Source organism: Cyrtonyx montezumae, unplaced genomic scaffold (genome assembly GCF_038088225.1).
Source record: "Cyrtonyx montezumae isolate F1298 unplaced genomic scaffold, pur_monq_1.0 scaffold_54, whole genome shotgun sequence".
Classification (NCBI taxonomy): domain Eukaryota; kingdom Metazoa; phylum Chordata; class Aves; order Galliformes; family Odontophoridae; genus Cyrtonyx; species Cyrtonyx montezumae.
This window is the reverse complement of record NW_027072061.1, coordinates 1,105,412-1,249,590: the sequence shown is the minus strand read 5'-3', so window position 1 is coordinate 1,249,590 and position 144,179 is coordinate 1,105,412.

The following is a 144,179-nucleotide window of genomic DNA, read 5'->3' as shown; positions in this document are numbered from 1 at the left end:
GCTCTTTCACTGGGGTCTTCTCCTCTGTATATTTTAAACATTTGTCACTTCAAAGTCTTGATCTTCTAATAAAGTCCTTGATGGAAAATTTTTAAAATTATTCACAAAATTAATAATAGTTGCATATTCATTGCAGTGAGAAGGAAACCTTATCATTGCAATTTTTCAATTAAGATTTTGACTATCTTGAAGTTGCCTGTGTGTGTGTGTCTCTCAGTAAAACTTGCTTGGGGTTTTGATGGAAGTAATTTTGGTCTTGACTAAAACTCATGGAAAATTTTCAGGCTCATTTTTGCTCGCAATTCCAGAGAATTGACTCCTAATCTTTGAAATTAACAAACTCTCCAGGATCAGGAAATCCTGAAAAGATTCTCTAGAACTCCCATAGATCTTGAAGATTTACACTCTCATTTCTTTATGTCTTTTCCTCCTGGGCATCCTCTCAGATGTTGATCATTCTGCAATCAAAGTAAAAAAAAAATCCTCTGTACTTGAAAACTGTCCCCACTCTGACACAGCTTACATAGATTAACTGTCATCATCTGTGGAAATATGTCCAGGTAAGATCTAAAGGCTGCAGCATTTGACCACAGCCATGTAGTTAGACAAGTTGCATTTATTCTATATAACTTCCTTGCTTATCCCCATTCTCATTCCCATCATCTGTTCTAGACCTTCTGCTGGGGAGATATCAAAGGAGCAGAAGGGGAAGCAAGAAATGGGATGTTTTCAAGGGCCTTATTCCATGGATGTCCAACCTCCTGGCTTGTCTGTCCACACTGAATGACGAGTAATTGTCTAGAGCTACACTCATGAACGTTGCTCTGAATGTGAAACTTCCTATTTATTTCCATGAGAAACTTGACCAATACAGAGTGCACAGTAACACAATTCAGTAGAATGAATTCAGTGTGAATTCATAGCTAAAAAACATTATTTTTCAATGGTCACCATCATTAGCTATACATTTTCACCAGCCATGAACAAGAGCCTAAATGCTGCACTTGTAAATATCTGCACCAGCAGAAGCGACTGTCAATGTGTATGGGAACTGCTGAATCACGACCTGAACCACTGATTGGTCACCTGAGGTGAGCACCAAGTCAGCCATGGGGCCACAGGTGAAGGTGATATACCTGTGTGATTGGAAGGGGTGGAGCCTGGCTTCACCTCTCCCAAACCCCATTTAAGGGCTGACCACCACCAGGGAAGGATCTCTTCTTGGAGATCCCTTCCATGTGGAGTCCCCTGCGAGCCTTGACATCCTGAAGGTGACCTATCTTCTCTTTTATATTATTTGTATCTTATCTATATAGAACTACTCAAAATATACCATCATCTATATCTATTTCATTGTGAAGTACCATCCTTGGGAGTTATTTACCCTACACTTGACGAGTCAGGCAGCTCTAGTGATAATAATCCATACTTACCCAACATGTCCTTTATTTGGAATATGCTTAAATGGGCTAGGGGGGAGAACGTTACCCCCCTAGACCAGACAATCCCTGGTCTAATTCCAGGGTTCATGGGGTCACCCTACTATGGGTTGGCATCCATTATTGAGAAATGGGGACCCATGTGGGTTCCAGGGACTGCCTATCCCCCCCCATCTTATTTGACTGACTATTCTCTAGGATTAGGTAAGGACATACTCATTACCAAGGAGCAGCAGCTAGCCGCCTCTGCAGTAGCCTGGCCTTTAGTAATGGCCATACTTAAATTAGATGCTGCAAACGTTAACATGGAAACTGAAAACCAATTATTAAGAGAGCATATTGAGAAACTTGAGCAACAGTTGGGTACATTAACAACCTGGCCTAAATTTCCCCACAAGACAAATACGGAGTATATCGGTAGAGGACATCCAAAAATCAGAGGAGGCAGACGTAGATATGGCAGGAAAAAAGATCTCTAAGGCAGATCTTGAAACCCCATCTATGATGGACCCATTTGAGATTTGGCCTATTATAACTCAAAAAACAAAAAAGGTACAAGATAGACCAGCAGGGGTGCCTCCTGACCAATGCACCCCTGCTGAAACCTACCTCCATGTGACAGTTCATCCGTATACAGCTAATGAGTTGATGGACCTAGTACAGTGGTTCCATCAAAAACCAAGGGAAAGCATACCATCATGGCTCCTAAGCTTATGGGATGCAGGAGCTGAAAGTGTTTTAGTGAATGGGACAGAGAAATGTCAAAATTAGCATCCATAACAATAAACCCGGCCTTGAGGCAAAGGTTATATGCAGCCGTCCACTACAATGATGAAAACCATTCTATTATAGATTGGTTGATGGCAGCATGCCACCTAACATGGCCTAACAACTGATATTCCCCTCAACACTGGTTTGTGGTCCTCTATGGAGGACCTCCAGACATACATCTGAGAATTAGGTATGAGGGAGGCTATGTATGCAGACACTTTTGAAAGCCCCAATACAGAGAAATTTACAGCAGGCATGAGAGATCTAATACTGCAGCAGGCCCCCTCCCACCTATATGGGATGCTAGTTTCTGTACTAAATCCGTTGGTGGCATCAGAGGCCATCATACAGCAGGCAGCCCAGTTAGTGGCAGACTTAGGGGAGACTGAGCGCGTAAGAACCAGGCGTAATGTTCATGTAGTGGAAGACGCTGAGGCCTTCCCTATTAAAACTAAAAAGCCTGCTCCACGGATACCCCGATCAGGCCCTGTACGGATATCCCAGAAGACTATGTTTAACAACCTCATACAGGCTGGGGTTGCGTTTACCAAAATTGATGGGCAACCCAACCACGTTTTGTTACAGCTGTGGAAACAGCTTAAAAATTATAAAAAACTTCAGAGTGCTCCCAGAAAATTGAGAGTACGAATTATACAAGAAACCCGACAACAACCTGGAATCTGGCTGACTTCATAATACCAAACAGAAGGAAGAAATCATCTGCAGGTGTCGCGGGTTATAGTGCCTGAGCCACCTGTGGCAAAAGATTTGGATCTGGCAAAGTTCATGGATTAACGAAAAATACTGGTCCCCATAGGGCCTCCATATTCCAGTTCCAGAATATATCCTGTGCATAGACATTCTATGGGGTCTGGCTCTCCAGACGATTGTGGGAGAGTTCAGACTACGGCAGAGGTACATTAGTATCTGGGCAATACAGACAATATTGAGGGGCCATGCGAAACATGAGCCCATTTGTTTGCTGAAACCATGCTGGATTACTAATGTAAGACAGTATAGACTCCTGGGGGGGGGGGGGGGGGGGGGGGGGGGAAGAAGAAATATCAAAGATGGTGCAGGAATTAGAGAAAGTAGGTATTATAAGACCTGCACACAGCCCATATAATTCCTCCATATGGCCAGTACGGAAGTCAGACGGAACATGGAGAATGATGGTGGATTATAGGGAACTAAATAAGGTCATGCCGCCCATCCATGCGGCCGTACCCAATATTGCTTCCTTAATGGACACTCTTAGACTCTTAGTAGGGAAATTAAAACCTACCATTGTGTCCTGGATTTAGCAAATGTGTTTTTTAGCATACCTATTGCTAGAGAATCACAAGATCAATTTGCGTTTACGTGGGGAGGCAGGCAGTGGACCTTTCAGGTCTTGCCACAGGGGTACGTGCACTCACCAACATACTGTCATAATTTGGTGGCACATGACCTGGCTGATTGGAGAAAACTGAACAATGTGAACCTATACCACTATATTGATGACCTCCTGTTAACATCCGACTCACTGGAAGCAGTAGGGGAGGCAGCAGATTCATTAACTGCCTACCTAAGTGAAAGAGGATGGGCTATCAACCCTCAAAAAGTGCAAGGTCCAGGACTGTCCGTAAAATTTCTAGGGGTAGTCTGGTCAGGAAAGACCAAAGTGTTACCTAATGCCATCGTCGATAAGGTTCAGGCATTTCCAGTCCCTACAACACCAAAGCAGCTGCAGGAATTCCTAGGTATATTGGGATATTGGCATTCCTTTATACCTCATTATACCTCATTTGGCGCAGCTGCTGAGACCTTTATATAGACTTACCAAAAAGGGCAAAGTATGGGATTGGGGGAGAACAGAACAGGATGCTTTTCAACAGGCAGAGCAGGCAGTTAAACAAGCCCAGGCACTGGGTATATTTGATCCTACCCTTCCAGCTGAGCTAGATGTTCACGTAACTCAAGATGGCTTTGGCTGGGGTCTGTGGCAACATCAGAGTTTTGTTCGGAACCCCATTGGATTTTGGTCTCAGGTGTGGCATGGAGCAGAGGAAAGATATAATATGATTGAAAAACAGTTATTGGCTGCCTATTCTGCATTACAAGCAGTAGAGCCAATAACCCAAACGGCTGAAGTTATAGTCAAGATTACATTGCCAATTCAGGGGTGGGTAAGAGATTGGACCCACCTTCCTAAGACAGGGGTGGCCCAGGCACAGATGGTGGCACGATGGGTCGCCTATCTCAGTCAGAGGAGTAGTCTGTCTTCCTCACCGTTGAAAGAAGAGCTCCAGAAGATTCTTGGTCCAGTAACGTATCATAGTGATGCACCGAAACAAACTTTGGTTACTCCACCACGGAAGAGTCCCATCCAGGAAGGAAAATATCCTATTCCTGAAGATGCCTGGTACACGGATGGGTCCAGCAAGAGCAACCCAAGTAAGTGGAGAGCAGTAGCGTACCATCCTGCCACAGACAAAATATGGTTCGAAGAGGGGGATGGTCAAAGCAGCCAGTGGGCAGAGCTGCAGGCGGTGTGGATGGTTATAACCAAAGAACCTGGTGATGGTATCCTGAATATTTGCACAGATAGTTGGGCTGTGTATCGGGGGCTCACTCTTTGGATTGCACAGTGGGCCACCCAGGATTGGACTATCTACTCCCAACCAATCTGGGGCAAAGATATGTGGTTAGACATATGGAATGCAGTTACACAGAACTGTACATGTCTACCATGTTTCTGGTCATCAACCCCTACAGCCACCAGGAAATGATGAAGCCGACACACTGGCCCGAGTTAGATGGGTTGAGAACTCGCCATCTGAGAATATCGCTTACTGGCTACATCAGAAGCTGCGGCATGCTGGGCAGAAGACCATGTGGGCAGCTGCTAAAGCATGGGGACTGCCCGTACAACTATCGGACATTGCTCAAGCATGCCGAGACTGTGACGCCTGCTCTAAGATAAGACCGAAGTCATTGCCTGAAACTACAGCCCATCTTGCTAGAGGACACAATCCTCTACAGAGGTGGCAGGTTGATTATATTGGGCCCCTCCCTCAGTCTGAGGGGGCGAGATATGCCCTAACCTGTGTTGGCACTGCGAGTAGGCTAATGCAGGCGTATCCAGTACCAAAAGCCAACCAGGCATACACTATAAAGGCACTCACAAGGCTGATGGCTGCCTATGGGACACCGCAAGTCATCGAGTGCAACCAAGGGAGTCATTTCATGGGTGCAGTGATACAACGCTGGGCAGAAGAAAATAATAGAGTGGTGATTCCACCTGCCATATAATCCAATGGGGGCAGGCCTTATTGAACGTTACAATGGTATTCTCAAGGCTGCCCTGAAGACAGACTCTCAGTCCCTGCAGGGGTGGACAAAGAGACTCCACGAGACCCTGCAGGACCTGAATGAAAGACCTAGAGACAGCAGACCCAGTGCCTTGAAAATGTTACAGACAACATGGGCCTCCCCACTTAGGATCCAAATTACGGTCACCGATAATGAGGTGAGACCTCAGACTGGCCATGAGAACAATATTCTGCTCCCTGCCCCTGAGGACCTAAAGCCAGGTACTACTAAAATAAAATGGCCCTGGAAGGTGCAGGTAGGACCATGATGGTGCGGCCTACTTGCACCCTGGGGGAGATTATTGGAGGTGGGGGGTTCGGTAGCCCCTCTGGTAATTGGTACATGGCCTACTGAAATAATGGTTAACACTCCAGCCTTTATTTCTAAGGGGACCCCTATCATGTCTCTGTGGCAGATCAGGACACCTCCTTTGGTGCCTGATATAGTCGTACAGCCACAGACATTGGGTCAAAGAGTTTGGTACAGGTGACCAGGGCATGCCCCTGTACAAGCTGAAGTGTTAACCCAAGACAGGAATGCGGCCTGTATCTTACCCTGGAGAGCAGATCTTCCCCTCTTGGTACCTCTAAAACACTTATATTACTCCCCATAAGTCTATGAGTCGCCAGAAGGAGCCAAACAATGCTGCAGTGTTCCAGAGTTGACATAAGACCACGTGCAGCATCTGGTGATGGTCTAACCGGGACTGATGACACATAAGATGGACCTGCACTGTGTGATTGCATGCTTCCAGTAGATACCACCAAGCACTGGCCCAAAGAAGAGTTTGACTGATATGCCAATCATCACTCATCTCAGATTACATCAACATGCGTTGCGACGGGCAATTATGTAAGCGTTGTGATGTATTGGGTCTCTGTATCAAGGGGAGCTCACCTTATGGTTACTTGATCAGTGGTTCACGTTGTGAAGGGGTGGAGTGTATGGGAACTGCTGAATCATGACCTGAACCACTGATTGGTCACCTGAGGTGAGCACCAAGTCAGCCATGGGGCCACAGGTGGAGGTGATATACCTGTGTGATTGGAAGGGGTGGAGCCTGGCTTCACCTCTCCCAAACCCCATTTAAGGGCTGACCACCACCAGGGAAGGATCTCTTCTTGGAGATACTGCTGTAAAGGAGAACAGGAAACCCTTTTACAAATATATTAACAGCAGGAGAAAAACTAAGGAAAATTTCCCTCCTTTACTCAACGAGGCAGGCAATGTAACCACAGATGATAAGGAAAAGGCTGAGATTCTCAATGCCTTCTTCACATCTGTCTTTAATAGACAGAACAGTTGTCCACACAGTACTTGCCCTGACCTGGAAGTCCGGGACGGGGCGCATAATGCACCCCCTGTGATCCAAGCAGAGACGGTCAGAGATCTTCTCCTCCATCTGAACTGCCACAAGTCAATGGGGCCAGATGGGATCCACCCAAGGGTGCTGAGGGAGCTAGCAGAGGTGATTGCTGAGCCACTTTCTGCCATCTATCAGCATTCCTGGTTATCTGGAGAGGTCCCACAAGATTGGAGGCTTGCCGATGTGGCTCCCATCTACAAGAAAGGCCGTAAGGAATACCCGGGGAACTACAGGCCTGTCAGTCTGACCTCGGTATCAGGGAAAGTTATGGAACAGATGATCTTGAGGGAAATCACACGACACATGCATGGCAATAAAGGGATCAGACCCAGCCAGCACGGGTTCACCAGAGGCAGGTCATGCTTGTCCAACCTCATCTCCTTCTATGACTGGGTGACCAGACAGGTAGATGAGGGAAAGGCTGTTGATGTAGTCTACCTGGACTTCAGCAAGGCCTTTGACACGGTCTCCCACAGTATTCTCCTAAGGAAACTGGCAGCCTGTGGTGTGGACAGGTTCACTCTTCTCTGGGTGAAGAACTGGCTGGAGGGCCGTGCCCAGAGGGTAGTAGTTAATGGAGTTAAGTCCAGCTGGCGTCCTGTTACGAGTGGTGTCCCCCAAGGGTCAGTATTGGGGCCCATCTTGTTTAATATCTTTATTGATGACCTAGATGAGGGAATTGAGTGTACCCTCAGTAAGTTTGCAGATGACACCAAGTTGGGAGGATGTGTCAAACTGCCTGAGGGTAGGGAGGCCCTTCAGAGGGATTTGGATAGGCTGAATAGCTGGGCTGAGCTCAATGGGATGAGGTTCAATAAGACCAAGTGCCGGGTCCTGCACTTTGGCCACAATAACCCCATGCAATGCTATAGGCTTGGGCAGAATGGCTTGAAGAATGTAGAGAGGAAAAGGACCTGGGGGTGTTGGTTGATGCTCGGCTCAACATGAGCTGGCAGTGTGCCCAGGTGGCCAAGAAGGCCAACAGCATCCTGGCCTGTATTAGAAATAGTGTAGCCAGCAGGAGCAGGGAGGTGATCATCCCCCTGTACTCAGCTCTGGTACGGCCGCACCTCGAGTACTGTGTTCAGTTTTGGGCCCCTCGAGTACTGTGTTCAGTTTTGGGCCCCCTACAAGAAGGACATTGAGGCCCTGGAGCGTGTTCAGAGAAGGGCAACAAAACTGGTGAGGGGTCTGGAGCACAAGTCTTATGAGGAGCGGCTGAGGGAGCTGGGATTGTTTAGTCTGGAGAAGAGGAGGCTCAGAGGAGACCTTATTGCACTCTACCACTTCCTGAAGGGGGGTTGTGGTGAGGAGGGGGTGGGCCTCTTCTCCCTGATAAATAACGACAGGACGGGAGGGAATGGCCACAAGTTGCGCCAGGGAAGATTTAGATTAGACCTGAGGAAGCATTTCTTTTCTGAAAGAGTGGTCAGGCACTGGAATGTCCTGCCTAGGGAGGTGGTTGAGGCACCATCCCTAGCGCTGTTCAAGAAGCGTTTAGATGAGGTGCTAAGGGATTTGATTTAGTAGTTGGGTAGGGATAGTGATAGGAGGATGGTTGGACTAGATGATCTTATAGGTCCTTTCCAACCTTATGAACTTATGAACTCCCACGTGGAGTCTCCTGTGAGCCTTGACATCTTGAAGGTGAGCCATCTTCTCTTTTGTATTATTTGTATCCTATCTCTATAGAACTACTTAAAATATACCATCATCTATACTATTTCGTTGTGAAGTACCATCCTTGGGAGTTATTTACCCCACACAATGTCAACATGGCTGAAACACACCACCCACCACCTTACTGTGCTCACATCCATAGCTTGTTCTCCATAAATATTCTGCAAGCATCGATAATGTCAGTGAATGCATGGAGAAACTAAAGAACCTTTGCTTCATGTGTACTTCCATGCCTTACATTGTTCTGTCAGGCTGCCTTTCTGCTGCCATCAGTTGTATAGCAACAAAATGTAATGGAATATTCTCAGCAAGTTTCAGCTTCTACTGCCATACCACCAAAATTTACCTCTGCAGTGGGATAACATCAAAACAGAAGGCATTACTTTCAGAGAAGCCTTCATTAAATATATAATGCACTTAATGATTGTAAGTAACAAAAATTAAAAAATATATATTATTTTAAATTTAAAAACATTTAAAACTAAGCAACAAAATCATAAAATTAGCGGGAAGTGTGACCTTATTTTTCTAAAAATCAACTCATCAATCTGATTCGATGACAATGGTTGAAATTCTGGGCTCTCAAGGTGTTCCCCAGATATTTTTAATGAAGTTCGATTCTTCCTATACTTTATCTTTGAAAACAGTTGTTCACAAGACTAGATACTGGCAAAAAATTGATGGTATGAATAAGGAGTGAATGAAGTGAGAGATATTTCTCTCTGTAAGATAAGTCTAATAAAAGCTCAGTAAAGAGACACAACCAAATTTTTGACTGCAACTCTATCCATTCCATTTGAAAATTCTCAAGAAGTGCATATTTAGATCAAAGGAGTTGTGAATAAATAAAAACCTGATGATTTTGTCATAACCTTGAAGCTTACTCTCAAATTCCTTTATGAAAATTGAAAGCATGTACTTTTAAGGGGCTTTGATGTAGTACTCCCACACCACATCATCCTCTACAAATTGGAAGGATATGGACTTGATCAGTGTGCTGTTTGATGGATGAAGAACTGACTGTTCTGGAGGTTCAGGTCCAGAGAGTGGTAGTCAATGGCTCCATGTGTGGTTGGAGATGAGTGATGTCCCCCAAAGGCTCAGTGCTAGGACAAATACTCTTTAATATCTTCATCTATTACATTGTCAGTGGGATTGAGTGGACCCTCAACAGGTTTGCGGATGACACCAAGCTGTGGGATGCAGTAGACATTTCAAAGGGATGGGATGCCATCCAGAGGGACCTAGACAATGGGGTCTAGAGAACCTCATTAGGTTCAACAAAGCTAAGTGAAATGTCTTGCACCTTGGTTGAGGCAACTTCTAATACAAATACAAGTTGAGAGATGAAAGGGTTGAGTACAAACCTACTGGAAAGGATAGTACTTGTGGATGGTAAGCTGGACATGAGACAGCGATGTTCTCTCACAGCTCAGAAAGCCATGGATATCCTGAGCTGCCTGAGAAGAGGCATGGCCAGCAGGCCATGGAGGGTGATCCCATCCCTCTACTCTGTGCTATTGAGACCTCACCTGGAGTACAGAGTCCCCAGTACAGGAGGGACATAGATCTGATTGAAAGCATCCAGAGGAGGGCCACAAATATGATCCAAGAGATGGAACACCTCTCCTATGAGGACAGGCTGAAAGAGCTAGATTTGTTCACTCTGAGGTGTGAACAACTAGACTTGTTGACTCTGAGGAGACCTGAGAGCAGTCTTTCAATATCTGAAATGGAGCTACAGGAAAGGACAGAATATTTAACAGGTCTGTGGAGAAGGAGAAATTGACGGTGATGAGGCACAGGAACAAGTTGTCCAGAGATGTGGTAGATGATCCATTTTGGGAGGCATCCAAGCAATCTGATTTAGCTGTGGATGTCCCTGTTCATTTCAAGGACAAGATGATCTTAAAGGTCCTTGCCAATTCTAAGGATTCTATGATTCTATTTTTTGCTGTTCTCAGAATTGTTTTTAGCAAATGTATCAAAGTGAATAAAATTATTTGCCATTGTAAGAGACTATTATTTTATACCATTGTCTCGAAGTTTGCTGATGAACATGTCCAAGCAAGTCCTGGGCAAGGATTGTGAAATCCTTTGTCTACAGGACAAGCAGATGGGCATGTCCTGGGGCAACGAAAGGGAGATAAGCTGCAGCTCAGTGGCCGCTGAACACTCTTTTGTGTGGTACTCATCTCCGTGGGGAGATAGCCATCTCAGGAGAAGCTTGCTTGGCACGCTAGCATGGGATTTTCCACATAGGCAAGAGAAATGGAGGATAAAAGAGGGATCGACCATCATGAGGTTAGTTGGTGTTCTTCCATCAGAAACCTCATGAGCTGATCCCTGCTGCTGAACTCCCTCCTGGGCCTGCTGCCTGAGACATGCTGCTTTCTCCTGGACCTCGCTGCTCCTTCAAGGTGTTCTACCATCTGAACCCTCACGAGCTCATCACTGTTCACAGCTTCTCCTGTGCTGACGCTGTTCCTGGACTTTCCCTATGCTGCTTCTCCTGTGCTGACCCGGTGCCGCTTCTCCAGGACAACTGATTGCTGCTCAAGGCTGCCTGTCACTGCTGCTGTTCTCCCCACTTCTGCCACCTCTGATTTTCTGCCTCGGACCATCGCAGCCGCTTGCAACCGGACCACCCCTGGGATCCTGGCTGGTGACTTTCCCCCCATTGTACAAACCCTTGCTTCTTTCCTATCTTTCTTATCGCTCGTCTTCCCTTCCCCATCTCCGTTATTGGTAACAGTTTCTGCCTTTCCTCTTCCCCATCTCCCTGGTCAGTATTGGTAATAAACTGGTCGGACCAACATTTGAACCATTGCTTCTTAATCTCACGCTGGGTATACACATAATCTAAGAGCTTCGTCTCCCTCCTTTATACTGGAGCGTGACAGCCATAACTTGCGTTAGCACTGGACAGAACCTGTCCCATGCCCTAGTTTCAGCCTAGATAGGGTTAATAGTGCAGTGATGTTCACTTGATGCTGAGTGACATCATGACATGAGGCAGATGCCAGGCTGCATGTGGCCTGCAAGCTGTAGGTTGGACATGCCTGCCCTATTCATTCCTTTCACAATTTCCTCTTGAGCTTTCACATGAAGTAGTGGAGGTTAAAGTGCTGTTTCCTCTGCAAGTATATGCACGCATACAAGCTGATGCCTGATAACAACATCAGAAAGGTGTGAGAGGTCTGGATCTGCACAGGAAAGAAAGAGAGTGAACGTCTTTGTATTCTCTCAGTTTTGAGTCTACTATTGTGAAAGAACAGAGATGTTACAGTGTTGAATATAATTTCAAAGGCTTTTCATCTTGCGTTGCTTACTTTTGCATGTAAGAACTACACACTAGATCTTTCTTTTATGGTTTCTCACTTTATGAGCACACGTGTGAAGGAGCAGGGGGAGTCCTTTTTAATCAACACTCAGACGAATAACAGATAGCTACCATTCCTCTACCCCATCATCAGACAAATCTTAGAAAGAAATGAATTAGGCTCTTGATGGTATAGAATCTTTTGTCACATATCCACTCCTGCCCCTGCTTTCATTGATAAATCTGTTATTCTAATTTATGGCATTATATGGTGATGATACATAGCATACAGTTGCTTTTTTCCCTTTTCTCAATGCCTTTTCATTTGGAAGCTGATGCTCTGTTTGCTGGCCTGGAAGCACAATGCTTTGTGGCGTTATGTCTCAGTGTGTTGACAGTGCTGTCACTTTGAATTTGCATCTCAGCTCTAAACTAATAAGATGAGAGTAATGATTTTTAGCTGTGAATATACTCAGGCAAATGCCCCAAAGAATTTACTAAAAATTCTCACATACATTTTCATGTAATTTCACATAGACTGCCACTGCTCCTTTCTCAAAAAAGGACTGCCAGTACACTTTAATAGCTTTTATTGTTTTTCATTTGGACACAGACACTTTGCTTTAAACATCCAAGCCTCCTTCCACCTACTCTGATTTGCAGGTGGGACTGTTATATTGCTTCAGTTTAATTGCTAGAAACATCAGCTGTGTCACACTTAAATTTTCTTTCCAACAGTACTTTATTGTTTACAATTAAACTTCACCAAGGTAGAAAAACATTTACCAGTAAATTTCTGAATTTTCTTCCTCTAGACATACTCCTAAAACCTCAGCAGCGTCCTTCCAAGTTTGTTTCTGACACACAGACATGTACCCAGTATCTGCGAAGGGGGCTCAGTTTATTTGGCTTGTCTTAATTTAGGATAAAAGATTTTCAGTTTAAAGTTGGGTTACATACCTTGGGAAAAAAAGAAAAAAAGAAACAACTAAAAAACTGAAAACTTTCTTCCCAGACCCCAAATTTCAAATTTTACATTAGAAAAATGAGAGTTGTATACTACACTGACCTCGAGTAGATAATCAAGGCAGGAAGAAATTTGCATTGTTTCTCATCAGAACTCTTAGATATTTCCACTCTGTAATGAATAACAACTATTCCACTGCTGTCTTCTACCCAATATAATTAACTTCTACAGAAATTAAAAAAGAAAAAAGAAAAAAGGAAAAATTGTGATTCTTACAAAAGAAAATAAATAACAGCTGAAGAGACATTTATCAGTGAGCAGCTTTTAACTGTTAACTCTTAGGGCATGAATTTTCATACACAGGATAACCACAATGCTAAGAAAACAGCAACACAACATTCAAAAATATTCTTAAGATCTAAGGCTTTTTTAAAATACTATGAAAAGAACTTTTGTACGACCTATGATATTTCCATACATAGTACTGCTTAAAAGCACTGTGTGCTGTAATACTTTCTTTTTATCCCACTTGTATATATCAGAACAGATTATTTTCCACTACAGTTCAAAGAAGTACAAAAATTTATAGGTAAAATGAGTTGAATAAATAATAACAATTACAAATAAGCTGATGCAAAGGAACTTTTTACTCCAGGGCAACTTGACTGTGTGTCCTCATCTAGAAAAATGCCTGCTTTTGTAGCTCATGTAAAATTTTTCTGCAAGACATTAGGCCATGTCAGTGTTTCTTCAGTTTCAGTATGTGTAAATACAAAACATATTAATTATGTATAAATTACATATATTCCTATAAGTTCTGTTTTTCAAGTTAAGTTCACTAAGATTTCACATTAGTCAGAATTGGTTTTGCCAAAAATTGCAGAAAAATAATTGCTCTTTAGAAGTGGGAAAGTAAGCTCTAATATTCCTAAGCTCCTTGTTTTTCTGAGGATTCATTTTTCTACAAAAGCAAAATTGAAATCCACACAGAACTGTCAGAGGAGAATTCCACCCTTAAATTCCAAAGCTTTTAATTATTTGTGCTGTTATTTTCATCTGTGGCACTATGTGCTTAGCAAAGTATATTTCTTTGCCATAGCTGGAACTATCAAAATTCTTTTTGATGCATATAATAAAAAAAATGTTCAATTGTAATAATGTCCTCAGGGAAAGTTCATTTAAAAAAAAAGGAAGAAAAATGTGGAGAAATAAATGGTTACTGTGATTTCACTTATTTTGATATAATACGCAAAATTTAATTTGGCTCTGTTGTTAGGGACTCACACACACACACACATTTACAGACACGTGTACTGTAAATGAGAAAATTTGAAGAGATGTTTTATTAGCAACACAATTTCTTATTTTTTATTCTTATTTTATTATACACCTTCATGTTATGACCCTGTTTGATGCATGTGCATTGCTGTTAACATAAAATATATATATCATTATTCATATTATTGTTGGGTATTTGCTGAAGCAGTTTCCTTATGGCTTTTGAACTGGAGAGTGTAGAAATGTAAGAACAGACTGGTGTTGACACAGAAGAGTTTAGCCTGAGTAGACAACACTAGATTAGATAAGTGGGAATGAAATCAATATAATCAAGCTGAAGGTTTGTATAAGAGCAGAGAATCTTCACTAAAATTGTGTCTTAGTCTGCTACCATATCTACAGGGTTGGAAAGCTTTTAGACCCATTACATGTGCTGTGAGATGAGAATAAATAGAAATACCGGTTAAGATTAGAATGTATTTCTTGAAAAGAGTTAAGTAATTTTTCTTGGTTTGACTGATTCTGCAACCATTGCTACCTGATTTATTAGGGAATTAAGAATGAAAGAATAGAAACAAACATCTAAAGTAGAAGTGTTCCTTTTGGGAATATAAATTCAATGACAGCTCTACTTTTGTCATGACTCTGATTAATGAGCATCTTCCTTAGTCTCAGTGTAACTTCTACTTCCAGAGCTTCTTGAAGTCTCTCAGTTCTTGCAATAGCACTGAGTGTAACAAGCAATGTACTCTTTGTGCTCTTCCTGTATCATCCCACATAATTCTTATCTTCAAGGCATGCACTGCTTTTTACTTTCTCAAATGTGACCTGTAATTTCTGTGCCTTCTTTAGTTTGGTTGCTATTTCAAGTTCCTGAGGTGTATTATACTTCCCCCCTCCCCCAGCACCCCCACCCCCAAGAAAGATCTGTGAAGATATTAAAACCAGATACCATTGAAATGGGAAAATCTCATGAACACTATGAGAGAATCAGTCAACATATTTCTATTGTTCACATGATCACACTGTAGAGTGATGTCAGGTGAATACCCAAATGAATAGTACCTAAACAGTAAAACCAAGATAAATAGTATATTGTTAGACAGAATAGTCAGATGGTAAAAAGGCATCTGATAATATAGGAAGTGCTCACATATCACCAAAGGACAAGGCTCACCTGAAATGCTACACAGAAGGGATCTCCAATGAGAGATCCTTCCTCAGTGGTGGTCAGCCCTTAAATGGGGTCTGGGAGAGGTGGAGCCAGACTCCGCCCCTTCTGGTCACACATGTGAATTGCTTTCACCTGTGCTCCTGCAGCTGACTCAGTGCTCACCTTAGGTGATCAATCAGTGGTTCAGGCCATGATTCAACAGTTCCCATACAGACGCTAAACTGGACATTTATTCGCATGCTACCATCTTACTACCAGTGATTATTTAAAATTGAAATCTCTGATTTCACTTTTGAAAGAAAGGGTTTTGATGCCTATAAAAGTGTGTAAGTGCTAAATTCAAGAAAAGGAAGAATAAAACTGAGTATTCCATCTTAAGCATTTCTTCATAGGAAGTTGCAAAGGTGCTGCCTGCTCAACTAATTATCTTTAGTTAGCTCATTGTTCTTTGTTTTTATTGCCATGTTAAAGTAATTACAAGTCTTCTACATAGTGTAGGATTAAAAATAGTCTTTTAAAAGACATTTAGATAATTTTAAGGAGCCTGAGTCATTCAGTGATCTCATTTGTTGGTTTATTTATGTAATGGTGCTCAGGTTAAGAAGTTGCTATTAAATTTGCAGAATCACAGAAGTGTAGGACTCACAAAGGACATCTGAAGATCATCTAGTCAAACCCTCTATTAAAGTAGATCCTCTAGATAAAGTTGCGTAGGAAAGCAGCCTGGCAGATTTTGAATACCTACAAAGAAGAACCCTCCACAACATCTCTGGGCAGCTTGTTCCACTTAAATAACTTAGTACAGAGTGTGAAGTTGAATCTTGTGATCATCTCTGTTTCTTTTTCATTGTGCTGTCACCCTGAAAATCTGAAGTCTAACATGCACTTGTTCCTGTTTCTTAAAAGACAACTGCATAGATTTTTGTTTGCCTTAAAGCTGTGTTGCTTTTAAAAAAATCCATCATTTTTTTTTTTGTCCAAGATGCATGCTAAAATTCTACTGTGCTTTCAGAACACGGATATTTTCATTGCTCGTCCTCACAATGAAGTTACACAACAAAAACTATCAGGACATATCTGATGTTCTCTTTAGCCTTATCTCTTTATTTATCACACCAGGGAAAGTCCTGGGACCCTGTCTTAATTGCATCTGATGATGCATCTCTCCTGACTAAACCTCACAGTCCTAGTGACGTGAAACACAAATAACTGTCCTGTGTTCCCTAAGTTTATCACTTAAAGTGTGAGGGTTGTGAAACCTGTCTGACAAGGCATCTGTCTCAGCAGTGAGCTGAGATCATGATGTCCAGACTTTCAGAGATAAACATGTATAGCAGAATTTTGTATAATGTGAACAGTCAAAATATCAGAGAGATTGAGGTCTCAAATTGCTATAGATATCAGAAAAATTAACAATTTAAATATGATCTGGGGTACCTACCTCTAGAAGAGATCTCTAAGAATTAAGGTCATATTTATTAAGAAAAAGAAGGAATAATACCCAGGCCTTTGCATTTTATTGTTGTTCCATAACTTGTAATATTCAAGACTTTAAGCCTACAGTAAAAGTATTGGCAATCAAATAAAAAATTAATAATAATAAAATAAAAAGTATAATGATAACATTTATTCTAATAAGCACATGGTTTAAGCCAGTAAACATAAAAGGGAATAATAACCATTCCTCAAGCTCATTACAAGAAGGAGAAAGAGAGAAATAAGTGACTGCAAAGAAAAAGAAAAAAAAAAAGCTGACTGCATTACTAGAAAAACATAATGTCAGTGCTTTAGAAAACACATTTTCTAAAGTTTTAGCTGGCTTAGCCATCAATATATTTCAAGAAAAATATTCTCTTTATACATGTATTTTTCTGCAGCTTGTCTGCATTTCTGATACGTTGTTTAAATGGTTTTCGCCTGCCTTAATAAGGCACATCATTTGAACAGAAACCTCACTGTGTGATAACAGGCAACACATAGCGAAAAAATGCCTCAAGGTTTTTTCCTTGCTATATTTGGCTCTCTGGGCTAAGTCGATTTGAGTTGGGCTGATTATAATAAGCCAGAAAGTCACTACGAACTAATTATTTTCTGTTCATTTATGTGATTAATGGTGAAAACTTGGATAACTTTTACATATCTTGAGTCCCATATAATTAATCATCTTGAACTTAAAAAAAAAATAAAAAATAAAACCCTCAAGGTGCCCCTGGATTTTCTTCCAAAGCATTGGAGTTTCACTGGCATTAGCTCATGCAGCTGACAAATTCAGGAGACTCTTTGCAAAGAACTGACATGTTTGTGTAAGTTCTCAGATGGCAATGGTGAATTTCTTCAGCCACCAAAAGCCTAGGAAATTAAAAAACGTGGTAGCAAGTATGTTATTGGGTGTATTTCTGACAGTGCTGGGGGATGAAGAGGGAAAAATAAACACACAGAGGAGCTGTCCTCCAGAGAGACTGTATAGATTGGAGGAACTGGTGTGGGAAAGACAGTTGTTTTGAATCTGTCTTTAGGCAACCAACTTAATCCAGTTCAAATACAGAAGCAAATGCCAGCATCTGAACAAGATAAAGATTCAGCTTCAAAATGTCAGAATAAAAAGCTCTACTTCTGTTCCATTTCATTTTTATTTTAATAGAATCATAAAATCATGGATTGAGTTGGGGTAGAAGAGACTTCAGAGATCTAGTGTCAACCCCTCTACTGTAAGCAGTTACCACCAGCTAAGTCAGATCAGATTTCCTCTAGCTACACTTCCAACCTCACAACATTTTTTGGCATTGTGTATCAGTATCCTCAGGAGGTTCACAAGGAGGTTCACAAGGCCCACTCTCAGGACTGTTCAGATCCCACTGATTGGCATCCCTTCCTTCTCTTATGTCAACTGCACCTCTTAGATTGGTGTTGTCCGCAAACTTACTGAGGGTGCGCTCAATTCCATAACTGATGTAACTGATAAAGGTGTTAAAGTGTGCCAGTCTCAAAACAGATCCCTGGGAAATACCATTCATGTCTGGCTTCCACCTGGACAAAGAGTCATTGACCACAAACCTCTGGCTATGATGTCCCAGCCAATTCCATATCCACTGAACAGATCACCCTTCAAATAGAGATAAAGACGTAGTGTGAGACCATGTCAAAGGTCTTGCATAAGTCTAAGTAGATGATATTAGTTACCTTTCCTTGGTTAACTGATGCCGTCCTATCATAAGAGAAGGCCACCAGTTTGGTCAGGCATGATCTGCTCTTGGTAATGTGTTTCTGGCTGTCTTGGATCACCTACTTGTTCCTCATGTGCCTTGAATGATCCAGGAGGAGCTGCTCCATGATCTTCCCAGGTACAGACATGAAGTTCACCAGTCTGTAGTCCCTCTGCTCTTCCTTTCTCCCTGTCTTAAAAATGGAAATTATCTTTCCTTATTTCTAGTCACTGGGGGTTTCACCTGATAACCATGTTTTTCAGATATGATGAAGAAAAGCTGGAGATCACATCAAACAATTCCTTTAGGAAGCCAGGGTGTATGTCACTGGGCACCATAGACATGTTCACATTCAGACTCATGAGACGTTCTCAGACTTGCTCTTCTCTTACAGTGAGGGGAAGTTTACTCCCTCAATTCCCACCAGGAGTTTCAGGAATGTGAGAAGTATGACAATTGTGGCTGCCAGTGAAGACTTAGGTAAAGAACTCATCAAGTACCTCAGCGTTCTCCATGACTTTTGTAGCCTGTTTTCCCTCTCATTTGCCAGAGGGAGTACACGCTCCTAGCTCTATCTCTTCTTATCAGTGTACCAGTAGAATCCCTTGTTATTTTTCATATCCCTTATCATTTAAAGTTCCATCTGTGCCTTGACTTTCCTGATCCTATCTCTGCATGTCTGGACAGCATCCCTTTTTTCTTTCCAGGCAATATGTCCTTGTTTCCAGTGTCTGTACATATTTTTCTTATCTCTCAGTTTGACCAGAGTGTTCCTGTCCAGTCATGCCAGTTTCCTGTCTCTACTGCCTGTTCGCCTACAGTTGGGGACAGAAAGTTCTCATGCTTTCAGAAAGGCATCCTTAGATATTTGCCATCCCTGCTCTGTTCCTCTGTCTCTAAGGACAGCTTTTCAATAACTCTTTAAATAACCTAAGTTCTGTCTCCTAAATTTCAGTCTTCACTTGGATTTTTGCCAGGGCATAATTACTACACATGTTGTACATGTGGCCTTGAAAACAAAATTTGTTTAAAACTTCAAAATAAATAAAATTTGTTCACTGCATATTTCTTTAGATGACTCACCTTATTTCTCCTATGTAATGAAATGAATACTTGAATGTTGCACTTTAGGAAAGTGCAGGTGCTCTGCAAATAATGCCTCCTTTTTGTTTCCATAGAAAATACAACAGTTACAAAGATCATAATCACACTATTTGATAGAGAAAATTCTCAGCTACAGAATATATAATCACCACCATTAGTCAACTCATGTGGATGAGCTGATCAAGACACTCTTCCTCTCTTGATGTCACAGCAATGTGTGGCTGAGCAGAGCATGGCTTATTTTTCAGGTTACTGCTGACACCACTGACATGCACCATCCATTACATCATTGTGCTTAACATACATTGTTTGGTCTTCATAAATGTTCAGTGTTGGTGTCAATGGATACAATTTTTCTGCATAGTGGAATTCAATTACACATTATTTTTTCATAAATGTCCTTCCATTTCTGAAATCCTGGTAAGCATAGATACGTGTGAGAGGCTGGTTTTATGGCTGGACATGTGGGTCCAAAATGTAAGTTTCTGTTATGTTTCACTGCAACTGAAAATGTACAGAAAAGGTGAGGATAGATTTCCAGTACTACTGGATTTTTATTGTGTATGCACTCTCAAATCAGAAATTAGAAAATAAATTGTATTCAGGATCCCAAATAAGCAAATTTAACATCTTTTGTGTTTGCACTGTAGTCTAAGACATGAAGATTAATGTTTTAATTCAAAGAAATTTTCTTCAGACAACCCTTGTGGTTTTATTGCAAGCATCTGGATAGACCAGATGATTATTTCCTGAATGTAGACTTGTGGTATGCAGTCCTAGATAGTAAAACCTAGTTTGCAGTACTAGGTTGGATCAGATAGTAAAATGATCCCTTTTACTACCTTCACAGTTGGTGTGAGCTGATACCATTTTCCACTGAAGAGTTTTAAATTAATTCCCATGGTCATTATATTGGGAATTCCACTGCACTTAGTCATTGTGGATTTGAATTTTTATTACATAATGTAGGTCCATGCACAAGCTATAGGTAGATGTTCTCCTATCCAGCGTCTGGGGAAACAAAGACAGCCCAGCTGAAGTCTGTATATTGCCTTAAAAGCTCAAGGAAACCTCTCTCTTAACATCTTGTGAGTAAGCAATACTAATCTTTAGGAAGGTATCTCAAAAGTACTCTTTATTTCCTGTATGGTTCCCAAGGAGAAACATCTGTGTTCATTCTCCAAAACTTCTTTGAGGTTTGTTACAACTACAGACTCTGCAATTGCTCATTCAGTCTTTGTTTGTGATTTATTCAAAAGCCATCTGTGATTTCAAAATTTTGAAATGATGATGTCCAGCACTGGCAAGCAGACTTCTGTTGAATGGCATATTTCTATCTGCTACTACTAAAGTCCATTTGACATTGATCATTATATGCTCTATTAATTAAGTCATAAAGGTGGGTATTGATCCAGGACTGACTAATCATTTTTGTAATTTCAGAAAAGGGGCAGAATAGTTTACATACTGACTTCGTGACTAATGGTTCCTTTTGTCAGTCAGATATCTTCACTAAGGAAGGAGCACCCCCCAAAAAACAAACAAACAAACAAACAAACAAAAAAAACCCTGGTGAAAAAGCTAGCAGATAAGCATGAATTGACAGTAATCACTTGAAGAGGACCTAGCATAAATTCTCTGAGATCATATTTCTGCAGGGAATACACCAGAAGATCATCTAATTGCGCTGTAATTACTATATACTTTCCAGATATTCACTTTACCACACAACTGAACTAGCAACTTTTGAATCATAGAATCATTAAAGAATGTCTAGTCCATCTCCATTGCAATGAACAGGAACATCTACAGCTAGATTTGCTTGCTCAGAGTCTGATCCATCCTGACTTTGAATGTTTCCAGGGATGGAACATCCATCATCTCTCTGGGCAACATTTCCCAGTTCTTCACTACCCTTATCGTAAAAAACTTTTTTCATCTATTAGATATAAATCTCCCTTCTTTTCGTTTAAATCAATTTATTTTTGTCCTATCACCACAGACTTTGCTACATAGTAAGTTTTTTCCTTTCTTGTAGCTACCCATTAGATATTGTAAGGCTGCTATCTGGTCTCTTCAGAACCTTCTCCAGGCTTAACAGTCCCAGCTCTTTTGGTCAGTCCTCATGTTCCATCCCTTGGACCATTTCTGTGGCCCTCCTCTGGACATGCTCCAAAAGGTCTATACCTCTGCTGTACTGAGGGCTCCACATCCAAATGCAGTGCTCTTGATAAGGTCTCAATAGCACAGAGTAGAGGGGCACCATCAACTCCCTTGCCCTGCAGGCCTTACTTCTTTAGAGGCATCTCAGGATCTGGCTGTCTTTCTGGGAAGTGAGGAAACACTTCTGGTTCAAATTCAGCTAGCCACCCCCTGGCACTTTTTGGTAGGTCTCTGCTATACACTCTTGTCCCCCAGCTTGTATTGATAGTTGGGATTGACATGTACCAAGTGGAAGACCTTACACTTAGATCTGTTGAACCTTATGAAGTTCATCCAGACCTACTTCTCAAGTCTATCTCAAGTCACTCTGGAGACTTTGTATGTACTAAACTCACCACATAGCTTGATATCATCTGTAAAATTGCAGAGGGTGTATTCAATCAAATAGTAAACTCTGTTGATGAAGATAATAAAGAACATTAGCTCCAGTAATGATCTCTGAGAGCCATTACTTGTCATCAGTCTGCAGACACTGAGTCACTGACTGCAGTGCTCTGGGTGTGATCTTTCAGCCATTCCCTCATCCATCAAGTAGTTGATCTGTCAAATCCATATCTTTCCAATTTAGAGAGAAGTATGTGGTGGGACACCGTGTCAAAGGCCTTGCTTATAAGATACTTCAGATTAATTACATCAGCATCTCTTCCTGTATCCACTGATGCCAACATAGAAAGCCACTATTTTGGTCAGGCAGGACTGGCTCATTACCTGTTGGAGAGGAGCTCTGAGTAGAGGGCCCTGTGTGTCAGTGGTGGATGACAGTGTGCCCAGGTGGCCAAGAAGTTGAATGGTATCCTGGGGTACATTAAAAAGAGCGTGGCCAGCAGGTCAAGGGAGGTGATCCTCTCCCTCTATTCTGCCCTGGTCAGGTCAAATCTGGAGTACTGTGTCCAGTTCTGGACTCCCCAGTAAAAAAAAAAAAACACAACTGGGATCTCCTGGAAAGAGTTCAGTGGAGGGCTACAGGGATGATAAAGGATGTGGAACACCTCACTTATGAGGAAAGGCTGAGAGACCTGAGTCTGTTCAGCCTTGAAAAAAGAAGACTCAGAGGGGATCTAATCCACATCTATAAATATCTGAGAAGCATCACACAAAGGGAAGAGGCTGGACTCAGCAGTGTGTGGCAATAGGACAAGGGGAAATGGTCACAAAATGACACATAGAAAGTTCTGCACAAATGTACATGGGAAATTCTTCCCAGTGAGGGTGACAGAGCACTGCAACAGGCTGCAGAGAGGTTGTGGAGTCTCCTTCTCTTGAGACTTTCAAGACCTGCCTGGACACCTACCTGTGCAACCTGGTCTAGGGAGCCTCTTAGGCAGGGGGTTGGACTTGATGATCTCTAGATGTCCCTTCCAGCTCTTACAGTTCTGTGATTTTTTGATTATGTGATTCTGTAATACTGGTTGTCTCGTATCACTTCCCTGTATTATGTGCTCCTTAGCATATCTTCCAGGATGATTTGTTCCATGATTCTCCCTATCACAGAGGTCAAAATTTCAACCAAAGATATCTTGATGACAGTCCACTGAAATCTAGTTTAGATGCTCAGGCAAACCCCCACCTGGGTCTTTCCTTTCATGTGCTATTTAGAGTGTAAAGTACTATGCATCAGGCCTGGAAGTCTCTACATATTCTGGACATTTCATGACCAGTGCAAAGTGGATATAGTGACTGAAGTTCTTTCTCTGAAACATCTCTGAACTGTTGTTACAAGAGCAGATGAGATTTGTAAACTGTGCCTCCTCAGGTTGATTTTATTCTAGATCATCACACTGAAAACAAAGTTTATTCTTACTTTTTGCCTTCTACAGGAAAGTCTCATATACACTCTTCAGTAAAATTTCAGTAATGTCAGTAGAGTAACAGAAGCATATCTCCCTCAGCAAACAATAACAACACCAAACCTTAGATGACAGAGAATAATCTGATGGCTTTTCTTTCCAATTTTAAGTCAATGTGCAATGGACCCAGTCTCCAGCAAGCAAGCATTATTGGTTATAAATACTTGGATTAGCCAGTAAGATAATACTGATTTACAGTGATTGACAGTCTGGACTGAGGAAAATTATGTAAATTGTATATATCCTGTTTTTGTTATCACCATCACATTTTTCTTATGTAGCACTGATTTTACAATAAGATTGGATTGTACGTCAATGTTTAATTTGCCTTTTATTGTATTTTAACAGCTTTTGTATTGTATGCATATTTATTATTCTGAAGTATCTTGGAATAACTTTGTCAGAAAAGGTGCCATATAAACAAAATCATATGATCTGATAAAATGAGATATTTCCTAATAAACTTGCATATGGCAAGAAGTTGCTAATGTTGTTTTTTAGCCTCACATTTTTACAGGCTTAAAGTTATACAGATGACAAGTAACTGCTCCCTCTTGGATTGTTGATTGACAACTTTACTTCCTTCAGCCCTCTTCAGCAAACTGTCGTAGAAAGGTTTAATTGTGTTTGTAATTAATTTGATTTTAATCAGACTGTATAAAGAATTTGAAGTAGTGTATTTCAATGCTATTGGTTTTTTTTTTTGTTTGTTTGGTTGGTTGTTTTTATCTATTCATTTATTTTTGTTTGTTTATTTTAAGGCATTAAAAAGCCCTCTTTCGCTATACTGCTAGAGATGCAAAAATGTTAATTGCTACAACAATTTTTAGAGTGAATTAAAATTCATTCATAATTCAATAAAAAAATGGTTAGAGGGAGGGAAGGAAGGTGGAGGGAGGGAGAGAAAGAAGGAGGGAGGGAGGGAGGGAGAGAGGGAGGAAGGATTGCATCAAACATGAAGCTTAGTTTATTTTAAACCAAACATCTATCATTTTGAGTGTATCCTTCAAGAATGGAATGTTCTGAGCCTTTTAAATTGCTAGCATTGAAACTTGTAAGCATTCAAATTTTCTATGAGAAAAAAATATTTTCTACTCCTTCTGTGCAACATTGCAGCATCTACTGAAATTATATTTTGCTGTATCAGAAAGACAAATCTTATTAAGAAAGGTAATTAAAGATGTGGAGAAACAAAGTCTTCCATAATGTTATCTTTAAGTACCAACTGGTAATGAATTGAATGAGAAATCTATGTGGGAGTTCAGTGTCTTCAGAATCAGTGAGTTGTCCCTCAGTCCCAGATTCTCTTTTTCCTTGCCTTTTACTTTTCTGCGTCTTTACTATATCTGCATCTGAAGAGTTTTATGCTTGCAAAAATTCTGACCTAAGACTTTAAAACTCCTGGGTAGATTGTCATTTACTACTTAAAGGTATTAAACAGAAGAATTTAGAATAAATAAATAAAAAATAAAATAAAATTTTAAAAAGAAGAAAAGAAAGAAAAAGGAGAAAGAGAAGAGAAGAGAAGAGAAGAGAAGAGAAGAGAAGAGAAGAGAAGAAGAGAAGAGAAGAGAAGAGAAGAGAAGAGAAGAGAAGAGAAGAGAAGAGAAGAGAAGAGAAGAGAAGAGAAGAGAAGAGAAGAGAAGAGAAGAGAAGAGAAGAGAAGAGAAGAGAAGAGAAGAGAAGAGAAGAGAAGAAAGAAAGAAAAGAAAAGAAAAGAAAAGAAAAGAAAAGAAAAGAAAAGAAAAGAAAAGAAAAGAAAAGAAAAGAAAAGAAAAGAAAAGAAAAGAAAAGAAAAGAAAAGAAAAGAAAAGAAAAGAAAAGAAAAGAAAAGAAAAGAAAAGAAAAGAAAAGAAAAGAAAAGAAAAGAAAGAAAAGAAGCATAGCCAAAAGTAAGGAGCCTCTGAAGTGTTTGGCAGAATCACTATAAAAATAAAACTATTGGCTTAGTGCCATCAGATGACACCATCATTTTGACACAACATCCTATTTGTTGAGACTGATTCACCTTCAGTAACAAGATCAGGTAGCAATTCAGTAGGTAAAGATTTGAGCCAAGTGCTCTTATTCAAGAAATCCACAGGCTTGCATTACTTATTCTCTTTTCATGGTTACTCTCCCTAGCATATTTCTACTGATTTAAGTGAACTGACAGTATAGCAATATCCAAATGTGACTAATAGAACTGCTTAAATATAGAAAAAATGACTGGTTTAATCTCCTTTGGGTAGTGAAAGTTGTCTTACAGATTTTCTCTCCTACTACTCTCCTTACTTCTTCTTGGCACCTTAGCAATAGTTTTGTACTCTCTACTTCTTTGTATCCCTCCTTTTATTAAATCAAGATCCTTCTTAAAGTGTAGACAGTAAACAGTGAAGTAAATAATTACTGCCTCATTTTTTCATACTTTCCTGACAGTCAATTAACTCATTTTAGAGAAAAAATTATGGTAATTTAATAATAATAAATATTAAAGAGATCAAATCTATAAACAGTGCTGTAAAACAGTCTGTTTCAGACTTAGGACTCTGCTTTCATGACACAGAAACAAGGCAGAAGGCTCTTAGATACACAATGATAACACTGTTGCAGGAATGAATTTCTTCTGTCTAAATATGTAGTTTTATTTTTCTACTCTTTCCTTTCTTCTCTTTCTTCTTTTTCTTTTTTTTTTTAATTTTTTTTCCAGGATATTTGGCCAAATATGAAAGTCTTTGCTGAAATTTTGTGCAACTGTGTACAAGCTGTTCACTCTGTCACCTTCACTGCAAAGAAAGAATGACTCTTCCATGAAGCATCCCCAGTAGTGTACACTTTAAGGTCACCCAGGAGAGAGTTAGCTGTATATTAAGTTATACCTAGCTGATAATAAGATGGATCTAGAAAGTGATGAGGAATGACAGGGTACACATGTACATTAGAGTAGATGACAGGAAATTGAAAATATTTCTGTAACTTATTAAACATTGATTTTCCAGATATTCCTTGATATTGTTTGATGAAAACAAATGTTTACAGTAACAACAGCAGAAAAAATCAGAAAGGAATGTGATCTCATTTTGGAGCTGAGAATGAGAAACAAGATCAGAGAGAGTAGGAGAGCAACTCATGAGTGCCGCAAATCCAGTCACTTAATACATGACTAAAAAGTATCAAAGTGTTATGTGAGGAAGACTAGTAGTTCACAGAATATCGGATGTTTAGGATATAAACTCCCAATTTTAAATTCCACTCCTTACTTTTGATATTATTTTGAAGAGATTTTAAGTAATTCTGACTGAAAAATAGACATCCTAGAGAGATAGAGTGTTGTTAACACTGATGATGTAAAAAGATGTTATGCCCTTCTCTATTGTCTAAAGTTTGATAATGTTTTCAGAGTTTAACATGATGAAATATGGTACTGCTCAGTCCTGCTCTGAACTTTTTTTTTCAGGTGAGAGGGATGTTCAGAGTTTTATCCAGAACTAAATGTTTATATACATACTCCTTTTGATAAGACCTTCAGAAAGTCTTACAGTTTATTTCAGGTTTCACTTGAACTCAAATTAGTTGAACTGATGCAAAAGACTGCAGAGTCAAATACATTCATTTGAATTAAGTTTTTTCTTGAGATCAGTTAGAGATTGATTTCCTGTGAATTAAATCTGTTAAACGTCACTACAGATGGGTCAGGTGGGGGCTAGGGAATGGCTCTGCACAAGAGGATGATGGAGATGGAACAGGCTGCCCAGAGCAATGGTCATGGCCCCATGCTACTAGAGTTCAAGGAGTGTCTGAACAATTCTCTTAGTTGTAGAGTTTGATTTTTGGATAATATTAGCGTGGAGCCATGAGTTGGGCTTGATGAGCATTGTGGGTCCCTTCTATCTCAGGATATGCTATGATTCTGTGACTATGAGAAGGCTGGTCCTTGTCTCACTCCAGTTATCAGAGATTATATGGCTTGTGATATATGTATACCTGACGTGAATTTAAGACTCATAAAGGAGTCAAATACTCGCCCAACCAGTTTATTATAAAATCTTAAGTTAGCTAGGCCAGGGGATAGGAGGTGGAACAAGGAAGTGGTAGTACAAAGATAGAAAATATAAACAAGCATTTGTTATAGGAATACAGAGCTTCCCTCTTTTTTGTTGAGTTATGGTATATTTATACTGTCCAGTTCTTCTTGGGTTATGTGTAATGACAACATTTCCAGAACAAATACAGCAGTCTCGTGCAGGCTTATCAACATTGGAGAAAGCAAGGCCTCCACACAAGGCTAAGCCACTACACCTTGGGATTAGCATGGAATGTGACAGGTCAAGACATTCCCCTTATCTTCCTGTTTCTCATCACACCTATGTAAGCACAGGTACCTCCAGTTGTCTTTGCATTCCACAGCAATATTTGAGACAAAGGAGTTTTTTCTATATCATCTCACAGGTCTACACTCATAGAACAAATCTGTGAGTTCTTAGAAGTATATAGAAGAGAATATACAGAGGTTTAACTAAAAGGGTGCAAATAGGGGTGTAGGCACGGATTGGGTCCAGGGAGGCTGGCTGGCTTTGCTAAGTGTAAACACAGCGTAGAGAGGTCAGGAGCCAGGGGAGTTCAGGTTGGGTCACACACAGTAACACAGCTGGCTGAGTTCACATTGGTAGCTGTGACAGTACTAAGATCTGGGCATTTTGCTGAAATACAAGTCTGCACAGATTAGAATATTAACCTCCCAATATTTCACCTCCTGAAAGCTGTTGTCACATCCTTGTACAAAGTGACAAAATTCTTGGCCATTTGTATCCTGGTTGAACTTGAATTTAATATCTCTATATCAATTTTTATTTAAAGAGCTTCTGGATGAGGAAGGATTATCTGTTATTGAGTCCTTTCTTTTCAACATTGTTGTTCTTCTGTGCCTTCCCTTTTCCATGCTTCCATGGGTACAATCTGTCCCACCGAACTCTGAACAATTGCCTTAAGTCTGCCCAGGAGTTTACTTAGAGCAAGCCAAACCCTGTCTAGAAGCAGAAAAAATAATTAAATAGTGTAAGTATCCACAGTCCTTAAACGTATGTTTTCATAGAATCATAGAATCATTAAGGTTGGAAAAAATCTCCAAGATCATCTAGTCAAACTGTTTACTTTCTACCAATATTGCCCACTAGACCACGTCCCTTAGTACTTCATCTACACCTCCAGGGGTGATGACACTACCACTTCCCTGGGCAGCCTGTTCCAATACCTAACCACTCTTTCTGAGAATAAATTTTTCCCACTATCCAACCTGAACCTTCTGTGTTGAAACTTTTAGCTATGCCCTCCTATTCTATTGTTAGTTACCAGGGAGAAGAGGCCAACCGCTGTTTTTAACTCTTATTCATTTATAAATGTAGGCACAATCTTTGCAACCTGAATTGCAATTCCTTAAATATGTATTAAATCTGCACACATTTTTTCATTCATTTTATATAAGGTATACAGTAACATTTCCTTCTCCTACACATACCTCTGCATACAGAGTAAAACAAAATATATTTTCAAGAAAAAAATTTGAATGTGCAAAATATATTACTAAAATGTCAGCTCTTGATCTGGTTAGAGCTTTTTCATAAAAACATTAAAAAAAAAAAAACAACTGAGTACTCAAATTCTTTGGAAGAAAATACTTGTCTGCATTTTTTCTAGTGTCAGTGAAATCAAGAAAAACAAAACAAAAGGATATCCCTATGTTAAAAAAGGTCACCATCACACTTCTTAAAAAATCTGATTTTTTTACTCTAATATTCTTTCCTCATCTGTTTTTACTTCTCAGAAAAGAAACAACAGTTGACATAATTACAATTTGGAATTAAACAAATATTTTGAGGATTTCCCACAGTCGTAGTCTTTCCTATGCCAAGGTTGACTTGATCATTTGTTTAGGGTTGATATTTGTGCTGCTCCTGAATGATTCTGTCATCCTAACAGAAAGATTAAAAAAAAAAAGATAAAATACTTTATTCATTTAAGCATTTATTTTTATAACTTCTTCAGAATGATACCTGGCTCTGTGGTGTAGTGGTGCTCTTACTGTTATCACAATGTTCTGAGAATTTTGTCTCCATTGTAAGTGGCAACTTATGACATTTTCCATGCTAAAGGTGCTGAGTTGCTGGCATGTTGTTTCCTAGGAAAAATACACCTGAGAGTGAAATGGCAGAGAGGGAAGTCAAAAAGCAAGTGGATGTTTGCTGGCTTTTGAGGGTGATGCTGAGAGTACTGGTGCTCTGAAGCATTAGGCTTCTGGCACTGAGTTTAATTGCATCACAATTTGGAACATGTTCAGACATTGCTTGTATCATTGCAAGTTTTACACATGCACACATTTCATGAAAGCTTTTCCTGGAGGTATTCAGCATAATGATACTTTGAACTAAAAAGTAAATCCTTTCATCCAGATACAAAAGTGTCATATATTTTTATTCCTCTTTCATCATCTTATTTGTATAAAGAAGTTCCTGAGTAGGATTTTCTTGTCCTTCTTGAAATGGAACATTTAATTATTTTCTTATAGTGTAACATACAGGGATGCAGCCTTACCTAGTTACTTACCAAGGCCTCACACAAACATATTGTTAAAATCTCAAGACTCTGCTCCTGCTTTTCTGGTCAGTTAATATTGCCTCAGCTATTTTGACAGAGCCATCAGGCAAAACAGGCATTTCCTTTTGAGGAAGGACTTTTATAACACTTTTATATACTTTTATAGCTCTATCTTTATGAAAGAATATACTGTCAACTCTGAAGGCCTATGATGGGGTTAGACATTACCTACAGTAGTGGCTGAACTAGGTATAATAAATAAAATGAGGTATAATAAATAAAATGACAATGAAAAATTGCTCTGGATGCATTCAGTGATATTCAGATGGAGTCTTTCATACAAAGTGAATTTCTTCAGACAAAGGAGATCTAGAAAGGAATAGTAGATTAATTTTTTTCTGTTCTGTTTTTCTGTTCTGAACAGGTGAGTTACAAAGTCTCTTCCAAAAGTCTACTAGATTGAGTCAATGATTAATAGGCATAATTAATGGAGGCATGCAGTTACTTCTGTGCTAATGAAGATGTAATACAAAGCTGAATGGTACATTCATGATGAGAAGGACATCTCATACTTGACAACAGCATAGTCCAATTAGGCTCTGTTTCACTGCCAGGAAATTGTTTCAGAAATGGAGGGGGAATTGAATTTAAAAACCTTAAGGAAGATGACATTTAATGTCTCTCACATCCCACGTTAGTTATGAATTTTCCTATAAGCTTGAGTAACCTCTGGCTTAATTAAATCTCATTTTCACTGTTCTGCTCATGTTGCTCAGTACTTTGTTGTTTTTATAACCTCAAAAGTCAGATACTTGTTCATTTTATATGGGTTATAGATTTGGGTCTGGATAATTTTCTATAATCTGAGGACGTCATAATATTTCAAAAAATATTTTTTAGAGAGGATACACACCATCCTGCAATGAACAGCTTCTCATAGGAAAAGTAGCCTGCAAGTTAATGCTAGATGCAAAATGCCTGCTCCAGCAGCTTACTCTGTAATGTCCATATGCTACAAACATCAAGGCTTTTGGATGCTCTCTGCACTAATTTGCAGTAAGACCCAGGATTCTGTTTAGCACATTAAATCTTAAGGTCATTAGCAATGTCTCCTTTTAGAGAGCTTTTGTTGTGTTAAAGTGCAACACCTGGTAAATAGCACAAGATGGTGTTTGGTCAGAAAATAAGTATGACAAAAAATCAGAGATCCATAAATTTCTTCCCATAACAACACTGAGACACTCTGAGGTACAGGCAACGGAGATAACCAGCTGGTGTTACTTGCTTTCCAAAGCTATAACCCTAATACATTCCAAGGGGAGAAAGTAAAATAGATTTGTTACTAGTACCCTCATCCACAAATGAAATGCCAGGAAGCTGAAGCCAGGGAGATGCACTTTGGTCTTCACCCTTCCTCCCCATCACAAAAATGGGAAAGAAAAAAATAAGATAAGAAAAGAAAAGATAAAAAGCTTTCAGTATGCAAGGGGAATCCTAAGGAAAAAAACAAAAAAACAAAAAAACAAAAAAAACCCACATTTTCTCTTTTGTTAGTAAACTATCCCTCATGGCTGCTAGTCCTGCTGCACCATCTGTTAGCTGCATTACTGACCTCACAATGCAAGTGACATCCATGTAAAACAATCAATAGATGTATTAGTGAAGCAAGATATTTCCAAGGCAATTTTTGCTAATGTGTAAAAAACAAGTGTGGAAACATCAGCCTTTCACCTTAGAGCCTCTGAGTGTTCTGAAGTAACTAACTTTGAATGAACACCTTTAAGGGCTGTGAAATATTCAGTTACATTTTATTTTTCACAGTTGTTTTCTGTTTTATAGCATCCCTTGGTTCTAACCAGGACAGAAAAGAAATTGCTGAGCTACCCTGAGAAAGGCTCTTATTGTGGTATTTTTATGTCAACCAGAAGGATCAGAGAACAAATAAAATGACAGCTCCTCATGGTATTTTCAAAAGTGGGAAGAGTTTGCTATATTTTTTTTATAAGTGTTTATACATCTTACTCATACAACATTTTCTGATCTCAGGTGTAAAAAAGACTTAAGGTGTTAACAGTAGAAACAACAACAACATCTGTAATCAAAATACTGGTAGTAATTACATCTGTTTTAGATAGAGTCTGTGTGATCACTTCAGATACATTCCAGTAGAATCACAGAATCATACAATCACCAAAGTTGGAAAAGACCTCCAACATCGTCTAGTCCAACCACCTACCTACTACCAGTATTTCCCCACTAAACCATGTCCCTTAGTACAACATCTAGGCAAGTCCAGGGATGAAGACTCAATCACCTCCTCGAGTAGGCAATTCCAACACTTATCCACTCTTTAAACAGCCAAACTGTAGATCTTGCATTGCACTATTGAGAAATGAGAAGTATTACAGGGAGGTCTGTGATTTTGTGAAGTACAGGGTGATGAGCTGGCTAGCTAAAATCTCAGTCTACCGTCAAATAGTTGTCTGAAGTGTTTAAAATCTAATTTCAATCTATGTCTTGAATGTCACTGACCTTCCCACTCATCCCTTTACTTCTTAGCATCATTTGAGCCAGTAGATATGTTTAACAGATGGCACTGAGGCCAAGCCCTTGCATTGCTTAAATCAGCCTTCATGTTTTCAGCTGAGCCAACAGTGAGATTATTTTTCATGCTAGTTTTGCTCCTTTTCTTTTACTGCCACAGATCACAACATGGAGACACTACACAAGAGTCATCTTATCATAATGGTGTGATTTACTTGTCCTCAGCTATAGTGTATGAGATACATCTCCCAGGCGATACTCGATTTCTCCTAAGCAATGCAGCTGTACTGTCTCCAAATAAAACAAAACAGAAAGTTATGTTGTCATTACATCCAAATTATGTATGTATTCTGAAAGATGTGATATTCATTCTGATATTCATAATATCCTGGGGGACATTAAAAAGAACGTGGCCATCAGGTCAAGGGAGGTGATCCTCCCCCTCTACTCTGCACTTCTAAGGCTTCACCTGGAGTATTGTGTCCAGTTCTGAGCTGCCTGGTACAAAAAAAAAAAAAAGAGATCTCTTTGAAAGAGTCCAGCAGAGGGCTACAGAGATAATAAAGGGCATTTAACACCACCCTTATGAGGAAAGGCTGAGAGATCTGGGGCTGTTCAGCCTTGAAAAAAGAAGACTCAGGGGGGATCTGATCCACATCCATAAATATCTAAGGAGTAGGAGTCAACAGGAAGGGACTGGACTTTTCTCAGCAGTGTGTGGCAATAGGACAAGGGGAAATGGTTGCAAACTGACACATAGGAAGTTCTACACAAACATGCATGGGAACTTCTTCAGTGTGGGTGACAGAACACTGCAACATGTTGCCCAAAGAAGTTGTGGAGTCTCCTTCTTTGGAGACTTTCAAGACACACCTGTACACCTACCTGTGCAATGTGGTCTAGGGAGCTTGCTTTGGCATGGGGGTTGAACTTGATGATCTCTAGAGGTTCCTTCCAACCCTTATAATTCTGTGACTCTGTGTTCCCATTCTTCTCCTGTCTATGATAAAGATAGCAGATAACTATGTTTTTGCTATTAGTTTTATTTCTGTTTGTGTAGTCTCTTTACAGTACTCACTGCCCTGGTATGTACACAGTTAACATATCTGCACAAAATTATCTTCTTAATTTCCTTTTCTTGTAGTTATTGTTTAGCCCAAAGGAAATTGAGGCAAATAAAACATGAAACAACTTGTCCAATGTAATCTAATAACTCTGTGGCTGATCTGGTAATAAAAAAATTCCTGTTCTTTGAGATTCCAAACTATATTTTAAACAGAAACTCAGATCTGCTCTTCCTGCCCTTACATTTATCAGTTAACAGGTACAATAATTGAGATAATATAAACAAGTTACATATTTAAAGCTTAGTTACTTATACAATTAACAGTTTTCTATGTTACATTAAGAAGTATGAAGAGGTGTATCCTATGTTGTATCTGAGTTCAAAGACTTTACTTGTTTCCTGTCCTCATTCGTATCTCACAAAATATTTTCTTTAAAATAAATAAATAAATAAATGTGTAATCCACCTCTGGAAAATTTGAAAAAAAATCATAGATGGAAACTAGATATTTTTACTGAGAGTCTAACAACAACCACTAACCAATTCCTGTGAAAATCTTCTTCCAAATCTATTTTTAAGGTTTGAGATAATGAAGGTGTCACTATAAATTTACAAGAAGACAGTATTCTATTATGAACTTTATCTTAAGATAACTGTAAGCATAATTATCCAGTGTAAATGAGCCTCCAGGGAATAAATTTTCTTGAAAGATTCTATCCCTAGTCCAAGCAAAAAAGCATTTCCAGTAGCCCTACTCTAAGAAGAGAAGCATCAAGAATATGTCTTTCTTCTCTCTATCTGCCATCAAAATATGAGTATTCCATGGAGATAATGACTGTTGATGGCAAAAGGTTGTATGCATATATGAAATATGCATTCTTGCTTAAAGAGACTGCTTCCATTTTATTCCTTTATTTTATTAACTTCCTTTTCACTCCAAAAAGACAATGAATTAATCGAAATGAAGATCAGAGCCTTGCCAGCATAGCTTTCTACTTAGGAAAATTTCATAATTTCTTTAGGGGAAGGAGCTGTATAAGAATGGTTGCGCCTAGATTCTAACTTGATGTAAATGTTAGGAAACTTCTTCTGAATTAACTGATATACTTTAATTGCTGATTAGGAACTGAGACCACATGTGAACATGATTGTTCTGTTGCTGTTACTCTTGCTAAGGAGAGACAACCATATACACAAATAAAGAGTTCACTATCACCCTATTCAAACAAGATCTGTGCGCAGTCTAGACAGTTACCACATCAACTGCCTTGTCTTTCACTTCACTTCTGAGAACTAAGTTACTTAGAAAGATCTAAACTTGAGCTTTCCCATTGTAGACGACCTCTCTGAGCATTCCTTACTTGTGTGAGGTTTCCCTAGCTCTGCCAGAGTTTACTTAATACAGGTTAATAATAAGCAGGAAATAAGGTGACTCTTGTTTGTTTCCTTGAGTCAGGGTAGAGGTGATGGTGATTTTGTGCTTTCTCCTAGAAAGCTAAATATTCTTCTCTGACAGATTGCATGTGGATGGTTACACTATTTGTTATCTCATCAAAATGAAGATTAAAATATTTTTCCTTTCCTTGCAGTTGCAAGCCTGGTGCACTTCAAGGGTTGGTCTTCACTGGGGCCTTTGGATGGTGCTACACTTAATGATCTAAAGACTATGATATTATTAGAAACTGCAGCTAAAACCACAAGCAAACAAAATAAAACCTCTTTACTATGAAATCTTGTCTTTGTAGCATCTGTAGTGGTAGCCATTAGTTCTTAAAGCTCAACAACATTCATGTGTGAAAACACAGAGGGTCCTAATTTTTCTTCTTTTGTTTGTTCGCTTTTGTTACTAACGAGAATTCATATGTTACGGAAAATAAACTTGATGTCTTGACTGCTACAGTGGATTCAACGGAGACTCTTCAGTATAGCACCACTGATGATAATCAAGCAGCTATCACAGATCAATTCAGTTGCTTTCTTTTTATATGTCAGCATTTTTGAGGCAAGCGCAGTTGCCAAGATTGAAAGGCAAAAGTAAGATGTCTGAATATAGATTTATGGGATGGGCAAAAGCATGCTATTAATAGGGGGAAAGTTCTCTGGGATTCAGTCTGATGCTTCAAGATAGATTTCTTAAATGAAGCTGACCTTCTCCTTATACTGGAAGTGGTAAATGATTTTGTTTTTCAAGGAAATCTTTGCCGTGGCAACTGTCTAAAGGGCTCAGATAGGTTTGGTGTTTGCAGAAAATTTTAAAAGAAAAAAATTGTTTCAGTCATACTTATGAAACACCTGTAATAGGACAAGCTAAGCAATGGACTAGGAGTCAGTCTGAGGGTGGTAGAATGAGGTCAGTGGGAAAGCTCTCTGGATGGAAACACTGACTTTCAGAAACAATACCCAGATTTTCAAAATGTTGAACTTTCCTGGCAACTGTTTTTTGTTCTAGCAGGGAGGGTCACAGTTCACCTTCTGGATTCTCCTAACTTTCAGAAACATAGGCCAACAAAAATCAGTCAGTGTCTTAAAAGTAATGCAGTCTTTCCATAAGCCTGATGTTAACTCTAATCTTTTTTTTAGCATATTTTTTAATATCGTTGTTGTATAGTGAAGTCAAAGACCATGAAGTCAGAAAAGTTCAAAAGGTGACAAAAATCTTTTGGTGATAGGTTCTTATTAGATCTATCATGTTTAGTTAGCCTTGAATTGATTACTTTCCAACTCTGTAGTATCACAAATGGCTGGGTGCCATCCTTATAAAAGTGAAATGGAGAAACTGAACAAAATCACACTGGCTTTGCTATTAATAAAACCAGATACCAAGAAGGATTAAACATAAACCTGTTGTGTTCATCAGAGTTTAGATTCCTGTATTACCAATTCCATTAGAGCAGTATTTTGAAAGTGCTGATTGAAATGGAATTCTGGATATATTTGAGATCTACAAAAATATTTTCAGCCATTTATTTTAACAGAAAATATTTGACATATAAGGATTCACTTCATGCAAATTTGACAAACTCTTAAGTTAATATTGCTACTTAATTACCCCGTAGCAAATGGAAAGGCATAGAAAACTCTTGAAGAATCAAGTACCCCACTCAGTATTTAGGGAATAATTGCATTGTGTCGTTCCCTTGACTGCATAGGTAGTACACATGGCTGGTTCAAAACGGACACTTGTAGTTTGTTAAACATGTCAGAGATGGCTTACCTGTAGTGATCTTTGAAATCACCAGGGACTACTCCACTGCATTAGAAAAGTCTCTAAATTCACTGCTGTAATAGATAAAATGCTACTAAAGATGCAAAGCAGCCTATGTGGCAGCCTTGCACATTCATATTGCTCTCCTTGGTCAGCCTGTATAAGTTAGTATATCTCCCCACTCAACCATAAAAAATACATGCATACATGCAAAACCTACTGGTCCCTAATTTGGTACAAACTTTCCTGTGAATGTCTTATTTTCAGAGCTCCCATGTCAGCAAAAAGGGAAATCAAGTTCATAGGTTTTTTTTTTAAACTCTTATTTTTAATATATATTGATCCACACTGTTTGTATGACCAGAAATTGACAGATAGATCTTCAGAAGATATGAGAAGCAATCTGATAAGATCTTATTACTGTCACTATAGGTCCTTTCCTTGGGTTCAACAAAGTAGAATGCCTATTTGCTACCTCTGTACTCATATTTTCAGGAGATCTCACTAAATTCTGGACAAATAAGTGAGGTACAGTAAAACTACTAACTGAACATTAACTCACCTCCTCAAGTTAAGTTTTCCTGAATCTGATAGTGCTATGGAATAGATTGGAGCATAAATCCTCATGTTTTGTGATATAAACCTACCATTTGCTGATGTAGGCTGGTGAGAAATTTTCCCTCTGGGCAACAATAATCCATAAGGTTGTGAGCTTGGGAAATCAGGTATTATATGAGCTCCTGTCTTCTATTGTATCAGCTGTGAAAATCAAGAGAAAGGTAATATTTGCTGTCAGTCACCCAAACGAGGTACAAACCACTAATGGATCAAAGCTCTGTAAAGCTTCTTAAAAATCAGACGTTATCTACTATAATAATATATCTACTATAGATATATTATTGATTCTGCATATGCACTGACCATGTGAAAAAGAAGTAGTGAACCTATGCAAATGAGAAAGAGGAAGATACAAACACAGTGGTTTTTGAAAACTAGTTTATTAGCACAGAAATGTTATCATGCCAGAAAATTGATGCAAATACAGAAAATCACTGCTAATGTAAAGCTATGTTATGCATTAGTACACAAAATATACAGGGGTAACTTTACAGGTGGAAGAAATTTTCCTGTAAAATATACAAATAAAATAAATAAAAGATGAAAACAACAAATGAAGTTCTTATACAATAGCTATTTTAGTGGCCAGTCAGCATCCTTCAACAGATTTTTTGAAGATTAGAGTGTAGATTGTAATCAAAGAAATCTTAGGAATAAGAAAAAAAAAGTTATATGAGGTTTAAGTTGAGAGAAGAAGAAAAATCTGCGTTATCTGGAAATGTGATGTTCCTTAATATTACATCAATAACTGATACCCTAGATCATGAGAAAACTTTGAAAGAAAATCTGTAAGAGCAGAAAATGAGATGTAGATTTACAGTCCAACATAACATTAAAAAGTTCACTGCAATTGATACTCATTAGCAGTTGTATAATGTAATAGGTTAAAAAAGGCTATAACTCTTTTTTCCATTTCACTCCCTGAAATACAAAAACATAGATCTCTTTTAGTTGTTATATGTGGGGAGAACAAATGCAGAATTCTACTTTTACTCTGCAGAATTTTTCTGCAGAAAAAGGAAAAATTTTTCTATATAATTTTGGAGCGACAGTGTAAAAGTTGAATGTTCATTTTTATGTTTCAGATAATCAATCTAATGTTTTGTTCCTATTACTTTTTTAATTATCGTTTTTGATGCAGAATATATAAAAACATAAAAAATAAAAGTTAGTTCTTGTTTTGTGTTTTCTTTTGGTGCACGTGTGTTTATTTTCTTTGTCTTTACTACTTCTTGTTAAAATTTCTTCAGTGGCTGAAAAAAGATACAGTAACAAAACCAAGCTGAATTACAGTCTTAATACTATTAATAGTTCAAAACCTCTTCAGTTATCAGAAAGTAAGTGTCAAAATCCTTGCTTTAATTTTTTATTTGCTGCTCTAAAATTGGAGATAAATGAGAAATTGATAGAGAAATAAAATATAAAAGACAGACAGACAAAACAAAGAGGGAAAATAAAGAGGTGAAATGCACACGTACAGTGAAAACTGGTAAACTATAAGAAGAAGAAAAATAGAGATGTCTTGGTTGTTTTAGCTAAAATGTAGATATTGTTATAAGATTTAATAAAACAACAAAAAATAACTTGAAGGCAACATATAAACAGAAGGAGGAATGACTGTTCTCATGGTTTGATAATGTTAGGTCAAGGGGGAATGGGGAAGATTCAGGTTAGATGTTAGGAGGGAGTTTTTCACTCAGAGGGTGGTAATGCATTGGAACAGGTTGCCCAGGGAGGTTGTGAATGCCCCATCTCTAGAGGTTCTGAAGACAAGGCTGGATGTGGCTCTGGGCAGCCTGGTCTAGTAGTTGGTGAGCCCAAGGTAGGGAGGTTGAAAGTACATGATCTTTGAGGTCCTTTTCAACCCAGACCTTTCTATGGTTCTATGAAATATATGATTTTGCAACTAGCTCTCTCTAGTAAAATTATTTTTCAGAATGAAAATAGGATCAATCAAGTCAAAATTCAATTTGGGTAAGTATTAAAAAAAAATAATAATAATAATAAAACCACAAACAAACAAAACAAGAAATGTATGTCTATTATCAAAATTAAACTATTGATGTTTAAATGATGTCATGTCTATATGACTATTTTGAGGAAAAAAAAAAAAAACCCTAAAATAAAATCTTTTTACTTTTCAATAAATTAGTTCCAAGGAAAGAGATAAATGGAATATTGCAAATGAATATGATGAGATATGGGCAGAACCCAAAGAAAACTTTCAGAAGGCTTTATATTAATTATTATGTTTTTCTAGGAGTCAGTAAACTTCCAATTGTAACACACTATTTCATAATTATCAGCAAGAGAATTATTCCTATCATAATTTCATGCAATAAAGATAAAATTTAACTGAAGAATGTCATAATGTTATTAAAGGTGCTGAACCTGCAATAAATAGAAAACTAGAGTAGAAAACAAAATATTAGTTGTAATTTATCTTTTTTTGCACTTTCCATTGCATACTTACTTAGTCAACTAATGACAAATGAACTATTTCATTCATATGAATTTGTTCGGTCACCAGACTGTTGAAATGCTGTGCTGTCTGTCCTTTCATAAATATCAGATAATAAGACACTAAAAATAACTTGATACTATCAACAAAATAATTTAATCTTTTAATATATTAACTTCTTGATTTGCTTAAAGGTTAAGGATTTCCTTGATTACCATGCTTATAGAAACAGGTTATTGCTGATGCACAAAGAAGCATGGTGGAGCATGCCCATCATATAAATATGTTTGTTCCATTATTTAAAACTGAAAAAAAAACACTTGTGGAGTAAAAGTGAACTAATGAATTCAGGTTTTGTTCCCTTTCCCAGTAAAAGAATGGATGCAAAATTTAATAAAGGAAATCAATTTCTATGAGATGCAATATATATAATCACTATAAATATATAAGTATATATATATATATGAATATATATACAAGCACAATATATATATAACCAGCTAGCAAGTAGAATGTATTAATTTTGATTCTCTGTAGAAAATGTAGATGGGAAGCTAAACTGCTGATTTATTTTTTTGAGAACAATTTCCTGCACAATCCTTAGCAAGTTGTTTTTTTTCTTTTTCTTTTCTTTTCTTTTCTTTTCTTTTCTTTTCTTTTCTTTTCTTTTCTTTTCTTTTCTTTTCTTTTCTTTTCTTTTCTTTTCTTTTCTTTTCTTTTCTTTTCTTTTCTTTTCTTTTCTTTTCTTTTCTTTTCTTTTCTTTTCTTTTCTTTTCTTTTCTTTTCTTTTCTTTTCTTTTCTTTTCTTTTCTTTTCTTTTCTTTTCTTTTCTTTTTTTTTAATTGAGATTGATAACATTATAACATCGACCAATAATTACAGTTGAATGGATAAATATCTATTAAATATGGACATCTGTGGAATTTTTATCATTTTATAAATCTGCATTACACTGCTTTTCTCAGGCTAATGCATTTTCTGTTATATTTTTCCATGATATTCTCAGAAATGAAATATTTAGCTGGTTTGGGAAAGAAATGGAGAAAGTTACATTCTCTTCATCCCAGAGAATTTTAAAACAAACGAACAAACAAACATGCCATGTAATTAAAAATGTAATATGGATTACAAAATAAGGCATTTGATTAGAGCAACATAGAAAAAGTTAATTTACTTAGTAGTACAACATTATAATCTTGATATTGCTTTCATGTCTATAAATGAACAGATAGATAAAATACTGAATTGTAACTTATAGAAGAATCATGGATTAACCAAATAAGATTGGAACGAATGACTGTTTTTAACATAATGTAATAGCAGATCACTCAATGATAAAGAAGAATAAATCCCTGTGTTCCTATATGATTTTACATAAAAAAAAATAGTCAAAAAATAAATCCTTTTGGCATCAAACCAGTCTAAAATGCTCCAAACAGAAATCTGAAAACAATGAGAATTTACAAGAAATATAATTAATAATGAATAAAACTAACAACATTACAGTGGCAAATCACTATTCAGGGACAGGAGAGTCAGAACTAGACAGCTGTTCACACAAAATAAAAAATATATTAGTATCTTACTGGGCTCTACATATCATGAAGCTCTTGATGTAAATGTGTCAGAATTGTAGAGAACTGAATGGCCATAGGAATGTGGGTAAAATGTTTTTCCAGTGGCTACAAAAACAGGGGAACTGAAGGCAGTCCTTGGGCAAAACAAAACAAGCTGGATCACAGAATCACAGAATTGTAGAGGTTGGAAGGGACCTCCAGAGATCATCTAGTTCAAACCCCTGTGCCAAAGCAGCTCCCTAGACTACGTTACACAGGTAGGCATCCAGGTAGGTCTTGAAAGACTCCAAAGAAGGAGGCTCCACAACCTCTCTGGGCAACATGTTGCAGTGTTCTGTCACCCACTCTGTGAAGAAGTTCCCATGCACATTTGTGTGGAATTTCCTATGCTTCAGTTTGTGACAACCTCCCCTAGTCATATTGCCACACACTGCCACACACCAGCTTCCCTTTGCCTCCATCTCCATAGATATTTATATCCCCTCTGATTCTTCATTTCTCAAGGATGAACAGACCCAGGTCTCTCAGCCTTTCCTAATAAGTGAGGTGTTCCATGCCCTGTGTCATCTTTGTAGCCCTCCACTGACCTCTTTCCAGGAGATCTCAGTCTTCTTTTTTACTGGGGAGCCCAGAAGTGAACACAGTACTCCAGATGAGGCCTGACTAAGGCAGAATAGAGGGGGAGGATCACCTCCCTTGCCCTGCTGGCCATGCTCTCTTTAATGCACACCAGGATACCACTGGCCTTACATGGCCACCAGGGCACACTTCTGGCTTACGGCCAATCTGCCATCCACCAGGACACTTCATATTTTCTCCTCATGTAGGTGCTGAGGACCAAAAAAACTGAAATTTAAAACTGTGTTTGCCTTTCCCCTTGAAATTCTGGTTGAATTGCAATGTATAAAGTTAAAATCACCCTCCAATAACAAAAATAAACAAACAAACAAACAAATAAATAAATCCTTCTATTTCCACAGGGAAGTGACCTAAATCAACTATGATATAAATCTGTTGGTCCAATATGATTGCTACATCTACATTTATTTAGTGTTGATGCTTTAAACTGCCCTTTTTTGCTCTTACCACCACACAGCAGTTGATTTCTGCAGAAATCTCACTTGGAGACTGGCTTTCATTGTCCGTTAGGCTGCTATGAACCTGACGAGTTTTGTCGTGGAATTGTAGGCATCTCTGAAAGTTTTATTCCTCTAAAAGCAGATCTTTAATTAAATTGAATATTTTAAAATAAATAAATGCATCTGTAAACATGCTGGAGGGCAGAAGGACATGTTTTTATTTATACAGTTTTAATAAAAGATATGTTTCTAGTTAAATCCCTGTGTGAGTGATCTAATATATAAAACAGTGTAACAAAGCCTGTGAGCCTCTGCTCTACAGCTTTAACAAATTTTGAACTTTCAGTTAGTAGATTATTGTCTCGTTTTATTCTTCTTCTTCCTTCCTTTTGAACAGAACCTAATAAGGACAAGCTTTGCTTTCCTGAATCAGAGTTTGGATTAATCTGACAAGAACCAAACCAGGCTAAATAGAGATAGATAAAAAAAATACTAAAAAAGAAAAAAATTGTAAGAAACAAACAAACAAACATTCAAACAAACAAAAAGAAACAAAAGAAAAGCTATAAAATAAAATAAAATAAAATAAAATAAAATAAAATAAAATAAAATAAAATAAAATAAAATAAAATAAAATAAAATAAAATAAATAAAACAGAAGCCTTAGTAGAAGAAACGGATGGTTTTTTTCTCCATACATATTCTCTACCTAATACCTTTAAGTGTTCTGATCTGAAAAAATACGTTTTAATATCCTTCTTAAAAATTTCTTTCACCAGTGTTTAATATTTCACTGTTAGTCTTTTAAATACAGCCTCTGGATTTCACATTTAAATATCTAATAACTTTGAGAATCGTGTCTAAACCCTTGGCTCCATGACATTGAATCCCAGTGGCTGTTCACACTTTCTGTAGATGTGTTTTTCATCAGTTTGTTTTCAGTTAGCACTGTTTCATATAATGTCTGCATGGTCTGGCATCTTCAGACAAATGTTTCTGCACTACACTGTCATCTACAAAAACAGCATGAGAAACAGCTGATTAAAATCTTGTATTTATGCTCTGCTGAAGTGAACAGACATGGAGATTTCACTGATCTGGTCAGAGAAGTGCGGAAATGGTGCTGTGGTCTCTGGTGCAAAACTCACATAGCTCCACTCAAGATAAAACAAGCAGAGTGTGCACTCTGTTGTAGTAGGCGTGGCTGGGACACCGGGATGTGAAGCAATAGGCCCTCCCTTGCTCTGTGAGTGATGTGTAATGCATGCTTTAGGGGGCGTAGATGATGATAGATATATGTATATAAGGAGCTGCCATGCCTTATTAAATGCCATTTTGCCTTTTTCTACTCAACCATATTGGTGTCTGTGATGGCAATGGCCCTAGCAGGGGAGATCGCTAGCCCTGACGGTCCAACCTTCCAGAACAGTGTCAACAGCATTCAGTGGTTTATCCAATTCACTCTACAAAGCTTTACACATGTATTTCACAACATGTATTTTACCATGGCTGTTCCACTGCACATGTGAACGTTCCTGACTTCAAGGAATTTACAACATACTGAGCTGGGACAGCTCTTTTTCCTAGTACAAGTACAAGTAAAAACATCTGTTTTCCTTTTGGTTCAAACAAACATTTCCCTTCCTTCATTTTTAAACATTTAAATATTTTTTTATGGTTATAAAAATTGCCATTGATTTCACATACAATATGCAATTCAGATTTACCTGTCTCTCTGAAAACAAAGGTTCGTAATACTTCACAATCTCAAATGCAGCAGGAATGCCTATCTTTCCACGGTAATACAAACCAAACCTTTTCTTAGGTTCACATGCTTTTAAAAGTCTTTCATTTTCTCTTGGTACAAGCAGAAGCCTTATCAAAACTCTGAATTTCAGATAAGCTTTTATCAGACTTGCGCTGTAGCCATCTCAGAAATGAGCTGTCATCAGCAAATTTAATCTGTCTCTGTTTGCTTTAATTGTTAGCACCATTTCTGCCAAAATCTTCACAGTCCTCATAGCATCAAAAGTTTATTTAGGACTTCAAATTCAGTCAGCAGAGGTTGCACACTTTTTTAATCTTTTTTTTTTTTTAATTTTTATGATTTACATATTTAAGAAGGTGGAGATCCTTAAATGAACCAACAAATTATGGAAATTCAGCTGCATCAGTATTAAATGTTGAGTCTGAAATGTGCATCTGAAAGGGTTTTGGAGAACCCTGACAGCAAGAGTAAATTTCTAGGAGATATTTTACTTTCTTTGAGGCAAGGATAAATAAAAACAGGTTTTCTTTATTGTTATGAGACATGGAATTTTATTGGTTGTATACAAACAATCACACACACCCCAGTCTTAAGCAGTCTGAAGGACAAGAAAGATGGCCTCATTCTTAAGTTTGCTTCAGGAAGTCTCAGTAGAGTTAGGCTTCCTCTTCCATTTCACCACAGGCTTTCTCTGTGACCCTGGGCAGTTTATTTTGGCCTGGATTCTCCAAGGACTTGAAGATATAACAATATTTGGAGTCTGTATGAATGAGATGTTCAAGTGCTTGCACATAGCTGACCCTGAGTGCCTGATCCTACCCATGAGCACTAATTACTACTGAATTTTATCTGCCAGTTGGTTGACTGGTCATCAAGTACTGTGAGATATTCCTGCAGTTCCTCAGAGACAGCTGAAGTCCAACACTCCTAATTAAGGATTTTTGGGTATCGTGTGAAATTATTTCACTCATAGCTCTTAGAAACCATTTATAAATATACTAAGCAACATGTAGACTAACTAAACTAAAGGGGATTTCTCTTCCAATTCTCCAGTGAGTACTGTGAAAATTTACTCATAAATCCAGTGCTAACGAGGTGATGTGTGCTACACAATTTAAACAGGGTATGCCCACATGCATACAACAGTGAGAGATTATGATTACAGCTCTGGACTTGACATATTGTTTTCTAGCTGACTTAGGTATACAGAAGACCTAAATTGTTGCTTATACTGTGATAACAATTACAACATTTTTCTAGGCAATCAGTTCCAGAGAGAGTTAAGCATTGGAATAAGATAACTTGAATTGTTATTCCTGGATAGTTTTAAAGTTAAACACAAAAGAGAAATACAGTATCTTTGACAAGGAAAGATTGGGTAAGTTATGTCTGTATTAGGAAATCTGTGATTCTTGGACAGCAGTGGTTCATTAGGCACAAATAAGCAGTCCTGGATGATAACTATAGTCAGTATGTGGTAGGAAACTATAAAGCAGTAGAATTATATTTATCTAATTCCCCCCACCACCACCCCCTTCTAAATAAACTAATTTGTTGAGTTTGGCCTCTGTCTCTTTTTTATTTCAAATGGTTGGCATTTGTATTTCTTTATTTTTGTGAAACTTGTTTGTCTATATGAGGATCTTGCAGAACCCATGGTAATTTGCTTTTACTTTGAATCTGCGCTTGTTCATTTGGTTGTTTGCGTTGGATAATTACATCCCTCCTGCCATATCATTCCCTTTTGTAAGCTATGATTTGCATGTAAGCTATGTAAGCATGATTTGCAAATTCAGATTATTCTAAATGAATACGCAATTTCAAATTCACTTTGTGCAATTTCAAGTATCCAAGTTTATAATATGCTTTTACATCCATGTCAATAAAGATCATATCTGAATGCTCAAAAAAAGTGAAGACAAAAAGGGTACTTCTTCAATTCATCCAACTGATTGGAGCATTTTATTTTGTGATCCTTGGTGACAGCTGTGTCTGATCTTGCATCAAGTTTTATAGCTCTAACAGAGTTTCTCTTCTTGAAAGGATGAATTTCAGCTTGAAAAAGGTGTTATTACAATTTTCCTAGTTGGGTTAAGACAAGCCCTAGAATACTAGGGGCTCTAAGACAGAATCCAAAAATTTACTTTCTGATCTATTTAAAAATGTTTATGTAATGGAGAAAAGAACAAAAAATGAAGACCAGTATTTCATCTATGAATAATTGTTCCTCTAGAAAATAATATACATGACTTTGCATTTACTACAAAAGTCAGAATTCAAAACTTTATCTCCAAATTCAGTGGATGAAGGGAATGTCCTAGATGCTGCTGATAAAATCAGATAATTTCTGGCTCAGTAGGAAATTATTTCTCCTCCCTAAATGTAATTAATGCCTTCTTTACACTTATATACATAAAGATGTTAGAATATCTGAACTGTAGAAGAGTCTTTCATGGTTCCTGAAGACAGTGAATGTCTAGCATCCAACCTCTCATATTCATGAGTCAGTATGCTAGACAGTGAGTCAAAAGATACTTTTTTTCTCAGAATGTACTAACACTTAAAAAAAAAAAAGGAAAAAAAAAAAAAGAAAAAAACCCTAAGTAGCTGAAACACATTATATGTGGTTGAAAAGATGGAATCAATTCCAATAAAAAATTTCCTGAAAGCAGAGAAGTGCTAATAAAGTTCCAAAGTCATGTCCAATAAGTTGTTCTCATAAATTGTGAAAATCCCCAGAGAAACTGCCTAGGGAGTTATTAACATGATGGTGGTACTTCTTTTTCCCCTGTATAGGAATGGATTCAAGAAAAATGTTTGTTGTCATAATAATTTCGTATTGATATTTCTGTACTAAAAAAATTGTGTGGAAACTTGCTGACTGTACCTAAATCATCTCATTCAATACTAGTCAGAGTAAGTAGAACTGTCTCCACGAATCTGTGGGTCTGTTGCTCAGAGTCTTTACATTGCATTTCATATCTTTCATTCTTCCTCTATTCCTTCTGGCTCACCTGTCATCTCAGTTCTTTTCTCAGTTGTCTAGGAATCATAGAACACTGTAAAATTTTTGTGGCATTCCATACATATTTGCATCAAGCCTTTTTCAGTCAGATCTAGGAATTACATTGCACTTTCTTGTAGAAAAGGAAATATTTGGAGAAAAAAAAAAAAAAGATTCTGCTTGGATATAGACTGAACTAAAATTATTTGTGGCATGCCCAGTATAGTGCCTCCAGGTCCTGATTCTTCCAGTCGTCTGGGCTGGGAAGACAGCCAGGCCAATGATGATTCAGTCCTTCTTTCTCTCTGTGAAAATCAGTGCACAAAAGAGAAGAGACAAAGTGAAATAGCTGGGACAAATTCAGGTCATTTTCCAACAGAGAGGCAAAATATAGCCAAGATGTATATCCTTACCTGAGCCCAGAAAACTTCATAGGCTACCTTGCAGAGACAGAATCTGTTTGTACCAAATATATTGTTCATTTAAGGAGGCTGAATATCATTGTAAACAACAGTGCTTGTAAATGCACTGATATACACTGCTAAGAAAAAAATTCATAAAAAAGTAAGGTCAGTGGATGGTATTGTAATCTCTAGGATTATAATGGCTGTCTTCCTTCCCGTTGTAAGTTGCAGTCTAACCCAGCAGCAGCAACTCAGCATCACACCCAATCACTTGCTTCCTACAGGTGAATTGAGAGACAACTGGAAATAAAATAGAACATATAGGTTGTGATAAAAGCTATTTACTATGATAGAAAAGGAAAATGAAAATAAAAAATATTATTATAACAATATATGCATAAGTCCATAATGCAACTTCTCTCCACCCAGAGAACAATGCAACTGCTTGCTGACTGGTGTCCACTACTGAGGCAATGTCTCACCACATACCAGCCAATCACTGAGAAATAACCACCCCCAGCTAACTTTTCACAGCATTATGGTTTTCTTGATGATACTACATGGTACCACATACTTGCCTAATTCAGGCCAGCAGTCTTGGCTCTGTCCTACACCCCTGGTGATCTGCCATGAAGGCAGTGGCTCTTCCCTGACCAGTGTTCTGGCCAGGCCTGGCCCTGAGCATGCTCTTAACACTCAACAACAACCAAAATGTTGTGCTGTTAACAATGACTCAACTGAAGCCAAGACACAAGTCCAAGAGTATGTCATTCTGTAGCCTAAACAGAAAACACCTAATCTCTGCATAAAGATCTCTGCTGAGAAAGGGAAGAATTTGCCAGAACTTTAAGTAAGCTGCTCTATTGATTAATTAGTCTCATTGTGTGTTTAGATTCTGTTCATTGTGTTTTTAGATTCTTTTTCATACATGATTTGGTTTCCAAGAATGAAGTTACACGAACTATATGGTGGAAGACTGACCAGTGTGAAAGATGTTTGCACTTCTTCTGTACTGCTTTCTTCAAAGTCCATTCAAAAATCCCTAGCCCTCTTTAACTCAGAAGGGGACCCATAAGCCCTGCATCTCACACACAGGCAGATAATATTTAACCACTGAATTTCCTTGTCTCTTCTCTATGTTGGCATTTATCTCCCAGGTACTAAGATTATAATGAAAATAAAGAAACATTGCAAGAGATAATATATAACTAGAGCAACTGTTTGATTATCTCATATTTAAAACAAAGTGTTAATCTTAGCATTTAAGCTGTCTATCTTTATAAACCTTTGGCTGCCTATACATTATTTACCTCAATAGCCTTTGTGACTTAATTCTCCTTCGTTCTTTTGCAAGTCTCATCTTCCAGTCTGTTGTTTTTTTTTATTGATTGTTTGTTTGTGTGTGTGTTTTTCCCCTAGACAATACAACTCAAAAGTTTTCATGTGTCTCCTTGAGAGATACAAATATTATTCCCACTGTGTCCCCGCTGAATGAAAAATTTAAGTGAAGAGTTGGCACTGGAAGATTGACTGGATTCTAAATGAACTTCCTGATACCAAATGTAAAACTAGAGGGAACAGAGTACCAGTAATGAAGTGAAATACAAGGTTAAGTATTGGAAACTAATTAGTCAGTTCATCAGCAACAACTCTTTGATGGTCTGAACTGCTTCCAGAAAGATAAGGACACATTGTTGGAGAAACAATCAAATCCCATCCAATTCTTGCATAGAATTATTTCATATTCATATGCAAATCCAAAGACACAGATACATTCAAAATACTAATGCAATGTATGTGCATAGACAGTGTTGATTTTTTTCCTCTTGTTTACACCACTCTGAAACAGAGGTAAATTAACAAGAGGTCTAAAATGTAAAAATGCTGTGATACTAAAGAAATTCAGACCATCAATCTCTGTCTTTCATTATCCTTATTATCAGCAGTAACTTATGTGCTACATTTTGTCATGGTTAGAAACCTGAATATAGTATAGATCTCTATTGTTTTGGATACAATGTGAACACATAACAAGGGTCAGAAACTTTTATCAGGAAAGCTTACACGTTTACAAACAAACAGACAGACACACTATCCATCATCTTTCTAACTATTCAGATTAACACATTCATTCTATATCAGTGTGACTCTACTATAGGTTCCAATGGTCTAACCAAAATGATAATGAACTTCATCAACTTTGTAGTATATTCCCTATTTTGTCTTGTAGTATATCCCCATTCATCTTGGGATACTTAGTGGCAAAGGATAGAAATCCAAATCCAAATCATCCATGGTAGATTCTTCCTTTTAGTCTTCAGGAACTAGTCCCTACCCAGCAATTGGACTGGGCCCTTTTTTCCTCATTTCCAACTAATGTTAGCATCTCAACTTGTTAAGAAAGTTCACTGACAATAAGAAAGCTTAGGTAACTTTCTGGAGATCAGTGCCTGGCTATTCTACCCCTTTCTGCATCTGGAATTCCATGAAGGGTGAGACTGAGACACCAAGTTAGTGCTGGAAGCAGCCAGGACCCATTCCACCATTATCATCCCTGGCATGCAGGTACAGACATCCCAACACAAGTTACTGCTGCTTCAGGCTAATGCTAATAGTGTTGACTATATGCCTCCGGCAGCATAGGCTCCTGCAGAGCTCCTGCCACAGCTGTCACTGCACAGCAGCAGGGGCCTGAGCAGACAGCTGCTAGGCTCCTATGCTCACTGCAGCTACGGAAACCTTACTCTCATTTTAGGAGGAAGCATGGCCTCATTGAAGCCATCTTCTCTTGCAGTTTGCTTTTCTACACCACTTTGTACTCCTGAATTTCCTCCCTAGATTGGAACAGCTTTTTCACTGACTCACCTCTCTAATGCCAGTCAGACTTCACAGCCTGCGACGTGAGCACAGAATGGTCTCCAATTCTTCCTTTCAGAAAATAATCAGCTGTAGAAAAGGTTTTATTGTTCCTAGAATAATGATATGTGATGACTAAATTTAGAGAGGAAATGGTCATCCAAGCATTACTGTAATAATGCAAACACTCATTTATTTATCCTTTGATGAGGTTACTAAGATCCTAATCAAGTTAGAGACTGTTTACTGTTACTTTTCCTGGTCAGAATTTTGACAACTTATTTGATGGTTAAAGCTGGATGTTTTTTACTATTTGTTTTCATTTTCTTTTGCAGTTTTGACTTGGTGAACGATGATCTCATGCTTAGAGGGCAGTATTGAGACTGACTATTGCCACATGCTGAAGTATTTATGGATTTTTGTGGTGCCCATTTCAGTCCTAAATAATGAAGATGTTAATTTAGACCTGGGAGTAAGACTGGGATTTATACAAAGTGTAGCACATTCAAAGATCTAACCCGCGTGTAACTTCCCAAACTAAGATTTCTAAATAATCACTGGGAGGAAGCATGTATGTTATGGTTTTATGTTTTATGATTTTTGTTGTATTATTGATATTCCACATCATAACACCATGTGGTGTATTGGGAGTTAAAGAGTTAATGCTCCAGCTCTGTGGATTGTCGATAGTTCTGGGTGTATCTGTCTCAGAAGGGAAGAACTGCATTCCCCAGAGGACTTTGCGATGCTTTGCATTTTCACATATTTCCACTCAGAGGGAAAGATAAAAACTGTCTGCGGTCACGGGACACTCTCTTCCTTTTGGGATGGAGCTCGGCAGTGGGTGTTTGTTGCAGCCGTCCGCCTTCAGCGTTAGTGTAAGACCTTCGGTTTATTGGACACTCTCTCTTGCTCATTTTATTTGATCCATTTGCCTCAATTCCAATTATATTATATTGTGTTATTTTCCTTTCTGATATCTTATTTAGTAAATTAGCTTTCTTCCTCAGATCATTGCCGCTGTTTTGTTCCTAGGCCCATCTCCCTTCTCCTTTTTCCCTTTCTCCTTTCCCCTTCCCCGGGGTGTGGGCCCATGGGTCCCCTGCCTCAATTGTCACAGTACAGGGTCAAATTGTCCCGCAAACCGATGACAATGTATCAGAAGGAGATTAAGCAAATAAAACAATGGGTAATAAACACCTAAAAGCATAAAATATCCATTTCTCTTCCTAGTCACATACCACTCTCTTCTGGAAATCAGAATTCCTTACACGCTCATGAAATCATAAGAAAATGCTGCTTCACAAGCAAATAAGATTTGAAGTTTCAACGTGAAAGAGTAGTGGTGTTCTGTGTGGCTTCTTCCTTTTCCAAACAAGATTATATGAATGCAGCCCAACACAAGCCACAGGAATTTACTCATCATGCTGACTAGTTCAAAAAATAATAATTAAATAATAATTAAGAAAAAAAAAATGAAATCATTATTACTCTGTCTCCAGATACAGCTCTGAATTGCAAAGGTATCTCTGAATCAGTGCCTCCAGTGCAAATCCTCCCTGCAGGGCAGTGTCACTATACTGCTTTATGTATATTTTTTAAAAAGATCAAGGGCAACTTTTCACCATAACAGGCAGTACTACTTCCATGACTACATGTACCAGTACAGTCAGGAAAGTCTGGTTCTGTACTCCTGAGTTTCTCTGTCAAGTTTTGAGCTGATTCCAAGTAAGCAGCCTCTCAGACCACCTCAGGCACCTAAAATTTCTATCATATTTCAGTGCACTGATCAATAGGGTTCTTCTTCTTTTCCTAGCCACACAAACTGCACAAGGTGAAGAAAAAAAAAAGCCACTGAATTAATATTTATTTTGCAACATAAAAGAGCCTGGCACTATCTACAAATAGTCTAATTAATTGGGATTAATTTCATGTGCAAAGTTTGCCTCTGAAGGTGTTGATGGAGTAATACATCAAAGAGGCCTCACCTCTGTAAAAAAAATCAATGCTAAAATAACCTTGATTACTGTCTCTGTTGATGTCACACATAACACTAATCAGTCATGGTTTACACTGAACACTATTATGAACAAATATTATTCATTCTCTTATTGGCGTCTTTGAGACTGGGATAATATTCACTGCAGTCCTCTAAGAGGAAGTTTTCACCTTAAGGAAATTGTACAAGTTGCTCAGAGACACACTGCCTGAGAGAAAAACTGAATTAATCTGAAAATTAAAAATAAGTAGATATACACTGCAATGGCACAAGAAGACACATACTCTTCTTCCTTTTCTCTCTCTGTTCTTGTTTTCTTCTCAGCCTCCCAGCTCACTTCCCCTCCTCCATTTCTTCTTTGATCTTTTCCTCCTCTCCCTCTCTCATTCATTCTCTTACTCTTTTCTTTCCCTTTTATTTTCCTCTCCTCTCTTTTTCACCCAGAAACTAGAAAGTACACACAGCACTCAAAAGTACATTTGAAACAGTGGGAGATTTCTGGAGGGAATGCTTTGTAATGTAAGAGGGTAATCTCTAAAGATGCTAGGTCTGAAATGCCTGACCTGTGAGGTGTCTAGGTCTGATACAACCATACAAAATCTCAGAGTGAAAACACCTAGCTCACCTTTAATAAGGCTTGCTATCGATTTCTGCAATTGACACTTCTATTCTTCAAAGCAAGCAAACATCTGCCACCCCTACTTCTGCCTTTCTGTCCCCACCCTTTCAATTATTCTAAATATTTTCAAGGCCCTTAGGATTCCTTTCTCTCACCTCTCAAGTTCATATAACTTATTTAATCCCATTTATTTCAGTGATGTGGCGAATACCTACTGCTTGATGAACACCCTAAGAACAGTTTCAGTACTTATATTGGCCTCAGGGAAACTTATACCAAACCTTCAAGTACTATCAGAGGTAGACTCACATCCTATCCAGGCTCTCTGCAAGGTATACCTTGACTGTGATTTAGGGACAAGGTTATCTCTCTTGACCTTCTTGTCTTGACTGGACAGTACTGAAGCTCCATAATGTACCATTTGTGTTTGATGTTTCATAAGAGCTGCATGGCTTTGTCTGTGACTTGTTCCTCTCCTTGAATAAAACTGGGCAACGAGACAGTTCACAACCAGATGTCCTAGCAGCACGGGTTCAAACTAAAATAAAACCCTCATCTGAAGAGCATCATTCCAAATTAGATCTATTATATAAGACAAATCCTCAGTGGATCAAAGTTATAACTAAGTAATTCCACCTCTACTCACATCCCATCTTTCTTTTTTCCTCATATATTGTCGGCATATATTCCCTCAGGGATAAAATTTAGTTTATGCATTTTGTGTCATAAGAACAAATGACAGAGAGAAGTTTGTGAGGTTTCTTATATTTGTCTAGTTTAGTTAGAATAAATTAACTCAAGACAGAACAATACCTTAAGATGCTTCTGTCACAGAAATAGTGAAGCATGACTTACAGATTTCAGCTGATGGAAAATATGTTAAAAAATTCATCCTCATTTTCAGATACTGTGTGAGCAGTGTTTATTTACCAGCTGGAGAATGGGTCCGCTTAGTATAGTAGATGGTATCCCTATTATGCAGTGTTTTCAAACACACCTTGAGACAAGGTTCTTATTTCAATCTATTCTGCATCTGTCACTGAATAGGATGAATAAGCTGCAGACACACAAATCTAACACAAAAAATGTGTAGATACGAAAAATGTATGGACTCAAAAGATGTAAGATGCCTCTCCTTAAACTAAAGCATGGGATTACATTGCCTTATTTTTTCAAGTACTCCTTCCTGGTGCAGAGAAAAGGGATAGCCTTCTCATGGGCATTTCCCGTGCCTTTGTGAAAACATTAGACAACAGAAGGATAAAAAAGAAGGGGAAGTAAAGGTGGAGGAAATAAAGGACTGTTGATGTTCTCAGGATCCAAGGCAACTGGTCAGTCACGGGTGAATGCTTTGGACTGTCAGCCTGACCACAGCAGATGTTGATCTGGACCCTGGCTCACTTCCCAGGCCCGGGATGTCATCTGGCTTATCTAGCCAGGCCTTTTACTTTACCAGTCTTTTTTAAGACTGGGCAGAGTTAGACTGCTTACCTCCTCTCATCATGGTGATAACCGCATGGTGCAGTAGATCTCAGGCAAGAAAAGAAAAACATATATGCAAATAAAAAGAGGAACAAATGAATGGGAAATGATCACTGAGATCATTAACAACAACAACAAAAGTTTATGATGCGTCTCCTCTGTCTTCTTGAGACCTGGTTTGGTGTTTGACATTAGTATGACAGCAGACAATATGTCCAACACATGGGCTCAGAACATCATCAAGACAGCACTCAGGAGAAAGGTTATCTTGCTTCATAACATCTCTATCACACAAGTGGAGCCTTCTGTTAAGTCCTTGTGGGAATCAGTGAGGGAGAGAGAGTTGCATGGAGAGAAATAATATGAGGATTAACAACAAGTGCAGAGTACTACTCTTGTGGAGGAATAACCACATGTAACAACACAGGTTGGAGGCTAATCTCCCAGGAAGTTATGAAAAGAAGGATGTGAGTTTACTGGTGGACAACAGGTTGACCATGAGTGAGCAGTATGCCCTTGTGGCCAAGAATGATATCCGGATGTGCCTTGCTAAGGGTATGTCCAGCAGGTGGAGAAGGTTATCGTGCTCTCTGTTTTGCCCTGGGAAGGTCGCCTCCCCAGGTCTTAGAAAATCAACTTGGCAGGTCTTTAAGAAATTTACCACAAAGATTTGCGTGTATGTGTGTTTTGTTTTGTTTTGTTTTGCTTTCTATTTACTTTTCCTAGGATTTTTATTTTTTAATGTGAGGATCTGTAGGGGGATTTTAAATTTTTATTTATTTATTTTTGCTTGGTGTTCTTCTTCCTTTAAATACCCAAGCAATAAAGAACAGCTGAAGATAACATCTGACATAGCAATGGACATTGCAATAACAAAGGTGGCCAGAAAAATGATTTGCTGCAGAAGTTTCTATTTACAAGTTATGTTCAAACAGTTACTTAAAGGAAGTTTTAAGTATATTTCTTAGGGCTAGAGATGTAAGTGGATATGAGCATGGCAGGAAATTGAAAATGTAAATAAAATGAAATAAGAAGTCAAAAGTGAAGAATGGGACTCCTGGTATCTAACTTCAGGTGTCTGCGGAGTAAATATCACTGTCAAAACCAGTCATTCTATGTTCTTTCCAAAATCAGTAAGAAGAAATTGCCACTTTGCACATAATTTGCCAGAATTCTGTTAAATACTTATTTTAGGACAAGATTAATTCTCCTCTTAAAAAAACTCTGGTTTCTTCCACAGCTATTACAAACACATATAAAATAATATAATAAAAATCACAAGTTTAGATCAGCTTTATATACATATAATTGAAAGCAGCTAGAAGAATACCACTTTATTGATGAATTGGAATGGGAAGGATTGGAAGAAATTGGAATGCGTTGGATACAGCTACATTAGTTAATCAGTGGGAAGAACGGTTTGTTTTTTTTGATAAGAATTTGTTTTGATTCTATATTACAAATCTTATGAAACCACATTATAGTTCCCAGATCTCACTGTAATCAAAGCTGAAGATACACAACAGGATACTACCTGAATCAGGATACCTTCTGAAACTCACTGATTGAAAGGTGGTGGACACAATGTCCTCTAAATATTAGCTTTGTGTATGTCATTCTCAGATTGGCCGCTTGCTCAGAGTAAGACAATAATAGATAACATCAGCCTGTGGCCTGGAAGGCCTATTGTATCCTGGGGCTGCAATAAGATAGAATTGTAATAGAATGATGGAGATAATTTGTCAACATGGAATCACAAAGGGAAATCATGCTTGATCAGTTTGGTAGCCTTCTGTGATGTCACGACTGGCTGGGTAGATGAGGGGAGAGCAGTGGATGTTCTATATCTTGACTTCAGCAAAGCTTTTGACACTTTTCTGTAAAATCTGTAAAAAGAATATGTAAGACAGATGAGTACATGGTGAGTCTGATTGAGAACTATCTGTCTGGCAGAGCTTACAGGGTTGTGATCAGCAGTATAGAGTCTAGTTGGAGACCTGTAGCTAACGGTGCTTCCCAGGGTTGGCACTGGTTCCAGGTTTATTTAACATCTCCATTAATGGAAGAATGGAGTTAAATGGACCTGGATGTAGGGATACAACACACCCTCAGCAAATTTTCTGATGTTATGAAGCTGGGAGGAGTGGCTGATACAGCATAAGGCTATTCTGTCAATCACCAGTGGAGGTTTAGCAGTGAGAAACATGGTGACAATCAACAAGAGCAAGAGCAGAGTACTACACTTGGGAAGGAATAACCACATGCATCAGCACAGGTTAAAGGCCAACCTCTTAGCAAGTCTCCAAAGAAGGACCTGAGTATCCTGGTGGACAACAGGCTGACCATGAGTTAGCAGTGTGCCCTCGTGGCCAAGAAAGGTAGCATAGAATCATAGACTCATAGGGGTTGCAAGGGGCCTCAAGTGAGCATCGAGTCCAACTCCCCAGCCAAAGCAGGTTCCTTACACTAGGTCGCACAGGTAGGCGTCCAGGAGGGTCTTGAATATCTCCAGAGAAGGAGATTCCACAATCCCCCTAGGCAGCCTGTGCCAGTGCTCCGTCACCTTCACCATAAAGAAGTTCTTGTGCACATTCATGTGGAACCTCCTGTGCTGCAGTTTCTGGCTGTTTCCCGTAGTCCTGTCTCCACACACTGGCCTCACTGCTTTGTCCGCCACACCTCAGATACTTATAAACCTGGATCAGGTCCCCTCTCAGTCTTCTTTTCTCAAGGCTAAAGAGACCCAGTTCACTTAGCTTTTCTTCATGAGGGAGATCCTCCAGGCCCTTCACCATCTTTGTGGCCCTGCGCTGGACTCTTTCCAAGAGATCCCTGTCTTTTTTATACTGGGGAGCCCAGAACTGGACACAGTACTTCAGATGAGGCCTCACCAGGGCAGAGTAGAGGGGGAGGATCACCTCCCTTGACCTGTTGGCTAAGCTCTTTTTAATGCATCCCAGAATGCCATTGGCCCTCTTGGCCATGAGAGCACACTGCTGGCTCATGGTCAACCTGTTGTCCATCAGGACACCCACATCCCTCTCTACAGAGCTCCTCTCCAGCAGCTCATCCCCCAGCCTGTACTGGTGCATACAATTATTCCTCCCTAGGTGCAAGACTCTACACTTGCTTTTGTTAAACCTCATCCTGTTTCTGACTGCCCAGCTCTCCAGCCTGTTCAGGTCTTGCTGAATGGCAGCACAGCCTTCAGGCATGTCAGCCAATCCTCCCAACTTCGTATCATCAGCAGACTTGCTGAGGGTGTCCACTATCCCCTCATCAAGGTCTTTGATGAAGATGTTGAACAAGACTGGACCTAGCATGGACCCCTGGGTGACACTACTGGTTACAGGCCTACAATCAGACTCTGCACCGCCAATGACAACCCTCTGCGATCCTAGTGAGCCTTGTTAAGGGCATGTCCAGAAAGTGGAGGATGTTATTCTGCTCTCTGTTTTGCCCTGAGGTCATTTCTGAAGCACTATGTCTGGTTTTAGCTCCTCACTTCAAGAAAACCAGAGCTCTTCTAGAGAGAGTCCAGGAGAGGGCCACAAAATAACTAGAGCTCTGGATCATTTCCCTTATGAGAAAATGCTGCCAGACCTGAGACTAGCCTACAGAAGAGAAAACTGACAGGGGATGTTATCATGTTGATTCATATCTAAAGTGCAGGAATCAAATGGATTTGGCTAAGCTTTTTCTCAGCACTACACAGTGACAGAACAAGGGGCAATGGGATCAAACTGAAACCCAAGTATTCCCATGTGAACAAGACAAAAAACTTCTTGAGTTGAGGTCCCAAGAGCACTAGAACAGGCTGCCCAGAAAGGTTGTGGTGTCTCCTTTTCGGGACATACTCAAAACTTTCCTGGACATTTTCCTGTGCAACCCACTCTAGAGAAACTTCATAAGAAGTGTTGAACTAGATGATTTCCAGAGGTCTCTTCCAACCCACATTGTTCTATGGCTATCTGCTCTGTATTTGTGAGTCCCCACAGTAGCTTATGGGATGATTTGGCCTGGTTCCATGACTAATAGGATGAGGGACCCACAGACCCACACCCTGGGAATGAGGAAGGGGGAAAAGGGAGAGGGTAGGGAGATGAGCCTGGAAACAGAACAGCATCAATGATCTGAGGAGGAAAACTAATTTACTAAATAAGATATCAGAATGCAAAATAACACAATATAATTGGAATGGAAGCTAATAAATCTAAGAAAATGAGAGAATGAGTGTCCAAAACTGAAGACCATGCTAAAGCTGGAGGCGAGATGGCTAGGGTACCTCCACTGCTGAGATGAACAGTGAAAGAATAAGTCTCCTGGACTTCTGTGCAATTTTATCTTTTCCTCTGGGTGGAAAATGGGAACACAACATCCTCTGAGGTGTGCAGTTCTTCTTCTCTTCTTAGAGCCAGGTACTCAGAAATTTGGCAGTCCACAGACTTAGGGCATTAACTCTTTAACTACCAGTGCCTCACATTATGTTATGATGTGGAATACCAATAACAAAAATCATATAACATGACAAGTATTGTGTCCAGGATTAGGGCATCCAGCACAAGAAAGTTGTGGAGCTGCTGGATAAGCTCAAAAAGGCCATGAAGATAATCAGAGTGCTGGAGTATTTCTCTTCCAATGAAAGGTTGAGAGAGCTGGTTTAGTTTGGAGAAGGCCCAGGCAAGACCTCACTGAAGCCTTACAGTACTTGAAGGGAGCTTCTAAGCAAGAGGGAGACAGTATTGTTAACAAGTTTTGATAATGATAGGACAAGGGGGAATCATTTTAAATTAAAAGAAAATAAATTTTATTTAGAACATGGGAAGATTTTTTTTTTTATTCAGTGTGATGAAACACTGGACAGGTTACCCAGAGAAGCTGTGGATGCCTCATCTCTTGAGATGTTCAAGGCCAGGTTGGATGGGACTTTGGACAGACTAATCTGATGTTAAGCAATCTTGCCTAGGAGGCTTGGAATGATCTGTAAGCTTCCTCCCAATTTAAGACATTCTATGATCCTATGATAGCAGCACATCAAGTTAGACTTCTTCCCTCTTCACATCATTCAGTTATATACAATGTAAACATAACCCTGAATAAAAAGACAAAGTGGATGTATGTATATGTGTACTGTCGTGCAAGATTAGGAAGTAAACTCCTCCAAAATTGGTTGCAGGTTTGCCCTAAACAACTTTGCATTAAATTCAATTTATTCTCCCTGTACTGAGTACATGCATGCACAGTGTAACTGTAAACCATTCATGAAAATTCTAGACCATCTTAAAATCATCACTGCATCTATTTAATATTAAGCAATAGGATCATAAACACATAGATGCTGTATTCATAACAATTTGCACAATTTCAACTATCATTACAATCAAAAACATTTGACAAGCATATGAAGTAGTGCTGATCTCCACATGTTCAAGGGACATAACAAAGATTTCCAGATGCCCTACTCAAATTTCTGCTCCTGCTTCAAGTAGTCTGCCAAATATTTCTTTAATTTAATGAACTTACTGAGCATAATATTTATACTGAGATACCCTTGAACTCAGCAGTTGTAAGTTGATTGAATATGAATAAAATGGAAAATAAGCAAAAACAGATTCTCCAGCTGAGTTACACAATTTCAAATGGGAAAACTTTGACGAATTACATGAACAAGCAAGCAGAGTCAATGGAAACAAAGAGTTCAGGGGCTAGCAGTTTAACAGATTCCTCCAAATTATTTAAGTCAGCAATGAGAAGTTATCTGAAACTTGCACATCAAGCGAGAACAAAACTTTCAGGAAAAGTTTCCAAATGTATTTGGATGTATAGCCATCTCAAAAAGGACATTAAGAGTAAGCATAAAGCCTACAAGAAGTAGAAAGAAAAAAAGACTGATCAGCAAATAAAGGAACACCTTAGAGGTCATGAAGTGCTGAAATAGTGTAAGAATTGCGAAAAGCCGAGCTGAGTTAGGCCTTTCAAAGTATATTAAAACAAATAACAAAAAAGCTCTTAAGTCACATAAATAAAAAAGAGAGAACAGCAAAATGTAGGAACACTATAATAAACAGCAATTTAAGAAAAAAAATAAGGCATTATGTTGAATCTGATGTGCTCTTCAATAAAAGATTGTTAACAGGCAGCAAAAGTGCTGAAAATTAAATTACAGGTAATAAAATAAAATACTTTTGTATGAGAAAAGATGCAATTAATATATTATCTAGTAAAAAGAAATAAATAAAAAAGGATTTCTGAATTCCAAATTACCTTCTACCAGGTATGTGCTGTAACTGTTGACTAAGATTTCTAAGTAATATTAGTTCTCTCATTTCATAATGTTTAAATTATTTGCTGCTCAGTGACAAAGCTTCAAAGGCATGAGAAAATATCACTTATCTCCCTCATTTCCCATCTAAAATGGTCATATTTACTCTGAGAATTAGGTACTCTCTTACACATGGAAGGATTTATACTTCTCTTGACACAATAAGACTTGAATAGTGTACTGTTGATATAGAGAAGCTAGAGTTCACCTTGCCTCAGTTAGGCAAAATAAGAGTTTGCTTCTTCTTTCTGCTCATGATGGCACAATGAAAGGGTACTCTGCAATGCTTAATTTCTTCATCACATCACTGCATTTGAATCTGAGTCCATGGATTATCTCCATGAATCTAATATCTAAAAGGTAGAGGCAGTGTCTTTGTTTCCTTCCTATGCCCCTAATTCTTTTGCAGGGTAGGAGTTTTAGCTGTAACAGGCAATGAGTTTCTCATTTCAAGGAAAACTGAGAAGAACGACTGACGAATCCTTATCTTTTCTATTTCCTGTTTGACTAGTTGTTCATAATCAAGAAACTGCATTTTATGTTTTTCACTTTTCCTTTTTTTTTTTTTTTTTTTGTCTTCGCCTTCCCTTGCCTTACCAGATACATTGAAAGGAAGTCAATATAAAATCTCAAACTGGAGACAGAAAGCTATGCTGTACAAGGATATACTCTGCTGTTTGAATAATTAAAAAAAAAGAAAAAAAGGAAAGGAAGAAAGAAAGGAAGAAAGGAAGAAAGGAAGAAAGAGAGAAAGAGAGAGAGAAAGAGAGAAAGAAAGAAAAGAAAGGAAAGGAAAGGAAAGGAAAGGAAAGGAAAGGAAAGGAAAGGAAAGGAAAGGAAAGGAAAGGAAAGGAAAGGAAAGGAAAGGAAAGGAAAGGAAAGGAAAGGAAAGGAAAGGAAAGGAAAGGAAAGGAAAGGAAAGGAAAGGAAAGGAAAGGAAAGGAAAGGAAAGGAAAGGAAAGGAAAGGAAAGGAAAGGAAAGGAAAGGAAAGGAAAGGAAAGGAAAGGAAAGAAAAGAAAAGAAAAGAAAAGAAAAGAAAAGAAAAGAAAAGAAAAGAAAAGAAAAGAAAAGAAAAGAAAAGAAAAGAAAAGAAAAGAAAAGAAAAGAAAAATCACCGCATGAAATATAGGAATAAAAAGCATTTCAAATTCTTGTTCACAAAAGTGCAAGGAATATGTCCCTTTAAATTATTAGTTAATATAAATATTATAATAGACCATGTGTTTGCAAATCTTTTTCTTTTGTTTTGTTTTATATTAAAAATTACTACCGGCAGGACATTAAAATATATTATGAAAGATTTATGCATTCATCAATTCAATAGTAAAGGTCATTTATATCATTGTGTAAAGACAAGGAGAAATGCCTTTCTTGTGAAAGAAGGGTTCTCAATGAAAACACCCATTCCTTTCTTCCCTGCTTAAACCAGTTAGATGTATCAGTTACTTGTTTCAATATAAAGAGCTTTATAATACTTAAGGAATGTTGGTTAAAGATTTTTATTTGGAGATTTGCTATAAGGGAAATTGTGCTTAAAATAATAATCTATAAGAGAAAAAGTGTAACTCTTGTATGGATAAGAAATAGTCAATCTGATTCTGTGACTTCAGTAGAACTCTGTCAGGTGCACTGCTTCTGAGTCTCGGGGGAGATATGGTAAGTGTCTTAACTGTCTAAAACAATAAGAATGAGAGAGGCTTTCCAAATCCCCTAGCTGACTAGCAATTGATTTGAATCTATCTGTGCTTCTGTACTTTGGAAAACCCAAGGTATAACTCCTTTTCATTGCCAGATATCTAGATTTTTGTTGCTTTTTTGTTTCCAAACAATTAGGTTTGTTTATAAAAAGCCTCACAGCCATACTCTTTTCTCCTGATGAACACATACTTGTTTTATTCTGGAAAGTCTACATAACAAAGACCACAAGCTGGCTCTGACCTTCCTAAGCTGCTGCTGGTAGAACATTTCACTGCACTGATACCTGTCAACTAGAGGGAAGCTATCTTGACTTTACACTGAATGTGTCAAACAATTTGAACAAAACAACCCTGAAGAGAAATACTGGTATGGGGACACAATATTTAAACCTGCTAATGTTGACAGTTCTGCTTCAAAAGAGCTTGCATTTATGTATAAAAATAAGTTATACTTAAATTTTTTATGTATTCAAGCATGATAAATATATATATATATTAATGAAGAACTTCTAAACCATCTCCAGATAAAAACAAACAAACAAACAAAAAACATAATAATTTGTTTGGTGAAAGGACTGACTAGTTTTTAAATTGCTACAAAAACAAGAAAAAACTAATGAAGCTACACACCTGCAGAGAGATGACTGAGAGATAATTCTGCTCTGGAGCACACAAAGCAGGCACCCAGGAATTATCTGCCTTGTGGAGGCTGCAGTGACATTTGAAGAGTTAACAGCATGAATCTCAGGCTTCAGGCAAATGAGACTTCCACCCTGCTGCAGCACATTGGTCAGACATGTGCCCCCTGCCCTCCCATAAAACTACAGAGACATGACATTTTAACTTGACCAAGCAAGCCATCCATAGAAAATAACACCATGTCAACTGTTTGTTGAAGCTGCCTCCCTGGGTGTGAGATCCGTATTGCAAGATCATACATCACCACTTAATAAAACAAATGTGCTTCAGTATCTGGTGGGTTTTAGTGCAACTTTCTTTGTGGAGCTCTCTGTGAACTGCCTGTTGACAGGTGTTGTTTAAAATGATGGTGATATCAAGACAGAAAGGCTACAGTTACAGCTCAAGCCACAAATAGGAAAAGAAAGGCATGTAAAATTCAGCTTAACTGTTATCATCAAGGACTTGAGTAGTGCTCTTGTGTGTGAATGTGCTTTTTGTTTGCTTTTGCATTATTGCCTGTGAATAACAGATTTTTTAAATTTATTTTTATTTTTTATTTTTAATCCAAATGGTGCTATTCTTCCTTTCAGAAGAACAAAGGTTCTGAACCCAGAAATTTCTGCAAGAACATAACTTCAGTACTTAGGCGACTAGTCTCACTGAAGGCAATGAGAATATTATGACTCAATCATGAAACCTGTTGAATACAGTTGTTTAAAATATTATTTCATTTGCTGATTATCTCAACCATTAGAACAACATTACATAGAGCCTTAAAATTAATGTTTAAATGAATAGAGAAAAGATTTTACATCATTGCATTTGAAACAAAAAATATTTAGACTCACATTTAAATGGAAGAAGCATGGGGGAAAATAAGCAGTGTACTGTGGGCATGAAACTCATTTTGAGTCTGGCCCTTTAAAAGATTTTGTTTATCCTTTCTAACTCATAGTAGATACAGCTTTCAATGTGAAATTAAATTCACAATGTTTCATGCAACACGATTATTCCTTTGCCACCAACTAATTATCTAAAAAACAAAACAGAACAATAAAATATATGAATTATAGCAGAACAGTCATGGCAGCTGCTTGCACTTTTGCAAGTTTCATTTTATTTAAGTCATTTTCATCTCTCAGCACTTTTTAAGTTATTGAGTTGGGCTTTTTAGTTTTGCTTTGTTTTAGAGCATTTTTATGTTTATATCCATAAACATAAATAAATATATGTATGTATGCATGGAAATAGGTACACATATAGATGTATTTCATGAATACATATTTTTCATATGAGATGCAGAAAGTAACATATAGTACTGACTGAATATTTTTAAAGAAAAATCATCTTGTAAACTATGTATTTCCAAATACAGGAATTTATTATTATAGAATATGAATTAATATAATAGGAAATAAATGATAGATAACATGCAAATATTTATATGCCTTATGTATTTAATTCCTTCCTAATTACTAGGAGATTTAAAGGATCATATAGTTATAACTACAAAACTTACTGTTTCCTTGGCGAAAGTTCAGAAGATTTGTTTAAGAAAGAAACAACTTACAGACAACTGGACTCCTGATTTCAATGAGATCACGTCGAAATTCTGATCTCCAGAGGACCATTCAATCATATGAATACCCACAGGAATAGGGGCAGACACAACTGAAGGGATTACTTCCAAACTTTAAGTTATAGATATCTGCAAGTTATTTATTAAATGCAACCTCTAAATCTAGACAAACATTGGAAAATATATTTGTATTCAAATTGTGCTTCCTGCTTTAAGTTGCTAATCACAGCCATTTTTGTTGTAATTGTATGTTTCCCCATGTGGAAAAACGTACTGTGATGCACTGAATAAACAGCATAACCAATTTTATGTCACCTTAACAACAAGCTAACCATTCAATTAAACATAGTAAGGCTGGTCCACAGAGAGATAACAAGCCAGCTGTCTCAGTAGCTTCCAAATACTTTACCATCACCCAAAATAAATTTTATCATGCTCTTGGCCACTCTAACGACCATGGGCCTAGCTTTTTATTGTAGATTTACATTAACAGTGCAAAAGCAAAATGAATGTCATGTCAGTGTAATATATCAACTAAGTAAAATGGCAGCAGATTGCATCCATTTTGCAGTGAACCTAGAAATAACAAGTACTACAGAATCCGAAGTCCTGGTTTGAGTTATGGCTGAAGGACAGTGAGATTCTTGGTATTTTTTCAATTTCTACCATCTAACAATGACACCTTTTTCTGTTCATCTCAGCAAAATTATTTAAAGATAGATTTTAAATGCATTTTGCTTTTTACTCCTTAACATTGCATCTGTGTCTACAAAGAAGGAGGAAGCATTTACAAATATAGTACCCTGCTTAGTTCCTTGCCAACATCTACATCATTATTTATTTCTTGTAAGGCACTCCAAAAATAGCCATCTCCATTCTTTAGACTCCTCACGCTAGAGTAATCTGCAGTACAGTCACTATTCCCAACATCTGCTATTTTTTTTTTCTTTTTCTTCTTTTCTTTATACAAAGCTGTACTTGGTGGATTTCAGCTGCTATCCAGTTATTTGGCAAAAGGATGTGCGAATCCAGCTTCTTATGAGCTTTCATTATGTGTGGGATCGAGGTAGCACAGCAGTTCTTTCCTTTTTCTGAGAGACTGCTGCCACAGCAGCTCCAACAACAAAAATGCACAGTCGATGGTTTCTTTATTTTCCTCTTTGTTGTGTTCTTGGCACTGAATTTTGGAATGGATAAATTAAAATGGTTTTTGCCCAATCCCTCTGAGAGATTTGATTGCAACTTAGGCTATAGAATTTTCTTTGGACCAGCTTAAAATATGTTATGCTTTTGTGCTGGATCTTCCTTTTATTGTGGTCAATTTTAATATATGACATATTGAATAAGTTCTTTATACTCTCAGATACAAGTTGCACCTTAAGATAGCTCATCTGATGACACATGACAGATATATGTGTCTTCCATACAGGAACACACAAGAACTTTATTTCATATTGCATTTTTTTTAATAAGGACAACTAAGAGAGTTCAGGAAAAACTGCACGCCATACCTTAGTTTTTCTTCTTTATTTTCTCAGGTAAAATGATTTTTTTTTTTTTGTATTTCTATATTCAAAACACACACTTCACAGTGAGAGAAGGATGGATAAATGATTAATGAGAATTAAGGGCTTTTTTTTAATACAGAAATTATATATAATAAAATTTGTTTCTTGCTATCAGTACTTCAGTACTGATGAGATGATACCAATTCCAAATTAAAAAGACAATTCATCCTATTTAGAATACCTGTGGATTAGTAATTAATTTGGCAGCTTATTTTAAAAGGGTGCAGCTACTCTTCCATTAAACCCCAGTGAGAGACAATCACAGTGTTTGAACAATTAGTTCTGACTAGCAGACCTAATAAGTATCTGCTTCTGTTGTTTTTTGTTTGTTTGTTTGTTTGTCTGTTGTCTTCCCATCGCCTTTACTTTCACCACATTTCTCGTGCTTAATAAACTGTGAGCATCTTAAGGTTTCATTAAGGAGAGTATATGTATGAGAACAGCGTATTTTCAATCTATATGTTTTCCTAGAATAAGCAGACTAGTTGTAGCATATGACAGAATGTCTTTGAGACCTTTATTTTTTGTCAAATTTGGTTGAAATTATCCAGCTGCATAAAATAGTACCGTTGATGGGTAGTGAGGGAAAGTAGGAGAGTGTACCTTCGATGAAGTATTATAAAAACATGATTATTCAGCAAAGAATATAAAATGCATTGTACCTTAAATGTGATTAGATCAGAAGCAAACACCTACATAGTTATTAACCCAATTTTTTCTTTTAATAAATGATCACAAAAGTTTTTTAAAAGCAGACAAAGATTTTAGCAGGAGAGGAATAGTACTTTCCATGTTCTATTTTACTTCTACTAACTATTAACTATGTCCGAGTATGTCTAATTCAAGTTTTGAATCTCCACTACATTTTCAGTCAGATTGATATTACACTTTCTGTCTCTTTGATCAACCCCATCCAGCAATATTTATGTTTTGCACCGAACAAAAAAAAAAAAAAAAGAGTGCTTTTATTTTTAGAATTTTATATCTATGAAGTCTCAGTAATTCTAATCTCGTATAAACCACAGGAAAATAAATTGGGCAGAACGTCTTTTTTCTGTAAGTTGTCTTCTACATACAGCAAAATGTCAATCTATTGTATCAGTCTAAAGCAACATATTTCAGGCTTATCAATGTAATAAATTCTTCTTACTTTCAAATGAAATAAAACACGAATGAATAGTATCTTATTTAGACAATTTTGTTTCCTTTCAAGTTCTGAGACTACCCTAGTTCTTTAGCAGACATTTTATTGTTATTCCTTTCCTTCCTACAGATTGTTATGCTTCATTTCTCCCCTTGAGCACCTTCTTTGAGTACGTGAAATGATGTGAGGAGCATCTATCTATATTGTTTTGTTGTTGTTTTTGTCTTTGTTTTCTTTCTCCCACTGCAAAGTATTCACTTTCTGTTGAATATCTGATGTGCTGTGCAGATATATATGTGAAGAACTATGAGGATTTTGAAGAAAAATATGTTATGAACATAAAAATCATAGATAAATTTAAAACAAAAACAAGAAAAAAATATCAACACCATAGGAATAAGATTAAAAGGATGATTAGATGGTCTAGATGAAGTTCTTGTTTATCACAGGCTATTAAATATGGCTGAGTTGCCTTTATGTTAATTACCATTCTGTGCATCTGTCAGAAATACACCTGTCCAGAGGTTTCTGGAGAGTGAGAAATAACTATTGGAGCTCACTGGAGCTTCTGAGGTTGAAAATCTTCATCTTTAGGTAAAAACAGAAGTGAGTAAGTAAAATAAGGACCTTATCAATAAATGTAATTTACCTCCCTTCATTTTTTAGTTACATTTGTGTTTTGATTTTGATCTGATATTTGAAAAAATGTGAGCAGAATTTTCCCTCCTTCTGCACCCAGTTACAATATATGAAGAAGAGTGATCTAATGACCAAGATCCTCAGACTGGAAAAGTGAACATTCCCCTGGGAGCTGAGATCAGAAAGACTGAACATGTAAGTCTTGATCTTGTCTCAGTGTTCTATAAGAAGCCAGTAAAACACAATATAAAATTGGTCTGAGATATTCAGAAAGCTCGTAAACTGGAATATTTGATACCTTCCTAGATTTATATGATCATTAATATTAGTTAGACTTGGTGGAACAAGTCCTGTGACTAAAGTGCTGGGACAGAGGGTTTATTGGCTGTTCAGGAGAAATAAGCATGTCAGACAGGATAAAGCCATTGTGCTATACGTAAGGGAGTGATAATTTGTACAGGCTTTTCCATGATCAGTGATGTGGTAGAAAGCATCTGAGTGAGGATTAAGGGCATGAATTGCTAAGCTGATGACATCCTGAGTGTCTACTTCTCATAAGCCAAACAGATTACAAGCACAGGTGAGCTATTCATAGAATCATAGAATGGCTTGAGTTGAAAGGAATCTTAAACATCTAGCTCTAGTTCCCCTGCCACAAACAAGGTTGCCAACCACAAGATCAAATACTAGATCTTGTTGCCAATGTCCTATCCAGATTTCTTAAACATACCTAGGGAGAGGGCATCAACATCTGTCCCAGCACCTCACCACCCAATAAAAAACTTCTAACTGACATCTAATCTAAATCTCCTCTCCTTCATCTTAAAACCATTCTCTGTCTTCCTATATCTACCTGTGTAAAAAGTTGATTTTCTACATGTTTATAATCTCCTTTTAGATATCAGAAATGTGTAAAAAGGTGTCCTTGAAGCTTTCTCTTTGCTAGGCTGAACAAGACCAGTTCCTCCATCCCTTGGTTCCTCCGCATGGCCCTCCTCCGGAACATCTCAAAAAGCTCCACATCTTTCTTGTGCTGGGGTTGCCAAACTTGCATGCAGTACTCCAGTTGGTGTCTCATGAGAGCAGAGTAGAGGAGGACAAGAAAATCCCTTGACCTGCTTGCCACACTTTTTCTGATGGAACCCAGGATACTATTGGCCTTCCAGGCTGCAAGTGCACTCTGCAGGCTTATATTAAGCTTTTAACCAACCAGGACCTCTAAGTCCTTCCCAAGGATCTCTTCCAGTCTGTATATATATATGGGATTACCCTGTCCCTAGTGCAAAACCTTGCACTTTTTTGAACCTCACCATGTTCACAAGAGCCCAGCTTTTGATTTTTGATGAGCATGAAGGTCTCCATGGATGGCATACTTTCCTTCAGCACCACTTAGCTTGGTGTCATATGCAAACTTGCTGAGAGTGCACTTTATCTCACTGTGTTTGTCATTGACAAAGATGTTAAAAATTACTGGTTCCAAGATGGATCACTGAGAGGCACCTCTTGTTATCAGCCTCCACCTGGACATAGAGTCATTGGTCATAGTCATCTGATTGAGACTTTACAACTGATTCCTTATCCACCAAATAGTCCAACCTTCAAATCCATATCTCTCCAATTTACAAATTAGGATGTGATGGGGAATCATGTCCAAAGCTTTGCAGAAATCCAGGTAGATGACAACAGTTGCATTTCCTTTGTCCATCAATAGCATCATTCCATCTCAGGAGGCCACCAGATTGGGCAAGCTTCCCTTGGTGAAGCCATGCTGGCTGTCTTGGGTCACCTGCTTGTCCTTCATGTACTATGACTTGTCTTCCAAGATGATCTGTTCCATGATCTTCCTAGGCACACTGTCTACTTTATAGACAATGAGGAGAAACTTCAGGATCAGATGCCCTCATCATTACAGGAGATTTCAGTTTTCCAGAAGAAAACAAGAATTTCATACTGTTGAAATGAACAAGTCTGGGAAATCCCTCAGGTCTGCTGAAGATAATTTCTTTTCACAAGCATTCAGGGAGCCAGCTAGAAAGGATGCTTTCCTAGACTTGTTTTAGAAGAGAGAAGCTCTAGTGGGACATTTGACAGGAGGTGGTTTTCTTAGCCATGGAAATAATGTGAGTTGAGTTCAAAATTACTAGCGTAATGAAAATAAATAAATAAATAAATAGACAGACAGATAGATAAATAAGTAAATTATTATTATTATTATTATTAATTGATAGTTGCTATCTTGTGCTTGAAGAGAACAAACTGTACACTTATCAAAGATGTAGTTAGCAACATCCCTTGGAAATCGTCCTTCACTAGTTTATAAGTCTGTGACAGCTGATCTCTTTTCACTGAAAAACTTTTAAAAACCCAGGAGCAGATAACTTCACTGTACCATACATCAAACAAGCAGGGCAGAACTCTGGCCTGGATGGATGAGGAACTTCTTTTTGAACTTGGGAAGAAAAAGGAAATATGTATATGACTTCTGGAAAAGATGTCAGACCTTCCTTGAATACTTGAAGACTGCAGAATTGCAGTTTGATTTTTCAGGGGAAAAAACTATAAAAGACAAATTTCAATTTGAATTTAGATTTCTCAGTCTATTGTTGGACAATGAAAAGTGCTTTTTTGCATTTGCCAACAGCAAAATGTGGCCTAAGAAAAATAGGAGTCATCAGACTGATACTTGATGAAGATAATCACTTAACAATTAGGTATGAGAAAAAGTTAGAGGCATTTAATGCAATTTTAGTGAATGCATTAACACATTTTTTTGCCTCATATTTTAAAGTTATTTATAGATCTTGTGTTGCTCCATCCTCTGAGTTGGAAGATCATGAACTCTGAACTAGAGCACCATGACTGGGGGAGCAGTGATTGTTCACTTGTGGTCACAAAAATTGTAAGGGACATGTTGTATCACTTTAATGTTCCTATGTCCATGAGGTCTTACAGGATTTCTTCCCAGAGTACTGATGGGTCAGTGAACATTATAACAACAGTTTAGCAATAGTCTGGTAAGGGTAATGGTAGGTCCTCACCGATTGCAAAATAACATCTACAAAAAAAGAGTAGGAGGGAAGACTCAGAAAATGACATACATGTTAGTCTAACCTCAGTACCTGGTAAAGTCAAGAATAATAACCTCGGTACTATTGAAAGGCACTTAACAAAACTTTTATCAGATATAGTTCACACAGGTGTTTGACAAGAAAGTCCTGCTAGGGTACTTGATACTCCATGTCCAGTTGCTTAGTGGATAAAGGGAAGGCTGTAAATCTAATCTTTCTAGATGTTACTAAGGACTTTGATACTGCCCTCAACAATATCCTTCTGGACAAATTAGATCATTCAAAGAAAACCAGAAACCATGGAAAACTTTCCTCTGATTAGGTGAGTGCAAATGTTAGATCATTAAAAATCAAAATTAAAACATTGTATTTCTCTAGTAGTCTGTTAAAAAACAATACTATTAAAATGCAATTAAACTATTAGTAGCTATTAAAAACTACTAGTAAGTAGTTCTCAAAACACTACATCAGTGTAAATGTACATGTAAGTATGCACACTGACATACTAAATTTTTGTCCTGATCATCCATCCAGTCCAAAAACCGTGATGTTTGGAGACCTTTCCAACATTTTTTTTTAGCTTTTGTAATACCAAAACTGTTCTTACTGTAAAATTTCTAAGTTTTTTAAAAGCATGATAACGTATTTGTGTTTGTTAAACTCATCTGACAGTGAATTATTCAAGCTATCATCTACTTTAAACAAACAAACAAAAACATTTGCTTTTATTGGTTTAAAATGTACTGTCTTTTAATTTCACAGAGAGAAGAGTAAGGAGCCACACATGTTCTCCCTCACTGGTATAAAAAAATGGATAAACGAATCAAAGTAGAACCTCATGAAAATGAAGAAATTTAAATATGTTTATATATTGGTACATTCTGGTCATGAAACATTTTCACTTTCTTTCCTGTATAACTTCTCCTCTTTCAATTTCAGGCAAAGACATAACAGACAACAAGGCCATCACATTTTGGCTGTGAAACTAGGATATTCTAGGATTAGATGATCTTGGTATCTCTCAGTTTAGAGAATTCATCCAAATCTAGAAAAAACTCTAGTTCACAGAAGGATTTTCTTTGCTTCCATAGTCCACAGGTATCTACAAGCCTTACTGTCCCTGTCCAGCCTACAATCAACCCAAGACACCTTTTTGTTGGTTGTCCAAACCGTAACCATAACCCTATTCCAATGATGTGCCAGAATATTGTTTTCCTGATCCACCACAGGCAGGCTTGGACATGGAACTCAAATCAAGATAGAGGCACTAGTGGGCAAAATACATTGGCCTGGCCTTGGTTCATCTCTGTTCACAGGACGGTAACTGTACACTGGCTGGTGTTGTGAGACAAGTGTTAGCTTAGAGAGGTTTCCCCATGGTTCACGTGCCCCAGAAAGCATGGCATTGAAATCCTTCTCACTGAGTTTTTTTGTTTGTTTGCTTGTTTTCGTGTGTGTGTGTTTTCAGAACACAAAATAGATATATTTTTATACGCCATAATTTTTGATCAAAAATATAAGTATGCTGAGTATAGACCTTAATTTTATACCATTAGAGAAATGTTTCCCTCTTGTTTGTGCTACTACCACAGAACTATGACAGAATCGCAGAATCACAGAATTGTAAGGGTTGGAAGGGACCTCTAGAGATCACTGAGTCCAACCTCCCTGCCAAAGCAACTCCCTAGACCGGGTTGCACAGGTAGGCATCCAGGCAAGCTTTGAACATATCCAGAGAAAGAGACTCCACAACCTCTCCGTGCAGACTGTTCCAGTGCTCCATCACTGCACTGTGAAGAAGTTCCCACACATGCTTGTGTGGAACTTCCTATGCTTCAGTTTGTGGACATTTCCCCTCATCCAATCGCCACACACTGCTGTGAACAGTCCAGCCTCATCCCTTTGCCTCCTGCTCTTAAGGTATTTATAGTCATGGATCATATCCCCTCTGAGTCTCCTTTTTTCAAGGCTGAACAGACCCAGGTCTCTCAGCCTTTCCTCATAAGGACTCTTTCCAAGAGATCCCTGTCTTTTTTATACTGGGGAGCCCAGAACTGGACACAATACTTAAGGTGACACCTCACTAGGGCAGAGTAGACGGGGAGGATCACCTTTCTCGACCTGCTGGCGTTTTTTTTTTAGGCATTTGATCTCCTCTGAAGTGCTCTCATGATATTTCTGTATTCACGGACAATCTCCACAACACATGCCTAATTCTTGATTTATCTTGATATATTAGGTTTACTGGATATACTTGGAGTTGAAACTTGATTATCCTTGGGGTGTCTTCCAACCCAAGATATTCTATGATTCTATGATACATTCTGTACTATGTGTTTTCAGGTATCCTAATATATCAGTAGGACATAAATACATTTGCTAATTATTTTCTCAATCATGGCTACAGTTCACAGAATTACAGAATTGTAGGGGTTAGAAGAGACTTCTAGAGATCATCCAATCCAACCCCCCTGCCAAAGAATCTCCCTGGACCAGATAGCACAGGTAGGTGTCCATGTAGGTCTTGAACATCTCCAGAGAAGGAGGCTCCACAACCTCTCTGGACAGCCTATTCCAATGCTCCATCACCTGAACTGTGAAGTTCTCTACATGGGCACATTTGTGCATGCTTAGAAGTGAATAGGTGACAGGAAAACTGGAATATGAGAGACTTCTCTCTCACTTCAAGCTGAAAAAGAGGTGAGATGGCTTCAAAGAGACCACACAGAGTATGTTTTGAGCCAGGAATCCCATAAGGGCCTTTCTGACATGACAAAATCAATACAAAAGATATGCGCACTTGCAGAGAATTGTTGCTCCACAGTTATATTTGCTAACATGTTCATCCATGTTGAAATGATTTTAATTTCCTTAAATTAGAAAGTTCACAAACATACAGAAACAAAAGATTCTTGATACTGCTTGACATTATTATTTTATTAGTATAAATATTATGGAAGGCTTTGTTCAAGTGAAACTTCAACTCAAGATTCTGTTTGATCTGAACTATACCTTGTGAATCATTGCACCAGATCCTTCTACACACACAGACAAACAAACAAACACAAAAGCTACAATTTTTTCTATAAATCAAATTTTATCACAAACCACAAATGCAAAAAGGAAGAAGATGGAGAGTTAGAAGGACTAGATTAAATACCTGTTGAACAATCCAGAATAAATGTCTGTACTAATTGAACTTCCAGATCTTCTTCGTGATATATGATTTTAAAGCATGCCATTTTTACTCAGTCTTATCTTCTGGTGTATCTGTTTTATCTGATCCTGATAAAGTGTTGTATTACTAATACATTGGAAGAACTGATTAAATCTGAAGAATTCAGTGATCTGTGAATGAATAGAAATGAATTACACTTGATTGTTTAGTAGGTTTCCTATTTTCTGAATAAAAATCCTAGATGATTTTTAAGTAATAAGTATTTAATTAACAATGGAATAAAAAAATAATAGTGTTTATTTATAGTAGGAGATAGGAGGAATTTGTCAGATATTAGCCCATGTATTCCTGATTTTGTTAACAAATATGTGCATACAATGCTTTGAAAGTCACTTGCTGGAAAAGATAATCCTCTCACAAGAATGGTAGGTAGAAAAGAATGTATGGTAAGGGCTTTGGAAAAAAAATCAAGATCAGATGATACTAGTACATTTTAAAAAAGCAAAAATTTTCTATAATTTCTTTTATAATTAGTATTGATAAATTGTGTTCAACTCATTGAAATGTTAAAAAATATTTTCTATCTTTCTTTCCTTTTCTTTCTTTCTTTTTAATTATTGTGGAATACAAGTCATCATTTACTGCCCAGCGGAAAACACTTTACTCCAGAGAGAGCTGAAAAGGTGATAGATGCCCTTGTTCTTTGGTTCATCCATCTGTAGAATAACACAAGACCTTCCTCCTGGGAGTGCTGATGTCTGAAAAATACTTTAGGTTTCCCAGGTGAAGAGTGCAAGTCATGAGCAGAGTATTATTATAATCTTTTTTTTTTCTCCCAACACAAGCATTTCATAAAATTGCATTGTTGTCAGAATAGTTCTAAAATATTTTACCCTTAGGTTCATCTTTCTAGCTACTGAGTAAAGCTCTCAGTAGTTTATTCTCAGTCAGTCTGTCTATGTACACCATCTTTTCAAAGTGTTGCTGACATACAAATTCACAGGTATCTATAATGTTCTTATTAAAGAGACAAATTAGTAATTTAACTAAAACAAACAACAGAATTATTATCTGCCAGAATGCCCAGGCATTTTCCATAAATAACATTCACTGCTGATGAGATATGTTTCAGTGCATTGTATTTTACATTTTACCTTGGTGGCTAGTTTAGGCTGTGTTGTATTAACTGTTCCAGTGACAGAATTCTTCTAGAACTCAGGAGTGCCCTTATACCATAACATTTAAGAGCACAGAGTTTCCTTTATCAGGAAATCTGAAAGCCTGCTCAAAATCTATCAATGATTACTAGATCATGATGATCTTGAAAGTGTTATTTTTTTATAAACAGAAGCATGTCCAAAACCAAAATAATACAGAAAATATATGTAACATGACAAATGAAAGAAAATGTTTCTTAGTAATTTCACTAATGTCATGAAGAAGCTTTCAAGTGGCACCAAAGTGATGAAATCTTTTACAGACTAGGACACATGTTGAAGTAGTTGTAGTATAGATACATCTACTCATTTAAATTTTGTATTCTGTTTTTCCTAAGACACACAAAGAGAAGACTCTATCAGCCTACACTGATTGTCAGTGCGAGTAAGCTACAGATGTTTCAGATCATCTTAAAACCTTCCTCTTTCCTACATGCATGTGCTTTTTTGCAGGAACTGAATGTTTATCCAGATTCAAACACATAAAAGTTAGTTATCTCCAACTGACATCAATCAAGATGGTCATTCTTTTTTTTTTTTTTTTTCTGAGGTAAAATCCCTCCACAATTACATGTGAGATAATTATCTCCTTCCTGTTGTTTAATATTGCTTGTATTGTATTGTTTTATTCCTGTTGATTATTTTGTGTTTTAATTTAATTTAATTTATTTGCTTGTTTTTGACTGGTCTGCTTCATAGGGTAGTCACATACTTTGTCCTCAGACAAGTACATGGTAAAATGTGATGATGTCATTTTATGTCACACATAGAAAGTGGCTTGATTCCTACTATCACAAAATATAGTTACTTTCTCACATCCATCCTTCAAATCTAGTATTCATTAACCACATAACATTGAATCAATCAAGAGGGAATAACAGGTACGGTATAATAATGAACAAAAGGGAAAGAAAACTATATTGTTGCATAAGCAATAATGGTTCTGACTTCAAAATCTTCTGCTCCATCAATTCCAAATGTCTACTCTATCCCATTTCTCAACTGACTCATTCCATAGTCAGAATATATGGTACATCTACACAACATACTCTTTAAAGTCATCCTATTAAGTTTAGAGGTTATATCACTAAAAAGATCTGTTGAAAGGAATTTTTTGTTGTTTCTTCTGTTTTGTTGTTCTCTCTCTCTTTACACCATGTTTCTTGTTCATAACATCTCAGATGATCCACAAAGCTGTAGGCAGTGCTACTTATTTCTAACAAAAATCACAGAATTTTTCTGAGCTTATACCTTTGGAAATAAAGCTCTCCTTTGAATCCATTTGATACAGATCATTCAGAAGACAAAACAAAAGGAAACAAAAATATATCTTGTTAAGTTTCAGCACAGATCATGTTGAAATTCCCTTTCAATGCATAAAAATATTAGAGCAGAAGAGTGAAAACAACACCTCAAGTAATTAAGATCACACTGGGTCTATTAAAATGAGTCATAAGCCATGATTTGTATCAAGTTCTTCTACACTAGTAAACTAAATCAATGAGTATATAATATTTATCACACATGTTTATAGATTAGACATTTATTTATAGAAAAAGGAAAATTCAAAACAAAAAATATAATTTAAAGGTACACATTGTCAAAGTAAGACGTAGGATGTTACTTAGCCTTTTTATGCATTTTTTCAGTCTCTGTTGTTGGTAAGATGCAATTCCCAAATCTTAGTGCCTAAAGACATCTGTGTTCCCCTTCACCTAAATGTCACTCAGACAGCCTTCTGACTAATCACTCAAGTATTTAAGTGTCATTTTTGTGGGATTTCTTACATTCAAGAAACTAAGAAAGAAAATACTTAAATTATTTAGACACCTGAAACTCCTCATCTACTGAAGGTTTCAGAATGAAGATTCCATGATATTATGGGTTATTTTAGGCAGATTTTCAGCATCATGTCTACCTTTACTGAATGGGGTGTATAGATACTTTTCTATGTATGAAAATGTATTATTTTAACTGCTAAATCCTCAGAGGATCTTGGCATGCTAAGTATGCTCAGCTTTGCCTAACCCTTTCCAGCAACAACGGTGGTACCAAATTGAATATAATAAAACTATATAAATTATTCAACATTTAGAAAATTATCATCTGAGTTCTATTCCAGAGGTGTAATGTGGTTGATGAAAAGGTGCTTGAAATGTCAGATACTTCACAACAATATAAAAGCATAGCAGCAGGCCTCGAAGTATGCTTAAGAAGTTGTAAATGATCTCTCATGAGTTATCATCCAGAGATGGTAAGACAGGCTCAAACAGTGGGAGAACCCAGGAAGATCTCATAAAGTTCAGTAAGAGATGTAAGGAGGAACAATAAGAAATTATGTAGGTATATCAGAAATAAAAATCATGTCAGGGAAGATGTGGGCCCTCTCAGGAAGGAAAGTAGAGACTTGGGCATGAGGGATAAGGAGCAGGCTGTGGTGCTCAATGACTTATTTGGTGGATGAAGTTGCCAAGCCTCTATTCATCATATTTGAAGGATCATGGCAGTTTAGTGAAATTCCCACTGATTGGAAAAGGGGAAAATTTACCCCCATTTTCAAGGGAAAAAAAAACAAAAACAGGGAACTACGGGCCAGTCAGTCTCACCTCTTTGTCTGGCAAGATCATGGAGGAGATCCTCCTGTAGGCCCTACCAAGGAAAATGGTAAATAAAGATGAGGTGATTGGTGGTGACCAACATTGCTTTACCAAGGGCAAGTTATGCCTGGTAAATATGGTGGCCTTTCACAATGGATTACTATGTCAGCAGATAAAGGAAGAACAACTGACATAATCTGCCAAGACTTTTGCAAAGTGTTTTGCACTGGTCTGCATGACATCCTGGTAGCCAAGTTGGAGAAAAATGGATTAGATGGATGGACCACCTGCTAGATAAGGAAATGGCTGGATGGTCGCAGTCAGAGAGTTGTGTTCAATGGCTCAATGTCCAACTGGAGACCAGTGACGAGTGGCATTCCTCAAGGACTGTTGCTGGGACTTTTGTTACTTAGCATCTTTGTGGGTGACACGGGCAGTGAGATCAAGTGCACCCTCTTCAAGATTACAGATACCAAGATACCAAGCTGAGTGGTGCTAGAGGGAAGGGATGCAATCCAGAGTAACCTGGACACATTTAAGAGGTGGGTCCATGCCAACTTCATGAAGTTCAATAAGGGCAAGTGCATGGCCTTGCACCTGTGTCAGGGTACTCTCAAGCACAGATACAAGTTGGATGAAGAATGGCTTGAAAGCAGCCCTAAGGAGAGAGATTTGGGAACACTGGTTAATGAAAGATTCAACATGATCTGGCAACATGTGCTTATAGCCCAGAAGGCCAACTTATATCCCAGGTTGCATCAAGAAAAGTATGACCACCACGTTGAGGGAGGTGATTCTGCACCTTTGCTCTCATGAGATCCTTCCTGGTGTACCATGTCTAGTTCTGGAACCCTGTCTCACTCCATTTTATATGAGAGAGAAGAGGTTCTTTTTAAAGTATATACATGTATATCCAATGACAAGATTAAGACACAATGGGCAAATGTTAATCTAACCATTTTATGACAAATCCTAGTTGCTTAGGGATATGGGGAGGGGAAGATGGGTGTTTGAAAAGATCGGAAATAAAAAGCAAGGAGTCATTGCATAAAGCACGAGAGAATCACAATGGGTCCAGAGAGGTTTGTAGTTCAGGCACCGATCTCCAGTAGCTATGTGTCATTGGAGATGGTGAAGTTTGGTTGACGATGATGGCTTCTTATTTTATTTTGCATCAAACATGCTGAAGTCTATCTGTACTTTTCTTTATGAAAGAAGAGAAAAGCAATTAGCTACAGATCTATATTATCGACAGTGATTAGTGATAGTATAGAAGAATCATAGCTGTTGCTTTAAGTATCAGTGCAATTAACTCCTGAAAAATGCTGTAGTATGATATTTTTAAGTTCTTTAAATTGATTCTATTGCTTTTGTAACTTTCTAATGGATATAAACGTTGTCAGAAAACTGTGAATGAAATGTCTCTTTTTTTCATACAGTTTCAAAAGGAGAACAAGAGTGCAAACTGACATGAAATATAAAATATCCTATCATCTATATGGGTGGGCCTGCTTCGACAGGTGAAAATACTTTAGTTTGATATTATAAAGAATCTGGTATCTGTGACCTATATTATGAATTGAAAGGAAGACTTCATTCTCTAGAGCTGATACATTCAGGATTAAACATTTTCAAAATGTTACATGTCTGAAACACTGAGATGTCAAAAGGCTCTAAATATCTATCCTATGAGACCTATTAACTCCTGTCTTTTCTTTCATCTAAAACAGCCTGATAGTATTTATAGGAAAAAGATAGAAACAGCTTTTAATTTAATAAAATCACACAGAAAAATAGAAGTTTCTGAAAAACGTTTTCCTGCTGATTCATACCATACAAGTGAGATGACAAATTATCTGACATGCCAGTACAATGACGCCATCAAATTCCTATGATTTTTTCTTACTGCATTTAGCAGTGCTTCAGCATTACTGCTGCAGACTCCCTCAGGGGGATGCGTTGTGAAAAAAAGAAAAAGGAAAAAAGAAAAAAAAAAGGAACAAAAAATAGGGAGAAAGAAGGAGAGAGAAAATAGAGATAGAAATAAATAATCATTGTAGAACATCCTGGGGGAACAGAGAAAACTGGAAAAAAATGCTAAAGAAAGAAGTAGCTAAGCTTGCTTTGACTGCATGAAATTTGTTGGAATGACTCATGGAATACCTCTTGTTTTGGGGCAATGTATTTTAAATAAAAGTTGTACTTATATATTTGCTTCTCTTTCTTCATTTAGGAAAAAGAAAATCTACTCAGTCATAGCAACCTATTTTTCTGCAAGAAGGAAAAAATACGGTAAGCGGAAAATATCAGCACAGTTTTGGAAGCTAAGACACATTTCAGTTACTGAAGTAAAATAGAGTTCTTGAAATATTGGAGTTGATTTTCTCACCAGCACCTCTTGGCCCCTCCTTTTCATGGAAATGTAAAGCTTAGATCTATATGAGCCCTTTCCTGTTCTCAGTGAGGTCTTTTTCTCCCAGCCACAGGGAACGCACATATCACTGTAGAGGTAACCCAGACCCAAGAGTAAGAAATGCCTAAGGCACGCTTTGGCCTTTTGAATGCAATAATCAGTTTTGAGAACCTCAAAGAGAAGAGAGTTGAGGAAAGCTTATCAAAATAAGAGAGCCTTGAGAGAACAGGACACAGCAGAATAGGAAAGTCCTCCCACATAAGAGAAAGGAGTTCAACTGACACTTTTCAAATATTTTATCTTATGTGCCTAATTTGAAATGTTTGGGAAAATATGCAGTCAGGCTGAGAAGTGCTGAGGCCACCGTTCAGTAGGCTTGTCTTCCTCGTTGACCAACAGAATCATGGAATCACAGAATCACGGAACTGTAGGGGTTGGAAGGGACATCTACAGATCATCTAGCCCTACTGATGAGCAATAAGCAGACATATAATAAGGGGAGAGAAACTTAGGAATTTAGAAAGACACAGTTCATTATAAACAAACCCCAAATAAGAAAAGACTCAGCTCACTGGGATTCACAGTGTTCATTAGTGAAGGCCTTAAAGACCCTGGATGCTCTCAGGGAAGGAACTGGCTTGTAAAAGTTTACTGATAAGAGAAGATCTGGAATGTGAGCATCAGCCAAAGGCAGGCTGCATTCTTCTTGGTGTCTGCACCTGCAACCAGCTTGAGTTCATGGAGAGTTATGAGGAAGATGAGGATTTCTTCCTTCCTGAGACCCTGGCCCAAAACCACCAGGAGGCACTGTGGAAACAGAAGCTTGAAGAGATCCTTCTAGAACTCATTAGAATACGAAGCAGGGAGAGGTTATAAATATGTATTAGGCATTTATGTATATCCATACCTGTACACTGTGTGGCTGTTTGTTAGATGATAGGGTGTGTGAGCTGGGCAAAGTTATCTCCCTCACACCCACTGGTGAAATATATCCCTGCTTTATAAACCTTAATTGAGTTATAGGGTTTGTTCCACAGACCACAACCCTCAAAGCAGGCTCCCTAGACCAGGTTGCACAGGCAGGTTGTATTGGGAAGCGCAAGACTGATCATCTTAAGTAAGTATCTCAATCAGATAGTAAAGGCAAAACAACAGAAAGCCTGCTTCATTTAGCTTCAGTATTACTCATGGGTGGAGATTATTGACCAAACTAGTATCCCAGCTTTCATCCTAGCATTAATTTCCCTCTGTAGTTAACTTGACACATCCACCAAGATAAAGGAATGAGGAATCAGCCCCATTGAATCATGAGTGACCGTGTACAGTAGAGGACTCAGCAGGGTTGCAAACTCACCTCCAGTTGTAGCATGATCACATGTAACAAATTTTTTGTAAGTCTTTTTGGTTTGAACATATTGTTTTACAAAGGTTGGAGAGGACTGAGTGGCTGAACTCACCTGCTCTGAAACAGTGGAGCATTTCTCTAGATATTGCTTGCTTCCTAGCAAGCATGGGGCATTTTGTAGCTGAAGCGTTCACAAGCCCTGAAGCCCTGTAGAAACCATCTGTTTTCAAGAAATCCTTAACACCTTTGTAAAAATTGGATACATATTAAGCAAGTCTTTAGCTTTCATTCAAAGTGAGAATGCCAGACAGTAAAACTGCAGCTGACGCTATTGCACATTGTGAGTTATACGTTTGAGCTACAGCAAAGTTGCTTGTGTCAGGGGCACTGCAAGGGATCAGTGCTGGAACCACTGCTTTTTCAGTACCTTAAATGACTCAGAGCATATTATTTAAATGAAAAATTTCTGGTGTGAAGATGATACTAAATTGGGAGGAAAGGTCATCCGTGAGAAACAATACAGTCAGGTATGGAAGGATTTAGATCGTTTAAGTGCTTGAGCTAATAGATAGCAAATTCAATGCAGATAAATGCAGAATAATGAGTCTCGGAGAATGTAATAAAAGGACATAATATCTGCTTAATGGGAAGATACTACAGCATATTGACCTGGAGAGAGATATGAGAGTTATTTTAATAATAATAATAATAATAAAAAAAAACCTTATATTAAAGCCTTCAACTCAATTATTGTTAAGGAAATGCAGCGTATTTCGTTAGGACCTCACCTAAAGTACTGCATTCAGCACTAATCACTCTACAGTTCAGAAAGCATATTTAGAATTGGTCTTAAAGGGGTGATTTGTAGAGCAATCTAACGAAAGCACATTTCAGAGATATAAGTTTTGAGGACATTACAGAGAAGATTGACTGTATCCTCACCAGAAAGTCAGAGACTTTAGAGGTGACTGTCTAAGACATCTAGTACAAGCTTAATGAATACTTAGCAGTAAGAGGTGAACTGTTGAGGAACTCATTACTTTAACCCCTCCATCTTCACAATTCTATTAAGTTTAGAGCTGCTGTCACAGGCAGACAAATTCTCATCTGAATTTACACCACTGCAGTTTGAGTGAAATCTCTGTAGCTATTCTTCTTACAAAAATATGACCATGAACAAAATCTACCCTCCACCAGTTTTGACTAGACTGGTGAAGCCACTACTCCAGCATAGATCTCCCTCTTTATATGATCTCCAGTCTTTTTTGTCTTTACAAGTTACAGGCCTGTTAATCAAGGGAACATTAAGATCTGGAAAACAGGACAAAAGGCTTGCCTAAAAATGCAGCAAACTGTTTGCTATGTAAAGAAACTAAAGGAGACCACATCCAGCCAGGAAGTGTTCCTCTATTTCTGTTCTGTTATAATGTGACTGAAAATAGCCAGCAGATGGAAAATGCCATTACACTGTGTCCACTAGTCCTACTAGATGGAATACCTTGTAAAGAGATTTTTTTGAATTTGAAGCTGTCAGTAAATCGTTCTCTTATCTTCAGAATTCTTTTTTTTTTTAATCTTTTTCTTATGTTTTGCAAGTAATTATTTTTTCTAAAGCTAATGGGCAGTTAATGGCACAAGACAGACCTTACCAGTTATAAATCTCTGGTTTATGGATGTTGAAAATGTAATCTTTTTTTTTTTTTTTTTCTCAGTTCCCAAACACCAACATTTGTCTGGCAACAGCTCTCCATTTTTATTCAGAAAGCACATGGACCTGTTCAAAATGCATGGCCATGGGATTTCATCCCATATGTATTCCAGAAGTAAAGCATAAGCAGAGGAGTGCTTGGGAATGTCTTCTACAATTTTAGCAAGAGATGGCAAAACATCCATGCTCTGTTACTTCTAAAATGTCAATATAAAAGAGACAGTTGAAGTCAAACCATTTCCTACTTTACCATATTTAACATATTTTCTTCTTTTTTTCAAATTACTTCTAAATGAACTGGGTTACTCTAATCAGAGAAGGTTTCTCAACAAGACAGACAGAAGTTGCAAATGAATTTTCTTTTCATTGTTTTCCCAAGCTAAAAAAGAACGTTTCCACTAAACAGCTTCTAGTTGAAATGTTACTTTTCAATTGTCATGCTGGGGCAAGAAGAGAGCTGAAGAAACGGATGTCTTTAATATCCTGGCACATTTCATTCAATCTTTGCTTTCACAAAATCAAGAGGTTTCATTCCTAGGGTACATGAAGAGACAGTTAACCTCATTTATGCCTCACTCAGGGCATATGTGTGTAAAGATTGTGAGGCATAATTAATTCTTGACTTTGGTAGAACCAAATAAAGAAAGTTGACAGGATGAATCACCAAACATATGTATATAAACAAATATAACACATGTACAAAAATTTGTAGACATATGTATTTTTTTTTGTTCATCACAGAAAAGAGTTGTGTAATTTTAGCCCTTGATTTCCAAATTTTATTTCATTCAAAATACGCAGTTATGTTTCTGTTTTTTCTGTTACACCCTAGGTGAGATCTTTTTTTTCCCTTTGTTTTCCAACTGTATCAAATTCAAAATTCCACTTTGTCATGCTCCAATATAAAAGAGGGAGACGAAGCTCTTAGATTATGTATATACCCAGCATGTGATTAAGAAATAACGGTTCAAATGTTGGTCCGACCAGTTTATTACCACTATAAACCAGGGAGATGGAGAAGGTGGACACTGTTAGGGTGATGGGGAAGGGAAGGCGTGAGATAGGAAAGATAGGAAAGAAGCAAGGGTTTGTACAACGCAAGAAAAGTCACCAGCCAGGATCCCAGGGGCGGTCCGGTTGCAAGCGGCTCCGACGGTCCGAGGCAGAAGAGCAGGGGCGGCAGAAGCGGGGAGAACAGCAGCAGCGACGGGCAGCCCTGAGCAGCAAGCAGCTGTCCTGGAGAAGCGGCACCGGGTCAGCACAGGAGAAGCATCGTGGGGTCAGCACAGGGAGGGGCAGCAGCGAACAGTGATCAGCTCATGAGGTCTCTCCTAAGAGAAGGCCTCTCCTGGAAGCCGTGAACAGTGATGAGCTCGTGAGGGTTCAGATGGTAGAACACCTCGAAGGAGCGGTGAGGTCCAGGAGAAAGCAGCATGTCTCAGGCAGCAGGCCCAGGAGGGAGTTCAGCAGCAGGGATTGGCTCATGAGGTTTCCGATGGAAGAACACCCCCAAAATGTCATGGTGGTCAATCCCTCTTTTATCCTACATTTTTTCCTGCCAAAGTGACAAATCCCGTGCTAGGATGCCAGGCAAGCTTCTCCTGAGATGGCTAACTCCCCAGGGATGTTCAGCGGCTACTGAGCTGCAGCTTATTTCTCTTTCGTTGCCCCAGGACATGCCCATCTGCTTGTTCCTTAGACAAAGAATTTCACAACCCTTGCCCAGGACTAGCTTGGACATGTTCATTAGCAAATTTTGAGGCAGTGGTATAAAATAATAGTCTCTTACACACTTGCATTTTCCTTTCACTTCTTTTGAAATTCTGCTAAGAGATAGTTTTCCTTTCTCAGGTTTTCTGGTTTATGCTTTTTCTTATCTTTCCATAGTGCCTTTTCTTACCAAATATGGTGTTGAATACGAGTAATCAGCTTATCTCTTCTACTAAAGCTGAATGATCATTGAAAGCAAACAAAAGCTATTTAGCTTATGGTAGTGGCAATTACACCCCTATTCTGCAAGTGGTTGAACAAGATGACTTCCAGAGATCCCTTTCAACCTCAATCATTCTGAGATTCTGTTATATGTATATTTTTTTAAATAATGTTTATATTTCAACTATTACAGCAATGCAAATTTCTAACAAATGGCAAACAACAAAGAGAAAAATCAAGTACAGCAACTGCTAAATTAAAAATGTGCTTTAAACTTGTCAGAGATGCAAACATAAGCTATGAAGAATGTATAGTGGTTAAACTAAAAAAAAAAAAAAAAGCAAAATTACTATATATAAGAAAAGAATTTGCCTAGAAGTGTTTTTTCTTTGCCTTCTCCTGTGACATTGATGTCCTAACGTCTAGTTCAATTTTTTTAGAGATCTATTATTTATCGTTAGTTTCTTATCAATAATTGTATTACATTTGTTTTCAAGGTAATCTTCCATTGAAGAAATTCCAGAGAAAAAATAAGTGTTTGTTCAGAGTAAAGAAATTTGCCTATATTCTAGTCTTGACAAATTAATTAATTTCTACCTGGTGTTCTTTATTGAAATGTACCTGTTTTTTTCTTGAAAGGCAATTCCCTGACACACCCACTCCACATAATTCCATTCAGGTGTTATTCCTATTGCATAATACATTATTAACATCTTGGTAATAACACTTCCTCTTTCTTTTTTTTGTATGCCAGGTAATTTTTTTCTTCTCTGGATACTGTCTTCCTTCCTATCAATTAGCATTTCTCTGTCACTGCGTATGGCACAGTGATAGATAAAGTAAGACCTCTCCATCTAATTTTGATCTATGACTATCTGTGTTTAAAATCACACTTATAGCTGACTTTTAAACTGCCTAGATATAATCTGCAAACATCTTTAGCCTACATTAAGTTTTCTTACTTTGTTTGGTGAATTTGTCCCTTGTCTTAAGATGTTCAGAGCTTCCCTCTCACCTAATTTTTAGTTTTGATTCTCCAAAAATTTTGATTATTTTTTCCGCAAAGATTGTTTTTACACAGATTAATGCTTATTTATCTACACCGACTATAAACAATTTCCCAAGCCATTGAGGAAACATATGCTATAACCATTCCTAAATGTCTACTTTATTATTTCTTTTCACTGGTTACAGTTGAGGCAGTCGAATCCTATTAAAGTATTTTACAGAAGTAAACTTTTATTTTACTTATTCAGTGGAACACCTCACAGAAGTAACCTCAAGAATGCTTATGCTGGAAAGCCTATTTTGCTCAATTCATGAAGATTTACTTTAAAAATCACCTCCTTAGGAACTCAAGACCTCTAAAATTCAAAGCTGCCACTATGGTCTCTAATGTCATATGGTTTGCAGCTGCAAAACTCATTTGTGTGTGTACAAGAATTAAAATAGAACATTATTGTGATTAAAATTCCTCTCAATCCCTGCAGGTGATATATGATGATCTGTCTGATTTTTGGGTGCGGAAGTCAAAGAGGCAGAGGTCCCCAAGGAGCATCAGGATGATTTGCTTAAATAAACAATGCTAATGTGCCCTGAAGAAGTCTGTGATCCAAGCAATGAAGGTGGATAGAAAGACTACACAGAAAGCTTAGCTGTGCACTTCTAGATCTTGATGATACTGCTGATTTTCTAATTAAGTCATTTCTGTGAAGACAGACCACTAAGCTCTGTTCCAATCCTATGAAAGCATTTCTATTTCTATGTCTCTTATGTCTTTCCCCTGATCCTTTCTTTTTGTTATTATTACTTCCTTCAAAGTTTATTTAATACCACCCTATTTAGAGCACTTTAATTTTTATGTGTTCTGTACAAAGTATTTACTGGAATGGTTAATAAAGAAAAAGGGAAAAAGTGATACCAGCAGACTACATTTTATATAGCACTGTGGAGTCACAGATAAATGACACTATTATCACAGCTCCTCTCTAGCTAGTGCTGTGCAACTTCTATTGGCAATACATGGCAAAAGTAACATTGTCTCTGATCTAAGGATGTTTTAAAAAAGCAGTGTTCATAATCTAAACAATTTTTGTCAGAAGATTGAATATTCTATATGCCTTTGGATATTCTAGTTTTTAATCTAAAACAGTACTATTACATAAATTAGAGAAATTTCAGAATTTAATCAATAAAGAATCTACAAGAATACACATCTTTCAAGATACAAAACTAATAAAACCCCTTCATACTCTTTCAGAACATGAAAGAATATTAAGACTTTTGAAGTGTATGTTGTTCTCAAGTGCACTTCTTCCATCTCCCAAGTAAAAAACACAAAAATTTAAAAGGACAGCATCCATTTATTCTTATTATTTCAAGATTCACATCTCAGAGGTTCATCAAAGTTCAGGGACAACATTAATAAAAAGTAAAGCTCACTTCTTTTCTTGAAGATAACCTTTGTACATATGGTCTCTATCTTTGGTCTTTCTGTGAGAATTTCACCCAAAAATGCTCAAATTACTTAACGTTAGACACAATTAAAGAAAGTATAATTAGATTACTCCTATTTGTCACCAGGGAGAAGTCTAAAGGCAACACAGAAACAAAAACAGAAAAAGAGAGAACAATAACAAAAACACACAATGAGTTTAGCTTTAACTTTCCCTGTCCTCTTGCCCTCCTTGAGATCACCTCCATTAACAAAAATATTAATGGTGCTGTAGAGCTTTCCTAACCATTTCTGGAGGGGAAAAGGGGATTATTTGATTCCTTTTTTATCACAATTTATGTCAGTATAAAAGTTATAGAGATTGCCAGAAACTAAAGGAACATGATGTAGACTCACGGGAAAAGTGTAAAATCAATATTGCCAGGTGTTTGAGTGCTGCACTTGGCAGCCCCTTTCTAATCCATAGTCAGTGCTGTATTTTATGTATATAACTAAGAGTCTGCTGTTATATAATCTTCAAACTCAAACAGCCTGCACTAGAGCTATGATCACAGAGGAAAAAGGCCTTCTGTGATATGTAATGAAGAATTCTGTGACAGGTGTCCAGATACTTGCTGCTGCTACAGAAAAGGAGTGAGGCATCTCCAGGCTTCATGAAGTCTCAAGAAGTGGTTTTGTTTTCTGACATTAGAAGAGATCAAGGATGTTTTTTCTCATAATTTAGATATCTCATTTGCAGTGATGTATCCAGACTCAACAATAGCCATTTATAGTTTATGGATATATGTCTGTCGCAGTAGAACATCATGAACTTTTTGCTTTCCCTCTCTTTTACTTCTCTTTCAGAAATCCTGGAAGGAGACCAGAAGTAGATAAAATCATTCTTGTATGTACATTACTTGCTTCCTAAAATATACACTGATTTAAAGTCTGTCCAGGATTTTTACACTATCAAAACTGTGAATTACAGTTAGTTATATGTCTAGATGTCAGCCCAGTATCTTTGCACTAAAGAAGGCCATTTGACTGTCAGTGGAAAAAAATGAGGACTGAAATCTGTAAAATATTTAATGTACGTCTTAGAATCAACAAAATTGTTAAGCAGAAGACTTGATGATGAGTAGTCTCTGATCCTATTTTCTGATGAAATGTTTGCAGTGGGATTTCATCCGATATTTGACTCTAAAACAGGTCAGATCCTTTCTGTTTTTGATTTTGAGTAGAAATAAACCTCATTCAGTTTAGAGGAGACTTAGATAAATCTCATTTGTCTCAGTTCAAGTGTATTTCAGGGAATTTTCTCCATTTCATATCCTTGCTTGCCCTGAGTTTTAGATTTAAACAGATATAAGTTTCTGTGCCTGTTGATTCTGTTTGGGTGATTAGTGCAGTATGATCATCACCTTGTTCTGTTAATACAGAAAAAAAATTTACACCCTCTCATGCACACAGAAACAAAGAAACAAACAAAAACTCCCTGCATATATACTTGTGTCCATAGTAAGCATTGTTTTATACTTATCTTGTAAGTTTATTGAAGCAGGTCCTATATTTGTATGTCATATATTTATATTAAATCCAGCTGCAGATTTTTCTTAAGCACAACAGCAACACAAATGCAAATTCATATGTAAATAATAACATTAAAAAAATAAAAAAAATGTTATCTTTCTCAATGCCAAGGGACATTCCTAAAGCTAATTTGTTGGCACTTTTCTTATATGTGCATAACATTGTTATTTATTATTACTGCTATGAGTACTGCTACTACTAACGTACATAAAAATATTATTAATTAAATGACTTTTAAAACTTCTTCTGTCCTTTGTATGGTCAAAGTTTATGATGCTTTCAGCAGATAGATGCTAGCAGATGGATGCTAGGATGCTAGCAGACTAATTTATTAAACAAAAAGTTTAAATTAATACTAGCTACCATTTTATTGAATGCTGAAATCATAATTGAAGAATGCTCAAACACAACCCAAAGAATCAGTGCAGCATTCTTTAATACCTTATGGACTACCTGCTGAAAAACTACTAACTCACTAACTGTGCATTCCTGGGCTTTGGGTGTTCCAAATTTAGTAAGTTTTGTGAAGGATTTGACTTGATAGCCTAGTCTCAATAGGCTCCCTAAACATTAAATGGAAAAAGGCTGCTTCAGAAGGCTGTGAAGATCTAAGCAAGACCAGGGCACCCCTTGGAGGAGTATCTCAAGCTACAGAGGGAGCTTAGCATAGGGACATCCATTAGCTGCCTCAGGTAGGTGTGCAAAGCTGTGTAAGAGAGGCCTAGGCTGCTGGGAATCAAGACTGAGGTCTTCAGTGTTCCCTATGCTTGTCCTTTGAGATGGACTTGTATAAAGCTGGCGTTGTCTTAGAAATCCCTTTGCAAATGGCTTTGGTAAGGTGTCTTTTGTGACAAAATATATTTGAAGTGTCTCGGCAGCTCACAACCTAGACGCAAGGCAAAGCTGGGTTCTTTAGCGCAAAACACTATTTCATGCTTCTGAGAAAGTGAAGACTGCTTGTTTTCGGCTGTGTTTGGACTAGATTTGACTGTTTGTATGGACACTTGCAGCAGCTTTCTTGCCAACCTGCTTTGTCAAACAAATAAAGCATATTTACTGCACCACCTTACCACAGCCACTATTGATTCACTTGCATGTGCTACCTCAATAGTAAAAGGCTGCTAGGATTTACTCCCTCTGTACTTCTCTTCTCCAGGCAGTCATTACTCAGTACAAAAACCCTTTAACCTGGTAAAGTTGCTGCTCTTGTTAATAGTGCTTTAGGAAATTATTGATCCAAATGATGAGAACAGGAATCATTTGCTCCTTTTGAACAATGCACAATTGGATCTACATTCTACCCCAGTAATTTCTGTTATAGATCTTTCAATGTGACTAGACAAATGGATCATAAAAAAAAAAGAAAAAGAAAAAAAGAAAAAAAAAACAATCAGCAAGCTGACTGAGGTTGATAGTGCACTTGTGCACTTGAGCTGAATCAACTTCATTGATGCTTCTCAGCTTCTTTTTGAAAATGCTTCTCTTTGGAGTTTTAAAGTATTTTTTTCTTGTTGATTCTGTATGTGTGTTTAGTTTAGTTTAGTTTTGTTTCGTTGAGGTATCAAGATATTTTTCCTGTCCTAATGAAAAAGATGCACAATCCGCCATCTCTCAACAATATCTGTGCAAGATCAGCACAGTGACAATGGCTCAAAAATGAAATGAATAGATCTTGAAAAATAATTTTCCCACCATATTAAAAAAATTAAGCTGAAGTTGACTGTTACATGTTGACCATCAGCATGTCTCGATTAATAAGAAAACTTTTTTCCATACTGTGTTTCTCTTTGGAAGTTTAATAAAACTATATTATCACACTGATCTGTTCAGTATGATATCCAAATTTATATATAGGTACCTAAAAATAAACAGGTTATTTTTCTTGTCAGCAGAAGAAACACATGTTCACATATCAGTATGCACAGAATAGTCTATTGTGGGATCTATAGTTCAATTTTTTTATCTGATGACTGTCTTTTTTGGACCTGTTAAGAAAACTATACCTCTAATTTTATTCCATGAAAGTATCTCATTAATTTTATGTGAAATTAAAGTAATATGTTCTACAAGTATTTATGCTGAATATTACCTTTTGTGCAAATATTTTAAAATCTAAAGTATATATTTGGGATCGGTCTTAAGAGGGCATAATATCATATGGTTTCCTATTACTGTTCCTGCAGGCCACCTGAGCTAAGTCAAGCTTTAGAAGAAAGCCCCCACAAAAATTAACAAAACTTTTTTATCAGCCAGTACTATAAAATAAAAACTTACAGTTTTCTCTATCCAAATTTTGGTGTGTGAGGGCAGAAACAGTCATGGGCACTATCCTTTGCACCAGAGTTCAAAGTACCAGAGCCATGGTATATCAGCACAGGAAATATTCCTTGAAACTCACTTTACTTTGGTAGCGAGACAGCGTGTAGCAGCCTGTTCCATTACTAACTCATCTTTGAGAAGGTATATACTGAATAAAGAAAATACACAGAGAATCTCCCATCACCTCTGAGGTCTGTTTCTTTTTAGAAGTAAAAACTAAAAACAGTCTTCATAATCTATTTTTAACTTCTTCTCAAGTGTTTCCAGGCAAATGATTTGCTACTGTACAGCCTTCTGTTTCAGCTCTGGACTAGGATGTTTAGTTCTCTTCCTATTTCTGGGAAGGTTATTATGATATATAATCATGCTGATCCTTGCTTGTTCACAGTCTGTGCCTGTGAATATTAGAATTCTTACCACATTGTCTGGAAGTGAATGAAAACTATCTTTATCTCAATTTTAATTACAGTCTGGTGATCGTACCACACTTTTGTAATAAAACCACTGATTATTAAGAAGGAGATTTGCTTAGAGTATTTTTTAAGAGTAAATAGAGAATTTAAACATTATTAATAAAAGAATCTAGAAACTGAGTGTACAACTGTCATAAGGACTCTCATCACGTAGTTATTGTAGAAATCAAATATCCCAACCTTAACACACTTAGACTAAAGTGAAGTTTAGACTGGACTGGATATGAACTTTGAAATCTCTTGGAGAACAACCTAGCTCAGTCCAGGTGTAGGATCCAACAGAGAAGTGAAGTTTCAGATATGCTCTTAAACTTGACCGTACCTTGGTTGAAGTCCACGACACTGAAAATTCTCATCTTCATATGCATTAGATTGGGCACCCTAGAATCTAAGTTAGATTCTAAGTTCTGGATTTAGCAGTCTAAAATTTACGTGCAGAATCAAATCCTTTATTATTTCCATTTTTAAATGGCAATTTGAATGTCATCTTTTCTTTACAGTACATTTCATTCATTGGAATGAGACTGTAGTCGAAGTAAATTGCTCAACTATTTGCAAGGAACAAAGGAAAGGAACAAAAAAGAAAAAAAGAGAAAACATCAAGTTAAGCCTGACTATTTAGAAAAAAAGTGATGAATTGAATAGGACAACAACTGACAAAAAAAAAAAAAAAAGAGATAATTTCAATAAAAACAAAAAGGCTAAGCAAAAAAGGGCTTACAATACATACGAGTAAAATTTCCATTTTTACAGTTTCAGTCAAAAATTCCTCATTTTCATTCCATGTTCTTTTTTATTCACAGATGTAAATTTGTTCTACCTTTTTTTTTTTATTGTTGAAGTGCTATAATGCAGGCAAAAGCATTTATCAGTGGCTCCTACTACAAATAGAAAGTTCAGATCATTTATTTTCTGATCAGGTTTTTTCAGTGCTTTTCCTAGCACAAAAAAAATGACATAATTTCAAATGATCTATTCTTTATGCAAATTTGATTGCAGAAACTGGAGGTGCTCAGGTTAGACATTTAGTGCATTTTATAAACAAGACTGAATTGATTAGTACTACTTAATCAGTAGCCTAAGTCCATACTTTCCGGACTGAAGGAAGGGAGAAGAAAGGCAATAAATGCAATTTAAAACTGAATAAAATGATTACACATTTATAATTCCTTTTAGTAGAAAACATCCATACATTGTTGTTTTTTTTTACTCCATGCTTTATTTTATCTCACAAAAGTAACAAATATTTCAGTTGTAAAAGTTCAATGACAGGAGACAGTACTATTGTAAGTCTTCTAATTTCTCTGCCAGTCTCAGGATTGTGAATCTGATGCACCATAGTGCTCAAAATACTGACTAAAAATGTCTGATTTTTCACAGTGAAATGTCAGTTTAACTCCTTAAACTAAACTAGAATAAAATGATAAAGGCTTCAAACAACTAAATAAAGATCCTAATCTAAAATATCTATCTTATTCACCAGATTTTGAAAGAAATTAGAAGGGTTAATAAGTATCAAGAAAGGAAAGTTATGGAATAAAGGAAGGGTTTAATTTTCTGTAAGAGCAGTAAACTGGACAAGTATAGAGACTGAGCTTGAATATACAGTGTATGTGGTCATGTTTAAAACTGAGTGACTTTCATTTATAATTTATGATATTCATTTACCAAATGTAGAATTATACAATTCTGTATGCTTAGAAAATTAAAATTTTTATTTAGACATCTAGAAAATTTAAAAAGTCCTATTAAGAAATTTTGAAGTCATACCTTTCACAGTAGTTTGGGTTAAGCATATGAATGCTAGCAAATGTTGAAACAAGAGGAAATAAAACCTAACATACCCTACTTAATAAAAGAAACACCTTGACATGGTTCTAAGAATTATATATTTCATACCAGCTTGAAATGTAATTTAAGATTTTTTCTATACTATAGGTTTTTAGATACTTTTACAGAGTTCTATGGAAGAATGAAAAGCCAGACTCTTGAAGTTCAATGTAGGCAAGAGCAAGGGCCTGCACCTGAGTAGTCTCAAGCACAAATACAGGTTGGGTAGAGAATGGCTTGCGAGCACTCTCAGGAGAAGGATTTGGGGTTGCTGGCAGATGAAAGATTCAACATGAGCTGGCAATGGGTGCTTGCAGCCTAGAAGGCCAACGATATCCTGGGTTGTATCAAGGAAAGTGTGACCAGCAGGTTGAGGGATATGATTATGCCCCTCTATTATGCTTTTGAGAGACACCACCTGGAGCTCTGCATCCAGTTCTGAAGCTCCCAACACAAGAAGGACATGCAGCTGTTGGAGCAGGTCCAGAGGAGACAGATGCAGTAGAGGGCAGGAGCACATCCCCTATGCAGATTGGCTGAAAAAGCAAGGGTTCTACTGTCTGGAGAAGATAAGAAACCAAGACCTTATAGTGGTCTTCCAATATGTGAAGGGGGCCTACAGGAAACCTGGGGACAGACCTTTTATAAGGGCATATAGAGACATGACAGAGGGAAATGATTTTAAACAGGAAGAGGGTAAATTTTGACTAGATATTAGGAATAAATTCTTTACTGTGAGGGTGGTGAGACACTGAAATACATTGCCCAGTAATGTTGTAAATGCCCCCTCCCGGGGAGCCATGCTGGATGGCACTTTGAGCTACCTGGTTGAGAGGGAGGTGTCTGTGCTTACAGTATTGGCATTGAAACTAGATGATCTTATAGATCTCTTCCTGACAAAAACATTCTATGATTCTATGTTTTTAATATATTTTAGGAGATAGAGAGATTTGTCTACAAACTGAATGCTTCTTGCAGATTATTAAATGAAAAGTATTTAAAACATTCAACCTAATTTTTCTAGCTATTTTAGAGTTGAAACTCAACATCAAGATTATTATTATTATTATTAATAATATAATAATAATAATAACTTACTCAAAGAACAGTAGTGACCTGTTATCTGAAAGGCAGATTAAAATACCTTCAAAATGAGGAGATTTGATAAAACACTCATTCCTCTGCTTAAAACCTGAGCAGTCCAGAAATTCAAGCCAGATTTGTTCAAGAACCCATAATTCCAGGAAGAAATGAGGTTATTACAATTTAATGTCTAGGGTGATTATTTAACAAATAATCCATCAATTGAGATGCACATGATTAATATTAATATTAATCTCATCTTGCACCATTTTTCACTTTTCTCACATGAATCTTGCATTCAGTCTACCATATGTAGAATATTAGACTAAATTATCTATGGTCTCTATTCACTTAAATATCTACTTCATGGATATTCGTGATTAAAAAAGATGAAGTTGGATGATCAATATGCCATTTTTGTATTGTCTTTCATATAGTAAGGCATTATACTAAAGCAATTAGAACTGGGACAAAACTGAAGTGTGTAGAGCCACTCTGTAGCTATGTGGACTAATTCATACATGGCCACAGGCTGTTTAGCCTAATGAAACCAAGTCTGAGATTAGATGTACCATCAACGAATACATTAAGGAGTAGACATCTGAGAGGAAGTTAAAAGCAGACAGAGGTAGAAGTCCAAATTTTGCACAAAATCAAATTACCATAGTAAGTAAATAAAATTTTAAGATCAGAATTAGAATAGAGCTCTCAACATGTTGAGATTTTTTTTTTGTCTTTACCTGACTTTTTTGGCTTCTAAAATTGAACTCAATATGAAAAATACTATGTCATGGTGTCAAAAGACTGAAAGAAAGATTGTTTTCTACAATTCAAGAGTAATATTTAATGCTTTTCTTTAAACATGTTCCCTCCATTTAATACCAAACAGGTATCCAAATGCAAATCTATGTTTTCAATTATAAAAACCCTCAAAGAATATTACCAGAGGCTATGGAAATAACCCTAAAATAGACTTCAGTTCTTTTAAGTTAATAAGAAATGGAAAGAAAATGAAAAACAAATGAAAACAAACAAAGTCACCATCATTAACAAAAGGAAAAGATAAAAGTGAAATAAAACAAAAAGAAATGTCAAAGAAATATGTCATTGTGTTATATTTGCTATTGGAGTCTGAAAACTCTCACATGAGAGTGGAAGAACAAATTTTAATAAAGCAGCATATTAAAATATGTTCTTGTAACAGCTTCATGTAAATAGCCATTTTAACTTGAGAGTAGATTGCTCCATCACACTGTGGTTTACAATGATCTCTTTTCCTATCATAAGTTTTGCTTATAGATTCATTAACATCTATCAGTTAGATATATGTATATATAAATTTTTTAAATTAGGACAGTAAAAACCAGTCTCTATATTTCAGCAACTGAAGAGAAATTAAAAGCATGCAGTGTCAAGGAAAGGAGCAATAAAAAGCATAGCTAGAGTAAGATAAAATCTCTCTAAAATTTTTCATTTTATATTCCCTCTCCTCAATCTCCAAAATACCTATCCCCAGTAACAAAAAAGTACTAGTGACTCTTTATAATTGTTATTTTTGAGGAAGAAAAAATGCTTAGAGGCAAAAAGGAGAAATGAAAAGGAGAAAGGAAAAGAAAAGAAAAAAGAAGAGAAGAGAAGAGAAGAGAAGAGAAGAGAAGAGAAGAGAAGAGAAGAGAAGAGAAGAGAAGAGAAGAGAAGAGAAGAGAAGAGAAGAGAAGAGAAGAGAAGAGAAGAGAAGAGAAGAGAAGAGAAGAGAAGAGAAGAGAAGAGAAGAGAAGAGAAGAGAAGAGAAGAGAAGAGAAGAGAAGAGAAGAGAAGAGAAGAGAAGAGAAGAGAAGAGGAGGAAAGAAAAGAAAAGAAAAGAAAAGAAAAGAAAAGAAAAGAAAAGAAAAGAAAAGAAAAGAAAAGAAAAGAAAAGAAAAGAAAAGAAAAGAAAAGAAAAGAAAAGAAAAGAAAAGAAAAGAAAAGAAAAGAAAAGAAAAGAAAAGAAAAGAAAAGAAAAGAAAAGAAAAGAAAAGAAAAGAAAAGAAAAGAAAAGAGAAAAGAAAAGAAAAAAGAAAAGAAAAAGGGAATTCCAGGGAAGGGAAGGGAAGGGAATTCCAGGGAAGGGAAGGGAATTCCAGGGAAGGGGAGGGGAGGGGAGGGGAGGGGAGGGGAGGGGAGGGGAGGGGAGGGGAGGGGAGGGGAGGGGAGGGGAGGGGAGGGGAGGGGAGGGGAGGGGAGGGGGAGGGGAGGGGAGGGGAGGGGAGGGGAGGGGAGGGGAGGGGAGAAAAAAAGAAGGAAGGAAGGAAGGAAGGAAGGGAGAAGAAAGGGCAGAAAAAAGGAGAAAGAAAGTAAGCAAGAAAACTTTTTTCAAGAAAGAAAACTGAGAAAGAGAAAAAGAAAAAGAAGAGAAAGAGAAAATTAAAGAGAAAGAAAGAGGAAAAGGAAAATGAATAAGAAAAGGAAAAGGAAAAGGAAAAAAGGAAAAGGAAAAAAAATAAAAATTGAGAGGAAAGAACACAAAAGAAAAGTCAGTAAATTCCTCATTTATATCCTGTGTACTTATCTGCTGTGAATTACTGTTCTGATTGTTGACTAGCTGACCACTGATTTCAGCACAGGGGTATAGAAGAGACAGATTGACATGGGTTTCATTAAAATTCAAGAAACTCAACTCCACAGAGAGCATGACTAACTTCCTTATACATGACAAGAATCCCCACAGATGGTTCTTCACCCTTGCTAAAGGAATTAAGTCTACCAACAGAATCCCTGTCTATAAGCAGCCAATTCCCCAAATCTACAGGCTCATCTGCACAGAAATTCTTTATACTGTCATTCCTAAGTACCTTAGGGTACCAGTGAAAGACAGGGAGCCAACAGGGAGTGCCGACTGCTGCCTCCACTACCCCTCAAGCATGCTGGTGGCATGGGGATGATGGGATTATAAAGTAAACATAATAAAACACAGTACTAGGGCATTCAGTGGCCACAGTATATTTGCTTCCTTATCTTTTCCCTGTAAGAGCTGGGGGTGAAATTCTTATTACAACTGCAGAAAGCCTGTGTACAAAATTGGCAGTTATTAAACCATTAAGACAGTCCACAACAAACATTGAATTTAGTTTTCTAGACCAATTAATTTTCCCTTTTCATAAAATACCTGTCTTCTTGTCTTTTTTCTTTTTCCTTTCTTTTTCACTAGCTCTACATTTTATCATCAGATGTTGAAGCTCTGACTCCTCGTCTCTCTTGCTATTGTGCTTACACACACACAAAGCCTGTTAATAGCTAGCTACATTGTGCCACTAAGGATGAAGTAGAGTAAGCTTATTTTATTTGAAAACAAAAAAAAAGAAAAAAAGAAAGAAATCATTCTATCCTGTTTTTCTGTCAGTCAAGCTTGCAGTAATTAAAAAAAGGCGGAACCGGGGTGGGGGGGGGGGGGGGGGGGGGGGAGTGAGAAAAATGAGGCTTTTTCCCAAAGAACAGAAATAGAATAATTTAGTAGGAACAGAAGGAAAAATAAATAAATAAAAGGATCATCTGTTGCTATATGTAAAATGAGTAAATTATTCAGAGGAACACAGAAATAATATTTTTAAGTATTTGTTAAACACAGATACACTAGAAAAACATGTGTCTTTCAGGGTATGAAAACTCTCATCTCTTGATCAATGGCTTGATCTAATCCTTCTGTTGTAATAGTTAAATTTTCCTTATATCTGTTTACACATATGGCCTCTGAGAGTTTAATAAGATACCGTGCCTCCATGTCACTCAGACTATTGCACATTAGCAACATACAACACTGTTGATTATATAATCACAATTCTCTGTGCAACAAGAAATGAGTATCACATTTTTACTGATGGAAAATTATGACAAACAACTCTGATGTAAATTGTTTCATAAAATATCAGCAGTTCTCAAAGAGACAATCAGCCAGTATAGGTCTTCCACATATTTCTGGGTCAGTGAATTAAAAACAAGGCCATCCTTCCTTTCATCAAAGATAAGAGTACAGAAATTATGTGGGAAGCTGTCTCTATAAAAAGATGTCTGCAGTGTACAAAGATAGTGAAGTAAGGTGTAAAACTTTACCACAGTGCTTCATGAGCTATTTAGAGAATCCCATCTCCTTTTCTGTCAATTTGTCATCTCTAATAAGAGGCAACTAAATTGTCAGTACTTAGCAAGAAAACCAAATGTACCTGTGTAAAAGACCTTTATCCTGAAGTACTTTCCTCAGAAATCATAGTTTTTCTCTTCAGTTTCAGTCTCAGAGAAATCATATCAGAAAGATGTTGACCTGTCACTTGAAAACTATATGTGCGACTTGAAGAATTTTTCATCACATGTTTGCCACCAGAGCTAAAGCGTGAGTCCATCCTAGAAACAAATGTGGATGGCAGAATGTAGTGTAAAACTAGTTGATAGACTACAAAGCTTACAGTGTTGGCAGATGAATAGCCAACCATTTTCTTAGCCACACGGCAGGAAGCAGGGCTTTCTTTCAGATTCAAAAATGAGCTTAAAGGAATGCAATAGCAATTGTGATTATGAAGATCTCAGTAGAAATTACCATAACCTCTTTGGAGCCCCTGAACCTAGCATTATGCGTCTCCTCTGTGTCCCTTTTCTCTATTAGATATCTTATCAGTGCTTGGAGTTTGCTTTCCCTTTGAGTCATTTTGGCCAGTTTTAAAGAATGCTGCTTCTTAACACAAAGTAGAATTAATCATCCTCAGGTTGTTCTTAGTCAGGCATTCCTCTATCAACACATACCTCAATTGGAGAGATGTAGAAAAAAAACTATTCAATTTTACAGAAGAGAAAAATACTCAATTTCTAAGAAACATGTGAGAGATGTTTGCATTAAATGTAAGTTAATCATAGTGCAAGATTTCTCTTAACCACACTGGACAATTTCTGCCTAGCCTGCTTGGCCTTCAGGGAGTACATCTTGTTTTTGTAATGCAGTGTGGAAAGACTAAATCCCACCAATTAATATCTGATCAGAAGAGTGTAAGAGTGCTCAAACTGACAAAGTAAACAAACAAACAAACAAACTTTTTTTCTTCTTTTTCCTTTTGCATTCTCATTATTTGAATTTATTCCTTGTTATCTAAATCATCAGTGTCTATGGCATTTTCCTTCTAAAAATAAATCACAATGAATAGAAACTGTCATTTACTAATGGAGCTTACTTTGTTTCCAGAGAACAACTGGCACTGAGTCCCTAAACACTACTGTCAACAGTTTACAGGCAGGTTCGGCCCGTTTCCGTGACGATTGGTGCGGGAGACCCACGGACCCATGCCCCAGGAAAGGGGAAGGGAAAAGGGAAAAGGGAGATGGGCCTAGAAACAAAACAGCGGCAACAATCTGAGGAGGAATGCTAATTTACTAAATAGATATCGGAAAGGAAAATAACACAATATAATACAATATAATTGGAATTAAAGCTAATAAATCAAGTAAAATGAGCAAGAGAGAGTGTCCGATAAACCGAAGGCCTTACGTTAACGCTGAAAGCGGACAGCAGCGAGTACTCACTGCCAAGTTGATCCCAAAGGGAAGAGAGTGTCCCGTGACTGCAGACAGTTTTTATCTTTCCCTCTGAGCGTAAACACGTAAGAACGCAAAGCATCACAAAGTCCTCTGAGAATGTAGTTCTTCTCTTCTGAGACAGGTATAGCTGGAACTATCGATGATCCACGGAGCTGGAGCATTAATTCTTTAACTCCAAATGCACTACATGATGTTATGATGTGGAATATCAGTACCAAAAATCATAAAACCATGACAACTACAAAAGCTATTGCAAGGCTCTCTAGTGAAGAGGGCTCTATTTTTCTCTGTTCTACAATTAGTTTTTGAGTAAGAGAAGCAAAATGTGATTTTCAGTGGACACTATTCCCATTATGTTCAAAGCAAAATCCATTGATCTACCCATGAGTAGAGTCCATCATCTCTGAATTTATCTTCTTCTTCAAATTGACTTTTTGGGCCTCCATAATGTCAGGCGTAATTAACTTCTAGGGATGAAATATTGTCTAGATAAAGCAATGTGTGTTTTTAATCCTCCTTCTGAAGAATCCATTTTAAAGGTACATATTCTTTTCTGGTAGGTTTTTTTCTTCCTTTGTGCTCTCCTCTTGGCTACATTTATTATTTCCTATATTGTATAAATGGTATATTGCTCACAAATCTTGTATGTCCCATGTTCATATTTATTTTCTCACTCTGAAACACATTGAGATGTTTTCTTCCATTCCTAGGAATCTTCTTTATTTCTGTTTGTACTTCGAAGTCCCTGATAGACTTGTCGTTCACTCCTTGCTTTTCCCAATCACTACTTCAAACAACATTGCAATAGATCATAATTCTTTGCTATCAGAGAAGGTCCAACATTTCCTCCATTTTGGGAGTTTCACTGGAGCCATAAGAAAATGAAAAAGCAACACTTTTCCCTCTGCTACTTATCCTTTTAGCAGAACAAAGAAGAACATAGTGTAACATTCAGAAACACACAACAAACCTGAGCAAGCAAACAAAACAGATGCCATCTGCCACAGTCTGGAGAGGATATTCCCTGCCAGCCTTGATTCAAGATAGCCAGAATAAAATATTGAATTTAAATGTGCTAAAGGAGGTTCTTTTTTTTGTTGTTTAATCTCCTCGTGCTCTATCAGTGTTTTCTTTGGAGGAAACAACTGATATAATCAATATTTATATTCATATTTTATTTTAAAAAGTTTTCATCTGCTATTTTCCTTTGAGAATACTATGTACAGCTACTGGACTATTCTACAAAATAGAAACTGAGGTCCTGGTGTAAGTCAAAACTTACAGTGTTAATTTCTATTTTATGGAAGATAAATAAGGAAATTCCTTCATACTGAATAAAAGCACTCTTCTCTTGAACCATAGCCAAGGAAATCTTAACATGCTCAGAAGAGTCTTGTACTGTGTGGTGAAACTTGCTATATTCTCATCTCCATACCAGGTTATCTATGCTATTACAGATGTCCAGTGTGGGGAAGGAGGATGAGGTGTAGCTCTGACAGGATGTTTTAAGAAATGGAAAAATGTTGATTACTCAAATATCTTTAATTTTTCTTGAAGGTACATGGTGAAGACGAGAGCAATCTTAGAGATGAAGAGAGGTGTTTATCATCTTACATTATCCTTATACAGTAAACATTCTATCTTAATATAAGGACAACTTCTTCAGAGCTCATAATGTCAGAAAATTTTTTAATCTGTGCATTACTAGTTCAGCCAAGGTAGGAATTAATGCTTCTGAAAAGAAGTAGAATGTAACATCATACAGAACAAATTATCAGCTGCTCTGAGATGGTGACAATACATCACAGTGTATTGACTGCTAATGGTAGGAAGAAGCAAAAGACTAAATAATGATTAACACATGGTCCCTGACCACCATTATTATAACTAAATAAATATAAGAATTCTAAGATGGAAATCTTACTCTGAATTAGATTTCTTCAGTGGTGTCTAGTGGCCCAATGATAGTTGGAATTCTGATCTCTGTCAAAGAAAGTAAATGTAATCTACTGGAGCACTTCTGGAGAATCCTCTTTTGAAATAATAGTTTAGAACAATGACTGTCAAAAAACAATGAATAACATCGTGATGTTTGATCTCTAACAAATCAAGGCACACTCAGAAGAATTACAGGGTTAAGAAAAGATTTTTATCCTTTCTGATTTTACCAGAAATATAAGAGGAACACATATCAGAACAAGAAAAGCAAGTAGCTACCACCACTCACATCAGCATCACAACTGCATTCATTCCTACAAAGTAATACAAAAATCTTGCAATTTTCTACCAAAAATAAATAAGTAAATAAATAATAAAACAACATAATAAACTCAAACCAAACAAAACAACATAAGTCCTCTCTAGTGATGGATGCACATACAAGGACAACTCCAAAAGTAATGCTTCGTATTTTATTGTGTTAGCCCATAGCATCAGAGTTGGATGTCATTGGCATGGCAGTAAAGATTTAACCTTCTTGACAATATTCCATTAGATTTTGTTGCCATGAAAGAGTTGACAGAAGAAGGGCAGTCTTACAAAATGATGTCTGTCATGGAAATGTCTATGAAGCAAAGGTGCATCACTGAATTTCTCCATGCAGAAAAAATGACACCCATTGACATACATGGAAGCTTGCTATGTGTTTATGGAGATCAAACAATGAATGTCAGCAATGACATGAAGCAGTGGGTAGTGCATTTCAGTTGTGGTGACAGCGACAGTGGGTCACCTCTACTCATGCAGATTATTATGAATGCTACATGCAAGCTTTTTTTCATCACTGGAGAAACCACATAGCTAATGGCACTATTGAAGAATAGTGCTTTGTAGATGAGATTTTGCTGCATCGATTAGGTTTATCATGTTATTTGTATCTGTTATAGTTTCCATGGAAATAACTAGAAATCATTCCTTTTAGAGCTACCTACATATAAAAGCTAGAAAATCACTGCTTGCTTAGAGCTGTCAAAATAGAATTGACATTTAAACTTAGCAGCATCATACTGAAAATGAATACGTTTCCTGTGCACTCTTGGCAAATACAATATTTTGTCGAATACTTTTCACTTAGTTGAAAACGTAAATATTCAGAAATTTTGAGTATATATGCAGTCACCTTTTAACATCATATAGTACCAAGTCACAAGATCTTATCTCCCTTGTTTATACCAAATCTCAGATTTGTCAAGACTTTTGATACAAAATAATCTAAAATCTCTAGTGAACCTTCTTCACATCTTTTTAAATTTATCTGGACGTTCACTGGCCATTCAGAAAGTGGAAATATCCAAAATATGTGACCAGCCTGATTCTTGTTTGGTCAAAGATGTTGCCACCTTGTCAGTCCTTTGCCAAGTGTAACATGCCTTATGTGCCTGTGGGAGCTATGTAAATTGCAAATATAAGTTTCAAATTTAGTAAAATATCTGCTGCAGAGATTTGTTATAGATCATGCCAGTCATGATAATACATGTCCTTTCTTACAGGAGACTACGTACATACTCAAGAAGAAAAGAAATTCTCTGGACTAATTGTGTTAGCACAAATGGCTAACACAATCGGTCCAGAAAAATGTTATGGTTTTATGATTTTTATTGTATTATTGATATTCCACATCATAACATCATGTGGTGTATTGGAAGTTAAGGAGTTAATGCTCCAGCTCCATGGATCATCAATAGTTCTGGGTGTACCTGTCTCAGAAGAGAAGAAGGACGACATTCCCCAGATGACTGTGTAATGCTTTGCATTTTTACGTATTTCCACCCAGAGGGAAAGATAAAAACTGTCTGCGGTCATGGGACTCTCTTCCCTTTGGGATCGAGCTCGGCAGTGGGTGTTTGTTGCAGCCGTCCACCTTCAGCGTTAGTGTAAGGCCTTCGGTTTATCGGACACTCTCTCTTGCTCATTTTATTTGATTCATTTGCCTCAATTCCAATTATATTGTATTATATTGTATTATTTTCCTTTCTGATATCTTATTTAGTAAATTAGCTTTCCTCCTCAGATCATTGCCGCTGTTTTGTTCCTAGGCCCATCTCCCTTCTCCTTTTTCCCTTTCCCCCTTCCCCTTCCCTGGGGTGTGGGCCCATGGGTCCCCTGCCTCAATTGTCACGGTACAGGGTCAAACTTTCCCGCAAACTGGTGACAAGAAATTAAGCTATTAATAAATTCTGGCATTTCTATATTCCATAGACATTTGAGGAAAAAATATATATACATATTAAGTACATAAAAAATGCATTTTTTATAGAATATAAGAATATATCCCAAAACAATAAATACAGAGCTCTAAGTACAGAAGGTAAAGATGGATGATGAATAAGAATGAGAAAGAAAGAATTGTGTTTAGGTGGTCCAACCAGAGACCTGGTGATCTCAGAGACTTTAGATGTAGGGCAGAACAGAGATGGCTACTCTGTAAGGACACCTTTCTGAGGAGAAACTTTCTGTCCCCTAGTATAGGGAAAAATAAAAAAAATAAAAAAAGCAGAGGAGGCAGGAAATTGGCATAGCTGAGCAGATATCTGCTGGGACATGTACAGACAGTGGAAGATGGGGCATGTGGCCTGGGCATAATACAGGAATATCACATGAAAATTAAGAAAATTAAGAAGAGATTCTACAGGTACACTGGTCAGAAGAGACAGGCCAAAAACAGTGTGACCCTCTGATAAATGAGAAAGGAATACTGTCTTCAACAGACATGGAGAAAGCTGAAGTACTCAGCGAGTTCTTTGTCTCATGCTTCCGACGCTTCTCACATCCCTGAATCCCAAGGCAGGCTCAGAGGAGCAAAATACCTCCCTCTGTAAGTGTTAAGCAAGTCTAAGACTGTCTCAGGAATCGGAATGTGTAGAAGTCTACAGGGCCAGACAGAATGTGTCTCAGGGTTCTGAAGGAACTGGCTGACATGGTAAATCCCTGGAGACTGGAAAAAAGGAAATATTGCTCTCATTTTTAAAAGAAGGAGAAAAGAAGACCAGGAAGCTGGTGTGATTCATGTCTTTGCCTGTGTAAATCATCTAATAGATCCTCCTGGACACTGTTAATGCACATGAGGGAAGAGAACGATGTAGGGAGTCTTCATTGTGGCCTAGTACATGAGGGAAGCTTATAAGTTGGAAAGAGGTTGACATTTTACACAGTCTGATGGTGATAGGACAAAAGGGAGTGGCTTTAAATTAAAGCAGGTAAGATTTGATTAGGAAGTAAATTTTTGTTCAGAGGGTACAGAGGCACTGGAACAGATCGTTCAAAGAATTTGTGTATGACCCATCCCTGGAAATGGCCAAGGGCTCATTGCATGGGGCTCCAGGCAGCCCAGTCTAGTGAATGGCAACCCTGCCTGCATCACAGAGTTGAAAACAGATGATTTTTAAGGTCCCTTCCAAGCTAATCTATTTTATGATTCTATGAATCTGTGGAAAAAAGTTCTCAACTGAAAACAAACAAACAAACAAAAACCCTCCTGACATATCTTCAAATAGACTTCAACATTTTAAATCATGTAAATTAACCCCTCTCTTAACATATAAAATTTCAGAATTTTACGTCATTCTTTACTGTTTCCTTTGTTTAGGAATCCTCATGATTTCATTTTTTTTTTCAGTATACAGCTAGCTGATATTTTTGTTTTAGCTTAAAGGAAAATGTGTAAACTCTTGCAAATTTTATATTTAAAACTATAGCTTTAAATTACAGACATTATCACATATAATAAAGCATAAACATTTTACAAATAATTGGAAACATTTCAAAGTGCAGAAGTGTTTCCAAGTTTTAATGGGAGAAAGATGATATTGATAAGATTATCTTGTGTTTGTTAAATCTTAGGCTTTGGATTCTTTTAGAATTTAGTAAGTAGTGCAGCTATTTATACTGAAATGATTATGTAAATAATGTTATAAAAATATAAATATGGCTAATACTTGTATCTTTCTAATAACAACTTGAGGCACAAAAGAGAAACTGTACTTTGGTAGACAAAGTTTTATCTTCATCCTCTGTCATTAACTTGTCAAGTCAATATAGAAAAATCACTTAAGCAAACATTTTCAAAGTTTATTTGAATAAATGAAGGTTCTTTAATGTAGAAGTAGGTGCCTGAGTCAAGGAGAATCTGGGTACTGAACTTTAATATTTGCTCTGCTTTGCGGATACTCATTTTGAGAGGGTCATTAATTCTATACTTTGAAGCTCAAGCATACATCTACAAATAATGCTATTTTCATTCTGTCACCTTCTCTTGCTGTGCATGCTCAGATAACTAACTACTTCAACCAGCGATCTACAAGTTAGGGAGAGGGTTGAAGCACAAAACAAGACCAAAGGGACAAATATATTTTGCAGCCTGCATAATGTTGGATCACAGGCTTGCTACAATGCTGCAAAAATGGAGTTATCAAGCAAGATCTGTGCAGCGAACTGAAGAACTGTTTCCTTCAAAGTATTTAAAAATGTATTCAAATCAGTCTGTCTTACTACTACTTTTCTAGAGTCACAAAACAAATATAACTTCATCTAGAACAGTAAAGTATGTATGTTTCTCAAAATTCAACTTTCAGAAACCATAACATATTGCATTTCAAATCTTTAACCTCATACTATTGGATTTTGTTAAAATTATCATAGGGTCCTCACAGAATAATAGGAACATTTGAGTTAGTTAGCCTTTAAAGGTCATCTAGTTCACTGCCTTGAAGTGAATAAGAGCATCTTCAATTATATCAGGTTGCTCAGCACCTGCAGTCTCCGAGGATGGGACATCCACCAATCCCCTGGGTAACCTGTTCCAATGCTTCACCACTGTGATTACAATTTTTTTTTTAATCCAATCTAAATTTCCCATCATTTAGTTTAAGACTATTTCCCTTCTTCCTATCACAATAGACCCTGCTGAAGAGACTGTCCCCTTCTTTCTTACAGCCCCTTTCTTACAGCAACCTGATAAGCTGCTATCAGGTTTCCCCAGAGCCTTGTTTTTCTTTTTTTCTTTTTTCTTTTTTCTCCAGATGGAACAGTCCCAGCTCTTTCAGTTTGCTTTCATAGGGTAGGTGTTCCTTACATTGAATGATCTGCTGGCCATACCAAACTAAGCATTCTCTTGAGGATGTCCTTCATATGAGATCCAGGGAAGCAACAGAGTTCTCCAAGAGATTCTGCCAGCATACTAGGCATTCAGATCCCTGCAGGCAGAAGTCCACGACTTATAGTCATCGCTTCATTGAGGATATAGCCTTGATACTGAGGGAAGGCTTTTCAGGTTTTGGTTGGTTCCTCTACTGCAAATTACTGTTACCACAGAATTGGTTTAAATTGCCCTTAGAGAATGATCCCTTAGAAAAACCTGACACTGTCTATGATTGTAAACAGCTTATTTTCTTGTTGTTTAGTTAGGGTAGGAGGATATATAATGGGGTAACTGTTGTGGCACTTTGGATGAATTGAACAAAAGATCAGATAATAAACATCTGTTAAGAACATGTGTTGGAACTCCAGGGTATTATAGTCAGTAATATCAACGAGCAAATGAAAGAATGAATAAATAGGTGTATAAAATCATGATTTCTTCCATCATTCTTCCCTTGTGGAACCCAAAAAGATTTTCTAAATCTTGATGAGAATAGAGGAACATAGTATCTCTGAAACTGTTATTCAGTACGTCTGCATATTGTCAGATCTATCAACCTAAAAAGGAATTCATGACTAAAGGAAAATATTAAAGGCCACTGTAAAAGAGAAACACAAGCCCAGAGAAAATTACTGGTGAGAAAATGAAGTGTGTGGGGGGGAAAGCTTACAAAAATGAGATGAATTGCTAAATTCCCCAAGAATGCCAGAAATGCAAAGACATGCTTTTTTGTTGTTTAGGTGCTTTAAATTTCAGGGATATAAATGAGTACAAAGTGTTCTCTAAATATAGTTATGTTTGCTAGTGCATATATTCTCATTTTACTGCTACAGAACAAATCCAGCATTTAATGATCCAGGGTGATCTTCAGATCAGAAGGACAGAAATAGTGATTTTATTATTGAAGCAAAACAATAGCAATAGCACCATTATCTCCACAGATTCTAATGCCTAGATTCATGCACCATATTGACTGTCCTGTCAAAAACAGCTTTTCTTCTAATTTTGTATTAGAAATAATCTGATTAAAGAATGACTAGTGCATAGGTGGACAGAGATGAGAAAATCATTCCTAGGAAATATAAGGAATGTTATGAGGTCATGCAGAAAACCCGCAGCAGTTCAGGAAGAGGAACAAGATATCCAGCTTTAGATAAGTATTGTTTTAGTCAAGCTTTAGCCAAGAACTCATTCTTCTTTTGAAAACAGGTGGCTGCAGTTAAAAGCTATACAACCCCAATCACTTACAAGCTAGTTATCTTCAAATTGTTTTCTTGAAATTGGATGATGATGAGATATTTTCTGTGTATCTTTCCCTCTTTCAGGCTCTGCTCTATCTTTTTTAATTTCCCTTATAGGCATATTGCAATAGCTTCTGGCTAAAAAAGCTAGCCAAGGGAATGCAGGCATTCTCAGCACTCATTAGGATAGTGGAAAAAAGTATTATCCTGTGTTTTTATTTGTTGTTGTAGGTTTTTTTTTTTTTTTTTATGTGTGTGTGTTTGTGTGTGTGCTTGTCTTTTGTTGTTGTTGTTTTGTTTGTTTTGTTTTTGTTTTACTTGTAGGGACATTGAAAAGACTAACAGTAAAAATTTTTTTAAAAGATTTTTTCCTTTTCCTCTGTCTAATAACTGGATGGTACTGTAGTAAATTTCAACAAAGCACTGTAACCAGGACTTTATGTCCTTCCCAGTACTGGACCTCTTCTTTTTAATATTGGCCATTTGCAACCACTCTATCCACAAGTACAAAATAAACTTTGTATTAAATAAACAGAAGGTAAAGTGCTATTTATGTTAACATAAACAGCTCTAGGAAGTCTTTTTAAAAAAAGGAATTTATTAGCATATGTTGTTTAATCTGCAACTTTTTCCAATCCCTTATCTTCCATCTCACAACTACTACACTGTGCATTACAATATATGAAAATAATGATAAAAAAGACTATTTGTAACATGGTTGTCATTTTCTGTTTGTAATTATAATAGATAATCAAATAGAAGGAAAAAAATATGATAAGAATAGCAATTACTTGCTTAAAGGTCTAAGCCTGCAGATATATCTAAATGTCTTGCACTCTCTGTTTTCTCTCCCTTTACCCAAAATGCTTTCCCTTTTGCTCCAGTATATCTTCTACATTTTATATGTTTCAAAATTTAGGGGTAAGAGATAACAATGTGTTGGTTTTAAGCTGCATGTCATTAATAAAAAATCAATTATCAGTTTAGATCATTAGCTTGAAGCCATCTGCGCAATCCCCACTTTTTCTTGGGAGTCAAGGAGGATGACTTATTTAAGTTTTACCCTCCTGTTCATGACCTCAAGGAAGTAAGGTAAACAGCAAGTAGATGAGAAACCATGAAATTTTCTAATGACAAATTGAAAAAACAGTAGTGCAAAGACCTGTCCCTAGTGTCCTGCAAATTCACCTGAATTTTATTTTTGAGATATAATCTCTCAGAAGCATTCTTCAGACTTTAGTTTTTGTATCTTCACATTTAGATAGTTAGTACAGTGCAGGAATCTACACCCTTCATGACTGGATCATAGCCACAAACCTCTGAAATGGGAGCAATGAAAATGCCATAAGTTCTTTTTAACTTTCCCTTGGATTAGGCTGAGGAGCAAACACTGAATGATCTGTAAGAAAAAGAAAAAAGTTCCGAATACTATTTCCAAACCCTTTAAATGTTTGTTCTGGATGTTTTCCCTTGGTTTAATTGTATTCTAAAATAGATTCAGATCATACTAAATAGCCTATTTATTTTCTCCATTTCCTATGCTCACAAAAAAGGACATCTGCTGGTTTTAAAACATTTGAACAAGTACCAAAAACAGTCATATATGCACACTGTTCTCACAGCAGAGCAGAAACAACTTTTTTAAATGTTAGCCTATGGGTTGAAGACGTGTTTAATGTTGTTAAAACTAGCACAAACACATATAAACATACACAGAATTTAATGATTGATAGTTATTAACCAACAACATGCAATAATATATCTTCTCTAGAGAAGTCATAACATATGACCATAGCTCCCAAATCTTCCTTTATGTCTCTGAGAGTGTTTTGTTGATGAGATCACCAAATTCTGTGAAATAAACATTCACAAATATGTGCATTGTGTTACGTATTAAAGCTAATGTAACAGGAGAAAGAAGGCACGGAAGAATGGCAGGGAGAAGTCATTCTCAGTCATAAGCTGGGTGATTCTTCTAAACATTATTTACTTGGACTCTTGGAAGCATATCTATGTTAGGCTATGGAATGTATGAAAGCAGCAGAGAAAGCTGTCATCCTTTAAACGGAGAGGTAGACATTACCAATCAGTCACATATGGTATATGTTGTAACCATATGTTGTGTTTTCTCAGTTACTCCTTATGTTTACGTCTTTATTCCAATCCCTGAAGTTCACCCCTCTGAATTTGCCTTAAGCAGTGTTCTTTGTCAGCACCCTAGACGGCAGGAGATACAAGCACAGGAAATACAAGCACAATTTCAGTTCTGGTGACTGACCACTCCAGTGAAAACCTGTGCTCCACGATGGAATATATTCAATGATTTCAGAAAATGAAGCAACTGCACTCTTGAAAACAGAAATTCTGTATTTGGATTAAGTATATTTTGTGCAGGTCAATTACCATCCAATGGGGCTAGAAAACCTCAGAATATTTTGGCTGAATTTTGGAAAAAGTATTTTGATGGATCAAGAAAAAATAGACAAATTTTCACACAAATGATGAAAAAATCATTTTATAAATTTTCAAAGGTCATGGTGCTTCTCAGAGAAATATATTATGATAATATTACTTCAAAATTATTTCCTTTTTTCTCTAAGCTTGTTTTCAACCATTTCTTGTGGAATTTTCCATGCAATATCTGCTTGATAAAGGCTGCCTGGATGGAAAATTCCTGCCATTCTTTGGAAAGAGAATCAAGAAATAGGAAACGTCAGTCAAATTTAAGTGCTCACTTTGCTCCCAAATCTGCCTGGTTCATGATGCCATTCTTCCTAGGGGTGCCAACACCTTTTACAACCTGTGGGCTACATTCTGCTGCTGATTGCATCTATCTCATCATTGCAAAGAGCTGCCAGTCCAAAGCATTTATGAACCATGAAAAACTGCTGAAAAACACATCATTTAAAGATGATAGTTTGAGGTTGTACTTATTTATCATTCTACTGCTGACCCCTTGAGGTGTGTATGCTACACAGTTTCAAGACTTTATTTTTTTCTTTTTTAAAGTAGGAAAGAAAAAAGAACAACAACAACAAAACCCTTTTGTTTCATTGTAAATAAAGATAAAATATTGACACTGTCTCCACATTTGGGACTTTGAAGGAAAAAAAAAGCTAGAAATAGTGTTGTTGTTTTTTTTACCAGAATGTTACTATTTCTTATAAATGAAAAAGGACTGGAATACAGGGTAGGGTGTCATCTGACTGTGTAGAACAACACCAGATTTACAAAACCTGTGGTCGAGTCTGACTGAGAAGTGAACAGCACTGATGAAGCTACAGCACTTGAGTGAAAGAGAGAAAAATACTAGTGAAGGATGCTGCTGTAAACTCCCTTCTGATCCTTTCATGTTTCCAGAAAGCAGCCTGGATATCGCAATTTTTCTTTTCCCTGAAAGACTCTTGCAGAGTGACCTGCACGCAATTCAATTTCTCTCCCTTGAAACAAGGCAGAATCAAGTCAACTCTGCTAGAATTTGAACCTGTGGCTCAAGGGAGCCTAAGTAATTCAACCCTTAGGCACCAACTTTTAAGCTATCACCCTCCAGCGTATGATAAAAGGTACTGAGTAAAGAAAGGAAACAGAATTGTAATGATGGAAGTTTTGGGTGAGTCACAAAGTGAGACAGGTTTCAGATATTTTTTGGAGGGATTCATGGGATCACATTATATTTAGGCTGTAGGGATAGCAGCAGGGAAGAGCATTAAAGTTGAAAACATTTTCTATACACTGAAGTGAACTCAAGATTGTATGATATTTAAGAAAGTTTTGGAAAGTTTATGGTGTGTATCCTTTGTTTGCTGTCTGTCTTCTCCTGGCTTTCTGCTGTCACATACTCCTGAAAGAATACTTGACACAAGTTAGTGAGTGTTAGCTTAACAATTCTCTAACACATGAAACTTCAAATAACAGACGACCCATGAGAATACTGAATCTCCTTTGCTCTTACAAAATGAAGAAATGAAGGCTCAAAGGACTTTTGTAAAGACACTAATAGTAAGAATTTGTAAATGTTTTGCTCCTATGTTTCTTTCTCTTTTTTCATTTAGATATAAAAATAGTGGAAAACACAACTTTAGCTGTTGTTTTATTGGCAGTTTTCAAACAAAATTTGATTTTAAAAGTATATTTTTATATTTTCGTGGAAATAGTAAAGTTTTTTCCTTTGGGACATGTTTCACTAATTTAGATCAACTAGAGTTTTTATTTTGCTTAGGTTCAGGTAACTCTCATGTTGCACTTTTAACGTAATACTGAAAATGTTTCCATCAAGTTGTATCAGGTAAAAATGAGTTCCATATTTTTTTAATCAGTTTTACATGAGTTGCCTTTAAATTTCCCCATATGTTTCCATTACTAAATAAATAGATAGATAGATAGATAGATAGATAGATAGATAGATAGATAGATAGATAGATAGATAGATAGATAAAATATGAGCACTTTATTCATTTGTATACATAATTCACTTTAAAATGCATATACTTCAAATAGAGGAGTGCCAGCTATTTTGGAGAGGAGAGCTTTATACTTTCACAGTATGAATTCTTTCTTTCCACAATACAGTTTTTTTTTGCTTACTAGGTGCTTAAAATACAAAATTTCAGGTAAGATTTTGTTTTCTGTTCCTGTATCTTCTTTACAAGTGAGGCTTTTCTGAACATTTCCGTGGAAGAAATAAGCTTCTGTTGAGCCATTTACTTAAATAGCCAGGATGCTTCCTTTCTTCTGTTTTTAAATTCCAGAAGAATACATGAGTAATTCACTTTATTCCTTGCTCTTTTATATTACTTATTTTCTTTTTTCTTTTTTTTTTTTCTTTGATATACATATTAAAAAAAAAGTCCTTTTAGCCCTACCATCTTATTTTGTTACATCATTTGTTGATTGTCTGTGTTATTTTACTATTGTAATGGAGCTGTTAAGTTTGGGAGATACTTGCAGTTTCTTAGCTTCCTTTCTTGTAAAAATAATTTACTCAAAAACAAATTTCTACAGAGCGTATTTTGGAGGAGTAACAAACAGTACAAAATTTTGAAGTGAAAAATGTTGTTGCTGCTGGTTTTTTGTTTGTTTGTTCAATTGTTTTTTATTGTTATTGTTTGTATCAACAATTCAAGAATTAAGTAGCTGTTTTAAAATATACAGCATTATTTAAGTTGTGGTGAAATTTAAACATTTTTTTTCTTCATAAAACCCACATTCAAAATAAAAACTAATCTTCAGAATCTATTTTATATTTTATATATATATTTTAGATATTTTATATTGGAACTCCAAAGTCACCATGGTGCTATGGATTAGAAAGTCTAAAATATCATTCCGTTAATTTAAAAGGAGTTATGTTTTTGGATCGCATTGAAACCATTGCACACAATCTATTATTGTGGGCATATATGAAATATGTTATTTAAAATAAAGTTGCTATTAAGTATGGTCCCAATGAATTTCCTTCTTCTTAAATAGAGATGTGTAAGAATAATACAAAAGGCCCTCTTGTTAGAACTGAGGATAAAGATCTTGGTACCTCACTGACCAAATCACGATTGTCCAAGTGTTGGGGTTCATCCATCAGTATTTGTTATAGGTAACTCTTTGGTTGTTATGTCGTATCAGCTTGATTTAACTAGCGCATATGAACAATGGCAACCCAGGCCTGATTCCTGAACATTTAAAACTAGCTGGTGAAGGCAGATGGCATTATCCAGTTCTCACTGCTCTACTGCAGAGAACTAAAGTTTAAACTATCAGCTACCTGCCATTTTTGAAATTGCTGCAGATAAAAACTCTTTGATGATTTCAGATTTCTGCTGCTCGCTTGCAGGCTTACAGAGAATAATTGCTACCATAAGAAAACTACTGAAATAGACAATAAAGTGTTTTTGGCTGGAAGTACATTGTAATTCTGTTCCATATTGGTATGTGCTGCACCACAGAGACAAGTGTTTGTTTTAAGCAACAAAAAAGCAGCAACTGAGGAGGAAGAAAAACAACTCACCAGTTTAATAGTTCTGATATAATAATCTGTGAACCAGCTATGATAGAAACTTAATTGTTACTGAAAAGATTAAATAGACTACGTCTGAATAAAAAAAAAAACAAAACAAAAATGTAGAGCCATATGCCATCCTGAAAGGTTTCAGAACAAAGGAACGAGGCACAACATAATCCAGAAAAAAATCTCCATCTGTAAGAGGAAGCCATTAATGTGATATTGCCACCTAGCTCCAGAAACAAAACTCGCCAACCTGAATGACAGGTTAGAAAGCTGACATTATTTTTATTGCAGTGTTGGGTACGTGGGCAATCTCTCCTCTTACCATGCACACACAGGAGCTACAGCACACTGATCATATACATTCAACATATGAGTATTTATATATTTTCTGCAAAGTTCCTGACTGATCTGAGAATTGATAGTATATTGTGCAATTTTGTGAGACTTGTGCATGTGCTGCTTTATTTTGGGGTATTTACTAGAGGTAATTGTTGGCCCTGGGGTTCCATTTGGAAGTGCTATTTGGACAGAAGTTCATATTCCAATTAGTTTTGGCCCTTAATTTGATCAAAAAGTAATTTGCATAAAACAGCTGCTGACTACATTTAATGTTACCATGTCAGACTTGATAAGTTGCCTAACATATTCTGTGTTGTGTGGACCAAGCAGGGTACAGTATTACTCCTCACAGCTTGTGGAATGTCAAAATCACCACACCTCTTTTTCATTTATCTAACCAAGCTCTTCCATTGGTTCTCATGACCTCTGGTTACTGTTGTGGTAACGAGATCTATTTTTATCAGTTTAACTCTGTAAACCTTTGGTTTGAATGTATCTCTGTATGTAAACTAAGCCAACCACCCTTTTCAAACCAGGTTAGGCAGAATAGGTTTCTCAGGATACTACTCAGCTAGGTTTTGAATATCTCTAGCAGTGGAGAATCCAAACCTTATCAGATAAACTGAAGAACCTGTTTCAGTACTTGAATAATGTGTTTTTTTGTTTGTTTTTTTTTTGTGTGTGTGAGTTTTTTTGTTTGTTTGTTTTGGTTTTTTTTTTTAAGTTGTGTTTGAATGTTTTGTTTGTTTCATTTTACTTTGTGCACACTGGTTACTGTTCACTAGGTGCTAATTGGAAGAGTCTGGCTGTATCTTCTTTGTATCCTACCATCAGTTAATGATACACATGGATAACCGATTCCCCTCTGAGCTGCTCAATGCTACTTGAGGCTATGCAACTCCTCTTGAGTTGATGTCTTGAAGCTTCAGCTCTGTCACCAATGATAAACATTATAAATACCATGGGATTTCACTACAAACAAAACTATTTACAATAAAAGGCATCTGTTCATTCTTTTAAACCCATTTACTGTATTGATTCTAAGTCTTCTAATTAGTTAATCAAATATTGTGTAGCCCCAAATCAAATGCCTCACAGACATCTAAGAGCTCTGTACCAGTACTGCTGTATTTATTAACATATGCTCCTCTCAAGTGAAGGTGTCACATTAGTTTAGATGGCATATATTTTCCATAAAATAAGTAAGAGTGAATCTTTCCAAAGTACAGAGTTATTCAGGTTTTGTGTTTACCCTTTTGAAAAGATGAGCACTTTTACATTAAGCTCTCTCATTTATCTTATGTTCCCAAATTTTCTGAAAACTGAGATATAAACTGAAAGATCAGAGAAGGCCATAGACTGTTCTTAAAAAAATCTTAGGTGTAAACAATCATATATGCTAATGCAAGTATATCTAACTTTACAGCAGTTCATACTTCTTAGTCCTTTCTTTTAACATACTTCTTAGTCCTTTCTTGTAACAGAAAGCATATCATCATGTTATGATGTGATGTGATTTTTTTTTCTTAATATTTTCAGGGCAGAAGGACTTTTTAGGCTGTTACTGTCTCTTCCACCAACCCCGTCTACTAAAGTAACTAATAGAATTTCTCTTCCTTGGATGATTTATTTTTTATTCATTCTGAGATAGAAACTACTTATTTTGTTTTAAGAACAGACTAGATGAACTTCAGAGATCCCTTCCAATTTAAGTTTCTCTATCATCTTGCTCAATTAATAAAGCTGATTTACTTCTGAAGTGTTGATAACTCAAAAAAAAAAAAAAGATAATATTCTCTTTTTGTCAACTATGTCCCTCCAAATTAGGTCATAAACACCAGCTTAAAACAACAATCTTGGCAAGACTTTTCATTAAGCAGAGCTAAGACAAAATTATTTTAATGAATGAAAAGTCACAGTTCCTCATTGTTTTTCATCCAAGATTGTAGCATACTGTAAACTTTTGCTATTTGGATTAGAGAATCAATAATATTAGAAGTTCAAAGGAATCTCTGAATGTCTTTGGACCCACTCAAAGCAGATCCAACTAAATTAGGTTGCTGAGAGTCCTGCCCAGATAAATTCTGAGTAGTTGCAACAACAGAGAATCCACAGCTTTTCTAGCCAAGTTGTTTTAGATGTGATCCTTTTCCAGTATTTTTCCTGATTTCTAACCAGAATTTCAAACATTCTATGCCCATCGTAACAGTGCCTCTTTTCCTACACCTGTGTAGACTAAAGTAACAAATGACAGCAATTAGATTAATAACGCAATCTGTTTTAGTTCAATTTTGATTTTGGGTGAAATCAATGAGAATGTCTGGACTCTTTTTTTGTTGTTGTTGTTGTTTTGGTTTGTTTGTTTGTTTGTTTGTTTGTTTTGCATTGACACATTAATTCAAGTGAAATACAGATATCCTCTTGAACAATTTCCTAAATTTTACAATGAGTTTCTTGTGTTTTTTGACCTCTGGAGATTTTCCTTCCCATTCATAACTAATCACAAAGCAAGTTAGCAAAATAACAGCAAAAGTAGTGTACTGATCAGCTTTGTCTTTTGCAACTCAGCAAATCTTAAATTTATTTCTAAAAATTTCCTACCCAATTTTCCTTCTTTATTTTTCTTTTTTTCTTCTTTCTCACATGAATCATATTAAGGTTCGGATAGTAACATTTTTTCAGAAAGATTACCACAGTATATGGTCCTTCTGCATTACTTCCTTCTAAATAGTTTGCTTCCATTGATTTAAATATTTTAGCTTTAGAAGTTGTTCGGGTTTTTGTTTGTTTTGTTTTTTGATCAGCAATAGTGCTTTATAAGTGTTATGATAGTTCTTTTAGAATAATTTGTTTAGGATTTGGGATCAGTAGTTACACAAATGCACATTATAAGCTCATTTTCCTTTTGAGCAGATGAGTCTTCAGAGATAACCCTCATAGATTTTATCCTTAATTAGTAGGGATAACTAGTATTTCTATTAGCAGATTTTTTCAACGTACTCATCTGTCACTATTTGCTTTGTCTGTTAATGCAACATGATTCTGAAACAATTTGTTCTTTAGGTCCTTTTTATTGCTTAATCGGATAATCACAGAATCATAGAATCATAGAATCACAAGGTTGGGAAGGACCTACAAGATCATCTAGTCCAAACATCCACCCATTACCATCGCTACCTCAAGTTACTAAACCATATCTCACTGATCTCATCCAGATGCCTTTTGAACACTGCCATGGACAGCAATCCCCATAGGCAGGCCATTCCAGTGACTGGCCACTCTCTGAGAGAAAAAGTTTTTTCCTTACGTCCAATCTAAACCTCCTCTGGTACAACTTGTGGCCATTTCTTTGGGTCCTGTTTGTTGCCTGGGAGAAGAGCCCAAACCCTTCCTCATCGCAACCTCTCTTCAGGAAGTTGTAGAGTACAATAAGGTCTCCCCTGAGCCTTCTCCAGACTAAACAATCCCAGCTCCCTCAGCCGCTCCTCATAAGACTTGTGCTCCAGACCCCTCACCAGTTTTGTTGCCCTTCTCTGAACACGCTCCAGGGCCTCAGTGTCCTTCTTGTAGTGAGGGGCCCAAAACTGAACACAGTACTTGAGGTGCAGCTGTGAAGGACGGAAACTTTTCCCTTCTTCTGTCTCAAAGCTTGCTTTATAAGGCCTTTTCTGGTGATAAGACTGACTGATAACTGCTGATTATCTAGACAGGTGTCATGGTGCCTCAGTGTCTCTGCTTATGGTTGTACAGATAAGCAGAAAGAGGGGCAAATAGTTTTTTTGGGGGGAGTATGGCTTGGAGAAGCTAATCACCACAAAAAGACAATAATGCTCCTGCATGGCAATGAAGGCGACATCCTCTGCTGGCTTATCTGTTGGGCCAGATATGTTACACAAATAGAGAGAAAAGAAAAAAAACAACAACTGAGAAATGGGGAATAAAAGGCCTTCACTGAACCGAAGATTTTAGAGAAGAACTTTCAGAGAACTCCCAAAGAAAAAAATCTTTGATGGAGAACTCCTGAAGAGAAGAAAAACCTTTTGTGGAGAATTCCCTGAGGGGGAAATCTCTTTGGAAGAACCCCTTGGCCTGCTTGCTGCAAAGCTATCCAGCTTTCTCTCATCCCCCGCAGTGACCAGATAAGTTCCTGAGATCAATGGACCCACTATGAACCTCTCTGGATCCACCGTGGTGATTACATCTCCCTTTCCTTCTGCCAGGACTCCTTGCTTTTTATCTCTTTTCTATCACTCACCTTCCCTTCCCCATATCCCTTACCAACCAGTGTTTGTAATAAACTGATTGGGCTAACATTTGACCCGTTAATCAGAGAACCTCATCTCCCTCCTTTATATTGGAGTGTGACAGCAGCCTCACCAGAGCAGAGCACAGGTGGATGATCACCTCCCTGCTCCTGCTGGCTACACTAATTCTGATGCTGCCCAGGATGCCATTGGCCCTCTTGGCCACCTGGGCACACTGCTGGCTCATGTTCAGCTGAACATCAACCAACACCCCCAGGTTCCTTTCCTCTTCACAGTCATCCAGCCACTCATCCCCAAGCCTATAGCGCTGCATGGGGTTATTGTGGCCAAAGTGCAGAAACCTGCACTTGGCCTTGTTGAACCTCATCCCATTTACCTCAGCCTAGGGATCCATCTTGTCTAGGTCTCTCTGAAGGGTCTCCCTACCTTCAGGTAGATTGACACCACCTCACAACTTGGATTCATCTGCAAGAGGAAATGATTCCACATACTAAATTTAATTGCTTTGAAACTTGACTTCTTCAAGTTCTGGCGTTACAGTTTCAATCTAACAGTTGCTACTTCTAGTCTATTTACCTAATAGAATTTGTACAAGTACTTCCACTCCTTTTACCCTTTTCTTTCTCCTACAGGAGAAGTTAAAAATAAAAATAAGTGAAAAGAGGAAATTCATGTCACATTGATGTTCATTACTGACCAGAGAAGGGTGCTCCTTGCTAAAAAACAAGCCCTCACACTTTCTCATCAAAATATCTACAAATCTTAGGAACAATTTAGCCACCCATGCCAAATTAATCTTTTCATATGTACTCAGGAAACAAAGTATCAACACTATTTGAAGACCAGTGAATCACAACAGACCTTAGCTGAATATTAGCCAGATCTGTGCACAAAGCATTTCATTTAGTTGCTTGGGGTCAAATCATATAACCACAACTTGCAACAAACAAGCAACAGAAAAGCATACAAAAACTTAAAATGCTTAGAAAATTTCTCCACCTGTCCACAGTTTTCTAATTCATAATTCTGACTTTGAAGGCATGCCCTCATTTAGTCAAAAATTGCTAATATTCACCTCTGCAAGTGGAGCAAGATGTTAAAGAGCAGAAATTGAATATAAGCAAGGAATCAGAGGAGACAGAGTCTAAATCAGGGAAAGACAGAACTGGAAGTGCTAAAAGACATGGAGTAAAAAAGTGCAGGCAGGTGAAGAGAGAGGTGTACTTCTGTTTTTTATAGTCAGCTTTTTTGCACATGTAAATACATAACCATCTGATATAATTAGGTTTTTCTAAGAACAACATTACTGCGTTGAATGAGTATGCATATACACACACACTTTCTCTCTCTCTTCTCTGATATTTCCTTACTAAACCAGTATTGATTTCTTCCCTAGACCTCATCTCATATTGTGTCCTGAAAATTAAATGATCTATTTAGTTTCAATATGGCTCAGGTTTCTAATTGGATTTTGAAGCAGTAATTTATGTAATATTAATGGATACTTTCAGAAAATCACTAATTAACAACTGCTCTTCTTTTTTTTTTCCAAAGAGAGAGAGAGAGAGAAAGAGAAAAAGAAAGAAGAATAGGGAATGGGGAAGGAAAAGAAGGGAATGGGAAAGGAAAAGAAGGGAAGGGGGAAGGAAGAAGAACAGGCTCATTTAGTTCTGTTCTCTCTCTCTGAGAGTGGCCTGAATTTAATTAGCAGAAGTCAGCACATATTGGGCACATCTGGGGTACCATCAAAATACATTTTGTATTTGATCACCTTGTGTCTATAAAAATGGCTAAATAATTTAAATGTAATTTAATAAAATGTGTTTTCAATGAGAAGCTTCAGCTCTGGGTGATGTATTAAAAGCTTCATATAACCCAGAGATTTTATAAGGTACTACCAACAAATTCAAAGTAAAAGTTTATATTTTGCTTCGTTTTTTATGTAGCAAGAATTCTACATTTTCTTCTTTCTTTTTTTTTCCTCTCACTAAAAGCAGTAGAATAAATATATACAGCATTGTCAAGGTAAAATATAAAGGAGTGAGACGAGGTTCTTTGATTATGTGTATACTCGGCGTGATATTAAGACACAACGGGTCAAATGTTAGCCCAACCAGTTTATTACAAATACTAGTTGCTTAGGGATATGGGGAAAGGAAGGTGGGCAATAGAAAAGAGATAAAAAGCAAGGAGTCTTGATAGAAAGCAAGAGAGATATAATCACCACCGTGGATCCAGGTCAGGTCACCGCAGGGGATGGGAGATGGCAGCAAGCAGGCCTTAGGGTCTGCACTGAGAGTTTCTCCCCTCAGGGAATTCTCTGTTTTCTCTTCAGGAGTTCTCCTCAAAGATTTTTTCTTTGGGAATTCTTCTCCAAAATCCTCAGTTCAGTGAAGGCCTTTTATCCCCCATTTCTCAGGTGTTTTTTCCTTTTCTCTTTGTTTGTGTGACATGTCTGGCCCAACAGATAAGCCAGCAGCAGATGTTGCCTTCACTGCCATGCAGGAGCATTGTTGTCTTTTTTGTGGTGGTCAGCTTCTCCAAGCCATACCCCCCCAGAAAAGACTATTTGCACCTATTTCTGCTTATCCTTACAACCATAAGCAGAGACAGACACCATAACACCCATCTAGATAACCGGCACTTATCAGTCAGAGTCTTGTCACCAGAAAAGGCCTTACGAAGCAAGCTTTGAGACAAAAGAAAGGAAAATAGTTTCTGTCTTTCACAAGCATCATTTAAATGCTTTATGAAAAGAAAAAGAGGAAGATTCAGAGCTATCACCCCATCATTAAAAGAAAAACCTACTTTCTTGTTCATCAGGTGTTTTATTTCTGACTTATCACTATCTATGTCCCTAAAAGTCAAAGATTTAGGGAAACATATCTTGGGTTAGCCAAAACAATACTGAATTTCATTATAAATTGATATTTGCAGTAGTTTCAGGAATCAAAATAATACTGTTTTGGGAAACTTTCTCCAAAAAATCTTTCTTCTTTATGCTAACAGTTGCATATCTATTGAATAAACTATTACTGTGCATAAAACAGAGAATATTTATAGAAAACTTTGCACTTAATTTTCTATTCATACTTTGTTTTGCCTTTTACACTACTGTCATTGTTATTTAATGGTACTTCATGGTTTTGTACTCTAAGTTACAAGTTGCAAGCAGATGAGTGTATATAAATACTATATATATAAATATACAGCCATAAATATGCAGCCATGTATGCTCTGCACTAGGAATACATCAGCTTTAGGTCTGGTATATTAAGTCATATAAGTTTAAATAACTGACATGTGAGTACTTACTAACAAAAACTAAACCTCTTCAAAGCCACTTAAAATCAGTAACAATTGAATATATAAGTCTTTAAAAAGAAAAATTCCTGCTGAGGATAAACCAGTACAGTGCAGTTCTCAAGTAAGAATGCAAAATTGAACTTAGAAACTTCAAAGATGAACATTGCAGTAGCCAATTATTTTTCAGTCTTTTACTCTTATCTGAATCCATGATCTTCAATTAGGTGGTGGGGTGTCTGATGATTTATGCAGAACAAATTGGTCCTTTAGCATGAGATTCGGGAAAAGTACAGAAGAGAAATTTTCACAAGAGATAGGCAAATAATTTTTGGATGCTAGTGGTATTTAGACATGAGATCTATGTACTCACTTCCATTAGTATGGGGACAATAGCAAGTATCTTCATATATGAAATGAAAGTCTCAAGATTACTAACTGGGATTTATTATCCTGAATTCCTTTTATAGTTTATTTAAGGTTTGGATATGCCTTAGTTTCAAAAACTAATAAGCAATTTCAATGGTGTTTTTGTTGTTGTTCATTTGTTTGCTTGGATAGTTTGCTTCAGGCCCTATTTCTTATATTAATTAGGACCTGACTTGACCAGATGATCAAAACCAGTCTGTGAAAAGGCAGCTGCAGGCTCACTGGAAGTTGAATTGTCTTCATTAACAGACATCAAATGCATCAATAATACTCTCTGTGACCCAAAGAAGGTTTAAAACATCTTAGAATTTTTTCTAAAATTGAGCAAAATTCTGACATAATAATTTAAGGTCTGTTGTGACTCTCCCTCTTTTTGTTTTCCATAGGAACCACAGGTGGTTTTCATGGAGAGCGGAGAAGGGATATATTGCCTAGCATAGTAAATTAAATGTGTACAAACATAAATGAGAACTTTACAGCTGGTGCAGAATCTTAACCTTCTAAACTGAAAGTTTTTTGTTTATTTGATTGTTTTCTGAATTATCCAAATTACTCAGTGCACTTCTAGATAGTTACTGTATTTCTTTTTTATTCATAACCATTCAATAGAACTGGGTGCTTCTATGTAAAAACATTAATAGACTACAAATAGTATAAACATATCTGAAGTGCATAAAATAAATATTTTCTTTCAGTAATATTATTCCTTTTTCTTTTGATATTCTTTTTCTGGGTGGAGAACTGGCTGAAGGGCCATGCCCAGAGGGTAGTGGTTAATGGAGTTAAGTCCAGCTGGCGTCCTGTTATGAGTGGTGTCCCCCAAGGGTCAGTATTGGGGCCCATCTTGTTTAATATCTTCATTGATGACCTAGATGAGGGAGTTGAGTGTACCCTCAGTAAGTTTGCAGATGACACCAAGTTGGGAGGATGTGTCAAACTGCCTGAGGGTAGAGTGGCCCTTCAGAGGGATTTGGATAGGCTGAACAGCTGAGCTGAGCTCAATGGGATGAGGTTCAATAAGACCAAGTGCCGGGTCCTGCACTTTGGCCACAATAACCCCATGCAGGCTTGGGGCAGAGTGGCTTGAAGAATGTAGAGAGGAAAAGGACCTGGGGGTGTTGGTTGATGCTCGGCTCAACATGAGCCGGCAGTGTGCCCAGGTGGCTAAGAAGGCCAACAGCATCCTGGCCTGTATTAGAAATAGTGTAGCCAGCAGGAGCAGGGAGGTGATCATCCCCCTGTACTCAGCTCTGGTACGGCCGCACCTCGAGTACTGTGTTCAGTTTTGGGCCCCTCACTACAAGAAGGACATTGAGGCCCTGGAGTGTGTTCAGAGAAGGGCAACAAAACTGGTGAGGGGTCTGGAGCACAAGTCTTATGAGGAGCGGCTGAGGGAGCTGGGATTGTTTAGTCTGGAGAAAAGAAGGCACAGAGGAGACCTTATTGCACTCTACCACTTCCTGAAGGGAGGTTGTGTTGAGGAGGGGGCGGGCCTCTTCTCCCTGATAAATAATGACAGGACAAGAAGGAATGGCGAGAAGTTGCGCCGGGGAAGATTTAGATTAGATTTGAGGAAACATTTTTTCTCTCAGAGAGTGGCCAGTCACTGGAATGGCCTGCCTAGGGGGGTGGTTGAGGCACCATCCCTAGTGCTGTTCAAGAAGCATTTAGATGAGGTGCTAAGCAATTTGATTTAGTAGTTGGATAGGGATAGTGATAGGATGGTTGGACTAGATGATCTTGTAGGTTCTTTCCAACCTTATGAGCGTATGAACCTATGAACCTATGATATACTCCCCTTTACCAGTGATGGAAGATTACAGCAATTATATCTGCTTATGTAACATCGTGGTGGCTAAGGATGTATTCCTTTTCCATTGGAACAAGTGATCAGATAATGGATTCCCTGAATCTTCCCAATCCCAGATGTATAATCCTACTTTACTTTTAACCACTTATCTGCTTGAAACTGCTTCTGCTGCCTAAATGCATCAGTGGCAGCCATTACTGGTATCAAAACGTTATTTTTCAATGAAAAAAGGATAAGTGGAAAACAGATGACTGGAGAACTGGTTATTTGATCAATGTCAGATCACAAGTAAGTGGCAGAACTAACAAAAAAGTCATGTTTCACAGCTGCTAGCTAATATCCTAACGATTATTTAACACCATCTCTTTACATAAAGCTCTGTGTTGGACAATGTTTACAAAGTCTCATCAAGGTGTTACAATGGATTCTTTTTTCTCAAAGGTTCTGCACTGACTTGCAACATTTACTTTTATATGACTGAAGTAACCTTTATTTATTTATTTATTTATTTTACTTCACTTCCTCTACATCTATTAAATATAGATAAGAGGCTACTTTCAGAAAACAGTTCCTGACAGCCTTACATTTTCCTTAACCTTATCTCTTCCTTCTTTGAAATTAAGCACAGACAGGAATGAATTTAATTTCTCTGTCCCATGTTGTCACTAGGTGCTTTTACATTTTCTTAATATCCTTTTGTTTATAGGCCAGTCACAGCTCAGGGAACAGAAACCATATTTAGAAATCTCCCTACCAGTACATTAGAAATGTCACTTGAGGAACAGATCAACAATATTATCACCATTATTCTTCTCTCCTCTAAGGACTCTTTCCAGGTCGTAGACACCTATTGTGGATGCTCTGGGAATACTGAAAACCATTAACAGATTGTTAATGTGGCTTGTTAACAGACCAAGCAGAGACTTGTAAAACAATAAAGCTTTACAATCAATCTGATGTGCAACTAGGCACTGATGAAAGCAGGTATCATATTAATTAGGGCCAAATTTTAACTCTTAGCACCCCAGTGATACAGAGCTACTGTCAGTCTGTTGGATCAGTTCCACAAGTGTTTTTAGGATAACAAAACTTTGGGAGTTTTTCAGATGACCAGCTAAAGCTGATGTGGGTGATCTAAATCAAATGAACCAATAGACATCCATAGGACTGAGCAGAAGACTGCATACCCCCTGACTGCAGAACTGACATCTGAACTCTTTCTATCCTCTGTGAGGAGCAGAGGTTTGTGTGTTTATTTGTTTGTTTTTTATGTTTTCCTTAGAATTGTTTTCTTCTTAAATCTAACAACATAGAAGAGTGAATAAGAACTGATGTGCCAAAACAGATTTGCAACTGTGTGTTTTCACTATATAACTGATATGTCCTGCTGCCTGGGCAAGTCACCTTGTCTGCAAGAACTGAATTTCGTCTTTCTCTGCATCTGACTTGACTTAATTACAAACTCCATATATTTAGTAGGGAACTCTTGTTTTTCCCTTCCCTTCTCTCTCCCACCCTGCTCTTCTGCTTCCTCTCTTTCTCTTTCTCTCTCTCTTTTTTTTTTTCTATTTCTTTCTCTTTCCTTGCTTGTCCATGTACCCTTTCCTACTTTTTTATTTTTCCATCTTTTTCCCTCAATTATTCATGGTGTTTCTCACCTTCATATTGTCCTCTGTTAGAAAATTGAAATTTTTTGTATCCATGTGTTGTTGTTTTTGTTTGGCATACTTCATTTCTTCAGGTTGAACTGCCTTCAGTCTGCAAGAGCACAGCACTGAGTATGCTAATCCAGGAGTTAAGGTTTAGAACATCGTAGCTGGTGATAACAAGATATTTACAACCTAAGCAGACTCAGATTGAGCTCTGCGCTCTGTCATTTTCATTTTATGAGCATGCTCCATAAAACTGTTCCCATATGGTTAAAGTTAGGGATAAACAAACAGGTCTGATCAAATAAGATACCACTCAAATCTTTGCCCAAGGTTCGTTGTGAACTTCTGTTATTTTTTAATCTCTAAAATATTGCTTATGTAAATTTTAAAATCTTTTCTTGTTTTTGTCTGCTACAGCTTTATTTATTTATTTAACCTGAGACTTAAAACATGATCGAATGGCTGTTTTATATTAGCTCTGATTTAATTGAAAGAAATAGAAGTAGCAGTTTTACAAGCTGCTGTCACAGAAAAAGTCAGGAAAGGTTAAATGAAGCCCCCAGTTGGAATCCAATACACCCTATTTTCAGAGCTTGTCTCTAGGAACAAAAGAGATAAAGTAAGAAACACAGAATATCTTCATCTCACTGTAGCCTGTGATATAAATGACCTGAAGCTGTATAAATCAGGTAAATCGCACTACCCTAACATTTGATTGTACCAGCTCAGCTGCAGATGCAAATTAGTCATGTTTGTTTGCCACTTAGCAAGGCTTGCTTAATATAACACTTTGTCCTGCAAATGTGATTGCAGCACAGTGTTTATGTGGCTATACCCATGATTCCATATACACTGTGGTGCGTTTGCATTCTGAGACCGTTGGCTAATAATGACCAGTTTTCTTTCAGATAAATAAAAAAGGAGCAGAGAAATTCTGCCAATATAAATTCTGCCAATATAACTTAGCTACCAATCCCTTGACATCATAAAGCCAAGATGGAATGGGATTGGGATGTCATTTTTATATTGACTGCTCTAGCTGAGAAAAATGCATAGGCTTTCAGGGAATTTTTTCTCTCTTCCATTTCCTACTTGCCTTACTTATGTGTTGCTATGGCGCACTATTTAAATCACTGGATCTATACACAAAACAAAATACAATGAAACTCGCATCATGTCACAGTGCAAGGAACCGAGTTGTAAGAATGTTCATCTAAATAAATTCATTCTACATTAACACTCCCAAAACCTAAGGATCTTGAGGCAAGCAGAAGGTGAAATGTTTTCATAAACAAATTTGGCCTATTGTCTTCTAACAGGACATTTTAGTGTAAGTGCTGAGTACAGAAAATATATGACTAGTGTACATAGAAAGTATATTAAAGTAGCACAGTTCTGGATGCTTGTCAGAAATAAATGTCTGAATCTCTTGAGATCTGTGAAACCCTTATCACTCATTTAGCTTCTGTCTCCTCTAACAGAGATACTGGATAAAGTACACTCACAATGCTGCCAAATGATCCTACTTCATTAAAAGAAAAACAAAGACCAAAACAAACAAACAAACAAACAAAATGTGCTGTATTTTTTCTAAGACTGGAAGAGGAGGCAAATAAATAAAAAGCCCACATCATGCCTTAGTCTAGGACCTGGAGTATGAAGACCCAGCAATTTTGTGTTTAAGAGAAGCCAAAAGCTTAGCTGTGATGAAAGAAAGTCACTTTTCTTTGACCAGGCTTTTAATCTCACTCGATGATCCATTTCTGACTGCTGTAAAGAAGGTTCTTGATTGAGAGGTATTATGTAGCTGTTGACAGATTGTGACAAAGAGAGGTCACAGCTGTTCAGCTCTTGGGCAGCCCTGCCATGATAGAGTAAGGCTCTCAGAGATTTTATACTAAAAGACAGGAAGAGTTGTGATGTGTTTCTGTTTAAGTGGCAAATTTGAATTCCTGAAGGGGCTTAGGTGTTTCATGGGCTGAGCATGGAGGGTGAAAGCACTACATTAACTATCAATTTTTGATTTTTCTTTGGAGGAACTCTGTACAGTAGCCTTCTAGAACATAACACATACATCCGATCACACATTTCTCCCCAAATTGACATGGTTCACTTGTTCTAGCTGTTGGAAAGAGATAAGAAATGAAGAGCCCTAAAACTCAGATGAGCAGAAACCAGGATGCAGTAGTGATCTTTCCAATGGGCAAGAACTTCTGTCAGAACCCTGTTCTTGATCAGCCTTATGTAAGATTTGGAAACCCTGGACAATCTTCATGTGAAAAGAAAAACATTAAAGATACTGTGACATAAATCCCAAACAGAATTTTCATTAGTCTTTTGTTCATTTCTTTTATCTTTATAATTGTTTTAAGTGTTTGAATGTTAATGGAGAGTAATACAATCATATGTTGTGACTTTCTTCTCAGGAATCATGGTGATATCTTCAGACTCAGTTCTTCTATTTTAATCTACCTTAGAATGTGGAGAATTTGGGCATAGACCTTTGTGATATCACAAAATATGTGATTGTTCTAATGGTCAAGAGAGCACATTACACTTTGTGAAGCTCAGTCTTTTCTAACAATTGCCTTGGGATAGTCACAGATTCTTCTCCAGACCCAGAGCCATGTGCCATCTGGCTAGTTGTATTTCACTCATGACAAGTTTCTCTCTTTGGTGAATTAGGCTTTCTCCTGGAAAATAGGAATAAAGCATTTCAAGCACTCTAGGGCAGGTTGTCAGACTCCAATATAAAGGAGGGAGACAAAGCTCTTAGATTATGTATATACCCAGCATGTGATTAAGAAACAACGGTTCAAATGTTGGTCCAACCAGTTTATTACCACTATAAACCAGGGAGATGGCGAAGGTGGACACTATTAAGAGTGATGGGGACGTGAAGGTGTGAGATAGGAAAGAAGCAAGGATTTGTACAACGCAAGAAAAGTCACCAGCCAGGATCCTAGGGGTGGTCCAGTTGCAAGTGGCTCCAACGGTCCGAGGCAGAAGAGCAGGGGTGGCAGAAGTGGGGAGAACAGCAGCAGTGACGGGCAGCCTTGAGCAGCAAGCAGCTGTTCTGGAGAAGCAGCACCGGGTCAGCACAGGAGAAACAGCATGGGGAAAGTCCAGGAACAGCATCAGTCAGCACCGGAGAAGCAGCCAACAGTGATGAGCTCGTGAGGGTTCAGATGGTAGAACAGCTCAAAGGAGTGGCGAGGTCCAGGAGAAAGCAGCATGTCTCAGGCAGCAGGCCCAGGAGGGAGTTCAGCAGCAGGGATCAGCTCATGAGGTTTCCGATAGAAGAACACCAACACAGCAACAACAACACCAACAAAACCACAACAATCTCATGGTGGTCGATCCCTCTTTTATCCTTCATTTCTCTTGCCTACATGACGAATCCCGTGCTAGCCTGCTAGGCAAGCTTCTCCTGAGATGTTTATCTCCCCACGGAGATGAGTACCACACAAAAGATTGTTCTGCGGCCACTGAGCTGCAGCTTATCTCTCTTTCATTGCCCCAGGACATGCCCATCTGCTTGTTCCTTAGACAAAGGATTTCACAACCCTTGCCCAGGACTAGCTTGGACATGTTTGGACATGTTCATCAGCAAACTTTGAGGCAATGGTATAAAATATTAGTCTCTTACACCACCCCGTGACTCAAAGGTTGCTTAAAAATTGGATAGTGGTGATCCATGATGGTGAGAAAAAGATAAAAAGATAGGGAGCAGAAGGGTAAAGGTGGGAGGGAGCAGGGAATCAGAAGTTTCATATGTTACAAAAGATTCTTTAGTCTTGGTTACAATTGTCTCCCTGATGTTTCACTTCATCAGCAGAGGAGGTTGTAAAGTACATAGATGATACCACATGTTGTCCAAGTTTACAATCAAATAAAACAGGGTATCATACAAGGAACAAACATAGGAGTTGCAATAACACACAATAAATAAAATAAGATATGTTTAGCCATGGGCCACCTGGGAGCCAGGAAAAGTGTCAAGGTCTGGGCTTTTCCAAGTTTGGACAGGAACATGTGCTATCTTTTGTACACCTAGAGCAATTTGTTTGCATCAATCCCATTATCATCAATCTTTAGACAACAGGAAGAATCATTTAATTTGCCACAGACACCCCCTTCTTCAGCTAGCAGGTAGTCCAGAACAATGCAATGCTGGAGTACTTCTGCCCGCGTCTGTGAGGCTTGATCTGCAATGAGATCAAGGGCATAACATTGGGCGGATTACTCCAACATAACATACCCCAGTCCAGTTTACAGGTAGTCGTTTATATGCATTATGAAAACAAATCATATGTCCCTTCAGTGCTAGTCGTGAGCTTCCTAACATTCACCCTTCACCCACCCCCTGCTCACTTGAGAGGTGAAGGAATTAGTTTCCTGATGACTCTGGTAGTTCTTCTGGTGCTGGAGTGGCAACTAGGACCTAGGGTTTTGCTTTCCTCAGATCTAGTCTGCCATCCAGTCACCAGCATTTCAAGCCTATCTGTTGCCAGTCTATTCATCAGGTTTCGTGGAATGCTCTTTTTCCAGCCCAGAGTCCAAAGACCATTACGTTTATGATCAATGCTTCCAGTACCCGTTCTTAGTGGGCATGAAAGCTTTTCAGTTCCATTAAGCTTTGGGCTAGGTGGCCTGAGGACAAGTCTGGCTGCTGCAAGCCTTACTCCTCTTGGCTCAGATTTACTGCAGGAAGAAACCACCGGCCCATATTTTCTTCCATAATAAATTAACTCTTGGGCAACCTCCCCCCATGTCCATACTTTGCATCCTGACTGCACATGATTAGAGGTTGCAGTTCATTCTAATGCTGCCCAGGTTCTTTCTCCCTGAGATATAGCCTGTACACTTCCTTGCAATTGTATGCCTATGGGTTTCAGCGATTCTGGAAGCCCCCTGATTAGAGGGGTCATTCTCTCAGGATCAATGGGCAACATCATGGGTGATTCATGGTGTAACTGCTGCTTCCTGTCATACATCATTTGGAGACAGGCAGCCTTCTGAACATTCTCTACTAGTTGATCAACAGTTCCAGTAATGGCAAGGGGGTCTCCCCTTTCCAGGGGATTAAGACCACCTGCCCAATAGGCAGCTCTCTGTGTAAGGGACCAAGGAGCACAATTGTTACCAGTAGTTAAAAATACTCCTGGTCGCCAATAACCTTCAGCTTCTTTTTCAGTTAAAAGTATCTGATCTCCACCCATAAGGCTGACCCTCAATATGTACTCTGTTTCTGATTCTTTAGGAGAGCGGCCAAAATCTCTTTTCAATTTTGCTAGCTCAGTAGTAGAGAAAGGGATTTCTTTAATGTTCATTTGAGGATCTAAATCCTCGCTATTATCGTATGAATACTCAGTTTTTATTAAAGGACGCAACTGAGCTGGGGGAGCTTCTAACTTGTCTACACTTGCCTTTATACTTTGTAATTCCTCCCTTGGATAAGTTTTCTCTTGAGGTGCACTAGTACCACTGGCATCCTTACTCATTAACACTTCCCTTAAAGCTATTTGCAACAGATCAGAATTATGTTTTTCTCTTTCTACTTGCTCTTCTAGGTTTATAATTTGATTTTGCAGAGCTTTTATCAATTCCTGACTTACTTTAACTGATTCTTGAAGGGCTTGTAAAGCTTGGCTCTCTGCTTTAAGCTGCTGGTGGCAGAATTCTACAGCTGCAACCAGAGCAGAGCCCAATACCGCACAAATAAATGCCTTCCCTTTTCCAGCTCGGGTATGAGCGTTCTTTTGCAGAACACTAATACGGTCAGAGACATGCTGCACGTTATACCAGTTCTGCCGTGCCCAGTCTACCCCTGTTAATGAGGGTCTAGCACCATGCTTTTCCAAAAGTTCAAATAATACATCTTCACAACTCATTGTGGCACTGTCATACATTTTCTCAATACCCACAAAAGGTCTACACCGAGGGAGAGAGGAGGTATTCAAAAGCACAACTAACACCTCACCCCCACCCAGGGAGGCACAACACACCTATCAAGCAAAAGTAAATACTGTTCTAATCACTCCTCCCTTTTGCTGAGAAGAGCACACAAAAAGACAAAAGCTAAAAACAACACTTTCTAAGGTAAACAAACTTCTTGGAGAGATACACACTTCCTCACTACCCAAGAGGCGCACACGAAAAAGGTTCCATTTTCAAACAGCAAATGCAGAGAGGTCTTCCCTAGGAAGCATGCACGTATTTCACAAGTCCTCGAGAGGTATACACATAAACAGTAAAGTTTCAGAATTTGGAGCGGTCTTCCTGGAGAGGCGCCCACATCTAAGTTTTCAAAAATATCACTTCTTGCAACTCCAGGAGGTACACACAGAAAAAGGTTCAAATTTCACACTTAAGTCATCAAATTCAGAATTTGGAGTGATCTTCTTGGAGAGGTACCCACATTTAAATGAAAAAATATCACTCCTCACAACTCCAAGAGGCACACACAGAAAAAGGGTTCAAATTATATCTGGAAGGACAACACTCTCACAAAGGGCATCCTGCCGACTACGCCATTAAAAATGTCAACATGCAACAATATAAAGGAGTGAAGCGAGTCATGGAGGTTATCCTGCCAACTACGCCATTAAAAATGTCAACAGGCAGAGTTTTCAATTTAAAGGATCTCATGGTGGTCAATTCCTCTTTTATCCTTCATTTCTCTTGCCTACGTGACAATCCCGTGCTAGCCTGCTAGGCAAGCTTCTCCTGAGATGGCTATCTCCCCACGGAGATGAGTACCACACAAAAGAGTGTTCAGTGGCCATTGAGCTGCAGCTTATCTCTCTTTCATTGCCCCAGGACATGCCCATCTGCTTGTCCCTTAGACAAAGGATTTCACAACCCTTGCCCAGGACTAGCTTGGACATGTTTGGACATGTTCATCAGCAAACTTTGAGGCAATGGTATAAAATATTAGTCTCTTACACAGGTACTGAAAGTGATGTGGAGACCTGTTGAGCAGATCAGAGCAGACAGTGAATTAACCCATCATAGAATTTAGGTGCAATATTCTTCATGCTGTTTTGAGCTTGTATCCCATTGTCACCCAAATTACACTGGATTTTTTTAGAGCTGAAATCAAGCCACCAATAGTGGATAGCAGCAGTTGATTTGATTCAGTGCCAAAATTAGGAATTTGGCTAAAGCTATGACAAAACTGCTGCTCTAATTGACCCCTTGCTGGAAAGCCAAGAAATCTATTCCATTTTGCATCTGTAGCTTGTGTGTTCCAGTTTGCTGCTTTCTAGCCTGACAAATAGTCAGCTCCTAGGATATGAGTGAGATACAAATTTGTCCTTGCAAACCTGAAAAAGAGGAAGAGCAACACCGTTATGACAATGAATAAAGCATAGAGATTTACATAAACAAACAAACAAAATCATTATGAATGCAGCAAGTTATAATTATGAAACTCAGAGGAAGAACAAGAACTCAGACAAACTTGTGTGCTCTGGAGACTTTTAATTATTAAACCCAGTGGGAAATATGGAGTAACATGAAAAAAAATCCATAAGTCTAAAACGGACATATAAGGACATTAGCAAGAGAATTTACAATGCAGAAGAGATGAGATGTAGAATGGTATTGCCATCTGCAGTCATTAGACTAGAGATTAGTTCTTGCTTGCTTTCACTGTTAGCCTGAGTGATCACAGGAATATTTGCTTCTCAGTTAAGTAAACTAGCTAATTGCCACAATAAAATGTCTGTTTCTCTGAAAAGGATAATTGGAAAGGACTCCTTCTTGAGTGAGAGTAGGAAATTGATAATTTGTACTCTTTAAAATTCATATGAACTTAAATTCTCCAAAGCCTGAAAATAAAATTCTTTACCAACCCTCTGATATATTTAGAGGTTTTGGCTGCTTGTACAATGGAAATGTCATTAACACAGTGAAGACACTGTTCCTGCTTTGCTATACATTCTGTGCATCTCATTAGAGATGTCCCTTAACCTCCATAATTATGGATATTAACATGAAAACAAGAAATATAGTTAAGAGGATTTGGAAGTTTTTGTTTATTTTCTTTGTTTGCTTTTTCTCTATCTCTGCTGTGATACTGCTGAGTGTTTCATATGAAGGTCACTCTTGTGAACTCTGGAATGCACTAAATGACTAACAAAAAGAAAACAAATCTGAGTAATAATTATTATTATCTCTAGAACACTTTGATTTTCAACAATACTTATAAGAAGACAAATCATGATGCAACTTTTCACAGAATCACAGAATCATAGTGGTTGGAAGGGACCACTAGAGATCATCTATTCCAAACCCACTGCCAAAGCAGGCTTCCTAGATTGGGTTGCACAGCTAATTATGTAATGTTGATAGATGAATAAAGATAGAATAAGAATCTCTGTGCCATTCAAACTTACTTTAAATGGAAAGATGTGTCTCCCTAGAATTTCATATTAATTGATTAATTAATTCATTCATTTGATAAATTTCTTATTTCAGTATAACTGAACCTATCTGTTTTAAAACAGTGTTAAAAACAGAGCTATGAAAAAGATTTCAGCCCTACAGCCTTCAGGAGTCAGAGATGATCATATCTGAAAGTCTGTGGTTACTAAAGTAACTTCCAGACATCACATACCTTCACCAGATGTTTTTGTTATGGGTAGCACTTTTGAAAACTTAGAAGGTAATTTCTATTAAGAATTTAAGATAGTCTGAATGAATCTTCCCGTCTCTGCCTATAAGAAAGCTGCCAGGGTCTCTAGGGGGTGAAAATATCTTATATATGTGAATATATAATATATTATAAATATATTATTTATTATCCTCACAGCTAAGTTCAGTTTTGGTCAAAGACTAAACCATTGATGTTATTGCTGATGTTAGCACTGTGACGCTGTATTTACTGAAATAATACCAAATAATATTTTCCACTGATAAAACATATTAGATTTTCGTTTACTAACTGAAATTAGAACCGGTGAGATTATCAAGTGGTCATTTTCTTCATGGCTCAGATCTGTAATTTGGATTCGGTATTTATACTATCTACTTTACTACCACTCTACGCTTTATCTAATGTACTTAACTCCAGTAAAGTTGAAGATTTTTCAGCCCTTACAGACAATATATCCCACGTCATCACTTCTAGAACTTAAAGATTTTAAACATAATTTTACTAGATCATTTCTTTTCACAGTATTGCTTCTGTTCTGAACGGAAATATTTTAGGCACTTTAACAAAAAAAAAAAAAAAAAAGGTGTTGAAGAAATGCAAATTTGCATGTTAAAATGTATTTTTGATTTATATTACATAATATCATCTGTAGGTAGGTCATCTATGAATATCTGTGATTCAACAGCCTATTCACATGAAAAACAGTGTTTTCAGATAAAAGTCTAAGTACGTGAAGATTGTAATAAACTTATTACACTGTCATTTTCTGCCACAAGAAGTCATGAAAACAATACTGAAAAATTAAGAACTTGATTTGAAACTGAGTTTTAATCCCAAAGTCTTTGATCTAGGAAATGGTTTCTGACTGAAGTTCTTCTTAAGATACTGTTTTTTATCTGAAACTTACCTTTAGTGAATTCCAGAAGAATACAGCAATGTTCATATGTTTCTCCTTAGATTAATATGGATTAACTCTCTCTCATTCATGTGCTTCAGTACAGAGGTGGGGGAAAGCATAAGTATATTAAGATGGCTAAGGGATAACATGGCAATCTTTTTCAAATACTATAAATAAGAGAAAAATAGTGTGATAAAAACACAATGTCTAATAAAAAGCATTATCATGTGTCAAGAGAAGTGCATATTCCATTTGTGAGCCTTCATCTTGATTACTATGTCCAGACTGCGACACTCTCAGTACAAGAGAGACACTGATAAAACAGAGAGAGAGCAAGGGAAGTTGGATAAGGGACTGAAACACGGGATGTGTACAAGATATGGAGGAAAGTTTGAAGACCAAAAAAGAAAAAGAATAGTGATTGATTAAATTGTAGTCTTCAATTACCTAAAGAAAGGGAGAACAGAAGGGAAAAACTAATGTTTTTAAAAGAGAAGAGACAAGGCACTCAAACTGGAGGATATTCTATGAATAACCAAAAGTAAAATTTACATACAGAATAGTTAAGCACTATAATTAGTTGCCCATGCAGGATATGAAATCTAACTATTGGTGAGTTTGAAAACTTCACTTGGCCTATTCTCAGATTTGCAAGCTGTCCTGTTTTGGGCAGGAGGTTGTTTCAAAGGAACTACAGGATTCCCTTTCAATCTGATTTTCTAATTCTATAGCAACACCAAGTTATAATGTCAGAATCTGCCAATAATAACATTTATATGTTATAAAATTGAAAAAATATTTCACAAAAGAAAGGATGGAAATGCCACAATTCCAGTTATTTTTAACAGACAATGACCAAGAAACTGGAAAGGTCAGAAATGATGGGCTAAGTCTCTAAATCTCCTTCTCCGATTTTTTATAAGACATATATATATACATATATATATTTTATTGTATTTTTATGTGTACAGGGATTTCATGAAACTGGAAGTGATTGTACGGGGTAAGAATTAAAGTGAGGTATACAGAGTTAGACTTTTACAGGGACCATTAGTACACATGGAGTAATATTAAGTGTTGCAAAGATAGGTAGTTGTTTCCTTTATATCATAATAGAAGGCAAATTTCACCATTTCACATAAATTAGGAATAATAAATTATACTGTCTGAAACATATTCCTTCACTGTAATTCGTCAGGAAGGTGGAGTTATCTGGGGTTCAGAGATACCAATGGTCAGTCACTCAGGACACCAGCTGTGGTCCAGAGGTGATAATACATCAGGAGACAGGTAAAATTAGATTTGGCCAGGATGTAGCAAAAGGCCAATCTGACATGACATGTTTAAAACTGATTGCTTAAGTTCTACTGCTGGAGGATTTTGATCTTTGACTAAAATAAGTTGTGATCTAATTATAGGGGGAAAAGGATCATAGTGTCTCTGCCATCAGTTCAGTTAAGTTTGTATCATGTGGATTAACATTACTAATAAAGAGTGCATTTCAGTGAAGCATTCAGTTAGAAGTAAGAAGCCATTTTCTCTCACTGTTCTATTATTATTGTTCAGCCTTGAAAAAAGAAGACTCCAAGGGGATCTGAACCATACCTTTTTGTCATGGTTTTCATGATATCTATTTAGTAAATTAGCTTTCCTCCTCAGATCGTTGCTGCTGTTTTGTTCCTAGGCCCATCTCCCTTTTCCCTTTTCCCTTTCCCCCTTCCCCTTTCCTGGGGCGTGGGTCCGTGGGTCCCCTGCACCAATCGTCATGGAACCGGGCCGAACCTGCCCGTAAACCATTGACAATAAATATCTAAGGAACATGTCTCAAAGGGATGAGACTGGACTCCTCTCAGCAGTGTGTGGTGATACAAATCTTCTTAGTTTATTGACTTCTGAAAACAGGAAACTGCATTTTTATTTTGTGTGACTTTTACATGAGCTTACTTCTTCCATCCTCCATTGTAGTAGTTTGCATTGTTCAGCTTTAATTTCTACTCCATTGCTCTCTGAAAGTTTGATTATGAGAAATTTCTGATAAAACTACCTTTTATATTGTCTATTTGAGATTCACACACACATAGACATGCATTAAAAATAATTAAAAAAGGATAATAACAACAACAACAACAACAATACTACTACTACTACTACTACTACTACTACTACTAATAATAATAATAATAATAATAATGGTATTTAAGGACTAGAGTAGGCTTTTGTACTTCCTTTTGTGAACAGGTCTCCAAAAGTTCTGGGCAAGGATCTTTTCTTTGCTCTGTCTACAGTACAGACCTGTAGGAAATATGAGCAAGCCTTGATCCCAGCTACACAGATTAGAAATAGATTTAAATACATATTTATATCCCACTGGCCTCAATTGCACCTCAGGGCTTTTTCCAGTGCTTCATCAAAATCTGACTGCTCAGGACATGACAAAGATGAAGGTTTGCATGTACTCAGCCCATTAGTAGGTATTAAAATCTGGATTTTTGGGGAGCTCAAGGAAGATAGATGATGCAGTGGGTGGCTGCTTAGATTCCCAGGTGAGTTGATGCAGCTTTTTTTTTCTCTCTTACCATATAAGAAATATGATTTTTGAATTTGAAGGATTGCATTAACAGCAGGAGCTGCATGCCAAACTCCTGTAAAAAGGTTTTCATTATGGATTTTAAAACACAGTTTGGAATACAAACAGGCAAATACAGGTATGAGCAGAGGTGCCATCTGTAAGATAGATGTGTCAGGCCACAAGTCTGACAATAAGGTATTAGTGCTACGCACCTGACAGACACTATTAATGCAGAATGACAAAAGAACACTCCCATGACATTACACATTACAGATGTGAAACACCAGAAAGACCAAAGAGGATTTGTTGTTACTGTTGTTGTTTTTTTCCTCAAGAGTTCAGAGCCAGGCTTTTGAAAAACTCAGCGTTCACTGCTTGTTTTCAAAATATTGCATTTTCAGTTTCAATATGTAAACGAGGCTAGATTAGGCTCTGGGCAACCTGATCATATTGTGAATATCCCTGTTCATTGCAGGGGAGTTGGACTAAAAGACATTAAACGTTCCTTCTGACTCCAATGATTCTGTGATTCTATGATTTTATATTCAGGATCAAATAATAACTCTAGATTAATATTAACATTTTTCACCTGAGCTGCAGATTAAATGAGTGTACCCTGTGCAGACAGAAGGAAAAAAAAATCTAAATTTATTTCATTAGACAAAAAATGTGTGGGTTTTGTTGTTGCTGTTAACTGTTTGCTTTTGCTTTGATTTCCTAAAGAAAGAACTATTGTACCTGTCACGCTGTTTGCAAAAGGCTAATAGTGAGACGTTCAGTAAGGTTACTTTGGCTTAGTGACAAATGGTAACAAACTGCAGCATTTCATTGTTGCGTTTGTTCTCTACCTGCAGAGGTCAGATGGTAAGAATTTTTTTCTCTAAAACTGATGAGTATTTCTAAAAAAAAAAACAGAGCAATTATGAATTTTGATGTTCTTGCCTTATCTGCATATTTCTACTGGAAGCATAAACTATCCATTTTCTATGAAGAATAATTATAGATTTGACAGTAACTTCCTAGGTAAGTGGGTCAGAGATAACGAGTCATTAGATTTTTATAATGACTAGTTCATTTGTTATTTTGATCATTAATCATTTTATTGTGTCTCACTGTGGAGAGCAACTTCACATCTTGGAACTGCCAATCAGTGACACAGAATGTTACATTAAATGTAACATATAATTGATACGAATAAAACAGTCCTAGAACATAAGTGGCCAAAAAAATGTTAATAATTATCGTATCCAAACACCAGTTATTCTATTTCTGGTATCAACACTGACATAAATGTTGAATGAAGGAAAAATCATAATAATAGTAAACTCCCAAAATCTCTCAAACTTTCAATATATAGGGTTAATAATTCTATAAGTCTTGTTCTCTAGATAAATTCTCAACATGCATTGTAGTAAAAAAAAAAAAAGAATAGAAAGAAAAACAAATTTAGAAGATCATATATAATTGTGTCATCTAATGACATTTACCCTAATAGTATAATTAAGATAGAATTAAATTAGGAGAACTCCTAATGTGTTTTTTCCATGCTGCTTATTGTTTATATTTCACTGCCAGCTCTGTCCTTCTTCATATTTCAGATTTACCTTTCAGAAACATTGGAACACTCAGTGCTAGTCATCATGTAACTATATCATGATGAAAATAAATATCTCTGGAGATCTGTAATCTAAGATATTTTCTGTTATTCTTTGTGCATAAAGTCTTGCTGCTCTTGAAGATGTGTTTCTGTCACTGATTTCACTTCATCAAAGAAAGAGGAGACACACACATGCACAGTGATAAGGAACATGGAAACGCTTATACAGATAAACAGTGTCAGTAATTCAAACCTCAGCAAGCTCTGGTTAATCTGTCATGATTTCAGGTGAATTAGAGATGGGAGTGAGGACTGTGGGAACTGAAACCTAAATAGATCCAGAGTTTTGAATCTCTTCTCATTGGGAAACCTTAGTCAATTTCATTGCTTTTCTTAAGACTTTTCTATTCTTGCTATGTCAAGTTGACCAAAATGGAACAAAATATTCAAGGAAAGAATGCTGATTTATAATTCTTTGCTTTATGGCGTCTAGTGCAAATCAAAAAGTACAATCATGAAGTGAACTTGCAGCTTTCAGTTCCTGGAGTATGCTATCTTAAAATATGTTCTGTGAGGAAAAAAATAAAGAACAACACAGCATGTAATGGATATTTAGTAGATTGGGGTATATTTTGAATTATCTTTAGACAGTTTCCTTGAGGAGATAAATCAATATTCACCCTCTTCTTTTGTCAGGATGCGATGGTGGTATGAAAAAATAAGCTTTTGTTTACATCTGAAGATTAAAAGCAGCACAGTGTTGAATATTCAATGGAAGCACCGTGATAGATAAGATGTCAAGAAGAGCTCCTGAAACTACAACAATGCTTTAAGATGATAAATAAATATACAGTGTTATCTTCTAAGCTGAAGCCTCATATGACTTCACTTTTAAATATGTATGACCAAAACCTTTTTTGTTCTATCCACATCTTCACACGTTTGTAAATGTTCTCTTACAAGACAAACCAGTGAGACAGTAGAATAGATTACCTACGGAAGTAGCCAGCACACTACAGGGATATTCAAGAGCTGGGTGGCAAAATCAATCTTGAGAATATGCTGTAAAGGTAACTTTGTGGTAATTAGGATTTAAAAGGAATACATAGTGAACTTCAGGTTTTCTGAACCCCAAAAGACTGACTCTGGATTCAGACTGCAATAAATATATTAATAAGCCTTATCAGTATCTGAGGGAAATGATAGTTTCTTTATTTGTTGATGAAGATCTCAAGTTCTTTATTTTCCTTATAAATTTCTGTGAGCTTGTTCAGTGTGTATTATGGTTTTCTCCTGGATGGGTCTAGCCCACAGAACTGAAGGCAACGTACTGTTATTTTGTAGAACTATCTGCAACAATGAACCTACAGATATGAACAATAACTCAGCCTGGGAAAATATTTGGGAGATTATTTCTATATACAGAGATAAGCTGAAGTACTTAAGCACTCAATTTCCATTGAAAACCTAATGTGCTTTATAAACACTAATATTTTTTGTCTTGAAGGAGTTAGAGATCTGACTGATGTCACTGCTGCTTCCCACATATCATTGACACACTAACATAATGCCTCTATATTGATAGTTTATCTTTGTTTCCACAGCAGACTTGTTTATATTAGAAATTTAGAAATTAGAAGTTTAAATTCTACCTTTCATTTCTTGCAACTTTTTATAAACAAGCCATCAGAGAAATTCACAACTTAATGAAATGGGGAATTGGTCTAACAAGACACAGTAAACACTGAGCATCTTACCCAAGACACAACTATTCTTTTACTGTGGATTGAGAAGCCATACAACATTTCGCTTCTTCACACCCATTGAGCTTCTTCTAAGATGGTCCATTTAGATTCTGTGCTACAACTTATTCTCTAGGGCAGACCACTTATACTGATAAGTGAGAATCACTAATGTAAAAGAGGAAAATCTAGGAAATAGTACAGGCTGATGAAGATTCAGGTGCTAACTGTACTAACACTTCCACATATCTCAGTATTTGAAGGTGGTAACATTTTTTTTCTGTCAAAATAAAGGAATGAAATAACCATATTTCAATGCAAAGGCTTCTTTAAGAGAAAATGTGCTGTTTCTCAGTGAAAGAGTTTACCTACAATCTTCTCCATATTCAGTTTAAAAATATTAATATAAATAATGGTATATATATAAATATATATATATAAAATATATATATATATAAAATCAAGACTCCTTATGATTTCTACTGAAATAAGAGACTGATTACATTATCTATCTGACCTCCAAGATGTATATTGCCACCCATTCTGTATTGTGCTAATGGTATCAACAAAAATGAATAATTCAGAAGTCTGTCTCAGCCCCCATATTTTTATCACCACTGGAGTCATCTTTGGATATATGTTTGTCTCTGTCTGAGTCAGAATTTTGCTGTTTCTTGATGGTTGGTTTCTATAGTCAGAAAAAAATTTATATTCCCTCCCTCCCTCCCTTCCGAATTCCTTCCAAATTCCTTCCTTCCGAGTTCCTTCCTTCCTTCTGAATTGCCTCCGAGTTCCTTCCTTCTGAGTTCCTTCCTCCCTCCCTCCCTTCCAGCAAGTAATTGCTTATTTGTCCATTTGCATATAACATTTTAAGGAAATGTTATAACTATATATCATAAGGAAATATGATTTTATCATTATTATGAAAACTGAAAATATACAGGAAGGATACTGTATATATAAAGAGTTTAGACACCTATCATACTTGACAATGTCCAAAGCACTACCAAGTAGAACAGGCTTCACTCGTAGAACATTTATTGTTCATGGGCCATAAAGTTCATTTTGAATAGTACAGAAGTGTTTGATCAGATGAGAGTATAAGAACAAGTATGTTTTGCACTCTGACTGTATTCACACGATTATTAACTGATCTATTTGCTTCTGGTTGTTTTTGTT